General features: G+C 40.5%; 2 protein-coding genes across 3 annotated transcripts; one reads left to right on the top strand and one right to left on the bottom strand.

The window, feature by feature from the left end:
• Positions 1 to 37,414: 37,414 nt before the first annotated feature.
• On the top strand, positions 37,415 to 42,447 carry LOC126263269 (piggyBac transposable element-derived protein 4-like). The gene is made up of 3 exons (XM_049960355.1): positions 37,415 to 37,492; positions 40,641 to 40,875; positions 41,714 to 42,447. The coding sequence occupies exons 1-3, from the start codon at positions 37,415 to 37,417 to the stop codon at positions 42,445 to 42,447; spliced, it is 1,047 nt and encodes a 348-aa protein (XP_049816312.1).
• A 7,956-nt stretch (positions 42,448 to 50,403) lies between these two features.
• LOC126262466 (protein KRI1 homolog) lies at positions 50,404 to 143,909 on the bottom strand. Of its 2 annotated transcripts, none has more exons than XM_049959125.1 (11): positions 143,682 to 143,909; positions 128,755 to 129,054; positions 121,716 to 121,894; positions 92,787 to 92,947; positions 84,255 to 84,408; positions 73,866 to 74,078; positions 67,559 to 67,697; positions 52,705 to 52,796; positions 52,325 to 52,588; positions 51,269 to 51,429; positions 50,404 to 51,039 (listed from the first exon to the last, which is right to left on the bottom strand). In XM_049959125.1, the coding sequence occupies exons 1-11, from the start codon at positions 143,791 to 143,793 to the stop codon at positions 50,586 to 50,588; spliced, it is 2,229 nt and encodes a 742-aa protein (XP_049815082.1). In that variant the 5' UTR covers positions 143,794 to 143,909; the 3' UTR covers positions 50,404 to 50,585. The 2 variants fall into 2 exon arrangements, with proteins under 2 accessions (XP_049815082.1, XP_049815081.1); XM_049959124.1 differs by having other exon boundaries at positions 50,405 to 51,042.
• Between the last annotated feature and the right edge of the window lie 270 nt (positions 143,910 to 144,179).

Raw genomic sequence — 144,179 nt, 5'->3', positions numbered from 1 at the left:
ATCAGCAACACTCATATGAGGGCATTGAATTTTTTCATTGACATCCTCTACTGGGTTCACTGCATGGCAATAAAGACATAAAAAGAAATAAGTCTTGAATTGTAACATTTACTCAAGGTAGTCTGCACATTTGTAACCTGCATCTGTTTTGTCCTCTGCAGAAAATGTTCCCAAAAACTCTAGAAGTTCTTCAAAGTTTTTCAATATTCTCAAGATACTAGAAGCTCACATAGTCCATCCAGTCGGGCAAAGGGCTCATAGACCAACATGGCATTGGCGTTCTCACACCATATGCTTCTGAAAAGTCCCATCCTTTTGTTGGATTCCCTTACTGTGTTTATTAAGTCCTTCGCTAAAGCCATAATATCCCTCATAGATGTAAGATGTCTAAAACTACCAAGTCTAAACTGTGAGCAGTGTAGTGCACATAACGTGCTTTTGGTTGTATATCCAAAACTAACTTTTTTTTAGTCCTTTGAACCTACCTCTCACATTCAAGGCACCATCATAGTACTGTCCTTCACAATTCAAGATGAGAAAAATGTCTTTTAAATACTAAACAGAGCTTGCGATTCAGTGTTGGAGATCTCATATAAGCCAATAAAGACTTCGCTAATGCTTAAGGAATCATCAACAGTATGAATGCAAAATGACACTTGTTCATGAATCAAAGAATCACTTGTTTCATCAACCATAACAGATCAATGTTTTATCTTCTTGATTGAAGCCAATACCTTTCTCAACACGAACTTTCCTAGTAGGTCAATGATCTCATTTTGAATATTGTGGGATGTCCACTTATACAACGAATGCCTGAACTAATCTTTAAACTCAAGTATGTCATTCTTTTGGAGTTCCAACAACTGAAAAAAAATTTTAGATTACATCTTCGTGCCCTCTAATTGGTAGTTCTTGTCGGAACAGAAATGGCATGGTAGTAAAAATTGTCTCAAGAGCTAAATGGCCTTTCTTCATATCATTATCTAGCTGTTCATTCAATTGGGAGGCCACATGTCGGTTAGTGACAGAATTTAATTTCAGAACACCTTCTTTATGTGTAAACGTATTTTCATGAAGACGGAATTTTCCCAAAGCATTTTTCCAGTTAGAAAACACTATGGAAGTAAATGCATCTTCTTTTTTTGAAGAAAATTGTAATAGATTTTTAGCATCTGCCTCTTCGCAGGTTTTGCAAAAAAAGTTTTTGGTAGATGCTTCATATTCTAACCATGTACATTTGATCAACCAAGACTTCTGAAATGATCTTCCCTTACCAGATTGTCAATGTTTCAGCTGTGAACAGTTCTTGCCTGTAGATGATGAAGCAATTAACAACACAACAATTGTTGGAGGTTGACTTGCAGTATCAACAACTTCCAAGCGTGCCTTTTTGGTAACAGATTTATTCATTGCAAACTTAATTCACAGTACACTAAGAGACTAAAGTAAACACATAAGATATAGTCATATAAAATAGTACCCTAGACACTTAATTTGGAACACTAAACATGTCTGCAGCATGCACTGAATGAAAATATCCACACTGAATGACTGCGACAGCAGGGTGGGCTTTATATAGCCATGGATCATAATGTCTCGAAATGTCAAGGTGACTCGAGGCAGAGGGTTCCAGGTGTTTCTGCTCCAGTCCTTTGGATGTTGCCGCACCCACAGTGCTGGCCTGCCGGCACCAGACTTTACCCGAAGGTTCGCGCACTGGGACAAATTCTAACCATCGTAACACTATCATGATTCACACCACTCATTTTTAGTTAACCTGCTTACTACTGCAATAATTAATTGTTTTAACTCATTACTGAATGTATTTTAAAAGACAACTATCATCAAACAAGGAAAATAATAAATTCCAATTAAATTTTGTGATTTTACAAAGCCCCACATATGAATTTTTGAGGGGGCTCAGGCCCCCCAGGCCCCATGGAGTCAGCGCCTGTGACAATAGCTAACATTTGTCAGTGCTGTTCTTCTGTAAGGCCACATTCTATAGCCAGGTCGATATCATAAGGGGCTGTCAAATGAAAATGAGACAGATGGAAAAAAAGCTGTTAATACATTTATACCACTGTGAGATGAGATATTCAATGCCTTCATGGAATTTTTTTGTAGTTGTTTACAGGGCCGTGATTGTATTCCATCATGCACATCTTCGTCTGAAGCAAACCGATAGCCTCTAACGTCTTTCTTCAGGGCTCCAAAAATTTGGATATTACACAGGAAGAGATTGGAACTGTATGGAGGATGTGAAAGGACTTCCCAGCAAAACTTCTGTGGCCTGCTCAAAACATGTGGGTGGGACCACATAATTCCAAGGTTCTTTTGACTGTGCTTCAGATGTTCCCTGGGAAACACAATGGGATAAACATGCTAACAATTGTGGTGATTACTTCTGAAGTTAAAAGAAGGTGGCATTTTCCCCTTTTGCTGTGTTAATTTTATTTCTTCATCAATTAGTTTCAGCCTTCTAAGGTATTCTCAAGTGTTTTTTATGGTTCTGCAGTAGAAAACTGTGCATTACATACTGAGATATCAACATCTTTAAATTTGTGTTTTCTACTCATTTTGGCTTATAGCCAATGCCTTGTTAATTTGACAGCTTGTCAAGCTGTTGGGAACATGTAACTAACTAACTAACTAACTAACAGAGAGTATACCTTGAACCCTGGCATCTTACTTAGCTCGCATTTAACATAAATCTCTCACTCGGTGCAAAGTCCCAAGTAACTAGAAAAAAGTGCAGGCGACTGCTGTGTATAAGAAGGGAAAAGAATGGAACCGCATAATTACAGACCAATATCCTTAATGTCAGTCTGCTGCAGAATTCTTTAACACATTCTGAGTCTGAGTGTAATAAATTCCCTTGATACAGAATAGCTCCTGTTCAAAAATCAGCAAGGATTTAGAAAGCATCACTTGTGTGAAACTCAACTTGCTCTTTTTCGCACATGATACTCTGTAAACTACAGATGAAGGGCAATAGGCAGTTTCCAAATTCCTAGATTTCTAGAAATCAGTCAACACAGTGGCCCCTCCAGACTGTTGATAAAGGTCAGAATGTACGGATTAGGTTCCCAGATATGTGTGTAGCTTGAAGACTGCATCAGAGACAAGTGTATCATCAGGAGTGCCTCAGGAAAATGTGATAGGACCTCTCACTTATGTATTCATAAATGATCAGACATAAGAATGAACACCAATCTGCAACTGTTTATTAATGATTGTGTAGTGTATGGGAAAGTGTTGACATTGAGTGACTGTAGGATGAACAGGATGACTTAGACAGAATTTCTATTTGTTGTGATGAGTGGTAACTGGCTCTACATGCACAAAAATGTAAGTTAATGTATACAAGTAGGGGAAAAAACATCTGTAATGTTCAGATACATCGCTAGTGGTGTCCTGCTTTTCACCATCATGTTGATTAAATATCTAGGCATAATGTTGCAAAGCAATATGAAACAGAATGAACGCATAAGGAAGGTAGTAGGGAAGGCAAACAGTCAACTAGGGTTTTTTGCGAGAGTTTTTTTTTAGGAAAGTGTGGCTCATCTGTAAAGGAGACCACATATTGAACAATAGTGTGACCCATTCTTAAGTACTGCTTGAGTGTTTGGGATCCCCACCAGGTCAGATGAAAGGAAGACATCAGAGCAATTCAGAGACATACTGCTAAATTTGATACCAGAAAGTTTCTTCGACAAGCAAGTATTACAGAGATGCTTTGCGAACTCAGTTGGGAGTCTCCAGAGGGAAGACAACATTCTTTTCATGAAACACTATTGAGAAAATTTAGTGAAATGGCACTTGAGGCCAACTGCAGAACATTTCTCATGTCACCATTGTACATTTCACATAAGGACCATAAACACAAGATAAATTAGGGCTCTTATGGACAATCGTTTTTCCCTCACTCCATCTGAGATTGGAAAAGGAAAGAAAATGATTGACAGTGGTAAAAGGTACCCTCCACTATGCACTGTATGATGGCAAGCAGAGTATGTATGTAGAGGTAGATAAAACATATTGGAGTGCTATCATCCATCTTCCAGGTCTCTGTTCTTCTGATACTTGGTGGAGGAGTTGGTTGTACCTGCATTGTCAGATGCTGTGTTGTCGTTTGACAGTAGCGAGACTCTGTTCTCCATGACGTGCTCAGATGTTGATGGAGACTCATGCTAAAGATTGATACATCTCTTCTTCAACATTCTTTTTACCTCCTGATGTATAGGGTCACCATTCATGGATGTTACCTCCTGTGTGCACAGTCCGACATTTCTGACTGCTTATCTCTTCTCTTACTACATAACACATGATAATATTATGAAAAAGATAGATTGCTACTTACGATGTAGCAGAGTGCTGAGTCACAGATAAGCACAATAAAAAAGACTGTCAAACAAGTAAGCTTTTGGCCAAACAGGCCTTCATCAGAATTAGACAAAACACACACACACAAGTGCGCGCATTCACACGGAAACGCAAGTCACACACATGATCAAACCAGACACTGTGGACATGTGTGTGTGAGTTGCATTTGCATAAGTGTGTGTGTGGGGGGGGGGGGGGGCTTACACGCGTGCACATGTAGTGTTTCATCTCCTTCCGATGAAGGCCTTTTAGGCTGAAATGTTTGACAGTATTTTTGTTATCTATCCTTTAAATAGTATTATCATTATTCCATCCTGGATTTTCCATTGTTTGATGATATGAGAAAGATGAGGTCATGGTGGTATTCCACATTTGCCATAGGGACTACATTTGGGAGCTGATCCTAACTCTTTTCTGTTTCAATTCCTCAGTCTGCTGGTACCACTTGAGGAATTCTTTTGCTGTTGTGACATCCTTTACCATAAGAGACTCCTTCATCAAGTGTGAGATTTTGTCAGCTTCTCTCATTGACAATGTGGTATATTGCCAAAACATTCTGTATGTAAGACTGTGTCATTTCCCCATGATGATGGGCCTTGTCCTTTAACTATTATTCCACTAAAGCCTTGCTGCTGACTGTCACCAAATGTTTTCGTCAGCTCAGTCTGGAATCTGTCGCAGCTATCAAGCTTCTCTTCATTGTTCTCTGACCACTACTGACCTGTGCTGGCCACTTAAAAGTACACATTTGTCAAACACATCTCATCCTGTAACGCCAGAAATGCATATCCTCCTATTTCCATCTATTGTACTATAATTTTTTTTCCTTGTTTTGTTACCTCAAGATATGACATTTCTGTCTCTTTATATATTGTAATTGTTTTACTGTTTGTATATATATATTTATGCATTTATGTTGGTTTGTTTTGTGAATATTATTTGTATTTATACGCTGGGTCTGGCCTAGGGAAAACTATGCTATCGAACGAATACATCGATAGGTCGTGTGGAGAACCAAAGTGTTGAGGATCTTTGGTAGTGTTAACTCTGCCGCGTGGAGCGCGGGCAGAGCGGGGGGAGTCTGGCTGGGGTAGTGCAGTGGAGCAGGTGTGTTGTGTGACGCTCCCGCGAGTTGCCGCGCTTTTGGGGTTTGGCAGCATGCAATTGCGCTCGACTTGCGATGATAGTTTCTGACACGGTGTCGCGGACGGGAAGCATTATCTGGTGCACATCAAGAGCCCGTTTTGCCTGGTGACCGAGTCGAGAAGAAGGCGCGCCAACATCCAGCTTCTGCAACAGCGACGGCCGACAATGAGTGACTGTCGCCACCTCCTCGACCGACGACTTCAAACCTTCAATCAACCAGCAAGGAAGACTAGAAGCACGTAAAGTTTTAGAACTGTATGGCAGACCTCAGCTTTTTGAACTGTTCCATTTGCCTCACAAAATTACAGCAACTTAGCATGAACCTTTGTTGCTCATTGTCCCAATTGCATTACCAAGCAGGGTCCCTTCCTTTTCCGAAATGAACCCGAGTGTCGTTGAAATTCAGATGCCAGCATTAAAGTACAATCATTCCATTTCACTACTTTAATTTCAAAGTTCAGTTTAAGTATTCATAGCTGGCTACAATATTTAGATTACACAAGCACAAATTAAGAGTGCGAGTTTTGTTACCGTATTTTAGCTTACCTGTGACTGCAGCTCAGCTTGGTACGTACTAAATTTTACTATTGTTAATTGTTCAGAATCATTTAATTCAAGTTCAGAGTTAAATCTCTTATTTCTAAATTGCGTAGATTCAAGTAGCTTTTGAAATGATTGTTGAGGTAGTCCAAGACTAACCGTATTTTACTGAATTTTGATGTGCTTCAGAAAGAAAGCACACTATTAATTTCAGTCAGTAAATTAACTTTCAGTTTTCTGGTTTTATTAATTCTTTTGCTAAATTAAGTCAGAGTGCAGCGAAATTTATTACTTCTGACAAACTTTCAGTTTTCACACTACACGTGTCAACCTTCAGTTGCCACGCTTCTAGTGCTAATTATATGTGTAATTACCTTTCTTTTTCAGTTACTATAGTAATTGTCCTTAGGACTGGTGACCGTAATTTTCCCCAAATCTCAAATATCTAATTATCGCTAGTTAATTGTTAACGTGACGGCCACACATTTACTTTCTTTATTAACTTTACCCCTTTTCAAAATTAATTTCCACCAGTTTCATTTGCATTTTTCCTTTCATTTAGATGTAACCCTTTCCTCCCTCTTTACCGACAGATTAACTATGGTGACGATTGCTTTTCCCAAATTTCCATTAGGTACACACGGTTTAATTTTTCACTGTCATTAAGGTCGATAAGTGAGGGGGAGGTTACAATCCCACCTGTTGTATTTGGTGACTCAGTCGAATTCATTCAGCCATTTCATTGGGTCCTGACCATTGTCTCCAAAAAAACATTAAAAAATGATTGATGTCTGGTGTACAGCTGACTTACTGCTTTTTTGGAATTCATTGATCTCGTGAATATGCGGACTTTGGAAAAAATGTACTGCTTGTATTCTGGTTCCTGGTCATGTAGTGCTTTTACATTGCCTAATTGGAACCATGGTGATGATGGTTTGAAGTACTCGACGTAACTACCAACGGTACATCATAACCATAATCAAGTCCAGATCTGAAAGTTGGGTCATCAATGAAGTATAACACTTGGCATGAAGTCACATTTATTATGGATCCCAATGTACAGACAGAACAGAACTGCTTCCTGGATAAGAGTGCTGGTATATTTATATCAGAGCACTGAGTACTCTAGATTTTGCAAACAATTACAAACATAGCACACCAGCCAGCAACACCAACTGCTACCCCACACTGCTTGCAGTGCAGCTCATGACAATATATGAAGCAAAAGCAGTTTGAGACTGACATAACAGTATATAGAAGCAATCAACAAACAGAAACTTACTGCCAGATTAAAACTGTGTGCCAAACTGAGACTCGAACTTGGGACCATTGCCTTTTGCAGGCAAGTGCTCTACCAACTGAGCTACCCATGCATGACTCACGACCTGTTCTCACAGCTGTACTTCCGCCAGTACCTCATCTCCTATCTTCCAAACTTCACAGCTCCTCTCCTGTGAAACTTGCAGAAGTAGCACTCCCGGAAGAAAGGATATTGTGGAGACATGGCTTTGCACACAGTTTTAATCTGCCAGGAAATGAAATGAAATTAGCGTATGGCATCATCAGCTGGGAGGCCCCACCCAGGAAGTTCAGCTGCCAAGTGCAAGTCTTATTTCAGTCGACGCCATATTGGGCGACTTGTGCGCTGTGATGAGGATGAAATGATGATGAGGACAACACAACAACCAGTCCACAGCGGAGAAAATCTCCAACCCGGCCGGGAATTGAACCCGGGCCCATTGCATGGGAGGCAAGTAGGTTACCACCCAGCTAAGCAGGTGGACAATCTGCCAGGAAGTTTCATATCAGCACACACTACACTGCAGACTGAAAATTTCATTCTGGAATCAACAAACTACTTGCACCTAAAAATCTGAGAGTGTTACAGTCATTTTTCAGCAAAGTCAATTATTAAGGAAAGTTTTTGACCAAAATGACTCTTACATCCCAAAGAAAGAAAAATGTCAATTTCAATAGTTCCCTGAATGGTAGGAAGCATTTCTGATGTTGAAAGATGACTGAAATCAGTCCTCAGTCTACACATTTAATTCAAAGAAACATTTGGTATAGGCAACAGGTTGTGACCGTACAGGTTGTGTGGGAATGTGCATATGGTGTGAAAGATGAAATAAAATACAATCTCTCTCATAAACTCCTCAAAAATGAAAGTTCTAAACTGCTCACAAGTTTTGTACCAACTCTGAGCCCCCACATACTACTGCACAAAAAGATTTACCCACACATTACACAGCACAAACACTTCAATGGCCCCCATAAATGTGGTTGGATTTACAAGTCCGGCTACATTTCATCTATGGGGCACCAACTCACATTTGTTTCAGTGCACCCAATGTTCCACAAAAGTATTTAATATAAATGCAGGCAGGGTTTGCTATGCAAAAATCACATATGCACTCAAGCATTTTTTAGAGTTTCACAAATTAGAGTTTATTTCCAATAAGAACAAAAAAATGAAAGTCACACCTCCTAATATCTTGGAAGCAGTTGAATAAACCACGATTAATTGTGTGAGTTATCTTCAGAAAACTGTTAAAGTTCTACAGTATGTCAAATTATAAATTCCACAATGGATACACACTGAAACCTCTTAAGTGCAGCTTGTATCACACACAACAGGAAAAGTAACAAGTTCATCAGATGCTGAAAATTATCTAAGTTCAAAAGTAGAAACTCTGAATAATTCATACATGCAACCTAGCAACCATTGCACTGTTCCTCATATAAAACTTTCTCCTAACACAGACTAACAAAGTCTGACCACCTCAAACAGCATCCAAACCTAGACTCCTCTCCACATTACCACAGTTCAGCCAGAAAAACTTGGTCAAGCACCAGTGAAGTCAATTAAACTGCGGAGATTGACAATAGCTGAAATTCTTAATTTTAAATTTTTATAAACATGTGATACATCAAATCACATGGAAATTTTCCAAGAAATATTATGCTGTTATCAGTTTTCTTTTATCTCTCATAGTTTGTTTATACGCAATAACTTCTATGGTTTTCCTCCATTTTTGAATTTATTGGTGTGAAAGTATGTACATAAAGTCCGGGAACACTTTTGATTATTTTTTGCACAAGAACTAAACATTGTACAGATGTCATACATATTGCATTTTGAAGAAAAACTCTGACATTTTTTTACAAACATTCAATTTTTGAACAATGAGTGACACTGCAGACGTCAATATGGTTATTGATTTCTTGCCATACCCATCCCAGCATGGCATCATCGACTGTGGCAGTCACTTCCTGTATTCTCTCCCAGAGCTCTACTACATCGTGTGGTACAGGCAGTATGTACACCAGATCTTTAATGTGTCCCCACAGAAAAAAGTCACGTGGAGTGAGGTCTGATAATTGGGGAGGCCATTTCATGAAAAAGCTGCCCCTTCTGTAGCATGGCTGATCCATCGATGTGGCAGCTCCAGTTTGAATGGTTTCATGGACAGCTTCTGTCACAGAACTTCTACACTGTCATTAGAGTCATTTCAAGTTCCGGGAAGCACAATGTACCGATTTCTTTGGACTCCTTATGAATGTCTCTTGTGCGCGTGCCACATTCACTTCACTCACACTGTAACATCAGCTTCTCTTTGCCGGGCACAGGAAACCCGTCATAATGAATTTGTTGTGCCAGTGGTAAAAAGCCTTCCTTGTTGGTGGCTTCTTACTGTACTTGGTTCTAAACATCTGTTGAACAGCTGTAGCACACTTGTTTTTGTCGAACTCCGACACACAGAAAGCTCGCTCCGCACCTGAACTTGCCACGTTTCAACTAGCACTGACTATCAGCAAATTACCAAACTATGCTGTAGCGGTGTACATAAAAAAAACTTTCAGGGTTTCCCTTCAAAATGACATATGTATGATATCTTTACAATGTTCGGTTCTTGTGCAATAACTAATTGAAACTGTTCCTGGACTTTATGTACACCCTGTACATTAGATAAGTTCCTATATATCTAAAGTTTACAGTATTGCCACTACTTTTAATATTTCTCTATTTATGTGCTAAGAAAAGTTGTTTTTAAATGTGCAAAATTCATTTTTTGGCCTCTCATTTATATACGGGAATAATTTCAGAAAATCTACTATCACAGTCCTGTACAGTTCTATGAGATATATCCATAGACACCTCATTTGTAGCAATCAGATAAAGTGCTGCCAAGATATTCACTTTTACAATTCAGGAATTGTTTACAACTTTTAACTCACAATAATTTATAAACTAAAGTGGACATCGAAAGCATGTCTTCACACATAATCTTCATCTTTTCCATTTCAGATGAGTCTTCTGACTCTTCAGTGACACATATGGATCAATATTTATTAATTTTGCACTGGACACAAAAAGCGACCATGAGAAACAAGCAGCCATTCTGCTGTCCAACAGAAGGGTTTTCCCTGTCAAGCAGCCACTTTAGCAGCTGGTGGAAGTCCAAAGACAATCCCATCTATGAAGCATAGTGTGAAACTGGCCCTCCATTTGCTCCTGTCAAACTGATTTCAGTTGTCAACACAAGTATGACGCGATCTTAGCCGCCACATGTGTGTCTGCACTCGCATGTTAGTAGTTCAATAAAGCTGGGTTCAAATTTGCAACAAAAGTGTCACCACAGCTAGTGGCATACTGCAGTTGCATCTGGGAGCTCCCATTTTTTAGTGGCACAGCTTAAGAGAAGTAGCATTTGTCATGCCACACGAAGTTAAACTTGGTTGTACTTTGTTGCACCACTTTTCTTCCACCACTGCAATCTGGTGGGAGTATTTCAAAACAAGAGCATTCTGTTGTCGTTATCATGGCATAATTGCTGCTGTACTTCATTCAGTTTCAATGTGTTTGCATTTTTTTACTAAAAACGTTAAAACATTGGTTGGCAGGTACTCTTTCATGGCTTCTGGAGCTACAAGAACAGCAACCTATGTTTGAGTTTCTGCAGCAGGTGTGTGTGTGGCAATATTTGCAAACCATAAACATTTCCCACAATCTTAAATGATTTTTGGATGAATAAATAAATATACTTAGTATATGTAACCAAAAAAGTGAGTCGTGCAAACTTCATGATTCATGAGACCAATCATTGTATAAATTGTGGATTATATGTAGGAAATAGCTCCCAAGTGTGATGTGCCAGCTGTAAACTAAAAATTAGTTATTCAAAATGCCTATATCAATGAATACAATAAAATTCTAAAATCTTGGAAGAGTGGCATGTCTGCAGATAATATTTAGATGCCAGCTCTTGGTATGTTTGCCACTGCAGGCAGTATTTTCATCTCCGAGTGTTATTTCTGTTATAAAAATGTTTGTGGTCACTCACTTATCTCTGTGTGAAATCTGTTTTTGGATCCAACATTTAGGTTTCGTCTTCCCTGTATGTAACTCTTGTCACAGCTCTAATGCTATAACCTGCACTTTAATTCATTCTCGCCCATGTGACTTTAACTGGTGCAATACTGGAAACTGTACAACTATCGAGAATTTTTGGCATCCTGTGTGAACGGTAGCTCACAATGCCACTACAAAAAGCCACAAGCTGTGGCACCACATTAGCTGCATGTGTGAACCCAGCTTAAAGTGTCACTTCCCTTTACCATAGGCTGTCGCGTTACGAGGTTCATACTACCATGGCATAGCAGCAGCTTTTTCGCACACAAATGAGGATAGCTCATAACAAACAATAGCATAGGTATGAGAAACGTTAACATCTACCCAAATCAGTTATTATAAAATTGAAAAATAGGCTTTAGCCACTGTTGCGGCATGAGAAAATTCAAGATTTCCTTATATGGTATGGATTTCACTCTGTATGGCCCAGGCACCTGTCTGACAGAGAAAATGGCAAAGTGTTCAAGAAAATGAATCTCTAAGAAATTTCCAGTATTTAGTTAATTATTGCCCCACAGGGAAAAACTCCAACACTGATGATTTACCAGGCATACAATTAGCTCAGATATTGATTTAAAGTCTAAAGAACCTTACTGATTTCAGCTAGACTTAAAATTACTGCTGTTACTGGACAATTTTCTTCTGACATCAAAATAAGAGGTGACCACAGCTACCGAGATCGTCACCTACAAACACTGAGAGTGGCTAAATGATCTTCCTACAAATGCCCAATCTTCTCTATGAACATTCTACCATTGTCTCGATAAGTTGTGCAACACCCTCATGCTGGGTACTAAATCAAGAGACTGAGCATTGATCATCCCACTGCCCCCACACCTCCCAGCAGCTGCTTCTGTGGTTGCATTAGGCATGGTATGAACGATTAACTGAGGCTGGTATCAGGTATATTTTCCTGGACATCAACCCAGAGATTCAAAATATGGTCTGTGCATGTGCAGCCTGTGTGCAAACCAAGCTGTTTGTGTTGCTCCATAACCAACCAAATCAACCCTGCATCACCCATGGTAAGTTAGTTATTTGCATGGTACTGAAGCCGTGATGATGTGGAATGTGTCAAGTGCACAAGAAATGCACATATGAAACAAGATTTTTTAATATACAGTGTTAAAGATTAATATTTCTATTATTTACTCCATTCCCTTAAATGGCACAACATGCATATACTGTATTTATAGATTTCTTTATTCCTATTCAAGAATTCATCTATGGTATACAAGGAGTTGTCAAGAATATATGATTTCAATTTATTTTTGAAGCTATTACTACTGTCTGTCAGTCATTTTATTTCATCTGGTAATTTGTCAAAAAATTTTATAGCAGCAAATTTTACCCCTTTCTGTGCCAAAGATAGGCTGAGTAAAGGGTAGTGTAAGTCTTTCTTTTTTCTTTTATTATAATCATGAATGTCACTGTTGTTTTTAAACTGGCCCATGTTGTTGAAAACAAATTTCATTAGTGAGTAAATGTACTGTGAGGCTGTTGTAAGAATTCCCAATCTTTTAAAAATATACCTACAAGGCATGCGACTATGAACCCCACACATTATTCTAACCACTTTCTTTTGAACAGTGAATACTTTTTGTGTAAGTGTTGTTACACCAAAATATTATTCTGTATGACATCAGAGTGTGAAAGCATGCAAAGTATGTTATCTTACTAATTTCTATATCCTCAAAATTGGCAGTTATTCTGATTGCAAAAGTTACTGAACCTAGTCACTTTAGAAGATCCAAAATATGAATTGTCCAATTAAGATTCTCATCTATATGTACACCCAAAGACTTAGTATGTTCTACCTGTCTCTTGACTTCTGTTGATGTTTTATATTTATTGAAGGAACTGTACTTTTTGCAGCAGAAAATTCGATGTACTGTGTTTTTTCAAAGTTTAGAGCAAGCCCATTTGCAGAAAACCAATTAATGACTTTTCCAAAGACATTATTTGTATCATTTTCAATTGGAGTTTCTTTTACTGGATTAAGCATCATGCTTGTATCATCAGCAGACAGTGTCAGTTCAGGTTCTTGTTCCAGATAAGAAAGGAGGTCGTTCACATATATCAAGAATAGCAGGGGACCCTTGACTGAACCCTGTGGAACACCTAATGTAATTTCACCCCCGTTAGATGAAGTTGAAAACTTATTTAAATCATTTGACGATATAAATAAACTTCTTGTTTCCTGTTATGTAGGTGTGACTTAAACCACTTGTATGCTATTCCATTTATATCATAGAATTGTAATTTCTCTAACATAATGTAATGATTCACACAATCAAATGCTTTGGACAAGTCACAGAAAATTCCTATTCGTGACATTTTAATATTTAAAGACTCTATTATGTGGACAGTGAAATTGTATATTGCTGTCTCAGTGGAACTGCATTTTTGAAATCCGAACTGTGATTTACTAAGCATCCTACTACTGCTGAGATGGGTTGTTGAGATGGCTAACCACTCTTGAGTATATTATTTTGTCAAAGATTTTTGAAAATGCTGTAAGCAAGGATACTGGCTGATAATTATTGACATCTATGGTGTCCCCCTTTTTGTAGAGAGGCCTGACAATGGCATATATTAACCTGTCTGGGAAAATACCTTGAGTTAGTGATGCATTACATATGTGACTCAGAACATCAGCTGTAATTGCTCCACATTGTTTAATGTCTTATTAGAGATGTCATCTACTCCAACAGAACATTTATTTTTCAAAGATTTAATAATTTTACTTATTTCACAAGACCTTGTTAGGTAAAACTTAAGACTATTTTTTTTTTTTCAAAACAGACTCTTCCACGTACGGCCTGTTTTTTTCTTTTGAATTGTTCTCACCAATTTTTTCTCCTGCACTTAAGAAATGGTTGTTAAATACATTAGCTACTTGTGTACTGTTGGTTAGGATGGTCTCATTCTCTTTAATAGTAATACTACCTACACCCCAGTGGTTACTTTTCCTGTCTCCCTTCTAACAACATTCCATGTTGATGTTATTTTATTGCCAGAGTTCTTAATTTCTTCTCTAATGTACATATTTCTTGATTTCCTTACAACTTTTCTCAGTACGTTACAATAATTTTTATAGTGTAAAACTACTACTGGGAACACACCCAAATACATTATATTGTCTCCTTCTTAGACTCTAGCCCCTCCAGTATGGGTTCACAAATAAAGGAGCTAGGTAAGGAGCTAGATCTATAGCCTAAAGATAGCACTGTGTATATAGCAAATCCTATTACAGCATTAGCTTCTCACCAGGCCCGTTTTTTCGATCTTTGCAACAGACTTGTTTACACTTGGCTGTTTATTTGTGAGTCTGACATTGGAACTTGTGTGCAGCCTGGTCTTGCTTGAAATTTGCAAAGTAGTTTCTTTTTAATTTATTTAGTGCTGCTGCTAATTTTCAGGTACAACTACGGAAATGGCAGGTCTGCTATAACTGTTTGGAAAGCCATGTGTAACCAAAGGGCACTGTGACATTAGTAGGCCAATTTCATCAACAGGCTTGTTTACTCACCTTGAGGTGGGATAGGCCATGCCTTGCAATCCTGGCAATGTAACAGAAGTGCAGCATAGCTGCGGGACATGCCAAGGGGGTTACTGCAGCAGTGAGCTACAGAGGTGCTGATTCGTACATGGCTGCAAGCACTGCATCAGCACAACAAACACGCCATTATAAATACACTCAAGACAAAAAAGTGACACACCTCAAATGAATTATCTGAATGGGATGGAATTTGGTTGATGTGATGTACATGAACAGACAGACAAATTACTACAATTTCAGAAAAATTGGATGACTTACGCAAGAGAAAGAGCTTCACACACTAAGCGAGATAGTAACACATTGGTCCACCTCGTAACATCCACAAAATAAATTTTAGCTACAGTGCGATGAGAGGAAATTATGCCTCTAACAGTTACAAACATTATCTATCCTACATATGAAAAAACAGTGAAATAAATATTAATTACTTATATAATATATAATATATATTATATATTGCCAGAGTTCTTAATTTCTTCTCTAATGTACATATTTCTTGATTTCCTTACAACTTTTCTCAGTATGTTACAATTTATATATATATATATATATATATATATATATATATATATATATATATATATATATATATATATATATATATATCTAAAAAGAAAGATGTGAGACTTACCAAACAAAAGCGCTGGCAGGTCGACAGACACAAAAACAAACACAAATATACACACAAAATTCAAGCTTTCGCAACAAACTGTTGCCTCATCAGGAAAGAGGGAAGGAGAGGGAAAGACGAAAGGATGTGGGTTTTAAGGGAGAGGGTAAGGAGTCATTCCAATCCCGGGAGCGGAAAGACTTACCTTAGGGGGAAAAAAGGACGGGTATACACTCGCACACACACACATATCCATCCACACATACAGACACAAGCAGACATATGTCTGCTTGTGTCTGTATGTGTGGATGGATATGTGTGTGTGTGCGAGTGTATACCCGTCCTTTTTTCCCCCTAAGGTAAGTCTTTCCGCTCCCGGGATTGGAATGACTCCTTACCCTCTCCCTTAAAACCCACATCCTTTCGTCTTTCCCTCTCCTTCCCTCTTTCCTGATGAGGCAACAGTTTGTTGCGAAAGCTTGAATTTTGTGTGTATATTTGTGTTTGTTTTTGTGTCTGTCGACCTGCCAGCGCTTTTGTTTGGTAAGTCTCACATCTTTCTTTTTAGATATATTTTTTCCACGTGGAATGTTTCCCTCTGTTATATATATATATATATATATATATATATATATATATATATATATATATATATATATGATGTGACTTACCAAACGAAAGCGCTGGCAGGTCGATAGACACACAAACAAACACAAACACACACACAAAATTCAAGCTTTCGCAACAAACTGTTGCCTCATCAGGAAAGAGGGGAAGGAGAGGGAAAGATGTCTGCTTGTGTCTGTATATGTGTGGATGGATATGTGTGTGTGTGCGAGTGTATACCTGTCCTTTTTCCCCCTAAGGTAAGACTTTCCGCTCCCGGGATTGGAATGACTCCTTACCCGCTCCCTTAAAACCCACATCCTTTCGTCTTTCCCTCTCCTTCCCCTCTTTCCTGATGAGGCAACAGTTTGTTGCGAAAGCTTGAATATTCTGTGTGTGTTTGTGTTTGTTTGTGTGTCTATCGACCTGCCAGCGCTTTCGTTCGGTAAGTCACATCATCTTTGTTTTTAGATGTATTTTTCCCACGTGGAATGTTTCCCTATATATATATATATATATATATAAAAGAAAGAAAGTGATGAGACTTACCAAACAAAAGCGCTGGCAGGTCGATAGACACACAAACAAACACAAACATACACACAAAATTCTAGCTTTCGCAACAAACGGTTGCTTCGTCAGGAAAGAGGGAAGAAGAGGGAAAGATGAAAGGAAGTGGGTTTTAAGGGAGAGGGTAAGGAGTCATTCCAATCCCGGGAGCGGAAAGACTTACCTTAGGGGGAAAAAAGGACGGGTATACACTCGCACACACACACATATCCATCCACACATAGTGGTGTCTGTATATGTGTGGATGGATATGTGTGTGTGTGCGAGTGTATACCCGTCCTTTTTTCCCCCTAAGGTAAGTCTTTCCGCTCCCGGGATTGGAATGACTCCTTACCCTCTCCCTTAAAACCCACATCCTTTCGTCTTTCCCTCTCCTTCCCTCTTTCCTGATGAGGCAACAGTTTGTTGCGAAAGCTTGAATTTTGTGTGTGGGTTTGTGTTTGTTTGTGTGTCTATCGTCCTGCCAGCGCTTTCCTTCGGTAAGTCACATTATCTTTGTTTTTTTATATATATATGTGTCCTCTTGGGTAAAATATTCCAAAGGTAAAATAGTCCCCCATTCGGATCTCCGGGCGGGGACTACTCAAGAGGACGTCGTTATCAGGAGAAAGAAAACTGGCGTTCTACGGATCGGAGCGTGGAATGTCAGATCCCTTAATCGGGCAGGTAGGTTAGAAAATTTAAAAAGGGAAATGGATAGGTTAAAGTTAGATATAGTGGGAATTAGTGAAGTTCGGTGGCAGGAGGAACAAGACTTTTGGTCAGGTGAATACAGGGTTATAAATACAAATTCAAATAGAGGTAATGCTGGAGTAGGTTTAATAATGAATAAAAAAATATGTGTGCGGGTAAGCTACTACAAACAGCTTAGTGAACGCATTATTGTGGCCAAGATAGACACAAAGCCCGTGCCTACTACAGTAGTACAAGTTTATATGCCAACTAGCTCTGCAGATGATGAAGAAATTGATGAAATGTATGACGAGATAAAAGAAATTATTCAGGTAGTGAAGGGAGACGAAAATTTAATAGTCATGGGTGACTGGAATTCGTCAGTAGGAAAAGGGAGAGAAGGAAACATAGTAGGTGAATATGGATTGGGGGGAAGAAATGAAAGAGGAAGCCGCCTTGTAGAATTTTGCACAGAGCATAACTTAATCATAGCTAACACTTGGTTCAAGAATCATAAAAGAAGGTTGTATACCTGGAAGAATCCTGGAGATACTAAAAGGTATCAGATAGATTATATAATGGTAAGACAGAGATTTAGGAACCAGGTTTTCAATTGTAAGACATTTCCAGGGGCAGATGTGGATTCTGACCACAATCTATTGGTTATGAACTGCAGATTGAAACTGAAGAAACTGCAAAAAGGTGGGAATTTAAGGAGATGGGACCTGGATAAACTGAAAGAACCAGAGGTTGTAGATTGTTTCAGGGAGAGCATAAGGGAACAATTGACAGGAATGGGGGAAAGAAATAAAGTAGAAGAAGAATGGGTAGCTCTGAGGGATGAAGTAGTGAAGGCAGCAGAGGATCAAGTAGGTAAAAAGACGAGGGCTAATAGAAATCCTTGGGTAACAGAAGAAATATTGAATTTAATTGATGAAAGGAGAAAATATAAAAATGCAGTAAATGAAGCAGGCAAAAAGGAATACAAACGTCTCAAAAATGAGATCGACAGGAAGTGCAAAATGGCTAAGCAGGGATGGCTAGAGGACAAATGTAAGGATGTAGAGGCTTGTATCACTAGGGGTAAGATAGATACTGCCTACAGGAAAATTAAAGAGACCTTTGGAGAGAAGAGAACCACTTGTATGAATATCAAAAGCTCAGATGGCAACCCAGATCTAAGCAAAGAAGGGAAGGCAGAAAGGTGGAAGGAGTATATAGAGGGTTTATACAAGGACGATGTACTTGAGGACAATATTATGGAAATGGAAGAGGAGGTAGATGAAGATGAAATGGAAGATAAGATACTGCGTGAAGAGTTTGACAGAGCACTGAAAGACCTGAGTCGAAACAAGGCCCCGGGATTAGACAACATTCCATTAGAACTACTGATGGCCTTCGGAGAGCCATTCATGACAAAACTCTACCATCTGGTGAACAAGATGTATGAGACAGGCGAAAAACCCACAGACTTCAAGAAGAATATAATAATTCCAATCCCAAAGAAAGCAGGTGTTGACAGATGTGAAAATTACCGAACTATCAGTTTAATAAGTCACAGCTGCAAAATACTAACGTGAATTCTTTACAGACGAATGGAAAAAACTAGTAGAAGCGGACCTCGGGGAAGATCAGTTTGGATTCTGTAGAAATGTTGGAACACGTGAGGCAATACTAACCTTACGACTTATCTTAGAAGAAAGATTAAGAAAAGGCAACCCTATGTTTCTAGCATTTGTAGACTTAGAGAAAGCTTTTGACAGCGTTAACTGGAATACTCTCTTTCAAATTCTGAAGGTGGCAGGGGTAAAATACAGGGAGCGAAAGGCTATTTACAATTTGTACAGAAACCAGATGGCAGTTATAAGAGTCGAGGGGCATGAAAGGGAAGCAGTGGTTGGGAAGGGAGTGAGACAGGGTTGTAGCCTCTCCCCGATGTTATTCAATCTGTATATTGAGCAAGCAGTAAAGGAAACAAAAGAAAAGTTCGAAGTAGGTACTAAAATTCATGGAGAAGAAGTAAAAACTTTGAGGTTCACCGATGACATTGTAATTCTGTCAGAGACAGCAAAGGACTTGGAAGAGCAGTTGTACGGAATAGACAGTGTCTTGAAAGGAGGATATAAGATGAACATCAACAAAAGCAAAACGAGGATAATGGAATGTAGTCAAATTAAATCGGGTGATGCTGAGGGGATTAGATTAGGAAATGAGACACTTAAAGTAGTAAAGGAGTTTTGCTATTTAGGGAGTAAAAAAACTGATGATGGTCGAAGTAGAGAAGATATAAAATGTAGACTGGCAATGGCAAGGAAATCGTTTCTGAAGAAGAGAAATTTGTTAACATTGAGTATAGATTTAAGTGTCAGGAAGTCGTTTCTGAAAGTATTTGTATGGAGTGTAGCCATGTATGGAAGTGAAACATGGACGATAACCAGTTTGGACAAGAAGAGAATAGAAGGTTTCGAAATGTGGTGCTACAGAAGAATGCTGAAGATAAGGTGGGTAGATCACATAACTAATGAGGAGGTATTGAATAGGATTGGGGAGAAGAGAAGTTTGTGGCACAACTTGACTAGAAGAAGGGATCGGTTGGTAGGACATGTTTTGAGGCATCAAGGAATCACAAATTTAGCGTTGGAGGGCAGCGTGGAGGGTAAAAATCGTAGAGGGAGACCAAGAGATGAATACACTAAGCAGATTCAGAAGGATGTAGGTTGCAGTAAGTACTGGGAGATGAAGAAGCTTGCACAGGATAGAGTAGCATGGAGAGCTGCATCAAACCAGTCTCAGGATTGAAGACAACAACAATATTTTATGATGTAATTGGACATATCGATGTGTATCATACAAAGACAATGTTAATTGTAAATTCCTTTTATGATCTGTATTTGTCTTCTTTTGTTTTTACCTTTTGTTGGTTGGCTTTTGTAGGTTGCGGACAGAAGACGCATGTCAAACTGAGGTCTGTTAAGAAATTGTAATTATTTGTTAATTATTACTTGAGAATAGAGTTCATTATTATTATAAATATGAGTGAATAATTATTTGTAACTTTAATTCCTCTCTCAATAAGCATTATCTGTGTTAATTATTTCTTTCTGCTGCAAGGAGCACAGCCATTGATGATAGTGATTTGTATCGCGTTTTTATCTGTTTTCCTTTAAAAAAAAATCAAAGGTTTGCTTGATGAGAATTAGTCTACATAGTGGACAATACGAAAGTAAAGTTCAATAAGCATTTCAAATACTTATCCTATTTGCTCTAACAATAGAAAGTCTCTATGAATTGTCTGCCGCCATCTTAACAATTATCTCAGCGGCAAATTCAAATTACGCAACTCTGCAGACATAAATGCCGAAGGTAATAAAAGTGTGTGAAAATAAATGTGCACCGGTGGTCCCAAACTCATTTTAATGAAAATAATTTGAATCAGATTGGTTCTTTAAAAACAGTGCTCATAGCACAATCCTTATAACAAACTTTTCTAGCTGATGTATGGAGCCGAAATACGCATGAGTTGCGAAGAATATTGTTTCAGGTAACATATGTCAGTGTTGTGCGCAGCTGATATTCGGTGGTTTTAATGATCATTTTGCTGAAGATAACTGTTTCCATCACAATCAATAGTTGTATAGAATCTGTTGTATAAACTGTGATTTAGTGGCACTTACACAGCTTACAGACAACACTTTAACACAGCGTTAACTTGGATTTCTTTAGCAACTTGACCAAATCTTTAGCCGGGAGAAAAAAAAAAGTTATTTAGTAATTACTCAATGTAATGAAATAAGATTACCATTTTCGTTTACAAATTAGTTAAATACGAAACCACTGAATAACACAGCGAACACCACAACCTCTAGCTCTTATCCAAGCATTTATTTGGTTTGGCATTGATTGTTGGAGCTGTTGGATGTCCTCCTGAGGGATATTGTGCCAAATTCTGTACAACTGGAGTGTCAGATTGTCAAAATCCCAAAATCGTTGGAGGCCCCTGCCCATAATGCTCCATACGTTCTCAAAAGGCGAATATCCAGTGACCTTGCTGGCCAAGGTAGAGGTTTGGCAAACATGAAGACAAGCAGTAGAAACTCTCACTGTGTATGGGCAGGCATTATCAAGCCGAAATGTAAGCCCAGGATGATTTGCCATAAAAGGCAACAAAACAGGGTGCAAGATATCATCAACATACTGCCATGCTTTGAGGTGTCCTGCTATGAAAAGAAGTGGCACCACAGACCATTGAAGTGTCACATTCCATTTAGGCAAATGACGTTTCACACTCCTTGTGTAGTACAATGGAAGATGATCATGACAAAATAATATTAAATAGACAACAAGTCACATAACATATACTGTTTGCAGGTGTTTGTTTTAGTATGTTCAGATATTTAAAAAAAAAAGAGGCGTAGAATATGAGGAAATGGCAAGATTTCATGATGAGTGAACAGCTTCACCTGCAGTGGGCAAGGCCTTTTATGTTTTGGCACTGCGGCCTGGTGGCAGCTTGACCATAAGAAATCAACCACTCTCTCCAATACTGAAAACAAAAGACAAGATGGTTTTGTGAGAAATAAAGTACATTGTAATCTTGGATGTCACGTTGAGTCTTCGAGGTGTATGTCATTTGAAAAGTTGTGTTCTACAATACTTCATGAGTCACTCTAATGACCTGACACGCAGTCAACAAAATAAATGTTTGTAAAAAGAAAGTAGTGGGCATGCCTTTTTGTGATATGAGCTGAAGTTATCTTCGTTTAATCCAGTAACAGCTGCATAGCATGAAGAAGTCAAGCCTTTCTTCGGCTACACACGAGATTTCAGAGGCACTGATTAGCAGGACCTCTACTTCAAGAGAAGTAACTATGCTGACCGAATTAAAAGAAAAAGATGTTGGGTGACAGTGTTATTTACTTGCTCAATCTGTGAAGCTCTTTCTCTTGAATAAATCTTCCAATCTTTCTTTTCTTTTTTAAATTGTAGTCATTTGTTGGTACTTGTACATCACATCTGCTGAATTTCATCCCATTTGGACAATTCCTTGATGGTGCATCACTTTCATATATTCATTTTTTTAAAGTGTACACGTTGATTTTAACAGAGATAGAAGCAGTCTGGCAGCACCCATCACAATGCAAGGCCCACAACAGAACCATCAGGTTATAGGCCAACAAGCAGCCTACATAGGACTGGGCTGCCATCTCCACCAGACCAGCTCCCAGTACGAAGTCCACCACTGGCTTGGAAAGCAGTGGTTTGGGTCTGGGGTGGGGTGGCCACCCACATACCAAGACTGGGGTGAGCACTCCAGTACCCACCATCTTCACCCACTGGGGTGAGCTCTTCTTTTGGATCAGGACAGCCTCCACAAGAATTCTGGAGTCATATGCACTGATGGCACTTGCGTCATGATGCCACACTGTGCAAGTGGGCTAAAAAGTTATCAACATGGATGTCAGCCAGCCATGCCACCAGAAGCCAGATTCCGCAGCTGTCAGCAGCGGGTCCTCCATGCCACACACCTGATGGGGTATGTCTGCGGCATCACAGCACCACAAATGTTGTAGCATAGTTGAATAAAAGTATTTTATCTTCCAGCTATGTTTCCCTTGCACCCCCTCCCTCGCCAAACCTCAGTCTGTACACGATAGCACCCACTCATCGGGACTGATGACCATATTGTTTAGTCCCTTTACCCTATAAACCAAGCATCAACCACTCACCCTCGGGAAACTACATTTTGCTGATAGAAGTCCTTGTCTGGCAGCTGGTGCCAGCAGAGTCGATCTCCATGCAACATGAATGCACAATCCCAACACTTAGTTTCATCACAGATTGGGAGAGTGAACAAAGTAATTTTTTTTCTCCATGTGTAGATAACATGGGGTCTAGGTGGGTGATTCACTGGGATTTGAGGATAATTTTAGTGCAGCCATGAGAATCGGCTGATGTTTCTCCATTCTATGGTAATACCAGTGACCAATAGTAGCAACCCATGAGATGATGTAAATTGCTAGGTTGTTCTGCACCGTGTACCGATTCAGTGGCAGTACTTTGTTTTGTCACAGGTGTGGTCGTGTGGCTAGACAGTACACAGTATCAAATTGTCTTCGGAGAGACATTGGTTGCAACTGATGTATCTTACTATATAAGCTATTGGTAATTATTGTTCTGTTTTACTTAGTGTGTATTGAAGATTAAGGTTTTGAGTCTAAACCACTGGCAGAGTCTAAAACACTCAGTGTCATCAGACAAGAGACTATGCACTTATTGCTTAATGATCTAGCACATTTGAGGGAGGATAAAACAGACTTACTTGGGCAGCTTGCTGCTATGGATGAACAAATAGAATTTTACTTGTCTAGCAGATCCACCCACTGCCAATTTGATAACTCCCTTTTTTGAAAAGTAAACTGAGGGCAGAATGTCTTTCTTGGATGACCTGCAATTAGCAGCTAAGACTGGAGGATGGTCATAAGATCAGTTACTGCAAACAGCAAAGTTATGTTTGATAGATGAAGCAAAAATTTATGTTGGGTGTGCAGAGAGGTTATGAAACACACAGACGTTTCATGAAATCAAACAAAGGAAACTCCAGGTAGGAATTCCAGTCCATGATGCTGGAGTTGGCAGTTCGCGTGTATGTGTGTGTGTGTGTGTGTGTGTGTGTGTGTGTGTGTGTGTGTGTGATTTTATGAGTTGACTCGGGCCTCCTGCAAACATATAATACACAGAACAGCCCGAGATTTTTCCATGAACAGTCGAGTACTTTAACAAAGAAGTACAATGAGTTGGAGAATCTTATGAACTGAATATGTAACATTAATATGTAAATATAAGTGTTAGGAGAGAATAATGAGACAAATAAAGTCATACACCAAGGAGCCCATCATAGGGTATTAGACACCTTTTTTAGTGACCTTCCACCTAATATGTCAGAAGGGTTAGGTCAGATACCCTGAGAGACTTGTACTCTGCTGTCAGGTTTATAGAAACATCGATTGTTGGTACTTTGGTTTGGAAGAATGTTGTCATAATTGTCAGTTGAGTTATACAGTTACGTGCGTGAAGTAAAATGTCTAGTGAAACAAAAATGCAACCGTTGAATAGTGTGGGTTGAGAATCATTTCAACTGAAATTCTAGGTGTGATAATGACTTAAGTGTGCATTGTGTCATTGTTTTCCCACTAGTCAAGTAACTTTTGCATAATAATCGTTCTTAGTGCCATTGCTTTCTCAAAGTTTAAATGACTTTTGTGACATAATTTTTCTAAGCATTGTGGGAGTGACTCAATTGATAATCAACATTGCACCATGTGCAGTGAATCTTTATAAAACTATATTCTTTGATTATGTTTTTTCTTTTGACATTTGCTGATGATTCACATGTGCTTTTGTATCAGTTATGCTAATAAAGTGAATTTTTGCTGCACACTATCTGTGTAAAGTTGTTTATGTAACATACGTGCTCCTACATAAGAGGTGACCTTGGAACTAAAGTGGTGTGGTAATGGACACATTATTATTAGTCTGTAACTTGCTTGATTCTGTATTTGTGTATTGGCATGTTGTCTGTGCGTAACCTATCATGTGCCACTGATGGTGCAATCCATGATGTCAAGAACGGTATTGAGGTTGTTCAACATCCTTCTATGTTACTGCTGTCATATGATTCACCACCTCAAACCTATACCAACCATGATGTCACAAGATCACCCGTGTTGGTCATACTACCAGATATCTCTGCCACAGGACATAGTTTCACACAACCAGACAGCAGGACAGTGTGACATCAAACCAAATGTGAACACACTCATGATTCAATCACCTGTGCAGGTGCTGTGTTGGTCCCCATGAGCTACAAACTTTCTGCTTGACAGATTTAATTACCCACCTATGTCGCAATTACAAATTCAAGTGCTGTCATTCATACCTGAACCACCAGATATTTGGTTTGGTTTTATGAGGAACATTTTTGTGCAACAGCAAATGCACAATGAATTTGAAAAATTTATGATGGTCGGCAACCTTGACGAACATGAGCTTCGGTGGTGCTGGCCATTATTTTTACACCCTCCTCCACAGCAAGCCTACAGCATCCTCAAGATGGTGCTAATGTCTTGCTGCAAGAAACCAATATATCAGTTATTAACACAGCTTCTTTACCACAAGCGACATGGCAACAGCTCACCTTCCAACTTTTGGAGACACTTACAGGGTGTGGCTAATTCCAGCATTCTTTTGGATGCTCTGCTGTTACACATTTGGCAGAAAGTTACCTCAATTATGCATTAAAGTCTGCCATTGTGTGAGTTGCTGCAAGTGGCTGACAGAGCATACAACACAACCACCATTGTTCGCAAAGAGTAGCAAGCATTGCCATACCCAGTTGACACAGCATCGCCAAGCTGTACAAGCATGACCAACCAAGACTGCTGGCATCACCGAGGACCTCTAATCTTTCCGTGCTGCCATCAAGGAGCTGACTAAACAACTGCAGATGTTTCAACTGTGGAGTGCAGTGGCAGATGGCCTGGTAACACAAACTAACTACCCACCACAACTCGGATGTCAAGAACCTAAACAGACAGGGTTTCGCTGGTTCCAAGGCATTTAGGTTTTCAAGCTACAAAGTGCAAAGGACCATGCTCTTATGCAAACATCTCATACATTCTGTTTTGGGTGTGACAGATCATGGCAACCATAAGCAGCATCTACCTCTGCAGGCTGGTGGTGGGGACATGAGCTGTACATGACTAAGGATGTTGCTACAATATGAGTCGATCATGGTCAGACAAGTAGTATCACTAAGAGTATTCATTTCTGATCACTCTACGGGGCTGATTTTTTAGTAAACATTGAGTTGGATGTCAGCTCACTACCTGTTAATGCCTCCCCTAACACCAAATGCACCAATGCAGCTCCTTTGAAAGTGGCCAGTGACTCTGCCCTACAAACATATGGACTAAAAACAATGGTTTTTGACACTGGACATTCTACCAAGTGTGCATGGACATTTATGCTCACCAACATTGACCAACCATTCTAGGTGCCTGTTTCCTTACAAAAAATGTGCTAATCATAGACTTGTGTGGTGCATGCCTTGTTCATACCGCTGACAGCCATATTATTCTTGAAGTCAAGGGGCAAACGACATCTTGTGTCTACCACAGGGTGGACAATCTCAGCAAGCCTAACCTACAGGGTGGAGCACGAAATGTGTTACCAATTGTTTCGTTCACAATTTACGACACACATTAGATATCCCGCTGGGATCTCTACAGCAGTACCAGCAGAGCTTGGAAAAACAAATGAGTTATGAAATGACGTGTAATTCATGATACTGCTGCTAGGAGACTAATAAGCAGCAATGGCTGACAATGGAAGACTGGCGACACAGCAATGATCGGCAATTGTGTTACTTTTTCATGAAACGAAAAGCCTTGTTGTGACTCAGAGGCGTTTTCAACAACAGTTTAACTCACAATGGGTCCCTTGCAAGAAGACCATCCACAGGTTGTATGATAAATTTGTACAGGAAGGAACAGTATTGGAAGCGAAGCGACCTCGGCCTAAGCCTGTTTGTTCGCCGGAGAATATTGAAACAGTACGAGTTGCTGTACAGAGAAGTCCCGGGAAATCATGTAGAAAGGCAGCAGTGCAACTGGGAATATGCAGACGCTCTGTTCAAAGCATTCTTAAAAGTGACCTTCATATGTACCCATACAAGATGACCTGTGCACAGAAGCTCACTGAAGAACACAAGCAGCAGAGACTACTGTTTGCTCAGTGGGCGGAGGATAGGGAAGAAACTCTCAATAACATTTGGTTTTCAGACGAGGTGCAGTTTCATTTAGACGGTGTGGTTAACAAACAAAATGTACGCTTTTGGGCCACTGAAAACCCACAAGTGCTTCATGAATGACAACATTATGCTGCGAGGATTACAGCGTGGGCAGCAATTTCAAGTCACGGACTTATTGGACCCTTTTTCTTTGAAGAATCTGTGAACAGCGAGTGTTATTTGAGCATGCTTCGCAATAGCTTCATTCCACAGCTTCTTGCTACTGCCTTGCCCTTCAACACGCAGTGGTTCATGCAAGATGGATCAAGGCCGCATACTGCAAACACTGTGTTGGAGTTTTTACACGAGCATTTCGACATGCGGATCATTTCACTCAGGTTTCCATGTTGCTTCAGTGACGGACAAAATTGCCCCCCCCCCCCCCCCCCCCAATAGTCCAGACCTCAATCCATGTGACTTTTTTCTTTGAAGGTAAATAAAGGAAAAAATTTTCCCAAAACGTCCACGTGATTTAATGGAGCTCAGAAGACTTATTCTTCAAGCTTGCAGTGAAATTATGGAAGACATTTGCCATAGGGTAATCACTAACTTCAGTGGTCGTTTGAAGGAAGTTAGGAAACAAAATGGTGGACATATTGAGCATGTGCTGAGTTAGAACAAATCTCCATGGATGGCTCTTCATTGTAGTGTATGTTCCTTTCAGATTGTATTGCCAATAAAGTTTATAATCAAAAACAAAATGGTAACACATTTCGTGCGCCACCCTGTAGGTGATGACAGGAGATGGTGGGAACACTACCATTGCAACCAAGAATCAGCCATCCAGAACATGAAGGAGAAGATTGAAGCAAATGAATGCAAATCAAATCAATTATGTAGAGAGAAAAAGTTCTTGAGGCTGCTATTTTGGAAGCAGAGTCAGACCTTAAGCTGCTCACAACACAATAACAGTAAGTCATTTCTTCACCCACTGAGTCAGTATGACCAGTGATTGGTAGGGACATCGTCAAACACTAAACAGTATACCGCATCCAGACAATGCCGGGTCAACCAGTTTCCTCATGTGATCATGAATAGCGACTGATCAACAATGCAAGACCAAGGCCATCTTCAACAACATGGTACAAGAAGGAGTCACACGCCCATTCAACAGGCCATGGTCCTCACCTCTACAACTTTTGCATAAGAAAAATGGGTAATGTTATCTGTGTGGTGGCTATCAGGCACTGAACATCAGAACGATTCCAGAGAGGTACTCTGTGCCACATTTCCAGGATTTCACAAATTCACTGGCTGGGGCAAAAGTTTTCATTGTGTTTGATTGTTATAAAGCTTACAATCAAATACCTATGGCAAAGCTGGACATATTAAATAAGGCAGTGACTAGCCCATTTGAATTTTGGTTATGAATTGAATTTTTGGTTATGACATTTGGACTTAAAAACACTGGCTAGGACCATGAGAAATATTTGAATGAATTTGAAGTATGCGAAGTACCCATGGAGACGTGCTGAATGAGGATAAGTATGTCTTTGGTGCACCATTGTTAAACTCCCTTGGCTAGAGTGTGTCAGACCACGACATCTCCCCTCCACTGGAAAAGTTGGAGGTGTTACATTCTCTTCCTTGATTTCAGAACTCAGTTGGTTTCTCAGAATGGTAAACTTTGATCGCCACCATCTTCCAGGAACCGTTGCTATTCAGACATTTCTAACCATAGCACTGGACACAACAAATGTGGAAAATAACCCTTTCTGTGGATGCCAGTGATGAATTCTGTCTTTGAGGAGCTGCAAAATCGCCTAGCTAATGTGGTGGCCCTCAAATGTCATGTCCCCAGAGCACGTTTGGCCTTATTAGTCGACAGCAACCAGTTCATGATCAACGCAATATCCACCAAACAGTGAGTGAACACTGGGCAAACTCACTGGAGTATTGCTGACAGAGAACTCCTCGCAATGTACGAGAGCGACAAACACTTCCGCTCCTTCACAGTGGCCAGCCTTGTCACTATTTTCACCAACCACAAGCCCATCATGGCAGCTTTCCAGAAAGCTCTGACCTGCAACTAAAGAGGCTGTTAACTGACTCATTCACTGGCCTGTGTTTACAGGTACTGGAAGCAACATGTTGCACTGCTAAAAAGTGGTGTGATGTCTCTACTACCAGACCTTGATTGTACATTACATCCAAGTTCTGGCAAATGGTTTTCAACTGCTTTCATGACTTGACACTTCACGGAACAAATGCCACTGTGAGACCAGTGACAGATCATTTTTTGTGGCCTTTGTTCAAAAAAGATCCATGAACATGGGCTCACAGTTGTACCCAGTGCCAGTAAAGCAAAATGGGATGCCAAGTGCACACTCCAGTAGGCCACTTCCCATCATCTATGACATGATTCCGGCATGTCCACACTGATTTAGTTGGTTGTGCTAATAAAGTCAATTCTTGCTGTAAAATATCCTTATGTATACATTGTTTATCTAGTATGAGGACACTTACAGTGTAACTGTTGACATGAGCAGAATGGCTTCAACACATTTAAGTCAATTTAATTTCAGTTTTATAGGGACAAAATAGGTGACTGAGCAAAGATTACACACCTTGCTCATGAAGGGCTAATGGAGGATAACAAAAGGCCAAGGGAGGTACATTATCCCATAAGTGAAGACATCACACAAATAATAGAAGCTTCAAATGTGTAAGTTGTTGAAAGGGAAGTGGGGAAAAAAAAAACAGTTTGAAAAATTTGTTGGTAACGTTCTCCATGCCTAGTAGCAGTTCCAAAAGCAGATCAAATTTTTCCTCTGGTTTAAGTGACAATTATCAACCAACAAAGAGGTTGAATTGTCAAATTCAAGTGAAACAACAATCACACATAAAGAAAGCTCTCCCACTTAAAAACCTAAAAAAGAATGTGTTATGTTAGCAAATGTGGCAGAGTAAAAGCAAAGATGTTGAGAAACAGTAGGAGAAGTTATGTATCAAGAAAGTGTAAAATTGTTACAGCTTGAAAAATGGGTGCTGTGTGCACTGACAAACGTATCATCTCTTGTACAAAGAAACTATCAGAAGACTAAAAATGTCAACGTCATGGATTACTGGGCACTGCGATCTTACAAAGACAAACGGATTTTCTGAATTCATGCACTGAAACACTCATTCTCAAATACTGAAAGCTGAAAAGCACTTTCTACTTCATGAAATATGAGTAGAAGATTCTCATATGCAAAACATTTCTGACAAACACTCTGAGAACAGCCAAAAAGTATACCTGTACTGTTATTGAAGACAAAATGACTGAGACAGGGGTAACACCTTTGGACAACATGGAAAACGTTGTAAGATTGATCCAGAAATCTTGGAGTCAGTCAGGAATCACATATATTCAGTTCCCCATATTGAAAGTCACTATGTAAAGGAAATTCACAGACAGTGGCTTATCCTTCACAGAAATGCACAGATATTACTCTTCAGAGTAATCTTCCGCTAACCTTCCAGCTGTGAATTATGATGCCTATGTGCATATGTTGATACCAAATTTAATATTGGACTTTTGTACCATAGGAGGATCAGTGCATGCAACATGGAGCTTATAAAAATGCTATTCATTGAAAAGAAGGCAAAGCTACAAGATGCATTTCAAGAATGTCAAGAAGAATAAGAATTGAGCTGCATATAGAAACATGAGGACAGGAAGTTGGTTTGAAACGAGGAGATACAACTGGTGGTTTATGATTTACCAGCTCTCTTACCAGTGCCAATGGGACAAACATCTATCTTTCTCTACAAGTCAGGAGTCAACCGTCACTAACAGTCACTGTAACAGTCCACGCATACATTGTTTTCATTATCTGTTATTACTCTTGAATCATGGTTTTCTTTTTTTTCTTTTATTTATTTATTTATTTATTTTTTTTTTTTTTTTTCATGGGGAATTGGAAACAGAGGTGCAATAGAAATAGCAACTTCTGTGTTTCAATATCTTTCAAGTCTACATCTATACTTTTATACTTTGCAAACTACTGTGTAATGTTTGGCAGATGGTATGTCCAATTTTACCAGTTATTAGGATTCCTTCCCATTCCATTTATGTATGGAGTGTGCAAAGAATAAATATCTTAATGCCACCATGTGTGCTGTAATTAATCTAATCTTGTCCTCATGTTCCTTATGCAAGCTATAAGTAGGAGGTTGTAGTATATTCCTAGAGTCATCATTTAAGGCTGGTTCTTGTAACTTTGTAAGTGCAGCTTTTTTGGGATTGTTTATGTCTAAAGTATGCCAGTTCAGATTCGTCAGCATCTCTATGACATTCTCCCAAGGGTCAAACAAACTTATGACCATTTGTTCAGCGCTTCTCTGTATACATTCAATATCCCCTGTTAGTCTTATCTGATATGGGTCCTACACATTATATCAATATTCCACAATCGGTGGTATGAGCGATTTGTGAGCAATCTCCTTTGTAGACTATTCTACAAAAAACCAAAGTGTACCACCTGCTTTACCAGGGCCGGCCAAATGCTGCACAGTGTGCAGACGTGTGGAAGTACTGCACATGTGCGCACGCGTGCGACAGCGACATCTGTTATCAGACATGTGTCCTAAATGAACGGCGGCGACTCCACTTCGCCATTTATGTGGTACAAGCAAGAGCGCAACATACCCAGTCTCGTTTACCCCTGGTGATCGTAACCTTAATAGAGAAGTACTGAGAAATGGCAGCTACTGTGAAAAAGCAAAGGACGGGAGATCTATGTTCTCAGTCGTTTAAAAATGACTGGGAACTGCAATTCTTTTTTGTAGCTGTTGGTGAAAACTCACAGTGTTTGCTGTGCCGCCGAATAATAGGCGGCCAGCATAAGTTTTTAATTGAAAGACACTACAATACATATCACAAAGACGACTGTAGTGTACTCAACAGTGAAGAACGGCAAGCAAAATTAAATGTCCTTAAGAAAATGGATGAGACACATCAACTCGATTTTACTGTACATCAAAGTAACTGATACATCTCGAACTCTTAGTTTCTTGTGTTACATTTATGTCTGTTTTATTGTACGCTGTACATTGTGCTGTTTTCATTTTTCCAGAATGACAACCACACTAGATCTTCACTGCGAGCAAGTTTTAAAATCGCATTAAGAATTGCACAATCTGGGAAACCCTTTTCCGAAGGGGAGTTTGTGAAAGGATGTCTGATTGATGCTGCAGAACTTGTGTGTCCCACAAACATTAGCAGGTTTCAAGAAATCAGTCTACCAAACAAACAGTGACAAGACGTATCAGTGCTATGGCCGGCGATGTACACAGGCAGCTAATAAATAAGGCCAAAGACTTTGTTGCTTTCTCTGTTGAGCTCAATGAAGCAACAGATCTTACAGATACAGCCCAGGTTGTGATATACATACGAGGTGTCGATAACGCACTTTGTGTAACAGAGGACGTATCGGACGTAGTACCTTTGAATGGGACTACTACAGGTGCAGACTTGCTCTAAGCTGTCGAGCAAGCGATTGAAGGTGTCGGTATGGACTGGAATCGGTTAGTCTCAGTGACCACAGATGGAGCACCATCATTGCAAGGCCATCAGGGAGGTATCATAACACGGATGCGCAAAAAGCTAGGATGCACAGACGAGACATTGTATGGAATTCACTGCATTATGCATCGAGAGGCGCTTTGTGTAAAATCAGCAACGTTAGCTAACGTCATGCAAATTGTTGTGCGTACTGTAAACTATCTGAAGACACATGGGCTTACGCATTGCCAGTTTCGGCTGTTATTGGAGGAATTAGGAGCAGAGTATGGCGACATACCTTACTATACCGAAGTAAGCTGGCTCAGTCAAGGTAAAATACTGAAAATATTTTTTGATTTACATTTGGTCATAGTAACATTCTTACATGACAAGGGAAAAATTGAACCTATGTTGGAAGACCCTTTTTGGATATCAGACCTTGCATTTCTCGCGGACATTACGTCTCACATTAACAGCCTGAACGTCAGTTTGCTAGGTAAAAATAATTTACTTTCTGACATGTTGGAAAAAGTAAATGCCTTTGAAAGGATTCGTGCGCTTTGTGAGAGCCAGCTACTGGCAGAAAACACTGCACTTTTCCCGACTCTTGGACTGGTCCGTGGAAGTGCCAGATTTCAAGAATACATGCCAATAATTGCAAAAATTAAGGAACACGATTTGCAGATGTTACAAGTTTGTCTCCTGTCATTTGCCTCTTTGCTCGACCGTTCTCGTCGTCAGTTGAAGATGCTCCGAATGATCTACAGATGGAACTGATCGACCTATAGTGCAACACAAGACTGAAGAACAAGTTCTTTGCAGTACGAAGTACAAAAGAATTCTACAAAACAAGAATTTCCACGCCTGCACCAAGAAGCCGCGAGAGTTATGTCCATGTCGACATATGTTTGTCAAAGATTTTTCTCGGTGATGAAAATGAATAAATCAAAGTTTCGATCAAGCATAAGTGATGAAAATCTTCGCAACTGCTTGCGTTTGTCAATGAGCCGTGCTTTTGTGCCCAATATTAACTATATCATTTCTCATGACCAGTGATAAACGTGTTTGGATTTCTTCCTTTCAAATTATTGTTTACTAACTGTGCATTAGTGCCTCATTCTGCTCCATGTTACATTATTATCAGGAAAATTGGCCATTAAACCGATTGTTCCAATGTATACTTACATTTAGGGCTCTTTTTTTAGTGTGTGAAGGGCTACGCTCAACTGAAGTCGATAAAACATAACATTCATCTAATTGTCGGTCATTATGCAGATTCAGACGGAACTGATGAAAGATAGAGCAATAATGGTATTGAAATAACAGGTGATCATAGAGAGGTCTGCAGTTATTATTCTGTTCAGAGGTCAGTGATACAGAAATTATGTGGGTGTAACTGAGGGCACCGAGAGTTAGTAATAGGAAACCTTGCATTAGTTTAATGTTATTTGAAATCATGAATAAGGTTCGTTGGAAGTCGCTAAGTGCTCTCTTTCTTAAATACTAGATCAAAAACATTATGAGTATTTATGTGCCGTCAGTCAAGCTGCCTTAATAAAAACCCACGGTTGTTAACTGTATTACTTGTCTTACTGGGTTAAGCTGTTAACATAAAAGTAGACGTCTCAATGAATAGATTTTTTTTTTTTTTCAAACCTGTTTACAGGCAGCCCAGCAGCAGCATACTACGCTGCTCTTTGACCTCAGAGAAACACAAAAGAGACAAATGAAGACAATGTGAGATAAAAATATAGTGGACATATAAACGGAGACAAACACTTTTTAAAATACATGGAGCCGTTCACGGGCGTAGAGTCCAAGATAAAATTTGTTCAGACACTTGGACACATACATAGATGAAAAATTGTCACACGTGAACATAGGAGCACAAAACGAATAACACTGAACCAGTTAAGCACAAAACGACGGCACGCACAGAAACACGAGGCGTTGATTTCCGGCGCGCGAAAGTTCACTAACCGTGTACGAGTCCGGGGACCTGCCAAGAGAGGAAGAAGGGGGTAGGAGAGTGAGAGGGGAGAGCAGATGCCATGGGCATGGGAGACAGGGGGAAGGGAGGAAATGGGAGGGGAAGCCCGGGGGAAGAGCGGCGGAGGAAGGGGACGGGGGAAAAGGAAAGAGAAGGGAGGGAGGGTGCCGAAAGGAAAGGACACAGGAAAGGGGAGGGGGAGGATCAAAGTTGATAGGAGGCATAGATGCAGGGGAGGAGGACATCATCAAGGAGGGGGAGCTGGCGGAAGCCACCTTGGGAGAGGGTAAGGAGGGTGGAGAGATGGAGACCGGGTGGGACGTGGGAATACAGGCGCGGCAGTGGGCGGGGGTGGGAGAGGATGGGCGAGACAAGCGGGTGAGGAGGATCGAGATTGCGGGAGGTGTACAGGATGCGCATCCTTTCAAGGAAAAGGAGGAGGTGAGGGAACGGAATGAGATCGTACATGATCTGCGTGGGGGAGGGGAGACGGATGCGATAGGCGAGGCGGAGAGCATGGCGTTCAAGGATTTGAAGGGATTTATAAAAGGTAGGGGGGGAGGGGGGGGAGATCCAGGCCGGATGGGCATAACAAAGGATAGGGCGGATGAGGGATTTATAGGTGTGGAGGATGGTGGAGGGGTCCAGACCCCACGTACGGCCGGAAAGGAGCTTGAGGAGACGGAGTCGGGAGCGTGCCTTGGCTTGGATTGTCCGGAGATGGGGGGCCCAGGAGAGGTGACGCTCGAGGGTGACGCCAAGGTACTTGAGGGTGGGGGTGAGGGCGATAGGACAGCCATAGACGGTGAGATAGAAATCAAGGAGGCGGAAGGAAGGGGTGGTTTTGCCTACAATGATCGCCTGGGTTTTGGAGGGATTGACCTTGAGCAACCACTGGTTGCACCAAGCGGTGAACCGGTCAAGATGGGATTGGAGAAGGTGTTGGGAGCGCTGCAGGGTGGGGGCAAGGGCAAGGAAGGCGGTGTCATCAGCAAACTGGAGAAGGTGGACGGGGGGTGACGGCGGCGGCATGTCCGCCGTATACAAAAGGTACAGAAGGGGGGAGAGGACGGAACCTTGGGGCACACTGGTGGAGGGAAAAAAGGTGTAGGAATCCGTGTTATTGATGGTGACGTAGGAAGGACGGTGGGAGAGAAAGGAGCCGATCAGACGGACGTAGTCAATGGGAAGGGCAAAGGTTTGGAGCTTGAAGAGGAGACTGGAATGCCATACGTGGTCATTAAGCTCGTTCGAGGTCCAGGGAGAGGAAGATTGCAGAGCGACGGGAATTAAGCTGGTCGGAAAGGGGATGAGTGAGGTGAAGGAGAAGGTTGTCGGAAGAGAGGGACGGCCGAAAGCCACAATGGGTAACGGGAAGGAGGCGGTGCTGGCAGAGATGCTGGTGGATGCGGCGGGTGAGGATAGATTCCAGGACCTTGCTGAAGACCGAGGTAAGGCTGATGGGACAGTAGGAGACGGCGGATGGCGGTTTGCCAGGTTTAAGGAACATCAGGATACGGGAGGTTTTCCACAGGTCGGGGTGGTAATCGGTGGACAGGACTACATTGTAGAGCCTGGCCAGGGTGGAGAGGAAAGAGACAGGAGCTTCACGAAGGTGACACGATCGTGACCAGGAGCGGTGTTGCATTTTGTTCAATGAGTAGACTGTGACAGTACTTTAAATGTTTAATACGTGAAATACCTTCCCATGGTTGGCTTGCAAGCTGTGGAAAGAGCACTAGAATGCGCCAATACAGAGTATCCCAGCAAGTGGATAAAGCAACATCTGTGCGTAGAAACAAGCACTACATGCACGCTGCCGGCTGCGGCGTGCTCGCTGTGACCCGGAAGTTGCACATGTGCAGGAGCACCGCACGCTTGCAGAATTTCTGGCTGGCCCTGTGCTTTACCCTTGAGTGAGTCTATGTGATCATTCCATTTTAATCCCTACAAAGTGTTACACCCACATATTTGTAGGAGCTGCCTGAACATAACTGTGACTCAGTAGTATTATACTCATAGAATACCACATTTTTTCGTTTTGCGAAGTGCACAATGTTATATTTCTGAACATTTAATGTGAGTTGTCAATCTTTGCACCACTTTGAAATCTTATAAAGATCTGACAATATTTTTGCTGTTTTTTCTGGGAGTACTTCGCTACGGATAACTGTTATCTGAAAGAAGTCTGAGGTTACTATTAATCTTGAAGAGTTATGTAAAAGGATTCCTGGGATGAATGTTGTATTTTATTCCAACAATTGTGGAGAGCAATAGAAGAACAAGTAAGTACCAAAAATTCACATTGTGATTCACAGAAATCATTTAATAAAATGTTACTGTAGCAGACATCACATGGGTTGAAATTTTCAATTTATATTACAAATATGTGATTGCACTGTATTTATATGTGGCAAACAGCTGGATTTGTGGTCATATCCAGAACAAGAGGGACACACTTCATGGCATCACTGAGAGGCCAGTCAAGAGTGTTAGGAAGTCATAGCCTATTTATGTATCTGATCAATACATATTAGTCATACGAAATGCAAAAAAGAAGGGAAATCCACTAAGTCTTAGAGACATGGATTTTTCAGATCTGAAGGACATTAAAGCTTTGCGTGATGACATGGCCAAGGACGTTGATCGATATATGTTCAAAGTATCTGAAAATCAAATTATTCCAGTGTGAAAAGGGAAATGGTGAGTTTCAGTATCAGAATAGCTACAAACAGTCTGAGTGAGGACAAGTTCAGTTTGAAGGCAGAAAGATGCATTTAACAAGGAATGTAGATGCAAGGAAATCGGATTTGAAACCTGCTTATATTATGAAAATGACCCTTTCACAGAACAAAAATCAAGATTTAAGTAATTTGGTTAACACCAACATCATTCCTAAATATTACAAGTTTTTCTATGATTCTGTTTCCACATAAATGTACAGTGTTGCCTTTCATGCCATTTTTTAAAAGTTTTTTGTCCAATGTATTATTTAACTTCATTTATGTGACAAAAATAATAAAAATGACAATAAAAAATGACACTCAATAAGAATAACAAAATAAAACAATGATTTAGAGAAAAATTTAAGCTTTTCCCATGCTCTTTTTTTAGCCATATTTGCTAGTTTGGTTAATAATGTTGCAAGTGGGTGAACAGGATGAAATTCACCAGAAATCATTTTTGTATTTTGTAGGGGACGCTTCGTTGGAATTAGTCCAACCTTAAATTTCACAGGCAATTTTTGTGTTAGTTAATGAGGTTTTTAAACAATTTAGTTTGTTTTTCTGTGTTTTCTCTAAACTTTTCATTTTGGCAGTTGTCATTGTCCTTACAGAATGGCAATGCATGGTTGACCTCAGAGTGTAACGTATTGGGCTTTGGTTACGATATGATCCCTCCATACATTATCTGTTATCTGATTGATATGTGTGCCAACTTTTACCTTACAAATACATTGCAGTCACCGTTCTTGAAGTTACTTTCTGTAGTGGAGGTGCTATTTAGAGGTTGTAACACGGCTTCTTAACCATCTGGAGTGTGATGGACACTGAAAGAGAGCTCTGATCTATTCAAACTACTAAAATGACAAACCAGTTTTGTGATTACTCTTCTGTATTGTAATTGATATGACTTCACTGTACAACTTCATTCACAATTACGGATGATACAAATCTCTCATAAATTGTACCTCACAATAGATCATAATGTGTACTGCTCTACCTTTGACATTACAGAATGACAGTTCTTATCTGTAATCTTCAGATGTTCTGGTGTTGACATTATTGCCCATGCCCTCCACTCTACCAAGCCACGACACTAAAGCATAAGTGGCCCCTCCACATCTGGTAGAGATGCTCACTTGCCGTTGCGCCTTGTTGATGTTCTGAGCTGATGAATTTTACACCAAATCTGCACATATGGTAAACCAGAGGGCATACAGTGGGATTTTTCACACTTACCCACTGCCTAAAGAACATTTCTGGTTTACACGGACATCTTTCCACAGAATCAATGCTGCACCTCAAACTTAGAGGGACAACATCTCAGCTAGGAGAAACTGCGTTAGTGAAGTACTTTTGCAAGATTTGTCTACCTTAAAGAGTGAACAGCTTGAACTGCAGAGACCAACACCAAAGCTTAACTTGCATGATACTGTGCCACAAGGCAATGGAAAGTTTTTCTGGGTGAGTGTAGAACCAAAGTGGCTTGTTAATATGTTGCGTGTGGTAGAAAGACTTGCAGAAAATGATGCATTGGACACATCACATTGCTTTGTAAGAAAAATCATTCTACGTATACAAGTGAATGGTGACCAGAAAGTGATACCCATAAGTGAAGATAAGATTGATGCCAATGAGGTGAAGCTGGTAGCTAATCTGGATACCCTAGAAGAGGATGATTGGGAAACAGCAAGTGTGCATTGTGATTTGATGCAGGCTGCTGCTAAAACTGCATTACGTTAGGAGGTAGAGCATCTAGAGGAACGGAAAGAGTGAAATGGAGAGCTGTATTGTGGTATGAGGATTTGTGTTTACTCAAGACCTGCTGGCAGCAACACCTGACAGAACATTGAATTCCTATAGAGAATAAAGTGCCAGTATACCATAAGCCATATTCTGTATCTTGGATTTTATGGAAGTTTTTATATAACCAGCAGTATGAGATGGAATAATAGAGTACAGCCTTGGTCCATTGTGGGCCACTGGAGTGGTCATGCCAAAGAAGACATCATGTACATCTAAGAATCTAGGTCTTGCTGTGACTATTAGATACCTTAAGAGCAAGACAGTGTCAGATCTAAACCCATCACTAAATGCCACTGAGACTACTGACTACTTGAGGCAGTTCAAGCATTTCTCTAGCATGGATCTAAAAGAAGTGGGTACCATCAGCTGGAGGTATTGCTTGAGGACCAACTAAAGACAGTTTTCTTGGTCCCCTGAGGTCATTATCAGTAATGAAGGATGTCATTTGCATTAAAAAATGTACCAGCAACATTTCTCTGGTTGTTGAATGCAGTAAGTACTGAGTGGGCTAGAACCTCAGCAGCATATGGTGTACCTCAATGATATAATGTTTTTGAAAAGGATGTGATGGAGCATATTCGCAACTAAGAGATGTTTTTAAAAGGTTATTTGAAGTGCTTTTCATGCTAAATACTGAGAAGTGTCATTTGATGTTGGAGGAAGTTGTGTACTTGGGGTATGTAATTAGTAGAGAGGTGTTTAACACAGACACAAGGTCAGTGCAGGCAGTGAATTTTCCAGTTCCTAGCAACAGTAAAGAATTACAATCATTTTTGGGTTAAGCAAATTATAATAGAAAATTCCTAAACAGGGTTGCAGAGGTGACAAGACCACTTATGCTGTTATTAACCCTTTCCCGCCAAGTGGTTTCAGTCTGAAACCACATTTTTACTTTGCCTGCTTTTGCAATCCAGAGGTTCATTCTTGAAACCATCACCCCACGTTGATTGTTGGTGACATCTAGCGTCAGCGCCAGTTACTTGTTGCAGTAGCGAAGTGATTGTTGTCGGGTAAAAGCATTATTTGTGTAGTGCTGCGCCGAGTACACGTGCTTTCGACACAGCCTTCACATAAAATTGTTTTGTGACGTATATACAGCAGATAATAAGAATTTCAGGTAATCGATTATTCTTATGCTTCATTTTATGATATTTGGAAGATATTTTTATTGATAATTATAATGTAAAGTTTAGTTTTTTTTTACAAATATGTAGGTGGTTTCAGAATGAAACCACTGAGACATAATGACCTTCAAACGGTAAATTCTTTTGTTCTTTACAGCGTGTCATTATGGATAATAGACCATCATCAAGGGTGAATCAGCAATTCAGAGCTTGTGACCTTACCGCAAATATACTAATGGACATACTTGCTGAAATTCCAAGTGATACTGAGTCGGCTGCTTCGGATACTGGAGGTGAATCAGGCGAAATTTATGAGGAACCTCGACTTCTTTTACCTGATGACAGCGTAGTTGAATTTGAAGAGGATGTGAACGAAAGTGTTTGTGCTCAAAGTGACTCTGTTCGCGTTAGTAGTGGCAACAATGACGGGCGATATGTGTGATGACAATACAGAAATAAATGAGCATATTGAATGGGTGAAACAGATATTGTCAAATGCAACAACTGAGTTTTCACAGGAATATGGTTCAAATATCCCATCTAACAAATCAAGTCCCAATGAAATATTTGGTTGTTTATTTGGTGGTGATTTATTAGACCATCTACTGTATCAAACAAATTTATATGCAACTCAAAAGCTTGGAGGTTCCACAGTTTCAAACCAACCGATATTGACAAAATGAAGAAATTTCTTGCCATAAATTTACTAATTGGTATAAAAAAAATATCCTTCATATAGGGATTATTGGTCCTCTGATCCAGTTCTCTGTGATTCATATATTTCAGTTCTCATGCGTCGGAATAGATTTTCGTGGTTGCTAGGCCATATTCATGAAAATGATAACAGCCAGCAATCAAAAAAGGGTGAAAAAGGCTTTGATAAATTGTTCAAGATACGCCCACTATTGGACTATCTTAGCAATAGGCACGCAGGAAGTTATAAGCCAACAGAACACCTTGCTGTGGACGAATCAATGATTCGTTTCAAAGGTAGATCCAGCCTCAAGCAGTATATGCCACAAAAACCCATAAAACGTGGGTACAAGGTTTGGGTACTGGCAAATGAAACTGGTTACGTTTCCAAATTTCAGCTTTATACTGGGAAAATTGGTCAGGAGGTAGAAAAGTGTCAAGGTGCCAGAGCTGTATAACACCTTAGTTCAGAATTAGCAGGAAAGCATCACAAGCTGTACTTTGACAATTATTTTACTTCTGTACCCCTGATGCTAGGACTGAAGAAACAAGGAATATATGCCTGTGGGACAGTGAGGAAAGGCAGAGTTGGGTTCCCAAAAGACCTCGAAAATGAAAAGAACATGTACCGAGGAGAGTTCCAGTTTCATTGTAGTGGCCAAGGTATCACAGCATTCGTTTACAAAGATCGTAAACCAATACAGTTTCCTTCACACTTCTACAACACTGTAAATGTGGACACAGCATCTCGGAAATCCAAAGATGGTTCTCGCACAGAAATTTCGTGCCCAGATATTGTAAAGGATTACAATACCTATATGGGGCTTGCAGATAAATCCGACATGTTGAAATCAATCTATGAGATTGATAGAAAAAGCAAGAAATGGTGGCACAGAATTTTGTGGCACTTTCTTGATGTCACTGTTGTAAATGCCTGTATCATTTATAATGAACATTGTGATAATGATCAGAAAACTCTGAAGCAATTCACACTGTCTGTAATTGCTGGCCTAGTTGGAGAAACTTCGTCATCAACTCCTAATCGCAAGAGATCTCAGATCCAGCGGAACAAATTCGAGCCATTTGTTGCACCAGAAAAGCGGTTTGACAGTGCATCCCATATGCCAGAAAAAGGACCGCCTCGAAGATGTGCACACTGTAGTACTGCTAAAGAGCCACATCGAACAAGATCATTCTGCAAAATGTGTAATGTGGGTTTGTGCTTAACAAAAACAAAAAACTGTTTCACTGAATTTCATAAGAAAATGTAGCCATGAAAACTGTCACAACAACCCAGTGGTTTCAATATGAAACCACCTAGAATATTTTATTATGGAATATAAATTTTATTGTTATTACACTATATTATTGCTTTTTGAGATAATAAAAGTAGATTTTGAAAGAAATTGTTATAATTTTCTTCTTATGTTTATTCATGGGCCTCCAAGGGTTAAAGGAAGGCGTATAGTTCGAGTGAGCAAAAGAATGTCAGGCTGCCTTCGAGGAACTGAAAAAGGCATTAGCACCGAGTCCAGTGTTAGTTTTTCTGGATTACGAGAATGAGTTGTGCTTTCATATGATGCTTTCAATCAGATGTTGGGGTATGTTTTCAGTCAGTTGGTAAATGACAGAATATCCTATAGCATATGCTTCTCAATAGCTCAATAGAGTGGAGAGGAACACTCCATAGCAGCAAAGGAAATGCTTAATTTGATGTATGGGATTTTGTAATTTCAATGTTATTTATAGGGAAGAAATTTAAGATGGTAACCAACCACGCAATTCTTAAAAGTTTGTTAGGGCTAAAGGACCCTTGTGGTAGGCTCACAAGATGGGCAGCAAGAATGAGCAAATTCAAACATGACGTTGTACACAGTTAGGTAAAAAACACAGGAGCCACGGTGATTTACGCAGAAACATAGAAGTAAAACTGGAACTGGGTCATAGCCTTACATTTGGCAAACAATGTGTCGCGCTGACACTGACTGTAAGTTGTACAAGGTGTGTTGTAATGAGATCGATTTTTAGCCACCAAAGTCTTTTTTTTTTCTTTCTTTTTTTCTCCCCTTCCAAACAACAGTATTGTCCTGTTCTGAAATGCTTCAACTGGTAAGGCCTTTAACATGTCACTCACATTCTTTTGAATGTTCCCCAGAGTCCCAAAATGACATCCGTTTAAGAGTTTTTCAATTTCGGGAAAAGAAAAAAGATCTGATGAACAGGGGGGCTATGGAACAACAGGACTGCCTTTTGAGATCAAAAATTTCGTGATGGAAGTGGTCATGTGACCTGGGGAATTGTCATGATGCAGCTTCCACTTGTCTGAAATGTCCGGTCTCACTGATTCACTCTTTCCCTGGCTGTTTCAAAGCTGCCCTTGTTTAACATTTGGTAGACAGTTTATTCTGGATGGACTGGTCTCACAATAGCATCCACATGTTCGGCATTTTCATCAGTTTATGAAGTTGAAGGTCTTCCTGTCTGAGACTCATTTTCAACATGTTCTTGGTCTTCCAAAAATGAATTGTACACATGAAAAACTTGTGCTCTTGACAAGAAATGTTCCTCATAGACCTGTTTCAACTTTTCATGGCCACACTCACAGATTTTGAAGTTTAACATAAAACCTGATGTCATAACATTACTATAAATTCCACTGTTCCATTTTTGTAACACACAACAAAAACACAACTTCACAGACAGTACTCTCAAAAATCAATTGCTGACTGTACAGAGCTGAAACTCGGGATGAGTTTACACAAGTCTAACAACACAACATTACCAGATAGCTTTTAATGCTGTCAGTCATTATTTTCCCCCACACACCTCGTATGCAAAAAAGCCACAGTTTATTGTATGTGACGGCCTATTATGCAAGACAGCTGGGTTGGGGGCCCAGTGTGGAAGTGCCACCTAATCTGGAGGAAGAAGTTCTGAAGGAAGCACACCACCATGAGCTGTCTGGCCACAGTGGTCAAGGAACAATCAATAGAAGAATGGTGGAGTGCTACTGATGGAGACAAGGAAGGAAGATGTGGACCAGTATGAAAGAAATTGTGTACACTGTGTGTAATGAGCAGACACAAGCCATAAGGTAGTACTATTAAGAATAAGGTTCCCAGAGGTGATTAAACCTTTTTAAATGATTGGAAAGGATATTCTTGGACCATTAACTGGACTCCTGCAAGGAACCTTTGATTATTGTTGATCATTTTTCTCAGTATGTAAATATGATCGCCATTCCTAATCAACAGTGGCGCAAATATGGGTCAACAGCTGGTTTCTCAAATTTGGTGTTGTGGAAACCATAATCACAGACCAAGGCACAAATTTTATGTTAGATTTGGTAAAACAACTGTATCATTTGCTGCAGGTTTAGAAATTAGGAACTAGTCTGCTGCATATAAAATGCAGAGTGTGTATTGTACTAAAGATATTTAGGTGTTTCTTTCTTTCTTTGTTGGACAACAGACCTTTCCAATGAGGGAGGAGGAATGACTGTGGCTCCTTGATCCCAGTTTTCCAGCATTGTCCACGTGAATTTCTGGAGCCGAAACCCTACTTATAACAAGTTGAGCTGCACTGGGTTTATTCCATGGACAATACCACAGTGGTGGAACTGCCATGAGCAGGGTAGACTTGCACGGGCCAAGCAATTGCAACTGCACGGCTCTGGATTAATGATTTACAGAGCAGAATGGGATATAACAGAGCTGAAATTTCAACTGCCAGGCACTGCTATTGGTGAGACACAGTTAAAATGTTGTGCAGCCACAATTTTACTGGCTGTCCAAACTGCTAAAGGTGCTTCCAATGCAAAATTTGACCTATTTGAATAAAACACTACATCTTCAAGCAGCCATTTCCTTGAATCGGTTAACAGACATGCGTTGTTGTTGTTGTGGTCTTCAGTCCTGAGACTGGTTTGATGCAGCTCTCCATGCTACTCTAACCTGTGCAAGCTTCTTCACCTCCCAGTACCTACCGCAACCTACGTCCTTCTGAAATGCTTAGTGTATTCATCTCTTGGTCTCCCTCTACAATTTTTTCCCTCCACGCTGCCCTCCAATACTAAATTGGTGAGCCCTTGATGCCTCAGAACATGTCCTACCAACCGATCCCTTCTTCTAGTCAAGTTGAGCCACAAACTTCTCTTCTCCTCAATCCTATTCAACACTTCATTAGTTATGTGATCTACCCATCTAATCTTCAGCATTCTTCTGTAGCACCATATTTCAAAAGCTTCTATTCTCTTCTTGTCCAAATTATTTATCATCCATGTTTCACTTCCATACATGGCTACACTCCACACAAATGCTTTCAGAAATGACTTCCTGACACTTAAATCTATACTTGATGTTAACAAATTTCTCTTCTTCAGAAACACTTTCCTTGCCATTGCCAGTCTACATTTTATATCCTCTCTACTTCGACCATCATCAGTTATTTTGCTCCCCAAATAGCAAAACTCCTTTACTACTTTAAGTGTCTCATTTCCTAATCTAATTCCCTCAGCATCACCTGACTTAATTCGACTACATTCCATTACCCACGTTTTGCTTTTGTTGATGTTCATCTTATATCCTACTTTCAAGACACTATCCATTCCGTTCAACTGCTCTTCCATGTCCTTTGCTGTCTCTGACAGGATTACAATGTCATCGGCGAACCTCAAAGTTTTTATTTCTTCTCCATGGATTTTAATACCTACTCCGAATTTTTCTTTTGTTTCCTTCACTGCTTGCTCAATATACAGATTGAATAGCATCGGGGAGAGACTACAACCCTGTCTCACTCCCTTCCCAACCACTGCTTCCCTTTCATGTCCCTCGACTCTTATAACTGCCATCTGCTTTATGTACAAATTGTAAATAGCCTTTCGCTCCCTGTGTTTTACCCCTGCCACCTTCAGAATTTGAAAGAGATTATTCCAGTCAACATTGTCAAAAGCTTTCTCTAAGTCTACAAATGCTAGAAACGTAGGTTTGCCTTTCCTTAATCTAGCTTCTAAGATAAGTTGCAGGGTCAGTATTGCCTCACGTGTTCCAACATTTCTACGGAATCCAAACTGATCTTCCCCAAGGTCGGCTTCTACTAGTTTTTCCATTCATCTGTAGAGAATTCACGTTAGTATTTTGCAGCTGTGACTTATTAAACTGATAGTTCGGTAATTTTCACATCTGGCAACACCTGCTTTCTTTGGGATTGGAATTATTATATTCTTCTTTAAGTCTGAGGGTATTTCGCCTGTTTCATACATCTTGCTCACCAGATGGTAGAGTTTTGTCAGGACTGGCTCTCCCAAGGCTGTCAGTAGTTCTAATGAAATGTTGTCTACTCCCGGGGGCCTTGTTTCGACTCAGGTCTTTCAGTGCTCTGTCAAACTCTTCACGCAGTATCGTATCTCCCATTTCATCTTCATCTACATCCTCTTCCATTTCCATAATATTGTCCTCAAGTACATCACCCTTGTATAGACCCTCTATATTCTCCTTCCACCTTTCTGCTTTCCCTTCTTTGCTTAGAACTGGGTTTTCATCTGAGCTCTTGATGTTCATGCAAGTGGTTCTCCTATCTCCAACGGTCTTTTTAATCTTCCTGTAGGCAGTATCTATTACCCCTAATGAGATAAGCCTCTACATCCTTACATTTGTCATCTAGCCATCCCTGCTTAGCCATTTTGCACTTCCTGTCGATCTCATTTTTGAGACATCTGTATTCCTTTTTGCCTGCTTCATTTACTGCATTTTTATACTTTCTCCTTTCATCAGTTAAATTCAATATCTCTTCTGTTACCCAAGGATTTCTACTAGCCCTTGTCTTTTTACCTGCTTTATTCTCTGCTGTCTTCACCATTTCATCTCTCAAAGCTACCTATTCTTCTTCTACTCTATTTCTTTCCCCCATTCTTGTCAATCGTTCCCTAATGCTCTCCCTGAAACTCTGTACAACCTCTGGTTTAGTCAGTTCATCCAGGTCCCATCTCCTTAAATTCCCACCTTTTTGCAGTTTCTTCAGATTTAATCTACAGGTCATAGGTCATAACCAATAGATTGTGGTCAGAGTCCACATCTGCCCCTGGAAATGTCTTACAATTTAAAACCTGGTTCCGAAATCTCCGTCTTACCATTATATAATCCATCTGAAACCTATCAGTATCTCCAGGCTTCTTCCATGTATACAGCCTTCTTTTATGATTCTTGAACCAAGTGTTAGCTATGATTAAGTTATGCTCTGTGCAAAATTCTACCAGGCGGCTTCCTCTTTCATTTCTTAGCCCCAAATCCATATTCACCTACTACGTTTCCTTCTCTCCCTTTTCCTACACTCGAATTCCAGTCACCCATGACTATTAAATTTTCGTCACCCTTCCTTGTCTGAATAATTTCTTTTATTTCATCATACATTTCATCAACCTCTTCCTCATCTGCAGAGCTAGTTGGCATATAAACTTGTAGTACTGTAGTAGGCGTGGGCTTCGTATCTATCTTGGCCACGATAATGCATTCACTATGCTGTTGGTAGTAGCTTACCCGCACTCCTATTTTTTTATTCATTATTAAACCTACTCCTGCATTACCCTATTTGATTTTGTATTTATAACCCTGTAATCACCTGACCAAAAGTCTTGTTCCTCCTGCCACCGAACTTCACTAATTCCCACTATATCTAACTTTAACCTCTCCATTTCCCTTTTTAAATTTTCTAACCTACCTGCCCGATTAAGGGATCTGACATTCCACGCTATGATCCGTAGAATGCCAGTTTTCTTTCTCCTGATAATGACATCCTCTTGAGTAGTCCCTGCCCGGAGATCCGAATAGGGGACTATTTTTCCTCCGGAATATTTTACCCAAGAGGACGCCATCATCATTTAACCATACAGTAAAGCTGCATGCCCTCGGGAAAAATTACGGCCGTAGTTTCCCCTTGCTTTCAGCCGTTCGCAGTACCAGCACAGCAAGGCCGTTTTGGTTAGTGTTACAAGGCCAGATGAGTCAATCATCCAGACTGTTGCCCTTGCAACTACTGAAAAGGCTGCTGCCCTTCTTCAGGAACCTCACGTTTGTCTGGCCTCTCAACAGATATCACTCCGTTGTGGTTGCACGTACGGTACGGCTATCTGTATCATTGAGGCACGCAAGCCTCCCCACCAATGGCAAGGTCCATGGTTCATGGGGGGGGAACAGACATGCAAGAGATGCAAATTATGACAGAGCAAATGCTTCAACACGTGCAGCAAATAATTCAACATATGCAGCAATACCAGGAAGCGCAATTATGTATGATTGTGACCATGAATGTTACAATAACCATAACAGTTTTAGTTTTCACTCTGTTTTGTGCCGCCTTTGTCGACCTTAGACGAGAGCCACTCATCAGTGTGACCGTCCTGTGTATCAGATACCACTAGACTGGTTAATTATTTGTTCATAAAGTAGGAGGGTAGAGTAGAAAAAGTTCATCGTGAATCTGGACGGGCAAGGAGAATATGGGATAGAACTGTAGAAGGAATGTACAGTCTCAGCCTCTGAACCTTGTGGTTCAAGCTGCATCATGTTAAGAAGGAAACTTGTTGCAGACCAGTCACGGGTAGAGACGGTGTTAGGGTCTTCCCAAAGGGTGAAGGTGACACCATTATTTTTTGGGTTCTACTACATAAGTAGCAGCTCTTCTAAGGCTTTGTGGAAAGCTATGTGCAACTGATGGGTGCTGAGGCACTGGTATAATGATTTCATCAGAAGGCCTGTTTATCCAACACAAGGGTGGGAAGGACACACCTTGTAATCCTGGCAATGTAGCAGAAGTGTAGCACGGCTGCAGGACAGGCCAACGGGTTACTACAATGGTGAGCACAGGAGGTGCTGATTTGTACATGGCATAAAAATCGTGCCATTAATCAGTATAAATACTCTCTGGTTTTAGCAGAGGTAGGAGCAGTCTGGCAGCACCCACCTTCATATGAGGGTCACAACAGGCACCACCAGGTTACAGGCCAACAAGCAGACAATGCCAGTCTGGGCTGCCATCTCTGCCAGACCAAATCCCAGTACTAGGACTACAATCTGAGGACTTGGCACTGTGCAGTGAATGAGCCACTTTCGGGCTCTTTTCAGCAGCAACCAAACTTCTGCTTGGAGGTCAGTGGTTCATGTCAGGGGCTGTGCAGCTGCCTGTGCATCAACACCAGGGCGAGCAGTCGAGCATCCACCTTTGTTACCTGCTGGGGTGAGCTCTTCTCCTGTGTCACGGCAGTCTCCAGGAGAATTGTGGCAATCTTAAGTGCCGCTGGTCCTTGCCACATGACACTATGCTGGGTAAACTAGGGAACATGTTGCTGAGGTGGCTAAATAAGTATCAGCATTGCTGGGCACGGACTACACTGCTGGCATCTGTCTTCCGCAGCTGTCAGCAGGCCCTCCCACATTTCACGCCTACAGCATCGTAACACTTCGAGTGTTGTAGCCAAGTTGAATAAAAGTGTTTTACCGTCCAGCTGTGTTTTCCTAGCCACCAATGGCCATCATCCCGTTTCCAGCGCCCACTCCCAACTGCATTTCAGCCTCTAATCTCTACAGCATGGTGGCCTCCTCATTCCTGAGCTACTAAACTTATGATGATTGCGCTGTTCTAAGCCTGTCATTATATGTCTCTATACCTTCTCCTCTGGAGCTTCTGCTGCAGAGTTTACATAAACTTGGGTTGATGCAAACATGAAACTTAAGGCATTTTATTACACTATCTGGTACATTTACAGCTACTTCTGTTTTATATTTGTGGGGCTCACAGTCTGGTGCAAGTCTTTCTAGTTGATATGATTTGATTACTTTCCTGTAAAGCACAGTAAGTATAAGTGTTTTAGTACAGATGACTGACAACACCACATGGAGTGTAAAGTGTAAAGTTGTGTTTTTATTGTTGCTACCGATGAGAAAAATGGAACAGAATGAAACCCACATGTGCACTGTTTCCCTCAGATACCACCATTAACAATGGTGTAGTTTGATATATTATCTATGATATTGGTACAAAATGTGGCAATGAGACACTTTGGATCACTCTCTCTCCTCCCCTTACAAAAAATAGAAGTTGCAAAGATCCCTCACAAGCAGGATTAAAACTGGCTCTCTCTGATATGGCTTTAAATGCCCTGTGAATTGAGATACAGAATATATAACAAATTATGCATAATTTATTTCACATATTCACAATATTAAAACTATGTACATACACATTCGAACAACAAAATATGTCTCTTTAAATAACAAGGGAATGAATACAATATTTTGTAAACAAAAGTGGTCTTAAAGCAGTTTAAACCTTCATTAATTTGAAGATATAAACATATGCTATTACTGAAGTGTCATTTCCTCATAGTTTAAAATATTACATGCAGACACAAACTATTTTATACTTCTTTTATTTTTCCATATTTCATTTTGTTTTTGAACTTCTTTGGGTTTATTCCATATGCTTTGAGCCGTGCATCTGACAGTTCTGTAACATTATTGTTGTTTTTGATATTGTCATTTACTTTACTTCTGTTGTTCTTGTTCTTTTTGTGATGAGAATTCCTTACTGATGCTTTAGGCATTTCCTTGTTGCTCATCTGTTCTATGAATTTGTTTCTTTTCTTCTTTTCCTTTCTCTTCTGAGGTTCTGTATGGGAACTAGAACTTTCTTTCCCAGCTTTGCAATTATTTTCTGTAACAGATGTTTCTCCACCTTGAGGAGCAGGCAGGGTGGCAGTGACGCGTTCATCATGAGAAGAAATTTCCAATGTCTGCTGATCATTCATGAAGCTGGACTTCTTTTTCTTCTTTTTTGGTGGCTCACTGTTCAGCTCCTCTTCATCTGGCTCACTACTGACAAAGCAAACAGGATTTTACAATTCTGGTCTCTTTGTGTGCATGAATAAATTAAAAATAATGCACACCACAAGCAAACGCAGAAGAAAAGAGTGGAAGAGATCATAAACTTTCCACTACACCTTCTTTTCTTGTAAATTTTGTATCAGAGCTCCAGTAAGATAGATTACAACACAGGGTATAATATACATAAAATATGTTAGAATAAATCATCATAACTTACTCAGTATACAAACTCCTCAAGATTTTCCTTTTTAACTTCTCGTTCTGTGCTTTCTTCTTATACGCTACAACATCATATTTTTCCACGTGTTCTGGTCTATACTGAACAGCCTTCTTCAAGGAACACCATTTATTTAGTTCCTTGTCATCAGCACGAAGAATCTTAAAAAAAGTATATTATTATTAGGCTTAGTATATAGTAACTGCAGTTAGAAACATTCCGCAAAATGGCACTTGATGAACAGCAGAAATAGCAACTAAGACAAAGTATGCCAACTTCTTAAGTTTTATTAATACAAGATATTACTGGAAAGTTGCCCTAAATGAAGCAGAGGATGATTATGAAAAAAGGGGGGGGGGGATGGAGGAAATCTAAGGAGAGGAGCAGAGTACGAATGATGGGGAATAATGTGGAGAAAAGGATAGAAATGAGAAGTGAAAGACAGCTCAATTACTTTCAACAAATACATAACAACAATGGATATATACATCTCCCAACTTCTCAAAGTTACAGGAGTAAGAACTTGAGTTGGGGTTGAGTTGTTTGGGGGAGGAGGCCAAACAGCGAGGTCATTGGTCTCATCGGATTAGGGAAGGATGGGGAAGGAAGTTGGCCATGCCCTTTCGAAGGAACCATCCCGGCATTTGCCTGGAGCAATTTAGGGAAATCACGTGGCCAGACATGGCCACAGAAAACCTAAATCAGGATGGCCGGATGCAGGTTTGAACTGTCGTCCTCCCTAATGCGAGTCCAGTGTGCTAACCACTACGCCATGTTGCCTAGTAAAAAACTTGAAATTCAGGTGTGTAATTAAGATATAAATGGAATGAGACTGATTTCCTTCCTTCTAAATGCGATATACTACTGCCAAAATGCACTTAGGGACAGGATACAAGGTTCAAAGTTTGCTGCTTGTGCATGTTATTGTGCAATGAATCAATTTCAACAAGGAGTTGCCATAACATACACACTATTTCATAAACTTCCAATGCTTCCTTACTTAAGGCTAAAATATCCTACTTTACTAAAACATAAATAAGTGTAGTATAGCTCTACCTCATCTATTGTTAATCCAAAGCTGTTAGGAACAACTTTTCTGTACTTGAATCTGCAGGGTAGATCACCAATAACATCTTCACAGTCAAGCTTATAATACTCTTCAAGATATTCATCAAAAGTCTGATCATTTGGATTAAATGAAGGTTTTGGCGTTGAGACAATTTCAGCAAATTTTGACTGTCTCCGTCGCTTCTTTCTCTTTTTTGATGACTCAATAAGCTCGGACTGTAATGCTGCCGTTGGATCATAATCACAATCCATCTGTAAAGTTGAATTAAGATGATATTTGTTTAGTCTTGTAGCAACGATAACATAACAAATGATATTTAAAAAATCAAACAGCATACTACTGCATGTATGAAGATGTGAATCCTTACATTGAAATCTGGATCCTCACAGTGAGGTTCATAGCCAGCCTCTTCATTTTCAGCATACTGATGGCCATTTGACTGTAAATTTTCCCAGTTTTCTGAAGCAGAAAACAACAACACACTTGTGAACTTTAAAATTAAATCATGATCTAGTAAACAAAAATGAATGTTCATTTGTCTTATACATGTTCCTATACTATTCATCCAATTACGATGAAGAAATTTGTTCAGTTGTTGTACTTATGAGAGTGAAAGTTACTGTGGGGTAGGAACAACATACCTCCCATAGGGGTGGAGTGAGGTAAAAAGGTGTGACATAAAAGCAGAACTCACCTACATCTGGAGCAACTTCAACCAAATTTGGTATAGACATGGCTCAGTGGGACCAACATATCCCTGCTACTGTTAGGAATAGGGGTGACAAAGAGAAGATGTAACATGTACGAGGTGCATTCAAGTTCTAAGGCCTCCGATTTTTTTTTTTTCAGGCTGGAAAGAGATAGAAACATGCGCATTGTTTTAAAATGAGGCTGCGTTCATTGTCAATAAGTCCCAGAGATGGCAGCACCGTACGGCAGATGGAATTTTGCCGCCAGCGGCGAGAATGAGAACTGTTTTAAATACTTAAAATGGCGACGTTTTCCTTACTTGATCAGCGTGCAATCATTCGTTTTCTGAATTTGCGTGTGTGAAACCAATTGAAATTCATCGACAGTTGAAGGAGACATGTGGTGATGAAGTTATGGATGTGTTGAAAGTGCGTTCGTGGGTGCGACAGTTTAATGAAGGCAGAACATCGTGTGACAACAAACCGAAACAACCTCGGGCTCGCACAAGCCGGTCTGACGACATGATCGAGAAAGTGGAGAGAATTGTTTTGGGGGATCGCCGAATGACTGTTGAACAGATTGCCTCCAGAGTTGGCATATCTGTGGGTTCTAAGCACACAATCCTGCATGACGAGCTGAAAATGCGAAAAGTGCCATCCAGGTGGGTGTCACGAATGCTGACGGATGACCACATGGCTGCCCGTGTGGCACAGTAATCAGTCAGAATGGCGTGTCCTGGGTGGTTGAATTTATAGATTTTAGGAAGCACGTAAAAGGTAGGAGAGCAGGGAGTGGTAGGGGTGAGCAGAGACATGGACTCTGGGGAGAGGTTCTGTGATGGGTCTAAAGATTTGAGGAGAGACTGGAGATCCTGCAGTATTTCTGGAATGGGGTCACTGTAGCAAGGTTGGTAGGTGGATGTATCTGACAGCTGGCAGGGTCCCTCTATCAGGTAATCTCTGCAGTTCAGAACAACAGTAGCGGAACGTTTGACCACAGGTAGGGCCATAAGGTTGGGATCAGTTTTTAGATGGTGGACTGTGATTCTTTCTGTGGATGTTGCATGTTGAGGAATTTATGGAATGATGGTGAGGCAAGGTTTGAGGTTAAGAAATTCTGGAAAGTTAACAGGGGGTGATTTGGGGCCAGTGGGGGTGGATCACGGTTGGATGGAGTAGTGAACTGAGACAGGCAGAGTTCAACATTGGTCTTTGGTTGAGTCTGATTGCTAGGATTGGTGGCAAGAAAGTGTTTCCACTGTAGGTACCAGGAGTAGGAGAGAAGGTCTTTTACAAGTCCTGCATGAATGAATTTGGAAGTGGGGCAAAAGATCAAGCCTTTGGACTGATATTTCTGTGGGGCTAAGGCTTATGGAGGAAAGTTCATGACTGTGTTTTGGGTCTGTTTAGGTTCTGGATTTTGTATGGTGGTGGGAATGAGTTTTGGAGGGTGGGGTAAATGTAGTATGTCTGCGAGAGAGGGTTTGTCAGCTATGACGGAATATGAAGGAGGTGTGTGGTGATTGTTGTAAAGGTGATGGACAGTGGTACTCCCAGGCCAGAGTAAGAAATGAGCAGGGTAGAGAGTTTTTTGAGGTGCCATTGTGCGTGTTACTCTAGTTTGTGGAGGGCAAGAGTTTCAATATGTGTTATGGGTTCCAGGGTTTTGGGACTGCATAGCAGGAGAATTTTACAGATGGAGAGAAGACATTGCAGGATTTGGGGTAGGTTGATATGGTTTTGCAGGAGTATGTCGGTGAGGGCTAAGGATTGGCAGAATCTGAACAGATGGAGGTCATTGTGGAAGGAGAGATGGCAGCCGAAGATGGGTAATTTGATGATAGGTCATTTGGGGAGATTTCATTAGCCAAGCAGCAATGCAGGAACAATATGTGGGCCTGGGGTTTGGCTACCGATAAGGAAACTTGTTTGTATTGACGCAGATGGAAGGAGTATGGAATAGACGTGAAAAATTATATACGTCCAAAACATTCTCAAAAACACACCCAAATACATGGGAAAAATCACGAGAATGATGAAACGGATGAAAAAGGGGGAAACAATATGAAATCTGAGGGAGTCGATGATAGCGAAAGGCAAAAACTCACTAAAATTGGCATGAAGTCACAATGTGATTAAAGTGTATATATGCTGTGGGTAGCATTTCCCATGGTGGTTAAGTGTAAAGAGGGTGGACGGCAGATGTGACTGGATGAAGGAATGAGATACAAGATCATGTGGCACCAGAAAGTTGTGGGAAATATGTGAAAATACGAGAGTGACACAGGGAGAGTGATCAATTTGAAGGTATAGGATTACTGATATCGGCGGAAGTAATGTGGGACATAAGCTGCAGCACCAACAATCAGCATGGCCATGTAGCTGGCTGTTGTGCCCGGCCAAGACCGTTGATACAGTGCGGCTCATAAGTAGAGCATGCAGTGTGGTTCATAAGGTAACAAGAGAAAGACAGGGAAGAAGAGAAACAAAGACGGACATTGAGTATAGCAATACATAGAAAATAGTAACAAAGGAAAACAGCAATGGGTTAGGGTGGATGAAAAGCCGTCATGCAAAACTCAAACAATCCAGGATGGAATGTAACAATATTTTGAAAAGGATAGTTGCTACTCATCTTATAGTAGAGATGCTGAGTCACAGATAGGCACAACAAAAAGACTGTCACAAAATAAACTTTCGGCCCCTCCCCTTTTCCGATTCCAGCACCACACAGCTCTCTATTCCACCAACACACTCAGTCTTTTTACTTCTCTCCTTTTCTGCTACCTTGCCCCTGCCCCCCACCTCTCCCCTGCCCACCGTCCCACAGAAGCACTTCCCCTTCCCCCACCCCTATCCTGCTATCCCTCCCCCTCCCCATCCCCGATTCCTCCTTATCCCCACCTAGTTGCCTCTCCCATCATGCAGTGCTGCTGCTGCTCACAGTGTGGCTTCAGCTGTCAGAGACTGTAGTTGTGCGTGTGAGTTGCGTGCATGCTTGTGTGTGTGTGTGTGTGTGTGTGTGTGTGTGTGTGTGTGTGTGTGTGTGTGTGGTCTATTTTTGACAAAGGCCTTGTTGGCTGAAAGCTTATTTTGTGACAGTCTTTTTGTTGTGCCAACCTGTGACACAGCATCTCCACTATATGGTGAGTAGCAACTACCTTTTGCATAATGTTGTAACAACCTCCCTAAATTTGCAGGCCATATAACTGTGGAGACTCAGGCACTTGTCAGTGGCAGCACCTTTTCTCAACACAACAGTCAATTACTGGCAGAATTACAAGTTTCCTCAGGAGTCAGATGAAACTGCAGGTGCAATTCACTACAGATACAGATAAAATATGTGTGAAATACATTACATAAATGCTTGTTTTTCACAGTATCAGTTATATGTTGCATGCTCACAAGTAGTACAGTCAAAAAAATTATGTTTTTGCAGAAGACGGTAAGGAAAAAATGTATATCCCAAAGCACTCAAATAGGCTTATTCAAAATTAATTTAATGCACAAAATATCATTCTTTTTCTTTATTTTGTATGTGTAAATACGCCTGGTTTGTATACATGTACCTACTTAGAAAAAGAGCCATTGTAATGCATTCCAGAAACAACTAGTCAAAATACAAAAAAGTGCCATGCACATTGTTATCTTCTGTTATAGTTGTTATTTAAACACATTTTATCTTTATTTCAAACTATAACTTTGCCATGACTAACTACAAATACGAAGAGTAGTGCATAAAACGTATCTGAAAAGCAGAGATGTACCTTGTTATATGCCAATGTGAGGAAGCTACTTTCCTAATACCAACAGTGTGAGTTCTCCTGTCTGTCTTGTAATGTAATTTATAATGCAGTCAGTCTTAAAGATGAGTTACCTTAGAACATAATTCCATATGACATTATTGAATGAAAATTTGAAAAATGTCAACTTACTAATTTGTCTCTCCCCAGGATTTGCAATGAATCTAAGTGCCAATGTGGCTGAATTAAGCTGTTTTGGGAGTTCCAAAATATGCTTTTTCCAGTTTAAATTCTCATCCATATGGGCGCTTTAGAATTTTTAAGTTTACACCCTATTTATTATTTCCTCACCAGTTGCCACACTTATCATTGGTGTAATACCCCTAGATGTGCAGAACTCAATATGTTGTATCTTTTTAAGATTGAGATTGAGACCATTCACAAAAACCAGCCAATAAAACTTTTAAGGGCATTGTTTATCATTTCTTCAGTTTCTATATGTATGCTTGAATTGTTTACAATACTAGGGTCATCTGCATAAAAGAACTAATTCTGCTTGTTGTATATTAGATGGAAGATCGTTTACATATACATGAGGAACAATAGTGGACCTAATACTGAGCCTTGTGATTTTGCCCCAGGCAGAATAACATTCCTGGACTACATAGGTTGTATAAAAAGAGAAAGAGAAAGAGAGAGAGAGAGAGAGAGAGAGAGAGAAGAAGAAGAAGAAGAAGAAGAAATCAGTCATATGTCACTTCCTACAAATCATGGAGATCATATTTGAGCAGCTGCCAAGCATTCTTACGGATGTTGACTTCATCATGATCACAGAAGACTTGCTGTTGATTAATATAATGAAGTAGTCCAACATCTGATAAAAAAATACACAATCTGATCTTAATTACCTCAAGAAGCAGAGCCATCTGTCTGCCAATGTCAGTCCTGTCAATTTCAGACAACTGGCTAGCTCTGCAAACAATTCACATATTAAAAAAATGGTGCCTGCAAAGCCGCCATCAAAGAGTTGTGTATGAGCACATGAATACCAATATCAGTGTCTAGAGCGAAATCAGCACTCCAGGATCTGGACCATCAAATATGTTGAAGTCCACAGACATAAGCTTGCTTTTGTAGGATACAGTTTCTTATGTGAATTACTTGAGAAGCAAGTCAAGTGATCTCATTGAAATGGTCAACAATTAGGACTTCCTTTTTGGTTCCTCATTCTCAGCTCTAGCAACCTTTTCTGGCCTTAAGTGATGAGCAATCTGTTGGTTATGGTCGGTGCTACAGTGGCAAAACTCTTGAGAATCTGACAATGGATGACAGGATGTCATTATTAGCAAATCTTGTTCACTGACACACTATTTTTATCATCACTTTTTCAAGCACTTATACAATGTAATTTTGAAGTCAAATGTATTGAAAAGACATGTTATCGACGTCATCTTTTCTCTCTCTCTCTCTCTCTCTCTCTCTCTCTCTCTTTTTTTTTTTTTTTTTTTTTTCCGCTCTCTGGATTGAAGTTCTCCTCTGGATTGAAGATGCTCCTGTTGTGTATTCAGCTGCTGGAATCACGTACATTGAGTAGGTGATGGATTGCAATCTTGCAAAGCACAGAGAGCAATTGCACCAACTGGTACAGATGTGTCAGATGCACAATCATCACAAGGAAGGAATATACACTGCAGCTTTGATTTTCCTTGTGAAACCCATGAGAATATGAAAGTTCTTAAAATTGAAGAAAAGAGAAAACAACTTGATTTGTCATCTGCAAATGGCAAGCAGATGAGTCCATGGTGAATTACTATAATCCTGATAATTTCAAACTACAGCAAGTCAACATGAACTTTCAACCATCTGGTTCCGAGACTGATATTGCTATTTATATTTTGAAATATGTAGCCAAAGCTGAGAAAGATGTTATCAGCATAAATATCTGACTGGGTGTAGAAAAAGGTCATTGAAAAGGAGGTGGCAAAAACACTGCCCTTCATTTGATGGCACGCACCATTCTCAACAATCGAGAGATGTCAAAAGAAGTAGTTGAAGTGCTTTACTATCTTAAGTAGTGCCATCAAGTAGGCAGTGTGTATTTCTGTAAAACATTCACAAAGAAGAATGGTCATGGCTGCTGTTTTGGACAAGTGCTGAATACAAGTCAGTTGAAGAAGACAAAGTCAGGCACAATACACTCACAACTGAGCAGAGAAAATTATACCGCCTTGACAAACATTAAATCAGTGTAGGCAAAACTATTCAGACACATCTATGTTTATTCACTTCTGGAGGCATTGGAACAGGCAAAAACTTTGTCCTCAGAGAAATGTGTGAATTGGTACAAACTGTGTACAGCAAGGCTGATGCCATCCTTGACACTGCACCAACTGGTGTAACAGCTAAGAACACAAAAGGAATGACTTGCCATTGCACTTTCAACCTTCAAAATGACCAGAAGCATCGAATTCCTTTTGTGCCATTGGCTGGTGAACACGCAGAGAACGAATTCACTAAATTCAGAGACAATCATTGGGTCATACTTGATAAATGCTCTACGATTCCATAAGAAATGTTAGCTGCAATCAGCAGGAGACTCAGAAAAGCCAAACAATGGCCAAATGGGAATTCAGTAATTTAAACATTGTTCTCATTGGAGACCTGCTTCAATTGCAATCTCTTCCTGGCTCAAGGATTTTCAAGCAGCCGAAACCTTATGAGCATAATTTTAACCTGTGCCAATTCTTCAGTTTGGTGGAGCTCCCACAGGGTATGTGACAGCAAGGTAATGTCTTCAATGAACTGCTTCATCAACTTCATGAAGGCAACTTCGCTTCTGATGAAACGGATGTCAACTACAGCAGAATTATAATCTTAGGTTGATTTGAGATTGGTGAGTGTGAAGCAGTTGTTTCACATACGTCCAAGAAACAGTGCATTGCCTGGAGCCATTAGAGGCTTGCAGAACTGGCTGGAAAAGTTTATAAATTTCATGCCATGGATATGTACTCCGAAATGTCAGAGGAAGCACGAAAGCCGGGACCGAGTAAGCACCACAACTGAAATGGCAATGACTGTGGTGGACTTGCTGATGAAATCGTTATTGCAGTTAGCACTTGAGTTACACTGAGAGTTAAACATTCCAATTGGCACTGCTCTCATCAATGGCGCACTTGGTGAATTGTTGAGATTCGTTGGATGCATCCAGATCAGCTTCACAAAGGTCAGCAACCACTTTAAGTTCTCATTCACTTTGATGATTCTCTCAACATTTTAATTATGACTGTTCTATGGTTGTGTATTGTGTTTGAAAGGCCTTCTGCCATTTGACACAGGGCAACATTTTAGAATGGAATGATTTCCTAAACTATGATCACATTGCTCTTTGGCAGTGACAACAGTGAGCATGAAGGTCAACCAAATCAAGAGGTGAAAAAGTTACCAGGATTCCACTTCTCATCACATTCGAAATTGTGGGTTTCTTTATTTCATGGTGAAAAAATAAAATAAACATCAAATCATAACAGAAGTTGGAACTTCCCTGCTTTCTCTTGATCTATATACTCTTAATAATAATAGAATACTGATAAATACTTAAGTATACTAAACCACATGTTTTCTGGACAAAACTTGAAATAAAAAGACATTGGGAAGGATCAAATGTTTTGTGAAATCATTTATCTAAAGTTAAGAAATAAAATAGATTAGAGAAACATTTGATGCACCTTTGAATGATGCTCAATATCACGTACAGGAAATGAAATGCTGATTGAGAGCCTGAAGTACAATGTTTACTTACAATCTCAGTATTTTACAAAGTACAGGAGGATATCTGTCTGGAGGAATACGTAGACCATGGAAAGTCTGCTACTGTGTGGCCTTAACAAATTTCTATTATTTATGGTCAAAGGTGTAAAAAAGTCCCATCAATTTTTCAGCCTCAAAAATAATGTTTCTGTAGATAACCATTCATATATCAGGAAAAATAACATGTATGGCACAATAAGTACTGTCTCCCTACCAAGTACTGTGCTTATCATTGGTTTTGCATGCTCGCCTTTCCCAATAAAAAGAAGTACATGATTTTGAACAACATTCAAAGACATGTTAAATATTTCTATAATCTATTTTGTTTCTCACTCTTGGGAAATGATTCCACAAAACATTTGACCTTTTTTCAATTCTTTTTACTGATGACACTTTATGTCTGGTACTTTTGGTTGTGACTACTGTTGTGACATTGATTGTTCCACCCGTTCATATTCATCTTTCCATTAAAAGTTTCACTAGTGAAAACCCATTGTTGAGTGGTGTTGCTATGTAGCTTTGTACAGTCTGATAGCCATCATCATTCTTCAACAGATTCTGTTTAATGGTTCTGATTCCAGCTTCAATTAATCCACTGCTTTGTGGAAACTTTGACCACTTGTTTTACGCAAAAATGATACTTCTTTTGCAAACTGTGAATATTCAGGCGTGAGTAATACTCCAAAATGAGCTCCAATGTCACTCACAAATTTCTTCAATGTACCACGATGTGAAAACATAGACTTTAAATGTTTCATAACCTCTGACTCATGATAAAGAATGCAACAGTGCAATTTCTTGATAGTTATAATCAGTTATAAGCAAATTTTATTTGCCAGACAACTTGAATAAATCAGCAACAACTCAATTCCTGGACAACTGTCGAAATTTTGAAAGGAAAAGTGTTTTGTGTGAATTCTTTGTTTTTATGTTGCACTGTGGGCATTGATCAATCAGTTTTTCAATGTCAGACAAGATTCTTGGCAACCATACTGACTGTCGCATCATTGCTCTGCCTTTTCTAATTTCTTGGAGTCTTCTGTGGATTCTTTTTAAGACACCCTTTTCTCAATAAACCATGTTTTGGAAATGAAGAACACACTTCATATGCAATGGTCACAGTGGAGACAATTTTATTGTTCCAAGATGACCATTTTCAGCCGTCTTTTGCTGCCATCATCTGATACGGAACTTATTATAAAATTTTGTAAGTGTTTGTCACCTGTATCTTACTGCTGAGCTTCAATAATCTCTTGAAGTCATCTATACATAGCATAAAGATCACTCGTTATCACAGTTACACATGCACAAAAACTTACAAAATGAAAACACTGATTTTGGACATGACATTACATTACTATTAAATGTCCAAACTCTGCATTTTTACAATGCACATTATCTGTACTTCAAGTCTACACAGCTGATAATAGAAGAAAAAAATTATTCCTGGCAGCTGTTTATTTTAATGGCATTTGTTCTGCCACCAGACTAAAATGTATTTAAAAGGACCAGTGGAAACTGTAACATGTAAAAATAATGGCAAAATAATGTGATAAGCAACTGAAGATGAGCCCTCAGGGCCAGAAATGAACTGTGCTGTAAAAGAAATATCATTGGCGACTGAAGGCTGATGAATAAAAATAAATAAATTAATATATTACAGAGCTTCAATAAGCTTTACACCTAGGTATATCAGTCTTTGCCAGCACATATAGTTTATGGTACTGCTGCAGTCTGAATTCTATGTACCCAAGTAACTGTAGCTCTGCATAATGAAATATCACATAGACCATATGTAAGAGTTTGATTGTTGCATGCAGTGCTCTGCTCAAGATGATTGCCAGTCATAACTGGTATACTATTTATTGCAAATAGGTTAAACAAAAAAATATAAATATACACTAACATTTGAGAAAACCTTTTAAAAATACACATGGCTGAAATAAATTACATGGTACAGATGAAGAGTAATTCAATACAGAGCTGATCAGGTTTTACATGGTCTGTGACTTGGACAACTGAGTATAGTATGAAGATTCCTTATGCTGCTATCAAGAGACTAAACTATGTGGTATCAAGAGGGGCCAGATATATTTCTAGGGAATTTATACATATTGCAGATCCATCACATCCCAGACATGTTCAATGGGCAACATGCCAAGCAAACATACAGGCAAATGGAACAGCAGAGCAGTAGCCATCTATTACTGAAGTAAGCTTGTACATTCTCACAAACTGTGACAATAAATTGTTCTGAAACATGACATATACAGTTTCTTCAATGAAAAGCAGTTCCTCAAGGTTCGAATTTTAGCTCACTTAGCAGCTGTTGTTCCAATTGGAATCAATGCTCTTGGCATTTCTATACTATGCTGCTTAAAAATGTACACTGCCACATTGTGAACACTGTGGTAGCACTAGCACATATGCATCCATCACTGTGGGAGAGGTTGATATGGTACTTGTCTAAAGAGATTACTTTCTGCCATTTCAAATAACAATCCACATACAATGTTGCCTGAGATTTATGGTTCCTGAACAATGAAAGTAGACAAAAATGGACCTTGTACCTATTTTATCATTTTGGCTTGAGGTCAGCAGAGGGATAAAGGGAATTAGTCTGCAGGGCCTCAGACGTAAAAATGTTCCTGGATTCCACTGACCAGTGCACTTTTTGTGGGAACAAATTATCATGTCAGATGATGAATGGCAGAATTTGGAGCTGGATGATTTGATTTTGTAGTAGAAGGTAACATTAGAGCTGGGAAGAACCAGGAAAATAAAGTATCAAACAATGGAAATTTCCAGGTAAGAATATCAACAGTGCAGGAAAAGATAAGATTGCTACTTATGGCAAAGATGACAAGTTGCAGACAGGCACAATTAAAAGACACTTACTGAAAGCTTAGGTGAAAGGGTCTTTTAATTGTGCCTGTCTGCAACTTAACATACCATCTTTACAGTAAACAGCAATCTCTCTTTTCTTGCACTATGAAGTATGCTTGACTAGATCTGGACATTTCATTTTCTTAAAATTTCTTCCAGTGGACAGAGCCAAAGCTTTATTCCAACATTATGTCAATGCACTAAAGCCATATCCTTCAATGGTAAATGTTCAGTGGTTCAACTCTTGACATTTTTCAGTTTTATAAATAACATGTACATGTGTTGTTAAAAAAAAGTGTTGGATATTTTGAGGGCTGGTAGTACCCACAAAAACAAAACAAAAAATAGGTCCAATAAACACATGAGATCTGTAGACATGTTATAGGAGGTGCTCAATGTGGTGTCTGTCCTTGGCAATGCACCCCTCTGCCCTCCACCATAGGGACTCTCAAATTCTTTGAAACAGGCCCGTTGTTGTTGTAAGTGCTGGCAGGCATTGAAGATGTGATCCTGTAGTGTCTGGACATTGTCGACTGCGGTGATGTAGACTAATGCCTTCAAGAGTCTAGAAGATTGAAGTCTAGGAAATGGGGAGGCCATGGTGTGGAGCTTCCCCAATCAATACAGTGGTTCTGAAATATTAGCATCAGATTTTCTTGCACATTGCAGAGGAAATATGCTGGTGCACTATTGGGCATAACACACATCTGTAGTCTTTGCTGACATGGCACATTCTCCAACCAGGTACACAATATGTAAACAAGGAATTAGTTATAATGAACCCTATTTAATATTCGTGGTACAATGTGACAGCCCTAAGGATTTGTCACCAAGAACAGTGGCCCAGCCATTGTTAGAGAAATGATGTTGATGCCTTCTTTCTGCAACCGCACAGGGATTTTCATCATCCCACACATGCTGCTCCATATGGAGCCAGTTATCAGTATACAAACATCTGGTGGCAGTGGATATACACTATCTGATGTGCAAGGGGGCACCCAAAAGAAACCGAACCTTTTATATTTTTAACTTATTTATTCACATTTTAATCACAAACTCTGAGACTTTTTCAAACTAATCTTCACTTGCACTAATACCCCTGTCTAATCTTATATTCCATTTTTCAAAACATTGCTTAAATTTGACTTCTATGATTCTTGACTCCACCTCCATTGCGTTTTTCTTCACCTCAGCAACATCAGCAAGTCACAAGGGGCAAGGTCAGGTGAGTATGGGAGTGCGGAACAGGGGTCATACTATTTTTGGTCAAGAACTGTTGTGAAGACAGGTCTTTGTAAGCAGGGGCACTGTCATGATGGAGAAACCAGTCACCCGACTGCCACACATCATGGCACTTTTTCTGCACACTGCTGTGCAATCTTTTCAAAACTTCCAAGTAGAAAGCCTGGTTAACCGCCTGACTCTGTGGAACAAACTCTGAATGGACAACTCTTCTAACATCAAAAAACAAATCAGCATTGTTTTAACATTTGATTTCATCTGGCGAGCTCTCTTGAAGCACACTTGAAAACTTCTAATGGCTTTATTGTTGCTTTGATTCAGGATTATAAGCATAGCACCAAGTTTCATCACCTGTGATCATTTTTGGAAAAAAGTTTGGATCATTTTGGGACTCTTCTATCAAAGCACTCCATACTTCCATGTGACCTCGTTTTTTCAGCAGTCAGCAGTCATGGCATGAATTTGGCAGCCACTCTTTTCATTCCCAAATCTTCTGTCACAATTCACTACACTGAACTCCAAGTCAGTCCCGAAAGCTCCACAATTTCTTCAATGGTCCATTGTCAATCTTTGTTGATGAATGCATGAATATTTTCAACATTTTCCTGTGTTTGGACTGTGGGAGGATGACCACAATGAGGTTTGTCATCAAATGACATTTCACCATTTTTTAAATGGGAAAACCACTCAAACACTTGAGTTTTCCCCATAGCATTGCCCTTGTATGCCGTTTTTAACATTCCAAGAATTTCTGTTCCAATATTTCAAGCAAAAAGCAGACTTTCACCACCATATGCTATTCATGAAAACCAGCCATTGCAAAAACAACTATCATACAAAACAGTTGTCATAATAAACTCTGCCAAAACTAGTCTTGACCTTCTTCGACAACGACACTATGCTTACTGACTCTGGAATGTTTTCACTAAGTGCTCCTAGCAGCAAATTGCAGTACTACAAAATCTCTGCAAACCAAACATTTAGTTTGGTTTCTTTTGAGGACCACCTCATATCTGACATCTCTGTGCCTTGCTTATACAGTTCTGGCTCTTATTTTAATGTACTTAATGTTGCATGGGAGTGAGTCTGCTTTCAGTTTACCTCTGTGTTTTCAGTGATCAGATGGCAATGTGGCACATGTAAGGACTTAATAATTCATGTATCTCATGACCTGAAGATGGGAATATAACTTTGCAGAAACTAGTAATCAGTATATGTATCAGATGCAATCTGGGCAATAAAACTTCTATTTTGGGAGCTTTTCCATTTGACATAGAAATAACACTCCTTCTGACAATGTCGGGCAATGAAATTAGTTTGGCTGATGGATCTTGAGGACAAGTTCAGGGGTAAACACAGAGAAGTCAAAAGTGTCAATTCACTTGCACTCGTCTGTGAATATTGCATTATAGTTACAGTGCTATTTACAACTCCATAAAAAACTGAATTAAAACATACATTATCTCATGTACACAGGCCACGCAATATTTGACCATTGACTCCAAAGTCATTCTTCATTAACGTGACACTTATGGAACTACTGGCGTACTGCTGAATTTAAGTCCTTCCCTGGATTTGTGATTTGTGTGTACGTACATGAGGGGAGGGGGGTGGGGGAAAAATGCCTCCCTTCACAAGTTGAGATTTCTAGGAGGAATTTCTTTGATTTTGTTCACATGCCATCTTAGATTCAGTCATGACTGGGCACATCAAGTGCCATATTAGAAGCCAAATCAGCCCCCCACAAAGGAAAGGACAGCTACAGGACTCAGTATTTTTGGGTCTGAAGTTCAACATGGCTGTATGGTAGTGGCAGAATGATGGACCCTGACCAACAGTGGTAAAAGCCACCACAAAGTGCTCTGCCTTTGTTTGGCTGATGTTTCCATATGGTTTTAGCAGGCAGTCCTATTGCCTGCACCTTGGTAAGGTAGTGTGCCACAATTTCCACATATTGCCTGTCCCTGGCATGCCACGGTAGGGTGTCCAAAACACTGATGTTCAAAGGACCTTAAAGGGTGTATTATGTAGGGCTGATATTTTAAGCAGAGGAACAGACTTGTTGAAAAACAATACAAATGTAGTTGTCTTTTGCAGTTCACCACTGACAATTGTCATATGTTGAACAATGGAAAATCCACGATGGAATGTAAAAATATTATGAAAAGTTGCTACTCATCACATAGCGGAGATGCTGACTCGCAGATATGCACAGCAAAAAGGCTGTCATTGTGACAGTCTTTTGTTGCGCCTATCTGCGACTCATCATCTCTGCTATATGGTGAATAGCAATTTTCGTATGTCATATACATCAGACACTCCTTCAGCTTCCCATTCTTCTTTTAATTCACTTATGTAAGTTCATTTTCTATGCATAAAAATTAAAGTGTCAAGCAGCTCCACCATGACTGGGCTAAGTAGAATGACACATCATGACCAGCTGTACCCAGCCCAATATGCTCATCAGTGATGTCTGCTATTTAAGAAATATTTAGTATCATGCCGATTATTTTAAAATCCGGCCACTCACTTGTATTATAATGACATATGACCAATGTAAGTTTTGACTGTAACCCAAATATATCCATTTAATGAGTTACACCATACACTTGACAATGGTTACACAGTTGAAACTGTGCAGTAGCAAAAGGGACAGTGTAAAAGGATATTCTAGTCCAAGTTACGAGAGTCAGTGCAGTAGATTATTGTTATTCATTCCATTCACTATATACTACTCAGAATTATACACATAAATATTTTTGTTGAAGTATTCTTATAATATTGTTGTCATGAACTACAGAGGTGTTTGTCAATGAACTATAATTGTGTTGTCAGTGCTATATTTTTAAGTTACCAATCTCAAGTTCATCATCAAGTTCTGGAAATTCTGGCTTTGCTGAATCTCCTTCTTCGGCATAATACTCCTCACTGAATAACTGATTCATTCGTCTGTCATATTCTTCTGGATCAAAATCTCCTTCAATATCCTCATCCTGCAATTGAAACACATATTTTAGAGGATGCTCAAGTGACAACTTTTGTTTAAGACTGATACTCTAACCACTGTGAAAATCTCAACCTTTTCTCTACAAGTAAATTACTAAAACCAATAAATACATTATTCTCTACAATGATTTAAACACTTTTGCCTTTAAAGGGCAGACCAACACTGACACTTGTCTTTCATTCAAAGAGAGTATTTTACATTGGATATAAATTTATCACTGTATATGCTATCAGCTAATGTCCCTATCAAAACTGTTACTGATAATATACTGTTGCTGAGATTGTCTAATCCCCAAAGAGTAGCTGACTCTTCCCAAATTTTAAGAAATCAGTTGGATCAGTTTTATAAACACAGTCTAATCCCCAAAGAGTAGCTGACTCTTCCCAAATTTTAAGAAATCAGTTGGATCAGTTTTATAAACACAATCTTTTCAGCTTTATGACCTCATATAATATGCTAGGATCATGTCACAATTAATATCTGTTTTACTGCTAGCACACAAAGCATCCCTAAAGGTGGCTACAATGTAACTGCAAGCTCAAACAACAATTATTTGCAAGAGCTTGACAAATCCTCTTCACTTACACACACAGTTCATGCACGCACATACTAGCATTAATATGTGTTTGGATTACATCAAGCTTGGTTGACAATGATGTGTTCTCTTGATACATGTTTGACATCAGAATAAATGAACATTCTGTCAATTGTAATATATCTCATTAAAAGCTGGATAGAATTATGAGAGAAGTTACAGTATTACGTGGAAGACTGACAGCAACAGTGATTTTTTTTCAGGTGGGAAGAGCTATGAAAATCTCAAATATACTCTAAAGGCAGAAAATCCAAGATGGAATAACAACAATATTAAAAATATAGATTGCTATTTATCACATAGAGAAAGCATTGAGTGGCACTGAAAAAGAAAAAGACTGCTAGACCTTGTTAGCTACCAGACTGAGTCATTCATCACAGACAAAACAAAACATACGCAAATTCACACATGCATAATTCACACACATACATACAGTCCCCATTAACCATGGACCTTGTGAGGAGGTTTGCGTGCCTCAATGATACAGATAGCCATACCGTAGATGCAACCACAACAGAGGGGTATCTGTTGAGAGGCCAAAAAAATGTGTGGTTCCTGAAGAGGGGCAGCAGCCTTTTCAGTAGCTGCTGGGGCAACATTCTGGATGACTGACTGATCTGGCCTAGTAACATTAACTAAAACAGCCTTGCTGTGCTGGTACTGTGATTTGCTGAAAGCAAGGGGAAACTACAGCTGTAATTTTTCCCGAAGGCATGCAGCTTTACTGTGTGGTTAAATGATGATGGCGTCCTCTTGGGTAAAATATTCCGGAGGTAAAATAGTCCCCCCATTCAGATCTCCGGGCGGGGACTATTAGGAGGACATTGTTATCAGGAGAAACGAAACTGGAGTTCTACGGCTTGGAGCGTGGAATGTCAAATCCCTTAATCAGGCAGGTAGGTTAGCAAATTTAAAAAGGGAAATGGATAGGTTAAAGTTAGATACAGCGGGAATTAGTGAAGTTCGGTGGCAGGAAAAACAAGATTTTTGGTCAGGCGAATACAGGGTTATAAATACAAAATCGAATAGGGATATTGCAGGAGTAGGTTTAATAATGAATAAAAAAAGGAGCACGAGAAAGCTACTACGAATAGCACAGTGAACGCATTATTGTAGGCAAGATAGACATGAAGCCCATGCCTACCACAGTAGTACAAGATTATATACCAACTAGCTCCGAAGAGGATGAAGAAATATATGATGACATAAAAGACATCATTCCGATAGTGGGGGGAGACGAAAATTTAATAGTCATGGGTGACTGGGACGCAATAGAAGGAAAATGAAGAGAAGGAAAGTAGTAGGAGAATATGGAATTGGGGTATGGAGTGAAAGAGGAAGCTGCCTGGTGGAATTTTGCACAGAGCATAACTTAATCATAGTTAACACTTGGTTTAAGAATCAAGAAGGAAGGTTGTACATGTGGAAGAGGCCTGGAGACAAAAGAAGGTTTCAGATAGATTATATAATGGTAAGACAGAGACTTAGGAGCCAGGTTTTAAATTGTAAGACATTTCCAGGGACAGATGTAGACTCTGACCACAATTTACTGCTTATGAACGGTAGACTAAAACTGAAAAAAGGTACAAAAGGGTAGGAATTTCAGGAGATGGGACCTGGATAAACTGACTAAACCAGAGGTTGTGGAGAGTTTCAGAGAGAGCATTAGGGAACAATTGACAAGAACGGGTGAAAGAAATACAGTAGAAGAAGAATAGGTAGCTTTGAGAGATGAAATGGTGAAGGCAGCAGAGGATAAAGCAGGTAAAAAGACAAGGGCTAGTAGAAATCCTTGGGTAACAGAAGAGATATTGAATTTAATTGATGAAAGGAGAAAGTATAAAAATGCAGTAAATGAAGCAGGCAAAAAGGAATACAAACATCTCAAAAATGAGATCAACAGGAAATGCAAAATGCCTAAGCAAGGATGACTATGGTTAGAGGACAAATCTAAGGATGTAGAGGCATATATCACTTGGGTAAGATAGATACTGTCTACAGGAAAATTAAAGGGGCTTGGAGAAAAGAACAAACTGCATGAATATCAAGAGCTCAGATGGAAAACCAGTTCTAAGCAAAGAAGGGAAAGCAGAAGGGAAAGTACACAGAGGGTCTATACAAGGGCGATGCACTGGAGGGCAGTATTATGGAAATGGAAGAGGATGTAGATGAAGATGAAATGGGAGATATGATACTGCACGAAGAGTTTGACAAGCACTGAAAGATCTGAGTCCAAACAAGGTCCCGGGAGTAGACAACATACTGTTATAACTACTGATAGCCTTGGGAGTGCCAGCCCTGACAAAACTCTGCCATCTAGTGAGTGAGATGTGCGAGACAGGCGAAATACCCTCAGACTTCAAGAAGAATATAATAATTGCAATTCCAAAGAAAGCAGTTGTTGACAGGTGTGAAAATTATTGAACTATCAGTTTAATAAGTCACAGCTGCAAAATACTAACATGAACTCTTTACAGGCATATGGAAAAACTGCTAGGAGCTGACGTTGGGGAAGATCAGTTTGCATTCCATAGAAATGTTGGAAGACATGAGGCAATACTGACCCTATGACGTATCTTACGAGATAGATTAAGGAAAGGCAAACCTACGTTTCTAGCACTTGTAGACTTAGAGAAAGCTTTTGAAAATGTTGACTGGAATTTTCTCTTTCAAATTCTGAAGGTGGTACGGGCCAAATACAGGGAACGAAAGGCTATTTACAATTTATACAGAAAATACATGGTAGTTATAAGAGTCGAGGAGCATGAAAGGGCAGCAATGGCTGGGAAGGGAGTGTGACAGGATTGTAGCCTATGTTATTCAATCTATATATTGAGCAAACTGTTAAAAAAATTTGGAGTAGGAATTAAAATCCATGAAGAAGAAACTAAAAATTTGAGGTTTGCTGATGACACCATAATTCTGTCAGAGACAGCAAAGGACGTGGAAGAGCAGCTGAACGGAATGGGCAGAGTCTTGAAAGGAGGATATAATATGAACATCAACAAAAGCAATACAAGGATAATGAAATGTAGTCGAATTAAATCAGGTGATGCTAAGGGAATCAGATTAGGAAATGAGATACTTAAAGTAGTAGATGAGTTTTGCTATTTGGGGAGTAAAATAACTGATGATGGTCGAAGAAGAGAGGATATAAAATTTAGATTGGCAATGGCAAGGACAGAGTTTCTGAAGAAGAGAAATTTCTTAACATCGAGTATAGATTTAAATGTCAGGAAGTCGTTTCTGAAAGTATTTGTATGGAGTGTAGCCATGTATGGAAGTGAAACATGGACGATAAATAGTTTAGACAAGAAGAGAAAAGAAGCTTTCGAAATGTGGTGCTACAGAAGAATGCTGAAGATCAGATGGGTAGATCACATAACTAATGAGGAGGTATTGAATAGAATTGGGGAGAACAGGAATTTGTAGCACAACTTGACTAGAAGAAGGGATCGGTTGGTAGGGCATGTTCTGAGGCATCAAGGGATCACCAATTTAGTATTGGGGGGCAGCGTGGAGGGTAAAAATCATAAGGGAGACCAAGAGATGAATACACTACGCAGATTCAGAAGGATGTGGGTTGCAGTAGGTACTTCGAGATGCAGAAGCTTGCACAGGATAGGGCAGCATGGAGAGTTGAGTCAAACCAGTCTCTGGACTGAAGACCACGACAACAGCCACTGTCATCTCTGTGTACTAAGGCTCGACTGTCTTTAGTGCCCGGAGATGACATTGGTGATTTTTGTGTGTGTGTGTGTGTGTGTGTGTGTGTGTGTGTGTGTGTGTGTGTGTGCGCGCTTTATAACTGACGAAGGACTTAGTAGCTGATAATATCTACCACTCTTTTCTCAATATGCCTGTCTGCAAGTCAACACCTCCTCTATGAGTAGCAGTCTACCCTTTTCATATTGTTATTATTCGAATACATATTTGTAATGCCAGTGTCTTTTTGCCTAAGTACCTCATCTGTAGCAGTCCCAGTTTAATAGCTACTGCTGAATTATTTTTATTACCTTCTCCTGTAGTTGGTCCTCAGAGAATTTACCATTTAGGAACAACATGTTTGTTTGTGGTAGTGTCAAATGTTTTGTATTTCTTTTAAAAGCAGCATACCTATTTGCGTTCCTGACACATAATTATGACTTAATGCTGGCTTCAATGTGTTAAAACATATTCGAGCAATCCACAACTGATTTGTTTCTTACTGCTCCACACTATAGAGTCTACGATATGACTCTATTAAGATTTTTTCATTACTGATGTTGGCTTGTATAAGCCTACACACTGTTCATGAACAGTTAGAGCTGTGCATGTTGACAGGATTGAGAAAGTTTGCATAATTAGAAATTGATCACGCTTCCACAATGGTAATCATTTTACTAGAGCATATGCCACAGTCATCTAACTTTGAAACATACTTATGTTCAAGATGTTTTAGTATTTATAGTCAAATGTTTCTGAAGCTTCAAAATATAAACTTTCCCACCACTCTAAGAATCAACTACTTCTTTACGCATTATTCATTGCCCTTCCCTTTAACTTTCATTAATTTCCTGATATCACAAATGAATATTTATATTAATATAAATTTTCTGCTTGTGTAATCACAGCTTCTGTTTTGGTATTAAACTAAAGTTCATCAGAATATGGATACTATTTCTATATGCAGCATTGTGAACAGTTCCCACACATTATTGATGAAGTTATAAAGACCATATCAGAGCCAAGAAGTTAATTTGTCAAACAACCTTTTCTGGAAACCTGTTGCAAATATGTGGATGAAGATAACAAATTTCTTTAACAGACTAAAGCATCATACTGGAGAATCCAGTTGTGTAATATGTTTCAGACTCGTAAGTAATTTGCACTGTACCAAGCTGCAAAGAAAACTTGCTTATTTATTCTGACAGTAAACGGGCTTCCATTCATAAACTGTTATTCTTCAGTAATTGTAAGTGTGCTTCTGTAAATGTTACGCATGAACAAAATAACATATCAATGGCAGTTAAGCAATATAAATAGACATGCAGCTTCTTTCCCTGAAAGATAACGAATTTCTTTAAAAGACTAAAGCATCATACTGGAGAGTCCAGTGTGTAGTATGTTTAACACTCGTAACTAACTTCCTCTGCCTCAAGCTGCAAAGAAAAATTGCTTTTACAGTCAGCTGTAAATAGGCTTTGATTCCTTTCATTCCCGCCAATTTTGCAACATGTGGTATAAGCGTAAACAGAGTAAAGCAGATTTATATTACCAACAATTAAGTATCAATATTGTCTCAAGTCTAGTTAACTGTAGCTATTTATCTTTGACAGAGTGTATATCTATTATTTTCTCATCACACATGTCCTGCTACAGAAAAGGGCACAAAAATACAAATTAATGGACAGCATCTCTTTTTTTTCTTGAGAAATTGTTTTCTATTGATAAATAAAGTAAATGTAAATATAACAATTACACACTGCAACAGGAATTTTTAAATGATCTTTCTACTGAATTCTGTTGCCTCTGAATACCAAAAGAAACCTTGAAACTGAAACATTTTGTACACTATACCTTGAATCCTAGCTCATTATTTCCTGTAACATATTTTAGTTTTTCTATTTTCTCCAGAATTTCTTTTCTTTTCAGTGCTTTCAGCTTCTTAATTTCTTCTCGTTTTGCAGCTTTCTCTGCCTCCTTTCTTTGCCTAATTTCCTCCCGCTTTCTTTTCCTTCGATCATCTTTCCTTCGTAAGGAATTTTCCATTGTTCGTGGATATCTTTTAATCTGAAACAATAAATGACAGGCTAAAGAAATAAATGTATAGGAAAATACAATCTACAGCCAACACAAATAAAAGAATTCATCAAATTTTACTTATGAGCTGGAAAATGATAGGACATGACTGGAGTACATTATATTCTGATCTATAAAAACCTTTATTTGTTGTGACAGTTTTACCATTTTCATAAAAATTTGGTGGTACAATGCCACCAGTATTTGAGAACATCTGGTGATGAGCAGATGTTTCATCTCGAGTAAGTGCCTACATTTAGCAACTCTCTTGATCTTGCCTGCACAACAGTACTGAGGTAATCCTACCTGCCAAAGCTATGACTCCAATCTCCCCGACCCTCCCACTCCTACCCTTCACCTGCCCCACCACAAGTAAAACTACCTTTCTCCAATTTTTTCTTTGGAGATTTAATAATTTTGCATGCTGGTTTAATAAAAAATCAAGCATTATTGAGAAATATTATTTAAATGAACTATTTTGATGGGAAACTTCAAACACAATAAATTAAATGTATCATTGTGGGAAATAAATTACAAGCTGTATAAACTTTCTAAAAAAATAGAAAGTAAAACAGTGCCTATTTTTTATTGATTATGGCAGCTACTGTATGTTGATTAAGTGTGATGTATAATAAAGTACATATTTTATTCACTCCTAAAAAATTGTTAATATCATATAAAATATTAATTAAAAATAAAAGGACTACATTTAAGAGCTGACAAATATTCCTTTCCAGGAATTGTGTTTCATTATAAGTTTATTTTGCACTCCTTGCTTTGAGTGAAGCACATTCACTGATTATATCGTTAAATTCAACTTCAGCGGCTGTCTCTTATTCTACTGACAAGGTATTTAAATTTGACAGTCTGCACTCACCCATATTCAATAGAAAACAGTTTTGTATCATATTTATTTTGCTGAAACTGTGTTCATGAGATGCTGCAATCATTGGCATTGTCAAAAAAATCCTCGAAGGCATTATAATGTTTCGACATGCAATTTTAAGCAATACTTTGAAGAAAACTTTAAACATATCCAAATGGGAAGCTGTGTCACTGCTTTCATCAGTTCTTTTGCCTGGAATCTGAAAAGTTTGTTAACTGGCTAAGCTGTATCAGTATCTGTGTTATACACACCAACAAACTCAGATGCACATTTTTTTTAGATAAGATGTAGAATTTTCATCCAATCAGTTTCATGAGAAGGGATTAAAATCAAATGAAATTATGTGACTTTTGTAAGATCTGTTTTTCATTTCACTTACTGGTATATCAGATTCTTTGAAGTGCTCTAGCTCAAACAATTTTTCCAATATTTCAGCACAGAACAGGTGTACCTCACATTCATCATCCCTCCAGAGCTGCTTTGAATAGATACAGAATCACAAATACACTATGTGATCAAAAGCATCCGGGCACCAGGCTGAAAATGACTTAGTTTGTGGTGCCCTCCATCAGTAATGCTGGGATTCAATATGGTGTTCGCCCACCCCTAGCCTCGATGACGGCTTCCCACTCTCACAGGCACACATTCAATCAGGTGCTGGAAGTTTTCCTGAGGAGTGGCAGCCCATTCTTCATGGAGTGCTACACTGAGGAGAGGTATTGATGTTGGTCGGTGAGGCCTGGCATAAAGTTGGCATTCCAAAACATCCCAAAGGTGTTCTATAGGATTCAGGTCAGGACTCTGTGCAGGCCCGTCTATTAGAGGGATGTTATTGTCAAGTAACCACTCTGCAACAGGCCGTGCATTATGAACAGGTGCTTGATTGTGTTGAAAGATGCAGTCGCCATCCCCGATTGCTCTTCAACAGTGGGAAGCATGAAGGTGTTTAAAGCATCAATGTAGGCCTGTGCTGTGACAGTGCCACGCAAAACAACAAGGGGTGCAAGCCCCCTCCATGAAAAACACGACCACAGCATAACACCATAGCCTCTGAATTTTACTATTGTCACTACACACACTAGCAGATGAGGTTCATCGGGCATTCACCACACCCACACCCTGCTACTGGATCACCACATTGTGTACCACGATTCGTCATGCCACACAACATTTTTCCACTGTTCAACCGTCCAATGTTTACTCTCCTTACACCAAGCGAGGTGTCGTTTGGCATTTACCGACGTGATGAATGGCTTACGAGCAGGCACTCGACCATGAAATCCAAGTTTTCTCACCTCTCACCTAACTGTCATAGTACTTGCAGTGGATCCTGACGCAGTTTGGAATTCCTGCGTGATTGTCTGGATAGATGTCAGCCTATTACACATTACGATCCTCTTCAACTGTCGGCGGTCTCTGTCAGTCAACAGACCAGGTTAGCCTGTATGGTTTTGTGCTGTACGTGTCCCTTCACGTTTCCACTTCAGTATCACATCAGAAACAGTGGACCTAGGGATGATTAGCAGTGTGGAAATCTCGCGTACAGACATATGACATAAGTGACACCCAATCACCTGACCACGTTCGAAGTCCGGAGTTCCGCGGAGTGCCCCATTCAGCTCTCTCAAGATGTCTAATGACTACTGAGGGCGCTGATATGGAGTACATGGCAGTAGGTGGCAGCACAATGCACCTAATATGAAAAACGGATGTTTTTGGTGGTGTCTGGATACTTTTGATCACATAGTGTACCTTTGCCTTTGAATGTCAGTACTCCTTCATGTAACTGTTCAATATTTTTCATCAAATCATGTAGTAAACTAGAAGCTATATTGAAGGTGGCACTCTTTCCTAGCAGCAATTTATTAAAATAGTCCAATTTTATTATAATACATTAGAACAAATCTCTATTGCTCTTTTCCTACAAGACATTGCAGATATGTTAAAGTTTAAGACCTTGTATCAGTGTCTCTTGAGCATTGTTATAAGACAGATGAATCAAGCCGCCTCCTTCACAGAAAACTGCTGAGGTAGTTGAAAAATTATAACATGTTTCAAAAAGGCAATCACTTCAATTGCATACCCATGGCACGCACACCTGAAAGATTTAGACCAGGTGCTGCTCAATGCACAAATTCAGCAAGCTCATTTTTATGGCACGTACGTCCTTGAATGTCTTCATATTTTCCTGCCACCGAATCATTGTCAAAGTTTTGGCTGTGGCAGTTCTGAATGTCCAAGCCATCACTGTTCAGCTTCTGCAATAGTTCTTCCGATAAACTCTTCCAGGTTTTCTGATGACGTGACAGGGTCAACAAAACTTTCTTATACTGAACATTCTCCACTGTTAATGCACACATATCTAATTACTTGATTCATCTGTTCAACATGTGCCTTGTCTGTCATACAGTTAGACCTGATAGATAAGTACTTATCGCTGTCTACCTTATTCATTATTTCACATTGAACTGTACTGTCCAAAAAATCTGTACCTTTATTCTTGATTTTAGGGAAAAAATAGCTTGGAAAATGTTTTCGCTTCTAACATTTTATGTGTGGTCAAAGAATTATAGATTGTAGTCACTAAAAAAACACACCACAGTTGTTAGCACTGATGTAATCAAAAAAGATAAGTTGTTCCTGGCACAAAGGAAATTACATCCAGGATACATCTGAGAATGCTATGCCAATTTTCTGTTTCCACTTCTACACAGAAGTACCGGTTTGTGTCTAAATTTCTAATCCTTTCCATTTATCATATTAGTTTCAACGAGTGATGATGTTTCATGAACATCAATAAAGGGGTTTAAATGTTTTCAATCACTGAATCCTTTTTCAAGATAAGATAATGGCAATTTGTTGTCATTTGAAAAAAAAGAATGCAAGGGGAACAAAACAATGGGCATTAGACTGACTGTACAACATCCACCATATTTCACTTATTCATTATTTCATAAATTTCAAATCTACTATTCCCACATCTGTGTAGGGAAATTTGTAGTAAGTTAAGTTAATCATCTGAGGGAGTCATTCAAGAAATTTACATTGAACTATGTATGATCAAAAATTTAGTGACTACTTCTTTGGATCATCATAGATAATTTGTAGTCTCACATTATCTGAATTAAATGTGTCATTTACATTAGATATGGGGGCTTCTCAGACATCAGCAGAACCCCTAGCCATTGTGAATTGACTTAGCTCTATGTCACTTCCTTCTTCAGAATTAATGACCACCTCCATTGGGGTGATCTGGCTGTGGAAGTTCTTTTTCTGAAACAGTCTTGCTATCTTATTCTTGTACTACAGTTCTATCATTCTGATACACTTTTTGACAGATATTTTTTCTGTGTTCTTCATTTAGCTGCCAGTTTTCAAGTTCTTGTGTTAGTTTCATTTTTGTATTTTTCTAAATTGATTTTAAGAATATTTTTTTGGGCCCAGTTCTGAAAAGAAATCAATGTCTAACAGAAAAGCGAAAATCTGCCTCTGCAGATCCTACTATGCCTAAAAAATTTTATGAAATTTTAGACACTGTCTGCAACTTCTGAACTGAAAACCTGTGTCCTTGCAGGGATGGGAGGAGGAGGAAGAGGAGTGCTAAGAGCGGGGCTGAAACACGTTTCATATGCTACTTCAAATGCAGTTGCTGTTAAAGTTTAAAGCCAAAGTCACTGTAAATGTGAAATAGAATGCTTTATGCCACTATAATATTTTTGATTGAATGGAGAACTTACCAGGCAAAGAACTTCATTAATTTGCCACAAAAAAAAACATACACACCGTTTAAATTACAACTTGAATACATTTGGAATATTCTCTAAATTCTTGTCTAGTAAGTACAGTGTGTGCCTGGTGGGACACGTCAAAGTGTGAGACGTGGGCAGGCATGCTAGGATGGTAATGCGACAATGGCAACAAGTTTACTGTGTTTGGGTAATAACAGCATACACAGTAAAGAGTATTACTGGCAAAGCAAACTGAGTATTTGGCCAGGTTGGCAATACCATTGTAAAAAGAGAGAAATGGAGATGGTATAACAGCATAGGTTATTCGAAGATAAGTAGGTGTGATAACAGTAGGATTAATAAAGAATACTCAAAATGAGAGCCACAAAGGCAAGCCAACACAGAGAATAAAATTTCCCAATTTACATCCCTTTTAATGATTGTGATGCATGTGTTGTGCAAGCTGTGTGTTGTCTTTGGCACTGGCCACTAAATTTTCTATTTGTATATAAACCACAATTTTGTAACAAAACACCATGTCTAGGTTTCCATAAGAATTTCACTCACTCAATTTTGACAGCTTTACAAGTTTGCAACAATGATCATGCCTATGTCCAAAATTGTACACCTGTGTACACTACTTGTTTCCATACTCAAGAGAAGTTCACTGACTTGACTCAAATTCAAAATTTTCCATCACCTTTTCTGTTGGCACTTGTGCCGCCCTTTCCTTATCCTCATAATCTATAAATGCATAGCATTACCAGCAAATTGCCATGCCTCTCTGAGAAGACTTCCCTCTTTGTAGTGTGATGTAACAATGCACACTGCTTTCAATAGGATCACAGCTGTGCATAGTCAAAGTGACGAGACAAATTCCCACTACAGACAGTTGTAGAGATTGCTTTGTCAATTTTTACTTATTCTGTCACTGGTGACGGTGAACTGTTTAAATGGAAGAAGGAAAACAGCTTTTCCAAAGGACATATGTCCCTCGTGGTGGTGGCAGCATTGTTCTGTTACACCACAGCAAGAGAGAGAGAGAGAGAGAGAGAGAGAGAGAGAGAGAGAGAGAGAGAGAGAGAGAGTCTTTGAGAATGCAATGTAAACAGAAACTAGATCAGCCAGTATTATTCCCCTTTGGAGAAGGGATACCAATGTATAACGACACAGTGCTGCATGCAATTACAAAAAAATAGTGTTGGAGTGGAAATATATGTGACCATAGAACAGAATGGGGCTTTAACAGTTTTGTGCACCCATATGGCCCAGAAAATTCATTTTATTGGCCATCAAGGACTGCCACGTGCTGCATTCCAATACAGCACATTATTGCAGTTATTCTGACACTTATCAGTGACGTCATCGGTCAGGCACTTTAGTTTTCCTCATGACATTCTACAACAAATTAATGAAACCTTTAAAAAATTCAAGTAGTTCGAAGCAAACATAGGCTTAGGATCCTAACAGAGACCTCTTCTAGGTTTGGCCTCTGACACTCAGGCTTGGGATCCTGTGCAAAGAAACTTATCTGTGGCTGCTGTTGCATAGCTGTCAGCCACCTCCCTATGGTGCTGGAGAAGATGGTTTTCTCACTTTAACAGAAACCAACAGTGGTTAAGCCAACATGGACCATAGCTACACCTTTATACAATTTTTCATCAGTACATTAATTTTCCACATAAACTGCGAACTGTGCTAACACAAAACATGTTATACTTGGAACTGGAATTAAACTAGTGTGTCTACAGCATTGCACAATTAGAAGACATACCCAAAATCCTCTGTAACATGAATCCTTTCCAAAAAGAAGATCAGGTAGACTGCTATGAATTTCACCAACATTATATAATGTGACAGACAATGGTGTAAAACTTGAAGGTAGTTTATACAGTGTATGTCCAGGCATTGTCCTTGGGAATACACAGTTAAATTTTGAAATTTAGAACCAGTTTCATTCTGTAGTTATTACAGTAGAAAAACAGATTGAAATACATCATGGTGAGTTGTGACAAAAGACACCCTGTTTTTGAAGTTTTTGGGGGTTGTTCTGACTCAATCTCACTTCCTAGTCACCAGGACTTTTGATGTTGCCTTCGCCACAGCATTCAACAATTGCAGAAGATAGTAAAAGATGTAAGACTTAATTTGAGCACCAGTGGAATACGGGTGTACTTTCAATGCACCTCTGCCTTGTCACTGTTTTTAGGGCCTTATACGTTCAAACTACAAAACCAAGCCTAGTTTTTTTAGGTTGTTTACAACATAAATCTTTTTTTGTAAAAGTTTGCTAAAAATACTAATTTCTTGACACTTTCAAAAAAATTTTCAAATTAGCGCTCAGTTTTTAAACTATTGAAAAGCAGTACAAGAATGAAATTTCATATTCTAAGATCTCATATATGTAAGTTACTACGTGCAAAGTTTCCAGTTTATCCTGCAATTACTTCCAGAAATATAAAAAGCTAAACTTCTCATTCTTTTCAAGCATCTATTTTTTCAGCCATCTTTGCTTCAAATTATCCATAAGAAAATTACACAATAAATATTTTTTTTAAATTTATTTTGCTTAAGAGAATTAGAAGGTGTACAAGATGTGCTACTTTTGTTTTGTTTGAGAAAATATTGCCAAAGTTGCTGAAAACTCGGTGCGCTGTTGAAAGCTGCACCTCAAGGTCGAGAAATGACTACATTTCCGCAAGTATTGAATTGGTGATTGTGAAACTTTATCACTGTTTATTGGGAACATGTGTGAGTGTTCACACTAAATTTTATCAACAACCATGATGGTCAGGTGGGAAACTCTATTCCACTTGGCACTGAGTGACCCAGGAAGAAATGTGTGTCATGAATGGATTTGGCTCTAATTCCAAGGATGCTGCTCAACTACTAAAGCTAAAACATGCAACAAATAATGTAAGAGGACTAGAAAGAAATGACTAAATCAAGACTTTTGAGGGTGGCACAAAGCACGAGACAGCCTATACTGGTTGTACAACTCACTCTAGATCAAAACTGCACTGTCAATGCTCCAAACACGTCAAGCATGACAGACTCGACAGGCCACACAACTCAGTCTAAATTGAAAATGCACTGTCAACACTTCAAACACATACTCCACTTGGTTGAGCTGTACGAGATTCAAATCTTTTGTAAAACCAATCGACTTCCATTCATTTAGTACATAAGAACTTTAACAACACTGTATTAACGAACTGCAGACTTTAAAAAAAAAACAAAGTGACACTTCATTCACTTGCCAGACCTGCTCTCTAATAAACAAAGTGGGCAAATGACAACAACAGAGTAATGGATATAGGGTAGGATGGGAAACATTGATCTTGTAAAAGACTTGATAACCAATACGGTGTGTGGCTTAATAACAGTGCAGTCTTGCAAACTTCCCCTGCACCTGCAAGCAGGACAAAGTGCAGTTCCTGCTCTCTGTTAACGTAAGCTGAACATGGATATCAGCAACGCGCTATGTATTCCTCCATGTAATAAAGGCCTACTTCCAGTGGCCCTCTGACATTAGATGCTTGAACAATGCAGCCAATGATCAATGGCAGAATATATGTTTGTTTGCAGGAGGATAACTTATATGAACAGAATATAGCTGCCTGAAGATACAATGACTAACAACTCCCGTAACATTATTAATCAGACACAGAAGACTTGCAGGTAGTGCAAACCAAAACTTGGCAGCAGGAAAAAAACTATCTGTTCACAACATCCTGAATGAGGGCTATCTAATTCTGGATCAGCTTAAGTCAGTTGACTTTGGGCCACAAATATTTTGTAGTGACTACTGCCAACATTGACAATCTAAAAATACAATTCCACCAGGACATCATGAAGTCTCTGTGCTAGTGGTGGGGTAAGAAAATTACATTTGCTTTGCTTTTATAAACTGCAACTCGCTCCTGTCCTGAGTCAGCAGAAATTGGCAAAAATCATTAACCAACACTCCATTCACTTGCTAACCTTTGATTTCTTACAATACCACAGCAAAACAGCAGCAACAACTCCACTGTTGAACATGGGAGAGTTGTGTAGGTGATTGCTGTGTGACACAGGATTACTATTGCCACATAAACCATGTTAGTAATTGATGACCATTCAGTAGTAGTCATTCCTTTATGATTGTATTTGGACGAAATGACACATTACAAAGGACACAGTAAAAACAATGTGCATTTACATTCAAACCCCAAGGAAATGACTTATTCTTGTACGCAAAAGATAAGTAAGAGGGTCTGTGCCCCATCTGTGCCTGAGCCCTTAATGCTGGTATACTTTGCCACCGTTTCAGTACAACCCTGTTTGCCTGAGAGCATGTCTCATGTTTTAATGGTACAAGCAGTGTATAATGGGTCATCCTCAGGAATTCTCTGCAAAACAATATAACATTCAAAATCAAAACCAATTTTTCAGAGTGATAGGCCATGGTTTTTGGAAATCCTGTCCCAAGATTTCTAGAATTCAGGGATACTTGATATCCTTTAGGATACTTCATGTCCTTTCAGATTAATTTTTCTTTCTTACCATAAAAAATGAATATTTTTCAGATGCTTTGAACCAATTTACTTCCAGTATACAAAGAAGAATACACTCAATTCAAGATTCACAATCGCTAGTTGACATGAAATTGTTTGTGTTTCAGTCATTTGTAACACGTGCCTGCTTCACTGATGTATGCGAATTACTGTAACGCCAACTTTACCAAGGAGGTATATGTGACCAAGCAATGAATTAGTGTCATGATAACTGGTCAACTCAGGGTGTGTTCCTTGAGACCCCTTATAGTTTCTACAGACTAGTAAGTACACTCTTTGTTAGCATTAACAGTGAGCTACTATAATACATGTATTGTCTGCCAACATGATTACAGGATGATGGAAACTAATAGGGCTGAAGCACAAATTTTATAAACTTAGTAATAATTCAAACCAATGTTAAGTGTCTGATGTACCACCAATTACGTAACACATTTAAAACTTAACATTCTATATTGTGGATTGTTGGACATTGTAACTGTGTTGCATACCGACCATATGGTGTAAAACAACTGGTCACTATTTATATTTTGAACTACTGTCATTTCTTAAATTGGTCTTATATGTTTTTACAAGCCAATTTTCAGAAGGTGTAAATTTAGTTGGTGTAATAAGGTGCTACAGAAATAAGATCTCTGACGATGTTTACTGCCACTTCCTCCCATTATTTCATTCCTCTGGTTGGTTTACTTGCGTAATTCATAGCAGAATGCATACCATACACAATCCACAAGTCTGGTACACATATAAGCTACAATAACATGAACAATGTGCAGAGGCAAATTCAAAACAATTAAATTCTACTCTAAATAGACAATCACCTTCCAAAGAGGGCTGTGCAACTGGGTAAGGATAATAAAGTGAAGTTTAAAACTTAAATAGTTGCTACTTACAGCATATCTAATCACCAGTACCAAAACTAGTGGCAGACATAACGCAGTCACAAAGACTATTTTAGTGCAATTACAATAAATAAAATTTTAAATTAATTTCTTACAAATTCTTTGTCTGGTTCTTCAAACCGAAAATTGTACTTGTGTTCAAATTCCTCTTGCTGCTGAAGTGTAGATTCATCACCAGATAGATCATCAGAGTCATGGACAATTTCATTGTACGTTGGGATGTATGAGTCATCCTCATCATCCAAGAACCTACAAACAAAAAAAGAATAAATTACATATAAAATACAATACAATAAAACAAACTCCTATGTAATATACGAATAGTGTACTATATTATCTTGTTCTAAGGAAAAGCAGCCTAGATTTATAATAACCAACCAGACAAATTTTGAGTCACAGGGTTTAGTATTGACATTCTTGTTGATAGACACAATCAAAATGAGACTGATGAACAGATTAAGCTGACTGTATAGCACTTTCAACATGATGCAGGCAGTTCTGACATGTGTGATAAGTGAGCATGAATATATAGCTGTGCTGTCTGTATCCCACAATCTGCAATAATGCTAAGTCTAATGTCTACACGTCACTTTACAACATTTTTTGATGTGTCCTCTTCCCTTCAAACTCCTGTCCCTGAATAACTGCATGATTCAAGGTAAATCTGAACCAAGCATCATAACTGGAAATGATACAACACCATTCAACAGCTGTCCATGCCTCCTGACTATAGTATCATTCAATTAGTGGAAGGCTGATCAGGGCATCCTAAACCCACTGTACTCCTATGGCTGGCCATGGACCTATGGTGGATTGTTATAAACGTATTACACCTGTCACCAGATAACAGGCACAAAAGGCATTTTGAACTAATGACAAACAATATACACATGGCTCCATACACATTTCACCAAATATTACTACATCAGGATCTGTTTTATATTATGGATCAGTGACTTCATGAAAGCAGGTGATGTGCAACAACGTATTAATTCGAAGCCTGTCAAAAGTGCTACTTTCCAATTATTATTATTATTTCTTTCCTTTCTCAGACGTTATGTCTGGTTAAAAATGGAAAGTGACGCGGACCTTGATCAAGCGTCACTTCCTTTTAACTGTACGGTATATGTTACATTGCATTTAGGAACTTTTCGGTAATTGAACATGTATCAATAATTACAGATTTCTGTAGTTGTATATATACGTTTGGATGTAGCTGTATTGCGTTGATGTACTGGTGGATATTGTGTGGTATGACTCCTGCAGTTGATAATATAATTGGTATAATGTCAACTTTATCCGGATGCCACATGTCCTTGACTTCCTCAGCCAGTTGGATGTATTTTTCAATTTTTTCTCCTGTTTTCTTCTGTATATTTGTTGAATTGGGTATGGATATTTCGATTAGTTGTGTTGATTTCTTCTTTTTATTGGTGAGTATGATGTCAGGTTTGTTATGTGGTATTGTTTTATCTGTTATAATGGTTCTGTTCCAGTATAATTACTGTGTTGTTATTGTTATTATTATTATTGCTATCATCATCATCATCATCAGCTTTAATAGTGTTATGAACAGGATACACTGTTACCCACCGTAAAGATGACACGCTGAGTTGCAGTCAGGACGATGAAAAGACTGATACATATAAGCTTTCAGCCACAGCCTTCTTCAGAAAAGAAAAACACGCTTACATTCACACATGTTAGCACATCTCACACACACACACTTGACCAAAATCTCAAGCCACTACGGCCACAATGCAAAAAAACATGTTGAGCAGGAGAAACAATCCAGAGTGGGGTAGGGAAGGGGGAGGGACAGCAGGGTATGGGTCTGGGAATATGAATCAGCACTATCCGGCGGGGTGTGTACGGATGAGAGGTGGCAGGACAACAATGCCAAGAACAATGTCAAAACACTGTGGGGGAGGGAAGGAGGGAGGGAAGCAGGGAGCGGAAAGGAGAGGAGCTGAGGTGGCAAAGAGACCAGTGGGTGTGCCGGTAGACAGCAGCACATAATGTGGGTGAGGGGACATGAACTGAAAGAAGATGACAGGACATAGGGAGTGGGGTGGGACTGTTAGGCAGAGGGCATAGGGACAGTCGGTTACTGTAGGTTGAGGTGGGGATGATTTTGGGAGCGGAGAATGTATTGTAAGGATAACATCCATCTGCACGGTTCATAAAAGCTGGAGATGGATCCGGATGGCCCAGGTTTCGAAGCAGCCACTGAAATCAACCCTGTTATGTTCACCTGCATGTTGTGCCATAGGATGGTTCAGTTTGCTCTTGACCACAGTTTGAAAGTAGCCACTCATCCTGCCTAAAAAATGGTGGTCATACCAATATATAAGCTGTGCAGTGGTTGCAGGAGAGCTGGTATATGACATGGCTGCTTTCACAGGTGTCCGGCCACACGGGCTTATTTTACCTCACACAGGCCAGTCCTCTGCTATCCCTTCCCCACCCCATTCCAGATGGTTGCTGTTTAATGCATTTAGTTGCATTCTGGCTGAGACATCTGGAGAGAGCAGTAACGTGTGTGTGTTTTTCTTTTCTGAAGAAGGATTTCCACGAAGCTTAGATGTAACAGTCTTTCCATGGTGCCTGACTGCTACTCAATGTATCATCTTTATGGTGAAGAACACCTATTAATTTCAAACCATTGTTGATATTCCAATCTGGACTTCCCATTGTTTTATTATTATTTTTATTCATCCACAAGTCATCTCACAATCATATAGGGGCTGTCAAGGTAATACATCATGAAAAAGTAGCTCAAAATATACAAAACAGAGAATAAATAACATGCTTTATTAGGTATGACAGATGGTCTGTAAGGATAGGACAGGTGGTTGGCCATGGCTCTGATGCATGGACTATCCTGACATTTGCCTTAGTGTCTTACAAAAACCCAAATAATGAAATAATGATGGCTGGACAGAGCAGCTCCATCCTCTTGAACAAGAAATCAGTGTCTTAAGAGTACAACTGACCCATATGGTTGGTCCCTATTGCCTAATGTCCCTTGATTTACACACAATTTGTTTCAGATGACTTATAATATACAACATAGTTCTGTTTTTTCATTGCTGAACGCGCTAAGGCATAGGAGACTCCTGGACAGTCAAGATGTTGTTGTGTCCCTACCACAAACTCCAGTCCGTCCAGAAAACAGACTCCATGCCCCACATATTTAACTAAGCTCCTCAGTCTATCTGATAAACTGAGTCAGCATTTCCCCATGATGATTGAGTTGATGAAGTCAGGAGAAGGACAAGATATTACTAGCATGTATTTTATATACTGACACATGATTTCCTTTAGAAAGTAATGAACTGTGATTACATATTGAAATGTGAGACATGGTGCTGTAGTTATTCCCTTTCAATTACTACCCACTACTCTGAATCAACTCACAAGGCACGACGACACCCTGAGACTGAAGCAATTTGGGTTCAGGAATCACCACTCCACAATACAACAACTCCTCCGGCTCACTAGGCACTGTATCACCAACGACACCCTGAGACCAGAGCAATTTGGCTTCAGAAATCGCCACTTCACAGCACAACTCCTTCATGTAATAGAACAAATAACAAGATACATCGAAAAAAGGTTTCTTCATGTAACAGAACAAATAACAAGATACATCGAGAAAAGGCTTTTGACTGTCTCTGGCAGAACAGCCTCATTTGCAAACTCAGTGATGCTGGTTTCCTTGACAGACTTGTCATACATTCCTACTTCACTAACAGCTACCATTCTGGGGCCTCTCTTGTTCAATGACATCCCAACCACACAATATAAATTACGTGATCAAAAGTTTCCGGGCACCTGGCTGAAAATGACTTACAAGTTCGTGGCGCCCTCCATCAGTAATGCTGGAATTCAATATGGTGTTGGCCCGCCCTTGGCCTTGATGACAGCTTCCACTCTCACAGGCATACATTGAATGAGGTGCTGAAAGGTTTCTTGTGGAATGGCAGCCCATTCTTCACAGAGTGCGGCACTGAGGAGAGGTATTGATGTCGGTTGATGAGGCCTGGCATGAAGTCAGGGTTCCAAAACATCCCAAAGGTGTTATATAGAATTCAGGTCAGGACTCTGTGCAGGCCAGTCCATTACAGGGATGTTATTGTCATGTAAACACTCCGCCACAGCCCATGTATTATGAACAGGTGCTCAATCGTGTTGAAAGGTGCAATTGCTTCCCTGAATTGCTCGTTAACAGTGAGAAGCAAGAAGGTGCTCAAAACATCAATGTAGTCCTGAGCTGTGATAGTGCCATGCTAAACAACAAGGGGTGTAAGCCCCCTCCATGAAAGACACGACCACACCATAAACTCACCGCCTCCAAATTTTACTGTTGGCACTACACACGCTGACATATGACATTCACCCGGCATTCGCCATACCAACACCCAGCCATCGGATCGCCATATTGTGTACCGTGGTTCGTAACTCCATACAACATTTTTCCACTGTTCAATAATCCAGTGTTTAGCATCCTTACACCAAGCGAGGCATCATTTGAAATTTACCAGTGTGATATGTGGCTTATGAGCAGCCCCGCGACCACGAAATCTAAGTTTTCTCATCTCCCGCGTAACTGTCATAGTACTTGCAGTGGATCCTGATGCAGTTTGGAATTCCTGAGTGACGGTCTGGATAGATGTCTACCTATTACACATTACGACCCTCTTCAACTGCCGGTGGTCTCTGTTAGTCAACAGATGAGGTCGGCCTGTACCCTTTCGTGCTGTACGTGTCCCTTCACGTTTCTACTTCAGTATCACATTGGAAACAGTGGACCTAGGGATGCTTAGGAGTGTGGAAATCTCGCATACAGACATATGACACAAGTGACACCCAATCACCTGACCACGTTCGTAGCACGTGACTTCGGCGGAATGCCCGATTCTGCTCTCTCACGATTTCTTATGACTACTGAGGTCGCTGATATGGAGTACCTAGCAGTAGGTGGCAGCACAATGCACCTAATATGAAAAACATATATTTTTGGGGGTGTCCAGATACTTTTGATCACGTAGTGTACGCTGGCTGCCATATATGCAGATCACATCACCATCCAAGACTGGAAGCCATGGAACATCAACTCACTATTACGAACAGCACTCAGAACTGCTAGGCTTCGATTGGAACAGTGGCCTGTTAAGATAAACATCGAGATGTACGAAGCAGTTTTGTTCACTCATAGATCGAAACAACTGCACAAGCATCAGCACTGCAGTTGAATAATACTACATACATGCTCAACACGTGTCCACGAGAAAGTCAGGTGCCTCAGTGTCTGCCTCAACAGGAATGTAACTGACTGACTAACGTATAATACATTGCCAACTGAACACACTTGAGGCTCAAATAACTTACCCAATGATTAAAAGACAAAGCACACTGAATATGAAGGTGTTGTGGTCCATGTAATGATATGATTAGACCTCTGATCATGTTAACAGCCCCATTCTAGGGTTACACAGCTCCAAAATGCCTGCACCGCTTACAGCTCATACAGAACAAGGTTTATGTATCATAACCAATGCTCTGTGAGACAAACACATCATACACCTTCACAATAAATACCATCTCAAGACTCTCTCGGAGGTATTCAAAAAACTCATCACACAACTGTACAGAAACTCGAACAACCCCTTCATCCTAAATCTGGAAAACTACAAACACTACCATAAGTGGAAACATAATTGCCCAAAGACACTCTTTACTAGGGACACCTAACCACCTATTACACTCTAAAATGCACAAACAATGCAAATATCAGGGAACCGCTGCATCTCAGTAAAGCTGTCTGGCACCATCAGCTGAACACCGCTGACCCAGCAACAACAGGGAAGCTAATTTGCACACAAAGTACAAACAAAACCCACCTAACCATACACACTGTGCAAACGATTTTATGACCAGTCAATCACGTGAATGATGATTCTGGCATGTTAAAGGTATGCTGATGCAACCAATCTCCAGATTGATGGCAGCTATAGTTTCCATTTTGGATATTGGCAGTTTTTATGCTCCTGAAATTGCAAAACTCACTGACTATTTTAATGTTTCATTTTTCAGTCTAATTCTCCTGCATCATCTGATCTAATTAAACTACATTATATTATGCTTGTTTTAATTTTTATTGATGTTCAGCTATCAAAGACACTATCCATTATGTTCAACAGATCTTGCAAGTCCATTAACCTCCAAGTTTTTACGTCTTTTTCCCTTATCTTTCATTTCCACTTCAGATTTCTTGATGTTTTCCTTCACTATTCGTCTGATTCATTCCCTTCTCAATTACTGGCCTCCTTTCATGTTCTTTGATTCTTACACAGCAGTCTGGTTTCTGTACAAGTTGTAGATAAGTTTCTGCTCCCTGAATTTTACACCTGCTATCTCCCGAATTTCAAAGAGTGTGTTTCAGTTAACACTGTCAAAAGGTTTCTCTAAATCTACAAAAGCTATGAATGTAGTTTTGGTATTCTTCAGTCTATTTTCTACAATAAGATGAAGGGTCAGTAAGGCATCTTGTGTACCCGGAACCAAAACTGATCTTCCCAAAGGCTTGTTCCTATCAGTTTTTCTATTTGCTGAATGTAATTTGTGTCAGTATTTTGAAATAATAACTTATAAAACTCATAGTTTGTAATATCTTCCCCCATCAGCACCTGCCTTATTTGGCATGGAATTATTAAATTTTTCTTGAAGTCTGAAAGTATATTGCCTGTCTCATATACGTAGCACACCAGGTGGAATAATTTTGACATGGATGGCTCTCCCAAGAATCTTCATGTTCTTGAGTGAATATTATCTACTCCGAGGAATTGGTTTTGACTTAGGTCTTTTAGAGTTCTGTTAAATTCTTCTTGCAGTATCGTACCTCCCACTTCATCCTTATTTATGTCCTTTTCTCTTTTTATGTACTGTCTTCAAGTTTGTTTTCCTTACACACACACCCTTGTGTATTACCTCTACCTTTCATCCTTCCACCTCCTTGCCAGCCATGCTCTTAATATTAATGCAAGTGCTTCTTTTTTTCCTCCAAAGGTCTCTTTAATTTTCCTATATGCTGCATTTATCTTTCCCACAGCCCTGCATGCTTCTACAGCCTCTCTTCTATCCTCTAGTCATTCCTTCATTGCTAGTTTTCACTTCCTGTCAATCTCATTTTATAGATGTCTGTATTCCATTTCTCCTGCTTCATTTGCTGTATTTTTGTATTTTCTGATTTTGTCAATTAGAATGAATATTTCCATAAATATTTTAGGAATAAAGTAGACCACTCACTGAAATGCAGAATTACTGATTAGTCGATAGGCACACACAAAAAAGAAGGAAACTTTCCAGTTTTTGGAATAAATCCTTTCTCAAGCTAGAGTACGTACACACACACACACACACACACACACACACACACACACACGCACTTACATATGTATGCACCTGCCTATGCCCCTACACAGTGCTGGCTGGCTGCACAAAGTTCGGTAAGTGGCCTCAGATGGGATGGCGGTTGTGTACATGGAGTGGATAGAGGGAGAGGCAGGCAGTAAGAGGAGTTAGGGGTGGGCACCTAGTGTCTTGGAGGAAGGCAGTTAGTTTGCTGGCCATTAATGTGGAAGGGAGGAGTAGCACATGCATGAGCTAGGCATGTGATCTATGGGTGTCAGAGCAATTGGTCAGTGGAACATGATGAAGGTGACATGGAGATGTGATTGGCAGGAAGTGATGAGACAGAGAAAGGGGAAACTCTTGGGTGGAGGGTGTGGGGATAGTGAGTTAATGTAAACTGAGACCAGGAGGGTTATGAGAGTGAAGGATGTGTTGCAAGAATAATGGTCATATGCATAGTTCAGAAAAGCTAGGGCTGGAGAGAAGGATCCAGATGGCCCGGGTAGTGAAGTAGCCATCAAAATTGACAATGTTGTACTCAGATGCATGTTGTGTCACTGGATGTTTCTGGTCACATTTGACAGTGGCCATTCATTCTGATGAACAGCTGGTTTGCTGTCATAGAGACATAAAAATCTATGCAGTGATTGCAACACTGTTGGTATATGACATGGCTGCTTTCACGGGTTGCCCGGACACTAATGGGATAGGATAAGCCTGTAACAGGACTGGAGTAGGAAGCGCTGGTTAGGTGGACTGGGTAGGTCTTGCGTGTGGGCCTTCCCCAGCTTCTGCTTTTCAATGATTGATCGCCTTTACTCCTCAAGTATTTAATTCCACCAGAACTTTCCTACTACAATTACACTGAAAATCTCGTGCGTTATCCAGGGATTTCTAATAGGATTTGTCATTTTGCCTATTTGATCCTCTGCTGCCTTCACTACTAATCTCTTAAAGTCACTTGGGGAGGGGGGGGGGGTGAATGAATATTATATGTGTGGTAATTGTATAATTGTACAAGCCTTTCCAACACTATAAGACACAATCTTTTGTGGAGCATTTTGGCAATAATTTTAGACATCAGAGATAAGGGCAAATATGATAACTTTCACACTTTTTAATAATATGCTCATGTGGGAAATGAGTCATCCATTCCTTCTCTCAGCGATTGATATTTTTATAAGGAATCACAAATAATAAGAAATATATACCTTTTATTGAGAAGATAATCACGAAGAAATACTTCATTTTCATCCAGCTTAGGATCATTCCAATAAACATGCAAGTATTTCAGATCAGATTCTGCTTCTTTGTCAGCAAGTTCTTCTTTCTGCCCCTTCAACCATTCAAGATAATCTTCTTCTTCTTTCTCCTGTAAAATTGGACACATTATACCCTTCAATCAATTGTGTGAGATCAAAAGGCTAAAGAGAAAGCTATGTTATAAAAATCAGGGTAATGTAGCAAGATGAGTGTAATTTCTAATTATAGTGACATGTTGAATGATGGTGTGGGTAGCAATGTTTATCCCATAAAAGGTGAGGAGGAACTTACTATAATAAAATTAAGCGATGAAACAGAGTGTGTTAATGTTGTTCAGGATGTGCAAAGTGTCAAAATGGATGCTGAATTTTCAAGAAAACATGAGGAAGTCAGGTGGTTCGCCTTATGGTCTAATACTGGAAACAAGGATCAACTAATTATCCATATATGTGAGGACAGTGAAACTGACAGAGGGTCTGATTCTGAAAGGAAGTTGTAATGACGATAGCAGTGATGAATCCGGTAGTGATGACAATGACGTATTTGAAGTTATAATTGATAATGATGGCCATGTGGTAAGTAAAGATAGAACAAAGGTGGATAATATTAGGCTTAATGAAGAGTTAGAGTTTGGGGGGTGTAAAGAGGAAGAGGACCATGCTAGCTGTCATTAGACTGTGTCTGATAATCAATTTGGTAAGCAGGATGATAGTTTTTCCAGTGAAAGGATTAATGAGGATCTGTTGAGTGAAGAAGATCACATGGTAAGTAAAAAGGAAGTGTGGTACCCTGTAATAACAGCAAGTGTACAAGGTATACATGTAAAAGTGTTTATTGGACAGCGGTAATTAATTGAGTTCAGTTTTAGTTGTAATTTCTGTAAATTTAACTTTAAACAATGTGTATTTTCAGCACCTATTATTGTCAGGATATATAAGGGATAAGGGCCCCATTTTTGGTCACGAGACAGTCAGTCCACAGCCGAATTTCTTGTGAGCAACCTGTGCTGGTTAGAACAATAGCAATGCTTAAATTTAACTGTGAAGTAAGTGTTAAACAATTGGGCCGTGTGTAAAAACCAATGACAGTGACTGCTTCATACGTTCCTGATTATTCTTCAAGAACTGTGGACTTTGTGGTTAGGTTTTACTGCTTGTAGATGTTCATCAGTAAGCAATTGTAGCAGTATATGGAGGTTTGCCTGCAAACTATTAATGAGGCTTTGGAAAGTTTAAACAATAGTGCACTGGCCATTTAGCTGTGTAATGTTGGGGGTTGTGCAAAGTGAAAATTAAAGTAATATGAAACACAACTGTGCACCTGTCAGCTACATAACTTAATAACTTGCAGTAGTCTGTGTCGGAATCCACAACCCCATTTTTCAGCCTAGAAGGTGCCAGCAAAATATTCACAAAGTGAACTGAGAACTAACTGGTAACTAAAGTAGAATACAAGCACTCGTAAGCTCAGTTGAGAGTTCAAGGGTGAAGTCCACAGCACAAACAAAGAAAAGTCAGATGATATGCAGGAATCTGAATGCTGTTAGCTGATGGTTTCTTACACAAACACTCCAGCAAGTGTGCCTAGTGTATTAACAGGACCCACCTATCATATACATATTGCATATCCCATTTGAGAGTATCTAAAAGTTTTTGACTTTGAAATAGTAGCATCTCTGCCAGCTTGTCTCAGTGGACATCACTGTCATATGATATTAAACACAATATGAATATAATAGAGGGAAACATTCCACGTGGGAAAAATATTTCTAAAAACAAAGATGCTGTAACTTACCAAACGAAAGTGTTCGTATGTTGATAGAGACAATACAAAAAACACACAAACACACACACAAATTTCAAGCTTTCGCAACCCAAGGTTGCTTCATCAGGAAAGAGGGAAGGAGAGCGAAAGATGAAAGGATGTGGATTTTAAGGGAGAGGGTAAGGAGTCATTCCAATCCCGGGAGCGGAAAGACTTACTTTAGGGGGGAAAAAAGGACAGGTATACACTCGCACACACACACATATCCATCCGCACATATACAGACACAGGCAGACATAAGTAAATGCAAAGAGGTTGGGCAGAGATGTCAGTCGAGGCGGAAGTACGGAGGCAAAGATGTTGTTGAATGACAGGTGAGGTACGAGCGGCGGCAACTTGAAATTAGCGGAGGTTGAGGCCTGGTGGGTAACGGGAAGAGAGAATATATTAAAGGGCAAGTTCCCATCTCTGGAGTTCTGATAGGTTGGTGTCAGTGGGAAGTATCCAGATAACCCGGACGGTGTAACACTGTGCCAAGATGTGCTGGCCGTGAACCAAGACATGTTTAGCCACAGGGTGATCCTCATTACCAACAAACACTCTCTGCCTGAGTCCTTTCATGCGAATGGACAGTTCGTTGCTGGTCATTCCCACATAGAAGGCTTCACAGTGTAGGCATGTCAGTTGGTAAATCACGTGGGTGCTTTCACATGTGGCTCTGCCTTTGATCGTGTACACCTTCCGGGTTACAAGACTGGAGTAGCTGGTGGTGGGAGGGTGCATGGGACAGGACTTACACTGGGGGCAGTTACAAGGGTAGGAGCCAGAGGGTAGGGAAGGTGGTTTGGGGATTTCATAGGAATGAACCAAGAGGTTATGAAGGTTAAGTGGACAGCGGAAAGACACTCTTGGTGGAGTGGGGAGGATTTCATGAAGGATGGATCTCATTTCAGGGCAGGATTTGAGGAAGTCGTATCCCTGCTGGAGAGCCACATTCAGAGTCTTAACCAGTCCCAGAAAGTATCCTGTCACAAGTGGGGCACTTTTGGGGTTCTTCTGTGGGAGGTTCTGGGTTTGAGGGGATGAGAAAGTGGCTCTAGCTATTTGCTTCTGTACCAGGTCGGGAGGGTAGTTGCAGGATGTGAAAGCTGTTTTCAGGTTGTTGGTGTAATGGTTCAGGGATTCAGGACTGGAGCAGATTCGTTTGCCATGAAGACCTAAGCTGTAGAGAAGCGGCCGTTTTATATGGAATGGGAGGCAGCTGTCAAAATGGAGGTACTGTTGCTTGTTGGTGAGTTTGATGTGGACAGATGTGTGAAGCTGGCCATTGGACAGATGGAGATCAACATCGAGGAAAGTGGCATGGGATTTGGAGTAGGACCAGGTGAATCTGATGGAACCAAAGGAGTTGAGGTTGGAGAGGAAATTCTGGAGTTCTTCTTCACTGTGAGTCCAGATCGTGAAGATGTCATCAATAAATCTGTACCAAACTTTGGGTTGGCAGGCCTGGGTAACCAAGAAGGCTTCCTCTAAGCGACCCATGAATAGGTTGGCATACGAGGGAGCCATCCTGGTACCCATGGCTGTTCCCTTTAATTCTTGGTATGTCTGGCCTTCAAAAGTGAAGAAGTTGTGGGTCAGAATGAAGCTGGCTAAGGTAATGAGGAAAGAGGTTTTAGGTAGGGTGGCAGGTGATCGGCGTGAAAGGAAGTGCTCCATCGCAGCGAGGCCCTGGATGTGCGGAATATTTGTGTATAAGGAAGTGGCATCAATGGTTACAAGGATGGTTTCCTGTGGTAACAGATTGGGTAAGGATTCCAGGCATTTGAGAAAGTGGTTGGTGTCTTTGATGAAGGATGGGAGACTGCATGTAATGGGTTGAAGGTGTTGATCTATGTAGGCAGAGATACGTTCTGTGGGGGCTTGGTAACCATCTACAATGGAGCGGCCGGGATGATTGGGTTTGTGAATTTTAGGAAGAAGATAGAAAGTAGGGGTGCGGAGTGTCGGTGGGGTCAGGAGGTTGATGGAGTCAGGTGAAAAGTTTTGTAGGGGGCCTAAGGTTCTGAGGATTCCTGGACATCAGGAATGGGATTACCTTGGCACACTTTGTATGTAGTGTTGTCTGAAAGCTGACGCAGTCCCTCAATCACATACTCCCGACGATCATGTACCACGGTCGTCGAACCCTTGTCAGCTGGAAGAATGACGATGGATTGGTCAGCTTTCAGATCACGGATAGCTTGGGCTTCAGCTGTGGTGATGTTGGGAGTAGGATTAAGGTTTTTCAAGGACTGAGAGGCAAGGCTGGAAGTGAGAAATTCCTGGAAGGTTTGGAGAGGGTGATTTTGAAGAAGAGGAGGTGCGTCCCGCTGTGAACGGAGGATGGAACTGTTCCAGGCAGGGTTCAATTTGGATAGTATCTTGGGGAGTTGGATCATTAGGAGTAGGATTAGGATTATTTTTCTTCGTGGCAGTGATATTTCCAGCAGAGAGTATGAGTGTAGGACAGTAAATCTTTGACGAGAGCTGTTTGGTTGAATCTGGGAGTAGGGCTGAAGGTGAGGCCTTTGGATAGGACAGAGATTTCGGATTGGGAGAGAGGTTTGGAGGAAAGGTTAACTACTGAATTTGGGTGTTGTGGTTCCAGATTGTGTTGATTGGAATTTTGAGGTTTTGGGGAGAGTGGAGCTGGAAGTGGGAGATTGAGTAGATGGGAGAGACTGGGTCTGTGTGCAATGAGAGGAGGTTGAGGTTTACTGGAAAGGTTGTGGAGGGTGAGTGAGTTGCCTTTCTGGAGGTAGAAAACCAGGAGATTGGATAGTTTTTTGAGGTGGAGGGTGGCATGCTGTTCTAATTTGCGGTTGGCCTGTAGGAGGATGCTCTGAACAGCCGGTGTGGATGTGGGAGAGGAAAGATTGATGACTTTTATTGGGATAGGAGTTGATGGGTGTGTTCATTGACTGAGTTGATGTGGTGAAGGATTAGGCAGGTGAGGGCCTGAGTTCCCAGTTGTTGCACATCGACAGTGCAGAAAGATAGGTATATAGCTTCTTGTTTACTTCGTAGATTCTTACTTAAATTGCGTGTGAGTTTTGTATAGGAGGTGTAATTTCAAGTTTTAGTTACTGTAATCATAAATTCAGGCAAATTGTAGCGCAGTCGTTAGGCATTTGTATAGGTTTAGTTCATAGATTCTTTGCGTGTTTCTCTTGCGTTATCTAGGCACGGACTCGTGTTTCCGTAACTGTTGTTCAACATCGATTAGAATAGACAGGGGCTGTGATTGCTGTGTTCGGATGAGGGCTGAGTTGGCATCCCTTCGCTCACAGCTGCAGGCGGCGCTGACTTCAGTCACGCAGCTTGAGGCTGTTGCCAATGGGTACCACTGTGGGGAGCCGGACTTGGGTATCACGGGGATGTCAACTTCGTCCCGTCTGTCCCCAGATCAGTCTGCCATTGTGGTTGCCCCGGTTGTTGCCCGCAGTGGCCCTGAGCCCTCACCTGTGGTTGATTGGGAGGTCGTTCCAAGGTGTGGCAGGCAGCGAAAGACGTCCCCAGAGGCTGATCAGAAAACCTCCCCAGTGCGTCTGACAAACAGGTTTCAGGTACTGTCTCTGGCTGAGCCAGATGCAGCTGCCTGCCCTGTTTCAGAGGATGATTCTCAGCCTCCAAGGTCGAAGCAATCGCAGAGGGTGGGCTTATTGGTAGTTGGGAGCTCCAATGTTAGGTGCGTAATGGGGCCCCTTAGGGGTATGGCGGCTAAGGAGGGGAAGAAATCCAGTGTGCACTCTGTGTGCATTCCGGGTGGAGTCATTCCTGATGTGGAAAGGGTCCTTCCAGATGCCATGAAGAGCACAGGGTGCAGCCAGCTGCAGATGGTGGCACATGTCGGTACTAATGACGTGTGTCGCTTTGGATCTGAGGAAATTCTCTCTGGATTCCAGTGGCTATCTGATTTGATGAAGGCTGCCGGTCTTGCTTACAAGATGGAAGGCAGAGCTCACCATCTGCAGCATCGTTGACAGGACTGACTGCGGACCTTTGGTGCAGAGCCGGGTGGAGGGTCTGAATCATAGGCTCAGACGGTTTTGCGACCGTGTTGGCTGCAGATTCCTTGACTTGCGCCATAGGGTGGTGGGGTTTCGGATTCCGCTGAATAGGTCAGGAGTTCACTACACTCAGCTGGCAGCTACACGGGTAGCGGAGGCTGTGTGGCTTGGACTGGGCGGTTTCTTAGGTTAGAAGGCCTCGGGAAAGTACGGGGTGGGCTGCAATCTCAAAGGGTGCATGGCAAATACAGGACGTGCTTGGATCAAGGAACAGTCGGAACTGTAGTTGTAAATTGTTGTAGTTGTGCTGAGCTTCAAGCGCTAATAGAAAGCACAGAAGCTGAAATCGTTATAGGTACAGAAAGCTGTCTAAAGCCTGAAATAAGTTCTGCAGAAATTTTTTATGAACTCTCAGACAGTGTTCAGGAAAGATAGATTAGGCAGAACTGGTGGTGGAGTGTTTGTGTCTGTCAGTAGTGGTTTATCTGGTAGTGAAGTCGAAGTAGATACTTCGTGCGAACTGGTATGGGTGGAGGTTATACTTAACAGCCGAACTAAGTTAATAATTGGCTCCTTCTACCGACCCCCAGACTCCGATGATATAGTTGCTGAACAGTTCAGAGAAAATTTGAGTCTCTTAACAAATAAATACCCCACTCATACGGTTATAATTGGTGGGGACTTCAACCTTCCCTCGATATGTTGGCAAAAATATTTGTTCAAAACCGGTGGTAGGCAGAAAACATCTTCCGAGGTTGTCCTAAATGCTTTCTCCGAAAATTATTTCGAGCAGTTAGTCCACGAACCCACACAAATTGTAAATGATTGCAAAAACACACTTGACCTCTTAGCCACAAACAATCCAGAGCTAATAGAGAGCATCATGACTGATACAGGGATTAGTGGTCACAAGGTCGTTGTAGCTAGGCTCAATACCGTTTCTTCCAAATCCACCAGAAACAAATGCAAAATAATTTTATTTAAAAAAGCGGATAAAGTGTCACTAGAAGGCTTCCTAAGAGACAATCTCCATTCCTTCCGAACTGACTATGCAAATGTAGACGAAATGTGGCTCAAATTTGAAGATATAGTAGCAACAGCAATTGAGAGATTCCTACCTCATAAATTGGTAAGAGATGGAACTGATCCCCCATGGTACACAAAACAGGTCCGAACGCTGTTGCAGAGGCAACGGAAAAAGCATGCGAAGTTCAGAAGAACGCGAAGTCCCGAAGATTGGCTAAAATTCACAGATGCGCGAAATTTGGCACGGACTTCAATGCGAGATGCCTTTAATAGGTTCCACAACGAAACATTGTCTCGAAATTTGGTAGAAAATCCAAAGAAATTCTGGTTGTATGTAAAGTACACAAGCGGCAAGATGCAGTCAATACCTTCGCTACACAGTGCCGATGGTACTGTTACCGACGACTATACCGCTAAAGCGGAGTTATTGAACGCAGTTTTCCGAAATTCCTTCACCAGGGAAGACGAATGGAATATTTCAAAATTTGAAATACAAACACCTGCTAGCATGAGTTTCTTAGAAGTAGATACCATAGGGGTTGCGAAGCAACTCAAATCGCTTGATACGGGCAAGTCTTCAGGTCCAGATTGTATACCGATTAGGTTCCTTTCAGATTACGCTGATACAATAGCTCCCTACTTAGCAATCATATACAACCGCTTGCTCACCGACAGATCTGTACCTACAGATTGGAAAGTTGCACAGGTCGCACCAGTGTTTAAGAAGGGTAGTAGGAGTAATCCATCGAACTACAGACCTATATCATTGACATCAGTTTGCAGTAGGGTTTTAGAGCATATACTGTATTCAAACATTATGAATCACCTCGAAGGGAATGATCTATTGATATGTAATCAGCATGGTTTCAGAAAACATCGTTCTTGTGCAACGCAGCTAGCTCTTTATTCGCACAAAGTAATGGCCGCTATCGACAGGGGATCTCAAGTTGATTCCGTATTTCTAGATTTCTGGAAAGCTTTTGACACCGTTCCTCACAAGCGACTTCTAATCAAGCTACAGGCCTATGGGGTATCGTCTCAGTTGTGCGACTGGATTCATGATTTCCTGTCAGGAAGGTCGCAGTTCATAGTAATAGATGGCAAATCATCGAGTAAAACTGAAGTGATATCAGGTGTTCCCCAGGGAAGCGTCCTGGGACCTCTGCTGTTCCTGATCTATATAAATGACCTGGGTGACAATGTGAGCAGTTCTCTTAGGTTGTTCGCAGATGATGCTGTAATTTACCATCTACTAAGGTCATCGGAAGACCAGTATCAGTTGCAAAGTGATTTAGAAAAGATTGCTGTATGGTGTGGCAGGTGGCAGTTGACACTAAATAACGAAAAGTGTGAGTTGATCCACATGAGTTCCAAAAGAAATCTGTTGGAATTCGATTACTCGATAAATAGTACAATTCTCAAGGCTGTCAATTCAACTAAGTACCTGGGTGTTAAAATTACGAACAACTTCAGTTGAAAAGACCACATAGATAATATTGTGGGGAAGGCGAGCCTAAGGTTGCGTTTCATTGGCAGGACACTTAGAAGATGCAACAAGTCCACTAAAGAGACAGCTTACACTACACTCGTTCGTCCTCTGTTGAATATTGCTGCGCGATGTGGGATCCTTACCAGGTGGGATGTCCGCCCCCGGTAGCTGAGTGGTCAGCGCGACAGACTGTCAATCCAAAGGGCCCGGGTTCGATTCCCGGCTGGGTCGGAGATTTTCTCCACTCAGGGACTGGGTGTTGTGTTGTCCTAATCATCATCATTTCATCCCCATCGACACGCAAGTCGCCGAAGTGGCGTCAGATCGAAAGACTCGCACCAGGCGAGCGGTCTACCCGACGGTAGGCCCTCGTCACACGACATTTCATTTTCACCAGGTGGGATTGACGGAGGACATCGAAAGGGTGCAATAAAGGGCAGCTCGTTTTGTATTATCATGTAATAGGGGAGAGAGAGTGGCAGATATGATACGCGAGTTGGGATGGAAGTCATTAAAGCAAAGACATTTTTCGTCACGGCGAGATCTATTTACGAAATTTCACACACCAACTTTCTCTTCCGATTGCGAAAATATTTTGTTGAGCCCAACCTACATAGGTAGGAATGATCATCAAAATAAAATGTGAGAATTCAGGGCTCAAACAGAAAGGTTTAGGTGTTCGTTTTTCCCACACGCTGTTCGGGAGTGGAATGGTAGAGAGATAGTATGATTGTGGTTCGATGAACCCTCTGCCAAGCACTTAAATGTGAATTGCAGAGTAATCATGTAGATGTAGATGAGGGCTATGGATTGTTCAGTTTGGAGCTGATATAGGGACTGATGGAAAGAAGGGTTACAGCCATAGATGGGAACTTTAAGTGTGAGGCCTTTGGAGGTAATGCCAAATGACAAACTGCCTACTGGCTTCCGTCTCAGGTTCTTCGGCCGACGTTCATCTAATGATTTTTCTGACATTTCGCCAGCACAAGTGGCTGGCATTGTCAAAGCTTCACCTTCCATTGCCGGTGGTGAAGCTTTGACAATGCCAGCCACTCGTGCTGGCGAAACGTCAGAAAAATCATTAGATGAACGTCGGCCGAAGAACCCGAGACAGAAGCCAGTAGGCAGTTTGTCAACAAGTGGCCACGAAAGCCTTAACAATTTTGTAATGCCAAATGTCAGACAAGCCTGAGTAAATAAAATATGGGAGCGTAATCTGGCTAGGGCGAAGGCATGTTTATGGAGGGAATGTAAATAAAACTTAATGGGGTCGTTGTGGGGATGATGTGAGGGTGACATGGTATTAGAAGGTCAAAAGTGTAACATGAAGCTGAAATGAAAATAAAAATATATGAGGAGAGATAAAGGTGAACTACAAAGCAACTGGAGGTATGGTGTGAAAAAAGTCAAAAAAGTGTTGGTTAAAGCTGAGCTATGTTGATCCTGTGGTGAACTTAGGTTGGTAAACGACAATGTGCATGTAAATGTATTAAAAGGAGTGGTTTTGTGGTGGCAGATTATGAAAATGAGGCTAACAATTGTCTGACAAAGAAATAATGATGTTAAAACCTGTGGGAAGCGGCTAAACAATGATCAGTGATGTGGGAAAAACAGAAATGGAAATAGAGCGAAAGTTGTTAGAACTAGCCGATAAGGTTGTTAAACAGGTGAAAGGAACTGTTTGTGAACTGGGAACGGTGGATTTTATAGCAGCGGTAGTGTTGAAAGCGGAAAAAAAATTTTTTTTGTTATGGTTTGGAAGTAAGTTACATATTACTGAGTATACATAGGCAGGATAAAATTGTATGGTAGATTACGGTAAAAAGGGGAAGGTGAAAACAAAGTAAAACTACTTGCACAAACAAAAAGAGAAAATAAGATGACAGAAAAGATTTCGAAATGCAACAATGACAATAACAAACATAATTGTTGGGTTCAAATTAATGATATGAATACAATAGAAGGAAACATTCCATGTGGGAAAAATATATCTAAAAACAAAGATGCTGTAACTTAACAAACGAAAGCGTTGGTATGTTGATAGAGACAATACAAAAAACACACAAACACACACACAAATTTCAAGCTTTCGCAAGCCAAGGTTGCTTCATCAGGAAAGAGGGAAGGAGAGGGAAAGACGAATATGAAAAAGACAAATGAAAAGATTATTCCATTCTCCTTAAGTGATAATATAAAAGTGATAAATGCTGGGGCATTCCCCATAAACAACAACCTAAAAGGCAGCATTGCTCCATTAAAAAAGGTGCACACTGTCACCCGGAATTTTAGTACTATGACAGGATAACCATACAGGGAAGATATATAAATGTATACTGTATTCAAGAGACAAGATTTAAATTAGTTATGTAGAGATGGATACGGAAAGGTTTAAAACAATTTTTAATGGATTTGACAACAACAGACACAGTCAATGTAATCATGGATAACCACTTTAGCAGTACTGTAAACAAGTGACCATATCAATTCAATAAAAATAAATGTGGATGAAAAAATTCTGCCTAAATATCTTATCTACATATGCACCACAAGTCATATGCCAAGAAGCAGAGTGACTGAAACTGGAGTTTTGGGAGACCTACACACTCATTTTTAAAATACACCACAAGAAGAACAAGACCTATTATGTAGAGACCTAAATGATAATGTGGGCAAAGATAAAGCTGAGTACAGTGACTTTCATGGTGGGTTTAGTTAAGCTAACCAAAATATTGTAGAGGTTAAGATTCTGGAACTTGCTGTCGCAAAATTTAGCAATTGTAAAAACAGTATTTAAGAAGAAGGGTAAATTGAGAAAATGCTATGACACAAATAGACTGCCCTGCCAACAACGGAAAATCCTCACACTAGATGACATCGCACATCTCACAGAATTCTTAAAAAACATCTTGTAATGTAGAGTAATTTCAGATGAATAGAAGAAAATACTACTGGTACCTTTCTACTAAAACTGTGCAACATCAAAGCCTAATGTTCCTTCTTTTCTATTAAAGCAAAGGCAGTGTGAATCATTGTGTAAACTATAAAGAAGTGAAGTATATCTGTTGTGGATCTCTAAAAATCTGGGAAAGAATCATAAATAAGTAAATTCTACTAACAATAACAAAACACTAATTTGGTATTACCGTAGGCAAAAGTACCACAGATGCAGTATGTGCTGCGAAAATAATAATAAAGGAAGGAAGATCAGATTTTAATGTTCCATCAGCATTAAGGTCACTAGAGACGGAAGAAGTGCAATAGAAAAGATGTCTAGCAACAAACAGAATCTATAGCTGCCATGTACTGAGCTAGAGAAATTCTTTTAGCATGTGATTCAATTATTAATATGGTAAGCTCCGAGCCTACATTGTAGCTGAATATTGTATAAACATTATTACAGATATGTAAAATCATATCCAAACACCTTGGACAAAGGCGTTGGGGAATGATGGCATTCATATCAGTAGGCTTGAAACAGAATTAATGCTGGGCAATACTGACACTACTTAACTCAGCCTACCTGATGACAATGTATATTAGTCAACTAAACTGAACCAAACCATGAAGGGCTGGCAGATTCAAATGTCTAGGATAGTAATATCAGATGTCGGACTATCCACATGAATGTTACCCACTGCATAATCACATCTCATTATAAATGGCACTGCAACAGAAAAATATCTGTCTGAACCAAAGATGACACACACAAAACAGCCATTAAAGTAGCAATGCGCTTATGGCAGTGAGGTATTGGTTGCCATGAAGACACTGTGTAACATGCCAGAATGGGATCACACATTTTGAAACTAGTGATACCACGATTATTTTGGTTCAATGCAGATTACAGTACCAATCTTGCATTTCATACCCACTTGTGGAAACACAGGCAGCAACATAATCAAAATACAAATTTATCTAAATACTCTCACAGATCCACCATCACAGGATCAGTGTGCCAAAACTTAAGTAAATGTGTCATGGGTGCATTTTAACAGAGACAAGAACAGATTTCAGAAGTGATGCATACTTTGTGATGGTCATGTGGAGTCAACCTTAAGGATTTTTTTTTTTACTTATTTGCTGCTAGAACCTTACGGTCTGCTGTCTAGATACTACAACAGATCATACAGTTCCTTAATGACCAACAAATAATCACAGTTACAATAATAAAATTATATACAATCAAAAATTCAATCACAGTCTGTATATACTCCTAGAATGCAGTCTGGAAGTACAATAATGGGATGAAGAGTAACAGTTCCATTAGTGGTTGTGCAGTTTTCTACTGCTTCTTCTAAAGCATATGAATGATGTGAAAAATAAAGAAACTTAACTAAAAGACAGCAAGGGAAAAGAATGGACAGAAAACAGGAAGAAATATACGTAAGTCCCCACTGCAGTCACATGGAGTTGTGGCCTTGAAATATAAACTGAGTGTAAATCCCACAGTTAGCTGCCTAAATAATATCACTTTTTGGGGTCAACTACAAGTTGTGTACAAATCAGACAGAAATGGAATGTTCTGTCTCATGCAGAATAACATGCAGTGAAGACAACATTTTCTGGAGTTGTTATGTTTCGACGCTCGCAATATCCTCACTGCCCAAGCTCAAGTCATTCAAGATGATATGGATAAGGACCACGTCATGTCAAAAGATGCACCAAGCCTTGTATGGAACATATACAGTGCATTTTCAGCCCTTCCCAGGCGTTCAGGAAGAGAAAGTGACCATTTCACCAGGTATCCTGCCTACAATTTTATTTTATTTTATTTATTTCAAATTGTAGTTTACTTTTAATTCCATATTTTCTGGTAGTTTTTTATATTTCCTTTCCTTATACAGTATCAAGCAACAATTTACATAATAGTGATAGTATCAAGGGTATAATCAAAGGGCCACATACACTCCAACAGAGTGTTTCAAACAGCCCCAGATACCCTTACTAGTTCAACTCTCTGTCCTTCATGCACAGCTATTCTACATCATTCAATGCAGAGTCAGTCCACCTATATGCTCGCTCCAAAACTGTCACATTCAATATAGCACTGTGGTATGCTTTTATGGTGGACAGTGGTACCCTGAAAACAGTAGTCCGATAGCTGTTATCTTATGCCATACACTCATTTCAGAAGTCTTATCCACTACTGCTGACATGTGATCACCATCACTATGTTTCTCATTAGTCCCGTAACGTAATCTGAGACACACAAAAATCTACTCACCAAGCTGCTGCAAGTTTCTCATTAGTCCCGTAACGTAATCTGAGAAACAAAAAAATCTACTCACCAAGCAGCAGCAGCAGGAGACACACATGTAAAAAAGGTTTTACGTCTGCAAGCTTACAGAGCCAGTGGCTACTTCTTCTGGCAGAAGGGTTGAAGGGGGAAAAAAGAAGAGTGAAGGAAAATGACTGGAGAGGTTTAGGAAAACGGGTAGAGTTCGGAAAAGTCACCCAGAACCTTAGATCAGGGGAGACTTACTGGACGGAATGAGAAGGAAAGGCTGTTGTTGGAGACTGCACTGGACGAGATTTTAAAGCCTGATAGTTTAAAGGTGGAAGACATGGTAACGTGCAAAAGAGAGATTGCAGCTAAAACAACATGCACGAGTTAATAAGATTGTAAAGCTAAGTGCATTATATGTAACTGATAAAAAAAAACAGTACTTACATTTTGACACTTGCCTTTCCACGTCAAATGTTCCCTCAGATATAGCCTTGGCATTTAAGGCAAATGTATTTGTTTGGATGAGGACTCTTTACGGCAATACACCACCATTCTTACCTCAGTCTTCACTATACATAATTACCCCACCAGGCTAGTTCAAAAGCAGATTTCCCGGGCCATCACATCCAATCCTGGTGTTGCTGATCCCTCCAAAAAACAACTTCAAAGCACATAATTGTCATTCAGTATTACTCTGGTCTTGAATTTATTAATCAGCTGTTTCCACATGGCCATGATTTCCTAAAATCATGTGCTGAAATGAGATCTAGCCACCTAGAATAACTTTACGTCACCCTCCCAAGCTCCGCAATATCCTTGTTAGACCCTACACTCCTTCTGCACCTATCTCCCCACACTACAGCTGCAAAACTTGTGCTACATGCCGTCCTACTGCCACCTATGCCAGCCATGTAATTGGCAAAACATACAATGTCAAAGGGAAAGCCACCTGTGAAATGACAATTCATATACCAGCTGTTACATAAACACTTGCCGTTGGTGGGGAGGCTTGCGTGCCTCAGCGATACAGATAGCCGTAACGTAAGTACAACCACATCGGAGGGGTATCTGTTGAGAGGCCAGACAAACGTGTGGTTCCTGAAGAGGGGCAGCAGCCTTTTCAGTAGTTGCAAGGGCAACAGTCTGGATGATTGACTGATCTGGCCTTGTAACAATAACCAAAACGGCCTTGCTGTGCTGGTACTGCGAACGGCTGAAAGCAAGGGGAAACTACAGCCGTAATTTTTCCCGAGGGCATGAACCTTTACTGTATGATTAAATGATGATGGCGTCCTCTTGGATAAAATATTCCGGAGGTAAAATAGTCCCCCATTCGGATCTCTGGGCGGGGACTACTCAAGAGGATGTCATTATCGGGAGAAAGAAAACTGGCGTTCTATGGATCGGAACGTGGAACGTCAGGTCCCTTAATCGGGCAGGTAGGTTAGAAAATTTGAAAAGGGAAATGGATAGGTTAAAGTTAGATATAGTGGGAATTAGTGAAGTTCGGTGGCAGGAGGAACAAGACTTCTGGTCAGGTGACTACAGGGTTATAAACACAAAGTCAAATAGGGGTAATGCAGGAGTAGGTTTAATAATGAATAGGAAAATAGGAACGCGGGTAAGCTACTACAAACAGCTTAGTGAACGCATTATTGTGGCCAAGATAGATACGAAGCCCACACCTACTACAGTAGTACAAGTTTATATGCCAACTAGCTCTGCAGATGATGAAGAAATTGAAGAAATGTATGATGAAATAAAAGAAATTATTCTGATAGTGAAGGGAGACGAAAATTTAATAGTCATGGGTGACTGGAATTCGTCAGTAGGAAAAGGGAGAGAAGGAAACGTAGTAGGTGAATATGGATTGGGGCTAAGAAATGAAAGAGGAAGCCGCCTGGTAGAATTTTGCGCAGAGCACAACTTAATCATAGCTAACACTTGGTTTAAGAATCATGATAGAAGGTTGCATGCATGGAAGAACCCTGGAGATACTAAAAGGTATCAGATAGATTATATACTGGTAAGACAGAGATTTATGAACCAGGTTTTAAATTGTAAGACATTTCCAGGGGCAGATGTGGACTCTGACCACAATCTATTGGTTATGACCTGTAGATTAAAACTGAAGAAACTGCAAAAAGGTGGGAATTTAAGGAAATGGGACCTGGATAAACTGAAAGAACCAGAGGTTGTAGAGAGTTCCAGGGAGAGCATAAGGGAACAATTGACAGGAATGGGGGAAAGAAATAAAGTAGAAGAAGAATGGGTATCTTTGAGGGATGAAGTAGTGAAGGCAGCAGAGGATCAAGTAGGTAAAAAGATGAGGGCTAGTAGAAATCCTTGGGTAACAGAAGAAATACTGAATTTAATTGATCAAAGGAGAAAATATAAAAATGCAGTAAATGAAGCAGGCAAAAAGGAATACAAATGTCTCAAAAATGAGATCGACAGGAAGTGCAAAATGGCTAAGCAGGGATGGCTAGAGGACAAATGTAAGGATGTAGAGGCTTATCTCACTAGGGGTAAGATAGATACTGCCTACAGGAAAATTAAAGAGACCTTTGGAGATAAGAGAACCACTTGTATGAGCATCAAGAGCTCAGATGGAAACCCAGTTCTAAGCAAAGAAGGGAAAGCAGAAAGGTGGAAGGAGTATATAGAGGGTCTATACAAGGGCGATGTACTTGAGGACAATATTATGGAAATGGAAGAGGATGTAGATGAAGATGAAATGGGAGATACGATACTGCGTGAAGAGTCTGAAAGAGCACTGAGAGACCTGAGTCGAAACAAGGCCCCCAGAGTAGACAACATTCCACTGGAACTACTGACGGCCTTGGGAGAGCCAGTCCTGACAAAACTCTACCATCTGGTGAGCAAGATGTATGAAACAGGCGAAATACCCTCAGACTTCAAGAAGAATATAATAATTCCAATCCCAAAGAAAGCAGGTGTTGACAGATGTGAGAATTACCGAACAATCAGTTTAATAAGCCACAGCTGCAAAATACTAACACGAATTCTTTACAGACGAATGGAAAAACTAGTAGAAGCCGACCTCGGGGAAGATCAGTTTGGATTCCGTAGAAATACTGGAACACGTGAGGCAATACTGACCTTACGACTTATCTTAGAAGAAAGATTAAGGAAAGGCAAACCTACGTTTCTAGCATTTGTAGACTTAGAGAAAGCTTTTGACAATGTTGACTGGAATACTCTCTTTCAAATTCTAAAGGTGGCAGGGGTAAAATACAGGGAGCGAAAGGCTATTTACAATTTGTACAGAAACCAGATGGCAGTTATAAGAGTCGAGGGACATGAAAGGGAAGCAGTGGTTGGGAAGGGAGTAAGACAGAGTTGTAGCCTCTCCCCGAAGTTATTCAATCTGTATATTGAGCAAGCAGTAAAGGAAACAAAAGAAAAATTCGGAGTAGGTATTAAAATCCATGGAGAAGAAATAAAAGCTTTGAGGTTCGCCGATGACATTGTAATTCTGTCAGAGACAGCAAAGGACTTGGAAGAGCAGTTGAACGGAATGGATGGTGTCTTGAAGGGAGGATATAAGATGAACATCAACAAAAGCAAAACGAGGATAATGGAATGTAGTCGAAATAAGTCGGGTGATGTTGAGGGTATTAGATTAGGAAATGAGACACTTAAAGTAGTAAAGGAGTTTTGCTATTTGGGGAGCAAAATAATTGATGATGGTCGAAGTAGAGAGGATATAAAATGTAGACTGGCAATGGCAAGGAAAGCGTTTCTGAAGAAGAGAAATTTGTTAACATCGAGTATAGATTTAAGTGTCAGGAAGTCATTTCTGAAAGTATTTGTATGGAGTGTAGCCATGTATGGAAGTGAAACATGGACGGTAAATAGTTTGGACAAGAAGAGAATAGAAGCTTTCGAAATGTGGTGCTACAGAAGAATGCTGAAGATTAGATGGGTAGATCACATAACTAATGAGGAGGTACTGAATAGGATTGGGGAGAGGAGGAGTTTGTGGCACAACTTGACCAGAAGAAGGGATCGGTTGATAGGACATGTTCTGAGGCATCAAGGGATCACCAATTTAGTATTGGAGGGCAGCGTGGAGGGTAAAAATCGTAGGGGGAGACCAAGAGATGAATACACTAAGCAGATTCAGAAGGATGTAGGTTGCAGTAGGTACTGGGAGATGAAGAAGCTTGCACAGGATAGAGTAGCATGGAGAGCTGCATCAAACCAGTCTCAGGACTGAAGACCACAACAACAACAACATAAACACTGTTCGGCCTTTTACACCAGCATGACTACCACCAAGTTATGTTAGGATGAATGAGCTGAGGCAGAGGGTGTATACCAGCAACATACAATATCCTGTTGCAGAGCATGATCTACAGCACAGCTGTGACCTTGGTGCCTTTTGCACCACATGTGCCATCTGGATTCTTCCCCCAGACTCCAAGTTATCAGCTAGGATGAATGGGCGTAAGTAGAGAGAGTGTACAGGCAAAATAGAAATCCTGTTGCTCTACAACATGACAGTTGTGACCTCAGTTCCTGTTTCATCACATGTGCCACCTTGATTCTTCCCCCAGACACCAGTTTCTCAAAACTCCGCAGATGAGAACTAGTGCTACAGCATGACCTTAGTTATTGTCACCCAGCTGGCTGTAATTTATGTTAATTTCCTTTGTCTCCAAGTTTCTTCACAGCAACTACTCCTTTCTTCACTCTGTTTTGGTTTCCTACACCTTTCATTTTCTGACCTGTCTCTATCACGTACAATGCACTTAGCTTTTCACTCTTATTAAATCTTGCAAATTGTTTTATCAGTAATCTCTGTCTTGCACATTATCCTGTATTACACCTTTAAACTCTCAGGTTTCCATCCAGTAAGTCTCCCCTGATCTAGGGTTCTGGGTGAATTCTACAAACTCTACCCCTTTTCTTAAACTTCTCCAGTCCTTCTCCTTCATCCCTCTTCCTTCCCCTTCAACCTTTCTGCCAGAAGAAGGAGCCACTGGCTCTGAAAGCCTGCGTACGTAAAACCTTTTTTTTATATCTGTCGTCCTGCTGCAGCTGCTGCTGCCGCCACTTGGCGAGTAGATTTTTTATCTATCCAATTATATTTTCTCATTACTCTATACCTCAAGGTATCTGCATGTCATTTTTCTAGATATGGAGGTATTTCCTTATATTGGATTTATAGTTACTGATAATCTACCTTTAAACACAATGTAGACAGTTCTGTTGCAATGCAATCATTAGTTTGTTTCTTTCACACCACTTCCTCATCTGATCCTCACACCACTTCCTCATCTACTCTTACACATTACAGCCTTCATTCTCTAGAGTATCTAAGATAATTCCCATAGCCAAATTGTCAGAGGAAGTGTTTGGTAAACATGAGAAATATCATCTGGGTTTGAACATGGCAAAGATGGAGGAGTTTGAAATCTATAGGACGGATGACTAAGGCCGACAGTTCTGAAATTAAGTAACAATGTCACAGGAATGTTTTACTAGTTATTCATACATAACCAGGGAGATCGTGACAGTGAACATTACCACTTGAATGATAATTATGCTACAAAAATTACACAAGCTATATCAGCACAATTTATTAACATTATTAGAAAACCCTTTGAAAAATTAATAACTAGTAAACACACTGAGTGATAATTACTGTCAAGATATAAAATGATAGCTGAGGGAGTCAGCTATAGTCACAAATTGTCACACATTGCTATCTGAAATACAGCCTAAATGATGAAGTATTTTAATAACATCTAATTATGCAGATCTGTCAGACTGATTCCTCCACCCACACAATCATAATGAATGCAGTACATTGTAACTATATCTTTGTCCTGTTTACCAATATGTCCATATGTATAGTGCTTAGCTTGCTGTGTTAATTAACTAATTGTAAAAGGTGCAACTTATGCTTATTCTGAAATCACCATTACATAAAGATGTTCCTTATGAACAAGCCATGTTAATGCACATTCATATATTTCAGTGTGTTTTCTCTGTTGTAAGTACTAAGCAGATTTGTGCATGATATGTACTTATATTGTTTATGAATGAACCATTAGGATTAGGTTATTTTGTAAGATCAGAAAATGACCTACAAAAAAAGGTGTGCCATTTAACATGTACTTATTATATATAATTTACTTGTAATCTGAAAGGTATACCAATTTGTTAATGTTGCTGTATTTCAGCGAGCTCGTATTAGCATGTAAGGTCACATTCAGGCATGCTGAGGATCATTTCTATTCCGAGTTGACGAGACACTAACTTGTGCACGTGGATCTATCTGAGGTGTTTTGCAGTAGTCAAGAGACGGAAATTGGGTGGCAAGTGGTCACTCACTACTTTAGCTTTTAACTTAGAAAAAATTGATAGGGGTCTAAACTTAGAACCATGGAGCCTGTTGGCGCTCCCAATTTCGTGAGTGTGTCACTGTGAGCAGAACAGGACTTAGAATTACTTCCATATCTTTTAATAATTGTTACTGGTTAACCTAGAAAACTTCATTATGCTTAAAAAAATTATAATTTGTGTAACATACTACTAACTGTATGGGTTAGCTGGTGGTTTATGAATAGTTACTGTGCTATGGGGCTTTATATTACCCACATTAGCAATAAGTAGTTGGTCAAGGAAATCCGCCTGCACTCTGGTCACACATATGGAAATTTAACTTCACACTCACAGTAGAACCCCTGTAATTCAAGTTACCTGGGGCTGAGGCTACCTTGAATTACAAAAAACTCAGATAATACAGAAACATTACTAAATCAATGGGTAAATCATGAATAAATGTTTAATGACAACAATAATGATCAAAAATAAATAAAAACAATACAGTGTGTTCTGTGTACATACAAGGGCACACATTCCCAGGTTGCAAAAATATACATTACATTTTAAACAAATTGTCCATAGTCATTTGTTTTAAATTAGAACCTCATTTTTTAGCCTCAATGACACACCATCTTCTAAGAAGCATGGTGTCAGTTAGAGAAGCTTTCGCTTGTTGCTCGATATAATGCAATGCCACATCTAGCACAGCCAAACCCTCGGTGTCAGTGATCACTGGTACAGTTTCTTCAGGCAACTCCTTGTTGTCACTGTCTTCAACTGGTTCACTAACCATTTCAACAATTGCAAGATAGGTCACTTGAAACTGTTCATCACTGTGCATCCATTCTGAAACATCACATTTGTACATCCAGCATTATCAAGTTCTGTCAAGGGTAAGTCATTTTCGTCTGTGCTGTAGGTATCTGTTTCATTCCGTAAAATCTGGTTCCAAGACTTTTTTAGTATCTCCCCCATTATTTCAAGCCATGAATCTGCTATCCTGTAGACTACATCTTTTTTGATAGTTTTTTTTTTTTTTATAGAAATTCTTTGATGGTTCATTCACCTTCTGTTGTTTGTAGAAGCGTCTGAAGCAAACAACAATGATGCCATTTTTTAAGGCATTTTAAAATACCTTGGTCCACAGGCTGCATTATATTTACCATGTTAGGGGATAAGAAGAATGTGTGAATACCATTACACGGTAACTCTTCCTTTTCTAAGTAAAAACTAGCGTTCTCAAGTGTTCAGATTGCTTTGGAACGCAAGCATTTTTTCTTTAGGTATCTTTTGAACACAATATTTGAAAAACCACTTCTTAAAAATATTTTTGTTCATCCAAGCAGATTTTCAATGGACATATTTAATAGGCAGTGCAGAAGCAGTGATATTTTTTAAAGCTCTAGGCTTAACAGACATATCTATTACCAGCAGCTTCAGTTTATGGTCTCCATTTGCATTCAATGCAGCAAGAACTATTAAGCTCTCTCTAAATTTTTTGTAGCCCAGGGCACACTTTTCTTCTTCTGAAGCTAGGGTTTTAGATAGAAGCATTTTATAATTGAGCCCTGTTTCATCACAGTTATACGATTCGTCAGGAGTACGAGTTTCTTCTTGTATAATTTTTCTTAATTTCTCACAAGACTATGTAACAGTTTGAGAACCCTCAGAAAGTTTTTCACCACTAATTTCAAGCTGCCTTATGTTGTATCACTTCTTCCACCTGCCCAACCATCCTGAACTTGCAGCAAAATCATCCTCACCATCCTTTAACTCATTTTAAAAAAAAATACAGCTTTTTCTTAGAGAATAGGCTGTAAAATTGGATTTCCTTTTTGTCTTTGTTGAGTAAACTAAACAAAAAGGTTTCTCATTTGTTCATACTCAGATTTCTTCATTGTATTCCATTCAAATGACGAAACAGAACACTTGTTTGATGAAAACTTCTCAATTTTGTCTCTGTTTCTATGCCAATCTCCAGCTATCACTTCACCAACTTCATACTCAACACCAAGTTTTTTAATGTTTCTCCTTTGTTTCATCTTTTCGAAGTCTCCAGTTTCATATTCAATGGCACAAATTTTCTCCTTCTCCTAGCACTCATTGTAACGTAATAATTAAAACATTACAAAACACAGTTGCATATGTACAGTACACTGTACATATACACAACAGTTTAAGTGACGCACACGGGCTCACTACATTACAGATGTTACTACACAACCAACTACAGTACGTACAACAACGTCAGCTAATGTTGTAAAATGTGTATTGGACTGTTACTGGTGCTGAGTAGGCACAACATTAGGGGTAACAATAAAGATGGTATGCACTGTACAACTGACTGTCAGTTGGTCCCAGTTAGTGGATGGTTGAGAAAGAAAGAGCAAAGGCACCCCTTGAAACCAAATGGTACCTGTCCATCTGTAATAGAAATGCATTAGCAGTCTGCAGCCGAGGTTATTTCTGTGCATTACAAATGAAAACCCTAAGTCGAACAGTTTTACCTTTATCGTATAATAAAATTGAAGGAAAGTTCAAATGTAACACATTCAAAAGTGCATAAAATGTAGTTGCGGACAATATATGAAAATGAGTTTTTATTCTAGTTTTATGTAAAATTTTAATTATCTTAAGGCCTGCTCGAATTACACGGTACCTCGAAACAATGGGGCTTGAATTACCACAGCTCTACTATACTATTATTGTCTTCTTTTCTTCTTCAACACTGTTTCTGCATACTTTTTGTAAGGACACTATTCTATTTATGATATTTTTAATGGAAGGATAATCAATCAGTTCTTCAAAACTTAAATCACTGGTGCAACTTCCCATTATCAATCATAATTGAATATAATAGTTATTTATGATTAATCAATTATTTTTCTTGTTTTATTCACAAACTTGCCACACTCAGAATCAGTTGCAAAAACTACTCATTTTCTATTAGTTTAGTTGCAGGGCACAAGTTTGACAGCGTGCGACCCACCCCAATGAACAAGCATTAGTCAGGGTCATGCATTTGGCCAACCTCCATAAGCAGATAATTGTTCGCTTTGTTGGCCAAAGAACTCAGGTAAAATTAACTGAGCATGCCTGTATTCAGTGTGTCAATGTGGGCCACCAAAAATAACAAAGGTGACTGTGATATTGATCATAATTACCATTGCTAACTTGAAAGTGTTTCTGTCTACTATGCTGAGTGTCTAATTTATGACACTATCTATTGACCTACTCTGTCAGAAACCGAAATACACTGGCTGAGCCCGTGTAGCTCCATGTGCCTGAAGTTTGTCACATAGGAGGCACCATTAGACCTCAGCCAGGTTGTTTATAATTCAAGTATATCTGCAGGATTTATGTTTCAAGGAGTTCTTGACTTCAGATTACTGCTCTCATGGTCTTCCACAATTCGATTACCTAATCCAATTGCAATTCTTCATTTAACACTGAAGAGCAGGGTACACTCTGCAGTGCTGTTGCTAAAGAATGTGTATGTGGATACCATCACAGCCAGGTGTTTTCACTTTCATTAACTTAGCCAGCTTCACCCTTAACTCATCTTGCACTTAGGAATAAAACACAGTATTGGTGTTATAATCGTGGTCTGATGAGGCCGCAATCTATGTATGTATGCGTAAATGTGCAGCTGGGTCATCATCGAGGAAGAGTTGATGAAGCGGATACTTAAGGCTTTCATGACTATGATGCTGAAATAGCCGATGGGTTATTTCACTGTTTAAATGACACCATCTTCAGACTACATGGATGTGTTTTAAACATCAGTTTTTCACAATGAACATGTTTCACCCCAAATTCTATTTTCAGCTATAATGACAAAATATAGATTTGAAAATCTAGCCTAGTGCCCTTGTTGTGACTCGCTGATCATTCAAAGTGCCACCGCGCAATTACGCGCGTCCTCTACGTGCCAGCCATGCAGCAGCTGCGCCACCTAAGCGGCCAGCCAAGCAGCGGCCGCTAAACTGGGACTCAGTGCTCATTCGATGGCTAACGTGTACACATGTCTTGCTTGTTAACTTACTCTGTGACTTGTATGTGTTGTGCTGTTCTGAAGTATATTTGTTAAACTTGACGTTATAACAATTGGCGACGAGGTAGTGGATTTTTCCTTTTCACTGTTGACCCACAGGGTTCCATGGCTACTGTCGAGCAACTATTGCAAAATCTCCTTGAACAGCAAACACTTCTAACGGCAGCGATTCGCAATTTGGTCACGGCGTCAAATGCGGGGCGTTTCTCGTCGTTGGCTGTATCTCCTTTTCCTCCTTACGATGAGATGGCGGAAGACTGGTCTGATTATGAAAAACGTCTTCGACAGCACTTTTTGGCATTTCATGTCACGGACGAACAACCATTTAATTCTCTGTTCCTTTCCTGGATTTCACTTCAAATGTATCGGTTGTTGTCGCAATTGGCTCCTTTGAAGGATCCTGCGCCTTTGTCCTTTGCTGAAATGTGCTCACTTCTGTCTGTCTATTTTCAAAAGCAAACGCATGTGGTAGCCTCTTGTGTTGCCTTTTATCGTTGTCAAAAACAACCGATCAATCCTATCGCGCTTGGGCTGCTGAACTTCACGGCCTCAGTCGAAAGTGTCAATTTGTTACTGACGTTCACAAAGAGTCCTATGCCGATTCCATGGTACGGGATGCTATTATCCGGTCGGCGCCCGACAAAGACGTTCGGCAACGTGCCCTTCAGTTGGCAAATCCAACTCTAGATGAAGTTCTCTCCATTGCGCAGTCTTTTGAAATTTCTCGCGCTGCTGGGGCGCAAATAGAGGCATGGGGTGATGTCGGGGAAATACAACCTCTGTGCGCTGTTGACGACGCGTGCGGTGCGTCCCCGCCGGCCGACGTGGCCGCAGTGCGCTCCCACGCGCAGCCTCGGCCTAACCGTAAACAACCCACTAAGAAACTGCAGCAAAACCCCCGGCAACTTCCTTCATGTCCGTGGTGTTTTACGAAACATTCACGCGAGGATTGTCCCCAACGTTGGGCTGTGTGTCACAATTGCAAAAAGAAAGGTCATGTGTCTTCCGTTTTCAAATCCGACCGCATACATGATGTTCATGAACATGATGCTGATTCTGATTCTGTGTTGTCTGTCAACTGCACTTCTTCCCTTTCAGGGAAGTTATTCCTCACTGTCCAAATCCTTGGTCGAGATGTTCGCATGCAGGTGGATACCGGTTCTGCTGCCACTATGATTAATTCTCAGACGTATCTTCAGTTGGGTTCTCCACTCCTGTCACCTGTCACTCGGCAATTACGGACGTACAATAAACAGAAGATTTCTCTCTTGGGACAGTTTCATGCTGAGGTATCTTACAAATCCATCGTTCACACTGTTCCCATATTTGTGGTCGACCAGAGGAACGCAGAAAATCTTTTAGGTTTCGATGCCTTTCGCGTTTTTGGGTTTTCCATAGATGACTCTGTCAATATTGTCTCTGATGCTATTCCTTATGCTCAACTGGATTCCTTGTCGACGACGTTTTCGTCCCTTTTTTCTCCTGGGTTAGGCCGTGCAAACGACTTTGAAACTCATATCATGCTCAAACCCACTGCTCGGCCTAAGTTTTTTCGGGCTCGGCCCATTCCTGTGGCCCTTCGTGATCGGGTAAAACGGGAGTTGGATCGTCTCACTACTTCAGTGGTCTTGCTTCCTGTCACTTCCAGTGAGTGGTCCCCTCTCCTGTCGTTGTCGTTGCCAAGCCAAATGGTGATATTCGTCTCTGTGGCGATTTCAAAGTCACTGTAAATGCTCAATGCCTCATCGACACTTACCCTATGCCCCGTCCTGAAGAACTGTTCACTAAACTTGCTGGAGGCCAGTATTTTTCTAAAATTGACCTGTCAGAAGCTTATCATCAACTTCCTCTCGACGCTGCTTCCCGGCAGTTTCTGGTCCTTAACACGCCTTTCGGCCTCTATCAATACCAACGCTTGCCATTCGGGGTTGCTAGCGCCCCTGCTCTCTTTCAGCGATTCTTGGAGCAATTATTGATCCCAGTCCCTGGGTGTATCAATTACATGGACGACATTGTTGTCACTGGCTCCACCACTGAAGAACATCTTCAAAATCTCCGCACACTTTTTCATGTCTTACAGACTGCCAGTCTTAAGTGTAATCTTCAGATATCACAATTTTTTCAGGCATCTATCACGTACTTGGGGTTTCAACTCTCTCGGGATAGTATCCGTCTGCTTCAGCAAACTGTCACTGCGATCGATGCCCTTCCTCGCCCTACATCTGTTAAAGAACTGCAGGCCTTCTTGGGGAAAATAGCATACTATCACAAGTTTTTACCGTCTGCGGCTTTGGTGGCTCAGCCGTTGCATCGCCTGCTGCATAAAAACGTGCCTTTTCACTGGTCCACGTCATGCAATGCGGCTTTCCAGAAATTGAAGACTATGCTGAAACAGGCCCCATGCCTGGCTACTTATCGACCTGGCCAACATCTTGTTCTTGCCACAGACGCCTCTCAATACGGGGTCGGTGCAGTCCTTGCGCACCGTTTTTCTGACGGTTCGGAACAACCCATTGCTTCTGCCTCCAAAACGCTCACGAATGCTCAACAAAAGTATTCTCAAATTGAAAAAGAAGCTTTGGCCATTATTTATGCTCTTCATAAGTTTGGTGTTTTTCTCTATGGCTCAAAATTTCATCTTGTTACGGATCACAAACCACTTGTTTCCTTGTTTCATCCATCAACATCACTTCCCGACAAGGCTGCACACCGCCTCCAGCAGTGGGCTCTTTATTTGTCTCGTTTCAATTATGAGATTCATTTCCGGCCAACGGCTCAACATGCAAATGCTGAAGCTCTGTCTCGCCTTCCCATGGGTCCTGATCAGGCATTCAATAGGGACGAACTTTTGTGTTTCCACCTGGGTGTTGCCGAACAGCGGGTTGTGGACGGGTTCCCCATCACTGAGGACAGGCTGGCGGCTGCTACGGGTTCTGACCCTACCCTCTCCCGGGTTTTACACTGTATTCAGAAGGGTTGGCCAGATTGCCCGTCCGCTAAGACTTCTGATCCGCTGCGGAACTACTGCGCTTTGCGCTACCGCCTCACAGCTAGGGATGGTGTTATCCTCCTTTCCACTGACGATGCTTCGCCGCGTGTCGTGGTACCTGCGTCTTTGCGTGCTTCGGTCTTGCGCCTCCTTCACCAAGAGCACTGGGGTGTGTCTCGCACAAAATCTCTGGCGCGCCGTCATGTGTACTGGCCTGGCATCGACTCTGAAATAGCACACATGGTCGCTGCCCGCGGCCCTTGTGCATCACAGGCCGCTGCCCCGAAGTCATCTTTGTCACCGTGGCCTTCGCCTGAGAAGCCCTGGGAGCGCATTCATGCTGACTTCGCGGGATCCTTTTTAGGTACTTATTGGCTCCTCGTAATTGATGCCTACTCTAACTTTCCTTTCATTGTCCGTTGCAAGTCGCCTACCACCGCGGCAACCACCAGTGCTCTCGCCCACATTTTTTCCTTGGCAGGCCTCCCCTCTACTCTTGTTACTGATAATGGTCCGCAATTTGCCTCTTCCGAATTTGCGGATTTTTGTGCTCGTCACGGCGTTATGCATGTCATGGCCCCGCCGTTCCATCCACAATCCAACGGTGAGGCTGAACGACTGGTCCACACATTTAAGGCTCAGATGCAGAAACTTCTGACTTCTTCTGCTGCTGATGATGCGCTTCTCCAGTTTCTGGCGTCTTACCGTTTCACCCCCATGGGCGACCACAGCCCGGCTGAGCTCTTACATGGCTGACAGCCCCGCAGGCTACTTCATCTTCTGCGGCCTTCCACCTCACGGCCGCGGGTGCCTTCACTTGGCCAGTTCACTGCCGACCACCTCGTCTGGGTACGGGGATATGGCAGGCAGCCAAAATGGAGCCCGGGCCGCATCTTACGACACCGTGGCAGACGCCTGTAGGAAATCCAGACGGACACGGGTGTTGCAGTGCGTCATTCGGACCAACTTCAGCCTCGTGTGCCGGCAATGCCTGTTCCGAATGCCGCTACACCACCTTTGGCTCTACCTGACACTCGGGATCTTGGCATCTCTCAATACTCACAACGCAGCCCTCTCACCGTCATCGCGATGCCAGCACAAGAACGGACGCCACTAGGAGACATGCCCATGCAGGAACCGGATGACCATCCTCTGTCAGAGCAAATCTACTCGCCTCCTCCTCCAACGGACGCCGACACATCGCCCATGTCTCCTGTCATATCAACTGGACTTGCCGCAACGGACAGATTGGTGCATGGGGCCCCAGCAGATTCGACCCCTGCGTCTCCTGTCATCTCAACCCATTATCATCGGGGACACTTCCGTCCGTACGGGAAGCCTCCTCCTCGAGACTTTACAGCGAGTCAAACAACGCCTGTGGACGTTAGCCATCTCCAGGACACCTCCATCAAGACTAGTGCACCAATTTCAAAGGGGGGGGGGGGGGGGGGGAAGTGTTGTGACTCGCCAATCATTCAAAGCGCTGCCGAGCAATTACGCGCGTCCTCTACGTGCGGCGCTGTCTGCCAGCCATGCAGCAGCTGCGCCACCTAATCGGCCAGCCGAGCAGCGGCCACTAGATTGGGACTCAGTGCTCATTCGAATGCTAACATGAACACATGTCTTGCTTGTTAACTTACTCTGTGACTTATATGTGTTGTGTCGTTCTGAAATATATGTTAAACTTGACGTTATAACAGCCCTCATTTTCCAAATACATGGATTTCACAGTGTCATAGTAAAGAGGGATCTCATAATTGTCAATGTAATATACATATGGTAAAAGCCTGAAGTCAAGACAATATTTTGTCAATAATGAATAAAAATAAGAAATACATTATTAAACTACAGGTTTCAGCTATTAAAACAATTCAAATTTATATTTACAAAAAGGAAATTAGAACAACGTGACATACAAGTTCTTCTTTTGTTTTTTTCCTTTGTTGAAATAGTCCTCCCCAGCTTCCCTTATCTTCATCTTCATCGGTATCTTCAAGAGCATTTTTAAAACTTTCCTTAATGGCTTTCTGCTCCTCAATTAATGTGGGAGACTCAGGTCGTAAGGCCTTTTTACTTTCAGAAGATGAATCCTCCTCTGTAATTAGAGATGGGTACCAATATTACATTATTTCCAAGGCAAATGAAACTAAGAGTAGAGTTACACATATTGAAATAATTGATTTTAAACACAGTTAACCATAGTGAAAAATCCACACTAACCTCACATTCATTAATCAGAGACAGTACTCAGTTCTAGGAAATGCAAACAATCATTTAGCTGGCACCAGAAAAAAGTAACAGGATGAACCCACCATTCTAACAAGTCAATCCTCTTGAGGTTATTTTATCCAGTAACTACCATTCCTGAGTTCCTACACATTTGTTCTGTCCATTGCATTCCTTTATTAGCAGCAATCTTATAAATCAGTTCACATTATCCACATAAAAGTGTCAGAACACATATATGACATTATCTTCTGTAAGAAGGCAATGATATTCACCAATTCCTTGTTGTTTTTGAAACACATATATTCAAGACTGAGACAAGAAATCAGCTCAGTATTTATCAACTGCCAGCAGAAAAAGCAGCCATCTAGGATAACCACTGTGTCAAATTACTACCCTTACTCTGTCTAAAGAATAAATACATTAACACATTTTCAGTATACAACATAGACTGTAATTAGTTCCAGGAAATTGCAGAATAAAAACTGAACATCAGTTATGAATTACCCCAATGATTACTGAAGTGTGATATGACATTTTTATGAAATGACATGTCCCACTCCCAGGCTTCCGTGGTGACAGAAGATGTTTGTGACATTCCGTAGTAAGTGTTGGGACATCCCACTGTGAATTGAATCAATATGACAGATAGCAGAGTCTTGAACCCATCACATTAACAAGGCAGGATAGCAAGTAAGCATCTCTACCTTCTGTGTTTTTCACTTAACACAAATTTTTTAACACGAACTCCTGATTTTTTTGGTCCCTTCGAATTAGTGTTAACTAAGTTTTACTGTATTTCCATATGGCTTCAGGGCTCCATTTCTTGTGTGTGATCTGTAAGACTCTAACATTTGACATCAGTATCTTTCTTTAATAAGATTTTTTTCAGTTGCCTTTTCTTGATGTTTGCTGAGGTGGACCAGCTAGTCTGTTTTATCCAGCTGTCTTCCAGAAATCTTCACAGGACTTCTTCTCCTTGTGTGCAGGTGGATGCTGAAAGAGAGCGTTATTTGTCCTCCAAGCTACTCGAATAATGCAAACAACTGAATTTTAAAATTTCTGTATTCACATTTACTTTTACAACAACACAATCTCATATACTAAGTGGGTTGACAGATCATCTTATACATAGGCCTATGTGGTTTGTGCAAAAGCAAGAGAAGAAGTAGTACCTTACATACGCCAACTGAAAAGTCATTTGACACAGTGTCCATTACGGGCATGATCCTTCTTGTTTTTCTCCTTGTCTTTCGAAAACCTTAAAAGTGTCATGTCAAGGAACAACCAGCCTCATACGGCAGGTGGAGACGCTCACTCACCGTCTTTTATTGTACAAGTAATGGGTTCAAACTGTTCTCCTAGCTGCACTTATTGTAATAATATCTTCCACACATTTCTTTATTACTACACATCATGAACATCTTTCGTCATCACACTTCAATATGCTACATGTGAGTGGTTGCCTTCCCCTTATTTTATATACTGATAAGTATACTGTATTAACAATAAACTATCACTATATTGCTTAATGCTATTAACACATTAAGCACCAGTGTCCTATTTTGAGGACAGAGCACATACACTCCTGGAAATGGAAAAAAGAACACATTGACACCGGTGTGTCAGACCCACCATACTTGCTCCGGACACTGCGAGAGGGCTGTACAAGCAATGATCACACGCACGGCACAGCGGACACACCAGGAACCGCGGTGTTGGCCGTCGAATGGCGCTAGCTGCGCAGCATTTGTGCACCGCCGCCGTCAGTGTCAGCCAGTTTGCCGTGGCATACGGAGCTCCATCGCAGTCTTTAACACTGGTAGCATGCCGCGACAGTGTGGACGTGAACCGTATGTGCAGTTGACGGACTTTGAGCAAGGGCATATAGTGGGCATGCGGGAGGCCGGGTGGACGTACCGCCGAATTGCTCAACACGTGGGGCGTGAGGTCTCCACAGTACATCGATGTTGTCGCCAGTGGTCGGCGGAAGGTGCACGTGCCCGTCGACCTGGGACCGGACCGCAGCGACGCACGGATGCACGCCAAGACCGTAGGATCCTACGCAGTGCCGTAGGGGACCGCACCGCCACTTCCCAGCAAATTAGGGACACTGTTGCTCCTGGGGTATCGGCGAGGACCATTCGCAACCGTCTCCATGAAGCTGGGCTACGGTCCCGCACACCGTTAGGCCGTCTTCCGCTCACGCCCCAACATCGTGCAGCCCGCCTCCAGTGGTGTCGCGACAGGCGTGAATGGAGGGACGAATGGAGACGTGTCTTCTTCAGCGATGAGAGTCGCTTCTGCCTTGGTGCCAATGATGGTCGTATGCGTGTTTGGCGCCGTGCAGGTGAGCGCCACAATCAGGACTGCATACGACCGAGGCACACAGGGCCAACACCCGGCATCATGGTGTGGGGAGCGATCTCCTACACTGGCCGTACACCACTGGTGATCGTCGAGGGGACACTGAATAGTGCACGGTACATCCAAACCGTCATCGAACCCATCGTTCTACCATTCCTAGACCGGCAAGGGAACTTGCTGTTCCAACAGGACAATGCACGTCCGCATGTATCCCGTGCCACCCAACGTGCTCTAGAAGGTGTAAGTCAACTACCCTGGCCAGCAAGATCTCCGGATCTGTCCCCCATTGAGCATGTTTGGGACTGGATGAAGCGTCGTCTCACGCGGTCTGCACGTCCAGCACGAACGCTGGTCCAACTGAGGCGCCAGGTGGAAATGGCATGGCAAGCCGTTCCACAGGACTACGTCCAGCATCTCTACGATCGTCTCCATGGGAGAATAGCAGCCTGCATTGCTGCGAAAGGTGGATATACACTGTACTAGTGCCGACATTGTGCATGCTCTGTTGCCTGTGTCTATGTGCCTGTGGTTTTGTCAGTGTGATCATGTGATGTATCTGACCCCAGGAATGTGTCAATCAAGTATCCCCTTCCTGGGACAATGAATTCACGGTGTTCTTATTTCAATTTCCAGGAGTGTATTTATTTATAAATACACAATAAATTATTAATTTGCAACTATTACTGTTCTACTTCATTTGTTGATGCTTTTTATAACAACTGTATGCTTAAAGGAAATTAAAAGCAATAAATCCTACCATTAATTGATTATTCAATACTAAGGCACACTTTTCGTTCTTACAGGTATTTACTTTATCGACAACTTAGTAATATTTGAAATATGTAGCAAAGATCTTTTTGTGATTATTTATAGTCAACAATGTGTCTTTTAAACTACTTGCATTGTTAGCTCAACTGGAGTTATATTCATTGCTTTCCATTGTTATAACATTTGGTGTACTCGAAATAGGACACTGGGACTTGGTGTTATCATTTCAGTTATTTGTATGAATATGTTACCCATTAGTAAATAATACAGTTCCAGATGGACAGAGGTATTTACACATTCCCTTTTCTGTACTTTGTGCTAATGTATTATTCTTTCATTTCACTTTATTTTATTACATTTTATTTCATTTCATTTTATATAGATTACAATGGCCTTCAGACGAGATAGATACCTCACTAACAAAGAAATAATAAACAGTGGCGCATTCTATAATGCGGTGTCAGATGATCAAGACCATATTGATATCACAGTATGTCCTCCTGAAGTAGACTGTATGACCGACGAAGAAGAAGGTCCAGACTATGTTACTGGAACCGTGGAAGTCTCAGATGTGCCAGGGGCTATTGAATTACATTATGTTGCATCAGAGAATAACGAAGAAACTGTATGTAAAACTTCACTGCCAAGTACATGCCAAGTTTTCAGAAGTAAATTGAAGAAGAGACGTCTTACTGTGAGAAAAGCAATTGGAGAAAGACACCTCCAGTTTATACAAATCTGTCTCAAACTAGTGAACATGACATCAGCACAAAGAGAGAGGAATTGAAGGAACAACTTTCTTCCTAGACTCCGAAGGATATATTTGAAGAACTGATGAACGAAAACATATACGAGTTCATAGTGAAAGAAACTGTGAGATATGCAGTAAATATGAAGAATATGCAGGATTTTATCCTCACAGTTGAAGAAGTGAAGGTCTTTGTCAGATTTCTTCTTTTTGCTGGCTACCATAAGCTCCCTGCTGAGAAGCTATACTGGTCTGAAGATGAAGATGTTGGCATACCAATTATAAAGACAGCTATGTCAAGGAATAAATATCAGAAGTTGAAAACATTGCTTCTTTTTCAAGATAATGACTTAGTCAATGAAAACAAACACGATTGCAGATTCAAAATTAGACCTCTCTTGAAAATGATAAATGAATATTTTCAAAAATTTGGAATATTGGAGGAAAATTCGTCCATTGATGAAATGATAGTCAAATGCTATGGATGAAGTGGGCTGAAACAGTTTATCCGAGGCAAGCCTATTAGATTTGGCTATAAGTTGTGGTCTCTTTGTGGAGCAAGTGGCTACTGTTTCAAATTTGATTTATACTGTGGAAAGGATCCAGAAGATACTGCAAAGGATGACCTACTATTGGGATCAAGAGCAGTCCTAAACATGCTGGACTGCATTGAAAAACCCGAGAATCATTGTGTGTACTTTGACAATTTCTTCACTAGTAGAGATCTGATTCATCTGAGAAATTTGGGTTTTCGAGAAACTGGGATTGTCAGAGAGAATCGAGTTGGTGACTGTCCACTACTGAGCATCAACGAACTGAAAAAGACAGTTCGAGGAAACTATGACTACCAGTTCGACAGGAATGGTGAAGTCTTATTTGTTCGATGGCACGACAACAGATGTGTTACAATTGGTACAAATTTTGACGAAGTTGAACCTTTGGGAGCAGCTACGTGGTACAGTAGACAAACAAGTAAGAAGACACAAGTGCAACAACCTGCGTTTTGAAGTCATATAATGCGTACATGGGAGGTGTTGACCACCATGACTGGTTAGTTGGAATATATGCAATGGTAATTAGAGGGAAAAATGGTACTGGGTCCTATTTACACGTATGCTGGAAATGGCCCTTGTAAATGCCTGGCTCTTCTACAGAATAGTACATGGGAAAAATGCACTGGATTTATTGGATTTCAGACGTGCTGTTACAGTTACATACCTGAAATTGGACACTGGAAGACTGAATATTGGACGTCCAATGGAATACCCATCAAGTCAGTTGAGAGTGATACCAGACATCAGGTTTGATGGAATTGGTCATATGATGGACAAAAGAAGCACGCAAAGATGATGTGTAATAGCTAAATGCAATGGGAAACCAAAAACATTGTGTTGTTAAATGCTGTGTAATACTGTGTGTGAAGTGTTTTGTACCATTTCACTAGAAATAAATAGTTAAGACTTGAATACAGTTTAGTATGCTATACGATACTGTTAGACCCCAGCGTCCTATTTTGAGGATGGCCATTATATCAGCATGTATAAATATTCTTTGGCTACTTTTGTACTTATTGTGGTTCATACACTATGTACATTAAAATTAAGGAATAAAAAATTCAATTTAAAAAAAAATTAATTTGGGACTTAATGGGTTAATGCTTACGCCAACTAAATTTAATCAAGTAAGTTAGGTAGAATTTTGCTGTTTCCTTTAAAAAAGAAACTGTGGTTACCTCAGTTGTACTAGATTGCTTATATATGTGTGTTACTTGTATCTTAAAACAAAAATAGCAGTTTTCAAAGGTAATACTGACCCACATCTGCAAATACTGGGTCCTATTTAATTTCCGTTCATTTGTCATGCAGCTGTACAATGAACACTTGCTATGCAGCATCAATAATACTGCATTCAGTTCAGACTCGTGTGTGTGTGTGTGTGTGTGTGTGTGTGTGTGTGTGTGTCAGGGATGTGGCAAGTTCAAATGCTGAACTACGAAAGAGCATATGGAACCTGATGTAAAAACAACTGATGAGGTATGATCCTTTTGGGCACATTAAAATAGTGTTCCAGTCAGACTCTAAATTTTAATCTTCAAGCAGTTTCTTATCTGGGAAACTTAGCTATAAAGTGAATGATTAATTCTACAGGTGAGGAAGCAATTTATTTCTTCACGTGTAGGCTGTGCACAAAAGGTCTCAAAGCTCAACAGTGCAAAACAGGGCACTGTGATGATTTAAACTGGTGGCTTTAAATGTAATATGAGGGGCAGTCAAATGAAAATGAGGTAGATGGGAAAAATTAAGTAGACTACTTATTATTTAAAAAGTAATCAACATAACTGTTAACACTGAAGCAAACTGACGGCCATGAAAGTCTTTCTTCAGGGCTCCAAAAATATGGAAATCACACAGGGAGAGATCGAGATTATATGGAGGATGGGCAAGTCTACATGTCAACAAGGCCATTTCGACTACGCTGAGAAGCCCTTACAGACCATCCATACAGTCCTGATCTCCCCCCATGTGATTTGCATATTTTTGGGGTCCTAAAAAAATACATTCATGGCCTTTAATTTGCTTTGGACTAAGAAATGCATGCCTGAGCATGAACATGGTACCACAGGCAACTGCACACATTTTACCATGAGGGCATTGAGTGTCTTGTCTTAAAGTGGAAAAAAAGTAGTAATAGTTACAGGTTACTTTTGAAATAAACAGTTTAATTACTTTTTTTTTCTTTTACATCTGTCTCATTTTCATTTGACTGCCTATTATAATTTTTGAGTGGAAATTCAATAAATATTATTTTAAATGGTAAAACCAATTACAGTTACTCAAAAATCATACCATCATCACTCAGTTTCCCTCCTTTCTCAGTTATAATCTTTCTCTCATAATCTCTGAGAAACAATGGCTTCTCTTCCTTTTCTTTTTTAGTTGTAATTGAATTGAGCTCGCTGGAGATAACTTCATTATTAAAAAAATTGATGTTTGGGTCATAAATCCGAGGGTCCTTCTTTTTCAAACATGACAGTGTTTTAAAAAAGCTTTTTTCAATTTCTTTTGTTAACTGCTCTGCATTTTCATCTTCTTCTTCTGAAGAACTTGAGCTGTCTTCTGCATCATCATCACCATATCGATCCTTTACTGAAAATAAAAATAATAGTATAGGGTTTACTGTCTCACTGGTGACAATGTCATTACAGGTGGAATAGAAACTTGGTGTTGCAGAGGATGTGGAAGGAAATAATGTTCTCTTCAAAGGTACTATCCTGGCACCTGGCTTAGGAAATACAGGGTACGGAAAACTTAAATATGTATAGCCAGATCCAAATTGCATTTTGCTCATTTTGAATGTGCCTCCACTGTCTCTATAGCAGAACGTCAACAGGAAAATAAAAATATAGAATGTGCAAACAGAAACATTAAATTGCCTTGTTAAAACTTCCACGAAAATACAAAATAATCTGAAATATTTATAATCATTGATCTTATTAACTTTTCTTGTTGCGAACTATTTTGGGAAAAAGTATAAAAGTCACAATGATTTGTTCTATATCACAGGATTTTTTTCTGTATGTCTGAAGGACAAAGATAATTATTTGTTTCAGTAAATGAATTTTATTTTGACAATAGAAGACAAATTATTAATGCAGAAGACATATAGGTGACAATGAAAAGTAAAGTCAATTGACATGGTCCACACAATTACAATTTATCATGCAAATGATTCATGGAACATGAAACTAACTAACTGAAATGGTCAAAATAGACAGCATGTGGTAAAAGAAACTGGCTTATCTAAGATTTATGAATAGTTAACCAGACTGACTTTTACTTAGAACTTACTAAAAACTGCATCTTGACTGTGGCTTACATCTATAACTTGACTTAAGCAAATGATGTCCTCAAAGATAGTTTTCTTCATGCTTCCTAACTCAAATATAATCTGCATTACTTATTTAACAGTACAAAATATAATTCTGTATATACAGACCTACTACTTTCATAATGAAGATTGAAAAATCAACAACACAAGGAAAAGACAGATTGCTGTCTACCATAAAGTTGACACACTGAGTTGCAGACAGGCAGAGTGAAATTAGCTTTTGGCCAAAGCTTTCTTCAGAAAGGGAAACATACACACATTCATTCACACAAGCAACTACACCTCACACACACGACTGGCATCTTTAGCAGCTCAGATTGGAATGCAACTGTGTCGTAGAGCAGAAGCAGCAATGTGCAGGGGCAGGAAAGGGATAGCGGGATGTGGGGGGGGGGGGGGGGGGGGGGGGGGCACTGTTGGCGCAGCTTGCAGGGACTAGCCTGCCTCCTGCAAGTGCAGTGTCAGGAGGCTGTGGAAGAGGGAAGAGGGAGGGAGGGGAGGGGGGAGAGTGAAAAAGGAGAGGAGCAAGGAAGGGAAAAGACAAGCAGGTAAGTTGGCAGAGGACGGTGCACACAGAGGGACTGGGGGTGAGAACAGGGAGGTGGTGAATAATGGGGATGGGGGGGGGGGGTTAAGAGTTTGGGTATAGTGGTTTACTGCAGGCTGAGGCTGGGATAATTTCAAGAGCAGAGAATGCATTATAAGAATAATTCCCATCTGAGCAGTTCAGAAAAGCTGGTTGTGGAGGGGGGGGGGGGGGATCCATATGGCTTGGATAGTGAAGCAGCCATTGAAATCAAGCATGCTATGTTCAGCTGCATGGTGTGCCACAGCATGGTCTACTTTGCTCTTGGCCAAAGTTTGTTGGTGGCCGTTCATCCTGGTAAACAAATGGTTGGTAGTCATACCAATATAAAAAGCGGGGCAATGAATGTGGGAGGAGGAGAGCTCCTGAGCACTTACTGCGATGGCTAGGAGCCCATGTGTTGGGTGACAGCAAACTCACTGTGCCCTGACCGCATTAAGCCCAAATGAGGCAACAATCAGTGTACAATGGCAGCAGTCGTGGAAGTCCTGTGCTTCAACTGGGTGATACATTTCTATTTCTTAGGAGGGATGTATGCCTGCAGTGCCTTGTATGTCATAAACCATAAACTATTCAATTCTGCTATGAAGTACAACATATGGCATCATTAGACATCTTCAAGCAGTGCTTTATGAGCAGATAGAAAGCAAAGCATGCAAAGAGCTAGCAGCCAGACTTCAGAACGACATATCAGAAGACCTAAGTTTAAAAAAGTACACTTAAGGCAGAAGTTATAGAAATATGCAGCATAGTTCACACACTGTAATGCATTTATACTTTTATGGTGAATGACATTGAAGAAAATGCTGGGCTATTTGCTGACAGTTAGTCACAATGCTCCACACAGCAGGGAGTGCTCCGCAGCTCAGCAAGGCACTCATGAGCTGGAACAGCCTGACAAGGATATTGTGGAGATTGGGTGGGCAATGGAACACCACTTTAGGCAGAGAGATGGATATGATCTTGGATGCGATGTCCTTCATTTCAGAGCATGTTGACAGACAATCACAGTCCTGGCGAAGGATACGGCTCAACTGTCCAGTCAGGGTGATACTGGATGTCAAAGGGGCCACTTCTTTGTAGCTGGTTCTTGGAGGTGGTGGGAGGATTGGGGATGTGATGGGAAATGGCACAGGAGATCTGTCTCCAAACTAGTTCTGGGGGATAGTGCATGTCTGTGAAGGCCTTGGTACTCTTAAGACCCCCAGAATACTGGGCGAAGCAGTTGAATGCTGGGTGAGGCAGGCTCTATAGGAAGGATTTTTTGGTGTGGAAGGAATGATAGCTTCTGAAATGAAAGTACTGTTGGTAATTGGTGAGTTTAATGTGGACAGAGGTGTGGATGGAGCCACCAGAGAGAAGGGGGTCAACATCAGTGATGGTGACATGCAGGTTGAGGAGCACCAGGTGAAGCAAATGGGAGAGATGCTGAGGTTGTGAAGGAATGGAGGTAAGACGTCTTGGCCCTGATCACCACTGAACCTAAACCAGACCAGGGGATTGGCGTTTTGGAACACTAGGAAGGTTTCCTCTAGACAGCCCATAAACAGGTTGGCACAGGAGGGTATTTTGCAGGTTCCCAAGGCTGCGTCATTGATTTGTTTGTACACCTTCCCTTCAAAGGAGAAAGAGCTTTGAGTTAGGATAAAGTTAGGTGTGTGAGGAATGAGGTAGTGTGTCTGGAGTCTGAAGGATGTTGGGAAAGGTAGTGTGCAACAGTGATAAGAGAATGGGCATGACAAATGTTAGTGTATAGGGAAGTGGCATCAACAGTGACAAGTAGGGGTGGGGATTTTGAAGAGTCAGCGAAGGAAGTGGTTCATATCTTTGATGTGGGAGGCTAGAATACAGACAATTGGTTGGAGGTGTTGGTCAATGAGGGGCAAAATTCTTTCAATGGGTGTCCAGGATTATAGGGCTTGTGGATTTTGGAGAGCATGTAGAAGGTGGGCGTGTAGGATGTCATAGGAGGAAGGAAATGGATTCAAGACAGAGGCTCTGGGAATGGCCTACAGCTTAAACAGGGGTCGGAGGTTATGTTGAACTTCTGGGATGAGATCACTCTGGCAGAGTTTATAGGTGGAGAAGTAAGCCAAAAGCACAGACATTCCGCAAGGTAGTTATTGTGATACAAACCACAGTGATGGAACCCTTGTCTACAGGTAGCATGATTAGATCAGGATTTGTGTTGAGGTTGTGTATGCCTTTTCTTTCTTCTGCTGAAAGGCTGCTGTTCTGAGAAGGGGATCTGGGAAGGATGGTGAGGCCAAGCTGGAGGTAAGGAATTCCTGGAAGTTGACCAGGGGATGGTTAGGTGGGAGCAGGAGATCAGACGGAGGATTACTGTTAGATGGTAGTATGAACTGGTAGAGACAGGGTTCAATGTTGGGATTGGATTGGCTTTGATTGGAAGGATTGGCGGCAACAAAGTGTTTCCACTAAAGGGATCGGGAGAAGGAGAGTAGATTTTTGATAAGTCCAGCATGGTTAAATTTGGTTGTAGGGCTGAAGCTGAAGCTTTTGGATAGGATTGAAACTTCTGTGTGGCTGAGGATTTTAGTAAATAACAGTGTTGCTGGAACGTTTTGCTCTGGAGTTGGTGGGGTGCTGGTGGGGTGTTTTGGGGGGATGTTGCGATTTGAAAAGGTCATCTAGACAGTGTCTGGCTGCTTTGAGGGGTTGGCAAGGAGGAAAACTCTGGGTACAACAAAAAAATCAAAAAATCCCTCCCATCCAGCCTGACCATTCGGGTACAGAATTTATGCAATGACAAAAACTCCCTTGCCCAGTATGCTGTGAATCTCACCAATGCCTTCACATACAGGCACTAACTGCCAGAGCTGCTCTCATGGCATTTCCTCTCACCCCCCCAGGAACCAGCTAGGAGTGGTCCTTCTTCACTCAGTACCACCCCAGACTGGGACAACTGAAACATATCCTTCGTCACAGCCTTCATTACCTATCATCATGCCCTGAAATGAGGGTCATCCTACCCAAGATCATTCCCATCTCCCCCTAAATTGGTGTCCTGTGCCCACCCAACCTCCACAATATCCCAGTCGAGCCCTATGCCAATCGCAATCCCAACCCCTTACCAGAGGAATCATATCCCTGTAGAAGATGCAGGTCAAGACCTGCCCAATCCAGCCCAACAGCACTTCCTATTCTAGTCTTGCCTCAGGCTTATCCTACCCCATCAGAGACCACACCACTGGTGAAAGAAGCCATGCCATATACCAGGTCTCCTGCATTCATTAGATGGCTTTTTATAATGGTAAGACTATCAGCCAGCTATCCACCACAATGAAGGGCCACGGCCAAACTGTGGACAAGAGAAAAGTCGACTACCCTGTGGCACAACATGCATCTCAACATAACAAGCTTGATATCAATGGCCTGCTTCACTACCCAAGCCACCTGGAACTCCCATTGACCACCAGTTTTTCTCAACTGGTCAGATGGGAGTTATCCTTAAAACACACACTCTGCTCCTCAAATTATCTCAGCCTCAAGCTACAGTAACCTCCCTGTTCCCAAACCCTGTAACCAACACTTCCCACCCCGTCTGTCCTATCACCTCCTCCCTATTCTTGTCTCCCACCCTCTGCCAACATACCTGCCCATCTTTCTCCTTCCCTGCTCCTCTCCTTTGTCATTTCTCATTTCCCTTGCCCCTCCCAACACTGTGCCTATTGGCAGTCTAGCCCCTGCACACTATGCCAGACAGTGCTCTTCTCCTCCTCATGCATAGCCTGCTATCCCTTTCCCTTCCCTGTCCCCACCAGACTGCTATTTCTGGTTTATGTGACAGCTGCAATCTGGTCCGAGCTGCTGGACAGCATGTCGTGTGCGTGAGGTGTGTTTGCTTCTTTGAATGGAAGTGTGTGTGTGTGTGTGTGTGTGTGTGTGTGTGTGTGTGTGTGTGTGTGTGTGTGTGTGTGTGTGTGTGTGTGTGTCCTTTCCTAACAAGGACTTTCCCTTATACTGTTGAAGACTGAAATAATCATTTTCAGACCTCCTTTCTAGTGGCTACTACTTAAGATACAGGACATGAAAATTCCAATATTTCTTGGTGAAAATCCAGTCATCATTGCCAAATAAGTACAAATTCTGGTTGACATAGTCCAGAACAATCAGGTGCAAAATTTGTTTTAAAGGACGTAGCCTGCTTCATAAAATATTGCATTACAATATATTATCTATATTGTAAAAAAAAGTCTTTCAATTAATTCATACCAAAAGTGCTGTTTATTTACTGGCTGGCATGTATCAGTGATAAAGTGATACATATGGGAACTACTCATATAGGCCTATTTGAATTAAGGATATGTTTGTGGTGAACAGTTCTATTTATATCACCACACATGGACCTCAGATCTGCATTAACTGATGTCACAACAGTACTTACAGCATAGTGTATTATGGTAAGTTAGTCAGTTTCATGTTCCATGGACCATTTGAATGATAAGTCAAAATGATGTAGCATGAGTAATTTTATATTCACATCATAAATTAATTTGTAAATATGGCTACATGCTGAACATTTATAAAGTTTCTTGTTCCTTAAAAAAAAAAAAAAATACAGATGTAAGTCAGTAATTCCAGCCACCACCTTCACACATTACAGTAATAGAAAGTAGAAGGATCCGTCAAGGATAAACTTTTTCAGTTTGTTTTCAAATTTTATTTTCATATATGGTCAAGGCTCCAATTTTAGCCACTACTGCACTTATGGCCAGTTTGACACTGTTAGAGAATTTTTAAGCTTCTTTTGAATAGCAGTCAATCTTAAAATATTTTATTACAAACATAATGAAACGTGCTATCAGTTAGATATATACGTATTTCTTTGGTTGCTCTTGTTTGGAATCACAATTTTGTGAAAAGTTCTGTGTCGAAGAAGTTGAGTTTCATGGAGTTTTTCTTTCAGCAAGGCATATCTGATTTTCATATTTGACATGTTTAAATAAAACGTCAGTAGAAACTTAATGTGTTGGGAGGTGTGGATAAGTATTATAGTTTTATTTTTTGCGAGTTAAATATGGTACAACCCATGAACATAGCATCAAACTTCTCTGGCCATTAACATATCCATATTTAGTCTTGGTTACCTGCTAGGGCCATCCTTGTGGTCATACATAGGGACGTATATGTGTACGGTCTTAGCCACTTTTAAAATTTTTTTACTAAACATCCATAACACAGCCTTGGTCTGCATTCTAACTAGGCTAATTTTAGTTAAGTAAATTTATTTAAAATATTTCTGGTATTCTTTATATAAAGCTAGACCTGATTAATAGTCTCACCTGAGCATCTCATTAATTTATCTATCCTTGTAACACAGTAAAATATGCAAAATAAATTGTGAAGATGTAACCTTTTTTAACTCAAGGTTTTTGAGTCAACCTCAGAATAAGAGATTTCAGTATTCCCACCAAAGTTAAAAAATGCATTGGAGGCTATTCTTGAGGGAATGAAGGTTGATACTGCAAGCAAGTTGTACAGTGCTCCAAGAATATTGAGAAACAAAATTTCTTGCCTATCTACTGGGCACTGTGGCCAACACACTGTCTTAGGAAACAAAAATTCTGATGGATCAGGTTCTGGACTGGACTTTTCCAACACAGGGTTTCCAGTTACTACAGAAGATCTCATGTATCTATGCAAAAAAACTCATTAAACAGGCAGATTTGTGAAGAGCTAAGAGTGCACTGACAAACATCAACCTGAAAATAAGTGATATCATGGCTTTCTCAACAGACAGAAAGTTTTGTCACAAAAAGGTACCAAATGTTAATGACACTAGAAGTTCTAATACAGTGGAGAAAAAAAGAAATTGGTTGCAGGAAGTATTTGAAACTCTGAATGGTAAGGATATTTTAAACGACCCTAACAGAGTTCTTAATATGGATGAAATCTCTTTCTTCTGGCTCCTGAAGGGGAATTAATTGTAGATTGTTTCTAGGCCAACCAACACAATAGTTTTTACTGATTGTTTTTCTTTTCCACTCAATTGTTGTAACTTTTATTTACTTTATGCATGTTTGTTTTCTTAAATGCTTGTACAAAGAACAAAGCATATTGCAGCAAACTGATTCTACAGTTACTTAAAGCTGCAGTTTTATTATAATAAGCAGCAGCCAAAAGTGGGGAAATGGCATACCACAGCCACAATTAATGCGGCCAAAACTGGGGAAATATGCCATTTTGTATTTTTTTTATTTATTTATTTATATAAAGCTTAGATCATTTGTTCCTACATAATTGTAATGTACAGACTTTTATCTTGAATTGTCCTTAAGACGGGCATATGTGGTGCCTTGAATCTACACTCCTGGAAATTGAAATAAGAACACCGTGAATTCATTGTCCCAGGAAGGGGAAACTTTGTTGACACATTCCTGGGGTCAGATACATCACATGATCACACTGACAGAACCACAGGCACATAGACACAGGCAACAGAGCATGCACAATGTCGGCACTAGTACAGTGTACATCCACCTTTCGCAGCAATGCAGGCTGCTATTCTCCCATGGAGACGATCGTAGAGATGCTGGATGTAGTCCTGTGGAACGGCTTGCCATGCCATTTCCACCTGGCGCCTCAGTTGGACCAGCGTTCGTGCTGGACGTGCAGACCGCGTGAGACGACGCTTCATCCAGTCCCAAACATGCTCAATGGGGGACAGATCCGGAGATCTTGCTGGCCAGGGTAGTTGACTTACACCTTCTAGAGCACGTTGGGTGGCACGGGATACATGCGGACGTGCATTGTCCTGTTGGAACAGCAAGTTCCCTTGCCGGTCTAGGAATGGTAGAACGATGGGTTCGATGACGGTTTGGATGTACCGTGCACTATTCAGTGTCCTCTCGACGATCACCAGTGGTGTACGGCCAGTGTAGGAGATCGCTCCCCACACCATGATGCCGGGTGTTGGCCCTGTGTGCCTCGGTCGTATGCAGTCCTGATTGTGGCGCTCACCTGCACGGTGCCAAACACGCATACGACCATCATTGGCACCAAGGCAGAAGCGACTCTCATCACTGAAGACGACACGTCTCCATTCGTCCCTCCATTCACGCCTGTCGCGACACCACTGGAGGCGGGCTGCACGATGTTGGGGCATGAGCGGAAGACGGCCTAACGGTGTGCGGGACCGTAGCCCAGCTTCATGGAGACGGTTGCGAATGGTCCTCGCCGATACCCCAGGAGCAACAGTGTCCCTAATTTGCTGGGAAGTGGCGGTGCGGTCCCATACGGCACTGCGTAGGATCCTACGGTCTTGGCGTGCATCCGTGCGTCGCTGCGGTCCGGTCCCAGGTTGACGGGCACGTGCACCTTCCGCCGACCACTGGCGACAACATCGATGTACTGTGGAGACCTCACGCCCCACGTGTTGAGCAATTCGGCGGTACGTCCACCCGGCCTCCCGCATGCCCACTATACGCCCTCGCTCAAAGTCCGTCAACTGCACATACGGTTCACGTCCACGCTGTCGCGGCATGCTACCAGTGTTAAAGACTGCGATGGAGCTCCGTATGCCACGGCAAACTGGCTGACACTGACGGCGGCGGTGCACAAATGCTGCGCAGCTAGCGCCATTCGACGGCCAACACCGCGGTTCCTGGTGTGTCCGCTGTGCCGTGCGTGTGATCATTGCTTGTACAGCCCTCTCGCAGTGTCCGGAGCAAGTATGGTGGGTCTGACACACCGGTGTCAATGTGTTCTTTTTTCCATTTGCAGGAGTGTATGTCCATCATGAAGATACTACAGTTAAGAAAAATAAATATGATGCACATATACAAACATAACACAGTAAGGTACAGTACATACAATTGTGATGTCTTCTAACACGGATCTGAGATACATGTAAGTGTGATGACATAAATAGAATTATTCACACCAAACATATCCTAAATACAAATATGTAAGTCATTATCACATGTATCATTTTATCAGTGACTCCTTTATTATCTACATTTCGACACATCTACTCCTAACTAATTTTGTTCTTTGTAACAGGTGGTTTGCAAAAATTGGCAAAGCCCAAAACTAGGCAACCAGTAAAAATGGATGGAAACATTCCACATGGGAAAAATATATCTAAAAACAAAGATGATGTAACTTACCAAACGAAACCTTTGGTATGTTGATAGACACACAAACAAACACAAACACACACACAAAATTCAAGCTTTCGCAACCCAAGGTTGCTTCATCAGGAAAGAGGGAAGGAGAGGGAAAGACAAAAGGATGCGGGTTTTAAGGGAGAGGGTAAGGAGTCATTCCAGTCCCGGGAGCGGAAAGACTTACCTTAGGGGGAAAAAAGGACAGGTACACACACACACACACACACACACACACACACACACACACACACACACACACACACAGATATATATATATATATATACAGACACAAGCAGGCATATGTAAAGGCAAAGAGTTTGGGCAGAGAAGTCAGTCGAGGCGGAAGTACGGAGGCAAAGATGTTGTTGAATGACAGGTGAGGTACGAGCGGCGGCAACTTGAAATTAGCGGAGGTTGAGGCCTGGTGGGTAACGGGAAGAGAGAATATATTAAAGGGCAAGTTCCCATCTCTGGAGTTCTGATAGGTTGGTGTCAGTGGGAAGTATCCAGATAACCCGGACGGTGTAACACTGTGCCAAGATGTGCTGGCTGTGAACCAAGGCATGTTTAGCCACAGGGTGATCCTCATTACCAACAAACACTGTCTGCCTGTGTCCTTTCATGCGAATGGACAGTTTGTTGCTGGTCATTCCCACATAGAAAGCTTCACAGTGTAGGCAGGTCAGTTGGTAAATCACGTGGGTGCTTTCACACGTGGCTCTGCCTTTGATCGTGTACTCCTTCCGGGTTACAGGACTGGAGTAGGTGGTGGTGGGAGGGTGCATGGGACACGTCTTACACTGGGGGCGGTTACAAGGGTAGGAGCCGTATCCCTGCTGGAGAGCCACATTCAGAGTCTGATCCAGTCCCGGAAAGTATCCTGTCACAAGCGGGGCACTTTTGGGGTTCTTCTGTGGAAGGTTCTGGGTTTGAGGGGATGAGGAAGTGGCTCTGGTTATTTGCTTCTGTACCAGGTCTGGACGGTAGTTGCGGGATGCAAAAGCTGTTTTCGGGTTGTTGGTGTAATGGTTCAAGGATTCAGCACTGGAGCAGATTCGTTTGCCATGAAGACCCAGGCTGTAGGGAAGGGACCGTTTGATATGGAATGTGTGGCAGCTGTCATAATGGAGGTGTGGCAGCTGTCATAATGGAGGTACTGTTGCTTGTTGGTGGGTTTGATGTGGACGGATGTGTGAAGCTGGCCATTGGACAGATTGAGGTCAACGTCAAGGAAAGTGGCATAGGGTTTGGAGTAGGACCAGGTGAATCTGGTGGAACCAAAGGAGTTGAGGTTGGAGAGGAAATTCTGGAGTTGTTCTTCACAGTGAGTCCAGATCATGAAGATGTCATCAATAAATAATTTTTCCAAATTTTCCTGAATTATCCCACCCTTTAACGTGTTTTGGCGGCAACACAACCACCTAACCTTTGTGCACATCATTGTTTACCAATCCAAGTTCACCACAGGATCAACATAGCTCAGCTTTAACCAACACTTTTTCGACTTTTTTTACACCAGATCTCCAGTTGCTTTCTAGTTCGCCTTTATCTCTCCCCATATATTTTTATTTTCATTTCAGCCTCATGTTACACTTTTGACCTTCTAATACCATGTCACCCTCGCAACATCCCCACAACGACCCCAGCAAGACAAGGAAAAGTAGTAGGACAGCAGGCACTGCGGGTAAGGAATGAAAGAGGAAACTGCCTGGTAGAATTTTGTACAGGGCATAACTTAATCGTAGTTAACACTTGGTTTAAGAATCATGAAAGATAGTTGTTTACATGGAAGAGGGCTGGAGACACCAGAAAGTCAAAGTGATTATATAATGGGAACACAAAGATTTAGTAACCAGTTTTTAAATTGTAAGACATTTCCAGTGGCAGATGTGGACTCTGACCACAATTTATTGTTTTTGAACTATAGATTAAAACTGAAGAAACTGAAAAAAGGTAGGAATTTAAGGAGATGAGACCTGGATAAACTGAAAGAACCAGAGGTTGTAGAGAGTTTCAGAGGGAGCATTAGGGAATGATTAACAAGAACAGGGGAAAGGAATGCAGCAGAAAAAGATTGGGTAGCTTTGAGAAGTGAAATAGTGGAGCCAGCAGAGGATCAAGTAGGTAAAGTATAAATCCTTGGGTAACACAAGAGATACTGAATTTAATTGATGAAAGAGGAAATATACAAATGCAGTAAATGAAGCAGGTGGAAAGGAAAACAAATGTCGCAAAGATGAGATCAACGGGCTGTGCAAAATGACTAAGCAGGAATGACTAGAGGGCAAAAGTAAGGTTGTACAAGCATAGAAGCATATACCACTAGCAGCAAGATATAGGCCACCTACAGGAAAATTAAAGAGATCTTTGGAGAAAAGAGAACCACTTGCATAATTATCTAGAGCTCAGAAGGGAGAGCAGAAAGATAAAATGAGCATATAGAAGATCCATTCAGGGGTGATGTACTAGAGGCCAATATTGTGGAAAGGAAGAGGACAGAGATGAAGATGAGATGCAAGATATGATACTGTGTGAAGAATTTGACAGAGCACTGAAAGACCTAAGTCGAAAAAAGACCCCGATAATAGACAACATTCCATTAGAACTACTGACAGCCTTGGGAGTCAACCATGGCAAACCTCTTCCACTTGGGGAGCAGGATGTATGAGATAAGTAAAATATGCCCAGACTTCAAGAAGAACATAGTAATTCCAATTCCAAAAAAAGCAGATGCTGACAGGTGTAAAATTTACCGAACTATAAGTTTAATAAGTCATGGTTGCAAAATGCGAACATGAATTCATTACATACGAATGGAAAAACTGGTAGAAGACAAACTCAGGTATTATCGGTCTGGATTCTGTAGAAGTGCAGGAACACATGAGGCAATACTGATCCTACGACTTATCTTAGATGACAGGTTAAGGAAAGGCAAACCTATGTTTCTAGCATTTGTAGACTTTTGACAATGTTGACTGGAATACTATCTTTCAAATTCTGAAGGTGGCAGGGGTAAAATACAGGAAGCGAAAGGCTATTTACAATTTGTACAGAAACCAGATGGCAGTTATATCAGTCGAGGGGTATGAAAGGGAAGCAGTGATTGAGAAGGGAGTGAGACAGGAATGTAGACTGTCACCCAATGTTATTAGGTCTGTATACTGAGCAAGCAGTAATGGAAAAAAAAGAAAAAAAAATGGAGTGGGAATTAAAATCCATGGAGAAGAAATAAAAACTTGGAGGTGTGCCGATGACATCGTAATTTTGTCAGACACAGCAAAGGACCTAGAAGACCAATTGAACAGACTGGACAGTTTCTTGAAAGGAGGCAATAAGATGAACATCAACAAAAGCAAAACGAGAATTATGGAACGTAGTCAAATTAAATCAGGTGATGCTGAGGGAATTGGATTAGGGAGTAAGACACTTAAAGTGGTGGATGAGTTTTTCCATCTGGGAAGCAAAATAACTGAGGATGGTCAAAACTGAGAGGATATAAAATGTAGACTGGTAATGGCAAAGAAAGCATTTCTGAAGAAGAGAAAATTGTTAACTCTGAGAATAGATTTAAGTGTCAGGAAGTCTTTTCTGAAAGTATTTGTGTGCAGTACAGCTATGTATGAAAGTGAAACACGGATGATATATAGTTTAGACCAGAAGAGAATAGAAGCTTTCAAAACATGGTGCTATAGAAGAATGCTGAAAATTAGATGGTTGGATCATGTAGCTAATGAAGAGGTACTGAATAGAATTGGGGAGAAGAGAAATTTGTGGCACAACTTGACTAGAAAAAGCAATCAGTTGGTAGGACACATTCTGAGGCTTCAGGGGATCACCAATTTAGTATTGGAGGGAAGTGTGGAGGGTAAAAATCGTAGGGGGAGACCAAGAGATGAATATACTAAGCACATTCAGAAGGATGTAGGCTGCAGTAGTTACTTGAAGATGAAGAGGCTTGCACAGGATACATTAGTTTGGAGGGGTTCAACAAACCAGTCTTTGGACTGAAGCCCACAAAACAACAACAACACAGTAACCTTCATATTACATGGTAATTATTTTGCTATCAAGCCACATTTGCCAATGAAAAATAAGTGCTAAATTTGACAGAGAGTGAAATTTTACTTGTGCTGTAGATGAATCTTTTAATAGAGTGGCAACAGAATGTAGAGTAGGGTAGCTTAAGTTGTATATTTATTCAGAAAAGTTTTATTACATAACACACAAATCCCTGGACAAGTATTTTGGTACAAGTGTATTATCTACATGTATGCTACCCTACATAATATGAAGACGAATACAGAGGGGTATAAGGTCGATGCCATAGCTTATCAATTTAACAACTTTTTAAAAAATACAGTGTTGGAGTAATATTTTCTGTATTCTAAGATGGCTACATATAGGTCATTTACATGGCTTCTTCCCATGTGTGAGCCAAATAACACCACTATAATAACAATACAGATCCAAGGTTAAAAATTATATGACTGTCACTTTAAAGGTGATGGGTGGTAGTGTTCAGTGTCTATTCATCTTTGTATATGTGTTCATGCCTGATATTAAATGTTCTTTCAATGATATTTACATGTCATGTGTGAGAAAACATTACTGAATTAATAACCTCAGTCTGTTGTGTTTGGTCATCAAATATCTGTACGCACAAACCCAAAGGTTTTACAGCAAAGCAACCTATGAGTTGGCACTGTTCCCTTCAATCCTTCAATCAATGCACGCGCAACTGAGACAATATGAAATATTAACTGACAACACAAAAAGTTTTAACGCTACATTGCGTATGATGACGATCTATGTGACTGCAACGCAGCGACAGAATAACAGTGATTTCCCCCCCCCCCCCCCCCCCCACCACCACCACCACCACCGCGCCATCCACCCAGTAAAAAAATAAAATCTAGTTTCCTTTGTCAATTTTTAAACTGAAATAGCGCAAATGACTATGCAGATTTTAAACGCGATATTGGTTTAGTACCATCTCCAATATGCATCAGTAAGTTATGTGGTCACAACCTAGAATACCTCAGTTGAAAGATAGGTACAGTGCAATTTTGTTACTTTTGTAGTAAAATAAAACACGTAAACTGGAACTTAATGAAACAGCAGTCGAGAAAATACTTATAAAACAATACAATTTTCAAGTTAGCTCACACTTCTGAAGCTCTTCTTTCTCTCTCCATGTGTTATATCGCTCAGCATACGATTTGTTTACGGTTAAAATATTTTCTGGCTCCGAATCACTTCCACACAGCAGCTCCTTCATGGTGAAACGATATACATTGCCCTACATATGTTGTAACACACTCTTCTCACATGTGCACAACAACGCGTGAAATATAAACAACAACATGGTAAATTACTTTCAACCAAAGACAATACGTAACTATCGCAATACTAGCTCGGCCTCCACAGGCATCAGAAACTTGCACAGATTTCTTCCCCCCAATCGACAACAAGAGCACCACCAGTATTGAAAATTATAGTTACTGGCCTGTGGATTCTCACTGTCATGCATGCTGTTATAGCTACTGAACCAGTTTTAATGTTTCTGTTTTTCCGTTTATTAGCCATTTCTGGGCATACAGTCAAATGGGGTAACTTGAAACTGTGGGAGTACTTGAAATGCTTGTGTCATGTCTTTCTTCTAGT

This window comes from Schistocerca nitens, chromosome 6, assembly GCF_023898315.1.
Source record: "Schistocerca nitens isolate TAMUIC-IGC-003100 chromosome 6, iqSchNite1.1, whole genome shotgun sequence".
Classification (NCBI taxonomy): domain Eukaryota; kingdom Metazoa; phylum Arthropoda; class Insecta; order Orthoptera; family Acrididae; genus Schistocerca; species Schistocerca nitens.
This window is presented reverse-complemented; position numbering and strand designations above follow the sequence as displayed.

Coding starts and splice junctions, on each gene's coding strand:
- LOC126263269 (XM_049960355.1), top strand. CDS start 37,415: ATGGATTTTTCAGATCTGAAGGACATTAAAGCTTTGCGTGATGACATG. Junction 37,493..40,640: donor TTGATCGATATATGTTCAAA/GTATCTGAAAAT, acceptor TGTTCTTTACAG/CGTGTCATTATGGATAATAG. Junction 40,876..41,713: donor CGAAAGTGTTTGTGCTCAAA/GTGACTCTGTTC, acceptor CCCTGATGCTAG/GACTGAAGAAACAAGGAATA.
- LOC126262466 (XM_049959124.1), bottom strand. CDS start 143,793: ATGAAGGAGCTGCTGTGTGGAAGTGATTCGGAGCCAGAAAATATTTTA. Junction 52,797..67,558: donor TGATGATGAACTTGAGATTG/GTAACTTAAAAA, acceptor TTTCTGCTTCAG/AAAACTGGGAAAATTTACAG. Junction 51,043..51,268: donor TTGAGGAGTTTGTATACTGA/GTAAGTTATGAT, acceptor TTGCTTTGTCAG/TAGTGAGCCAGATGAAGAGG.